Source organism: Carassius gibelio, chromosome B22, assembly GCF_023724105.1.
Source record: "Carassius gibelio isolate Cgi1373 ecotype wild population from Czech Republic chromosome B22, carGib1.2-hapl.c, whole genome shotgun sequence".
Lineage (NCBI taxonomy): Eukaryota > Metazoa > Chordata > Actinopteri > Cypriniformes > Cyprinidae > Carassius > Carassius gibelio.
In genome coordinates, this window is record NC_068417.1 from 22,810,860 (window position 1) to 22,955,038 (window position 144,179).

The following is a 144,179-nucleotide window of genomic DNA, read 5'->3' on the forward strand; positions in this document are numbered from 1 at the left end:
TATGCAATTATTTATTCATTTATTGTGCATTAAGATAATGAAAATGTGTTAATTATATATGATTATATATAAAACAATTTAAAACTTTTAATATATGTATTTTATGTATTTATGTATATCAATTATTTATTTAAAACACACACACACAGCTTGCATATATAATTTAACATATATTATATATATATATATATATATATATATATATATATATATTATATATATATATATATATATATATATATATATATATATATATATATATATATATATATATTAACATTTACAATACATCTCAAAATTTCAAGAAGCAAAGTACATAATTTATAAAAGACCATATTTCAAAAATTATATATGTCCACACATAAACAAATATACATTTTCAAATAATATGATAATACAGTTATTTTATTTTTAACATAAATTAGTCTATACATAATATATAAAATATAAAAAAATATATAAATAATTCCCCCCCCCCATTAAGGTATAATGAGAATTATTTTTAAACAAATGCCTAAAACATAATATTTAATATTTTTAGAGTATATATATATATATATATATATATATATATATATATATATATATATATATATATATATACAATGTATATGCAAAACTATAATAACTAAAATAAGCATTTTCAATTAAGTTAAGTCCATATTATAATTTATTTTAAAGTAAATAAGTAAACTGCTGAAGTTTACAAAAAAAAAAAAAAAGGTAGATTTTTGGGGTGAAAAGCAAACATGACCTTGAGATTCACTCACACCATTTCTCCCTTCCACCCAGCTCTCCTAAAGAGGTCAGGTTGTTTCTGACAGCTGTGAGGTGAGTGCAGCGCTAACCTTCGAGGCAAAAGTTGTTATATAATAAATGCAGTCAGTCGGAACCGAGTGCTGCTGCCTTACAGGTGCGGCATCTGCAGATACCAGAGGTCAGAGGTCAGGCAGTCGGTGGATTTAGGAAAGGAGAGATAAAGCTCCAGCTGCACCCTGTGGTCCCCCTCACTGCCTCCCTCCAGTGTGAAGGTGTATCTGGGGTTAGATGAGGTGCGTTTCCTGCTGACTGACAAGCCTTGCTCGGTGTCTGATCTTCAAGGATTCTGGAGGAAATGCAAAGAGAGACGGAAAAAGAATCGATTAAGTTAAGCGACGGCACTTTTCCGTTGCACACCTGCTGTGCGCGCATTTTTTGTGAAAGTATGGTATATTAGATTGTGTGTTTCAAAGTCAACATGAAACGACATTCGCAAGCCTTTTTTTTTTTCTCTGTAATGTGACAGGAAATTATGTGTGAGGAGTCAGGGAGGAAAAGTAAATCAGGTCTGTTGTGATTTCACGCTGAACTGAAATGTGTTTGAATGTGTGTTTATGTGATTGTGTGTGTTTCTGACCTCTCTGGCTTCCGCTGGCCTGTAGAGTCCGTCATCTTGCCGTGTTTGATGAGGCTGACCGGCGTGAAACCGTCCGAGTGAAAAGGTCTTGACAGAAATCTCAGTCTTTCTCTTTCTGACAGGCAAATCGTTCATTTGAAGTGAAAACAGAAGCTGGAAGAAGAGTACAAGATACAGTTTTTATAAGGGTCATTTCAAAGCTGACATTACCATTTTTATCGCCTTAAATAATGACGAAATACAAAATAAATGTTAGTATTCAACTGCGGTCATTATGGGTTAATCTCCTTAGCAATATAATGGGTTTCAAATTTTCAAAGTGAAAAAAAAAAAAAAAGGGAAAATGTAATATCATGGGCATTGTTGTACAATGTATAAAATAAGAACAGAAAACAAAAATACATACATAAAAAATTATAATAATAAAAATTATTGAATGAATTATTCAATGAACGAACATGTTGTCATATCTAAAAATTACAAAATACATAAACTATAATCAACAACACAATCATGGTTCATGGTTTCACATCTAAACAAACAAATATAACAAGAACAACAAGATTATGATGTTAAAAAGTAAATATATAGAAATAAAATATGATTATCTAATCAAAAGCTAATAAACAAACAAATCAATACAAACAAATACAAAATCAAAACATCAAACAATCATGCAATCATTAAAATATAAATAAATAATATAAATATAAATAAATAAAAACATGATCATGGTGTCACAACAAAAACAAACAACAACAACATGATAAATAATAATAATAATAATAATAATAATAATAATAATAATAATAATAATAATAATAATAATAATAATAGACAATCAATGCGCCACATCTAAATAAATAAATAACAAGAACGAAAATCATGTAATAGAAAAGTAAATATAAACGATGGTGGATCTAAAAACAAATGAATAAATAATGCAAATAACTCAATAAACAACAACAACAATCATTGTCACATCTAAACAAAGTCCAATAAATACATCAATACCAACAAACTGACAAACTGAAACTGAGGGAAGTCGTGGCCTAATGGTTAGAGGGTTGGACTCCCAATCGAAGGGTTGTGGGTTCTAGTCCCGGGCCGGCAGGAATTGTGGGTGGGGGGAGTGCATGTACAGTTCTCTCTCCACCTTCAATATCACGACTTAGGTGCCCTTGAGCAAGGCATCGATCCCCCAACTGCTCCCCGGGCGCCGCAGCATAAATGGCTGCCCACTGCTCCGGGTGTGTGCTCACAGTGTGTGTGTGTGTGTGTTCACTGCTCTGTGTGTGTGTAAATATAACCCAATCAATCAAATGAATAAACAAAACAAAACAGTATCATGGCGACTATTAGCCTCATCTCATTAAGTTGTAATGACAGCAGCACCACAGCTGATACAAACAAACTTGTAATCCAGCAAGATTCAAGAATGTACAAAAGAGCGTTTTGAGCTTCAGTGGAAGAACATTAGAAATCTTTTTTTTTTTGCAAGTATGACACCATTTTAAACGCCTCGTTGCCACGGATACACTCACAAGAGATGGCATTTGAAACAGGAGGGAGTTTACTTTCTGTCAGCGGCTCTGTCAACTGTGCCAGGAGCAGCCTGGGTCATGAATATTAATTCTGCCGAGTGACATTCACTTGATTTACTGAACGTGGACAGTGGTAGGTGAGCACTAGCAATAGTAGGGTTACCATTTGTGCGTTTGTTGAGCAAATTTGCTTATGCTTAATATATATGCTTATGCTTAATAATATGCTTAAGAGTTTTTTTTATTTATTTATGATCGTCTACGCTCTGGATATGCATAATAAAACTCTTCGAAACATTCTGATCGTCTCCCAAAAGGAGAGATTTAGTCAATTCTAAAAGTTTCAAATAGACTAAAAGTATTTAATGCATGTTACAAGATTATTTCAATGAAATGCCTTTTTATGGCAATGACTATGTAAAAAGACTGAAAGCATAGAGAGGGAAATGAAGTCACACATTGTTTATGATAAAGTACAGTGTATTCTGATATGTGCCCTGGGACTGAATGTTCCTGAATCACATTCATTAGTTTTAATAGGACACAAAAAATAACAACATGCCTACTGTGTTATATTATCCACACGAGAAGAAGAAGTAAAAAAGTGATTATTTACAAAATAGACAAAATAAAACAAACAACACAAACAAGCGAACAAAACACAATCTAATAATAATAATAATAATATAAATAATAATAAAAATAACCACAGTACAAATTTCTCCAGTCAAAATTAAATAAAATATGCTTATAATAATAAGAAGAAGACGAAGAAGAAGAAGAATGATGAAAGCTGTGGTAATATGTATGAACAAGCAAAATAAATAAATAAATACAATTAACTACAGCAAACATCTTTGCCTTGGACTTTTTGGTACTTGCAACAGTTTTAAAACACTGTACGATGTTTCACTATGAAAGTATGAAATTAACTTTTATAGCTTTATTAATTATTTTTCATATTGTAAAGACAGATTATATTGAATATGCATAGAATGCACACGCACACACAAGCTCTAGCATTAGCTACATTAGCGTGCTGTTAAAATCCTCTCTGTAATCTTTTCTAATCTATGTGACTTTTGACACGTGGAAATCAATGACCTGTCACTGGGTTTAATTAAACCGTTTGTACGGCAGTGGCACATCCCTGTGTCCCGCTCACGGTAATCGGGCGACATCCAAAGAGAAGCCACGACAGCGTCAGCTAGATTTACAACGGATCCATATCGATGCTATGGTAAAACGTTAAAGCTTGCTTACTTGACTTCAGGTAGATGGAGAAACAGACGAAAAATGTTTGATTCCAGAATCAATATTTAAGCTGAACCAAAATCGATTACTATTAAAAAAAGTTTTCTTGCTCCACTAGCTCAACTTGCTGTTGCTCAGATGCCTAGTGATTAGAAAAACTAAACCAAAAAATAAATCGACGCGACGTCCATGACAGCAAAACAAAATTGTGCTGGGTGATTGGTATGCTGGTTCGTTATAAAACATGACTTCTACAATCAGTTTTCTTTTGTTATTTTCTATGAAACAAAGCACGCAAACCTTGAGGGCTGGCCTCCAATGCGCGTGAAATTGGCTGGTTTTGACTTCTTTTTTTATTCTGAAGCAATTAATTGCTCTGTTCTTCAGGGAATGGTTTAGGAGAATACCCAAATAAACACAGAGATACAACCGAACAAAACAAAGGCAAAGAGAGGGAGGAATTTCATAAATGACGTTTCAAAATCAACACAAACCATATTTAGCAAAAGTTAATGTCTATTTTTAAGAGCACTTCTGTAATGCCTTCTGACATATTTAATTATTTCTATCCCATTATTTTTAATGGTAATTGTAATTACTTCTAATACAATTACTGCTACTACTAACAATAATAATGTAATAAATCAAATGACTAAATTAGTATTGAGTACTTTAACTTTTTTTATTTTATTTATTAATTTTTTTTCTCCATTTGATGCCTTTGCTAAATGCTAAAGATCTCATTCATGATTTTTGAGTCTGGTATAATACTGATTATCTAAAACAACAACATAAAATATAATACAAAACAATATAATAATAATAATAATAAACAACATGTATTATTAGTATTTTTTAATTATTGTTTATTTTTAATAAGACACTGCCTTTTATATCAGAGAAACTAATCCAATATGATTTATGAGTTGCAATATTTAATTTAATTTAATAATAATGGATCTATTATTATTATTATTATTATTAATTCTATTTTATTTTATTTTTTACTTAATTTAATTTTAAATTATTACTTATTTGTAGTAAGACTCCATGTCTTCTATATCAGAGAAACTAATGCAATATAAGAGTGATATTATTTGTGATTTCTGAAACGAGTCTGGAACACACACACACACAAACAAATAAATAATAGTTGTTGTTGTTGTTATGAGGCCTGGAAATTTGTGTGGACTTGAGAGAGTGTGGAGTTGATTTTGTCACAGCACACAGCGCACAGCTTGATTACTTTGTCTTCTTTAACTGAGCACAGTTTGTGACTGGCCATTTCTCTAACTCGACCTGATAATGTCAAAGGTCATTTAGAGTGTGACTCATAATATAATTATAGTTTGCATCATCTCTGCAATGCTCCTTTGCTCTTCTAACACATGCACACCTGAACCAGGACTGGAGACCCTCAAATAGGCCATGACAAGCAATTTGCCTCATGGAGATGACTAGAAAGAGAGCAGAATATGATTAGGTTTCAACATTGGGGGGCAAGCACAGCTTCCAAATACAGGGGGTAGGTGAATATGTATGGGTGGAGTTGGAGGGTAACCCTGTAGATGCTCAAGTATTACTCTTTTAGCGCTAATAAGATTTAACGGAGATCACATTTACAGTAAGTTTCATTTAATTATAAAAGTTGCCTCAGATGTTTCTCATAAAACTCTACAGCTGAGATAATTTGTCATGAAAGATTTGAAAAGGTAGAATTTATATTGAGACTTTTGACTGCAGGCTATATGTATATAACACAAGGAAAGTTTGAAAAAATCATTGAGATCTCTTCTGAAACAAAAGGGAGATCTCATTAGTGAATTCTCAAAAATTTTGCAGGCAAAATTCCACATTGGATCTCTTTTTTTTTAATCTCATTGCTATCTCAGAGAAACAACTGACAAAGATATGAAAAAGATATCATTAATGATTTCTTATGGAAAGACACATGCAAAAGTTTCCGCTGGATCTCCGTTTTTTTTCTTGCTATCTCAGAGAAACAACTGAAATTTAAAAGAGATCTCAATTAGGGCTGTCACGATATTAGATTTTTCACACCATGGTTATTGTGGCCAAAATAATTCATGATATTGATACATCACGGTATCTAGAGAAACCTTGGGGATTCAGCCAAAATTTTTTTTTTTTACTTGGTTTATTTAGTTGTTCTTTTTACCGAAGGAACATAAGGATACTGCGATACTGTGCACATGCATTATCACTTCTTCTTGAGGTCACAGCAGCGCCATTGAAGTCATGCAGTTAGTGCGCATCTAATTCAGTATAAATGTGCGCCTATAACAGATGGAGATAAGGCATTAAGTGCATGGCACTGCGATCAACAACATTTTACACAGTTTAATGTAACAATGGGGTCGCTCAGTTTTTCTCGATTTGTTTTAATCGTGTAATAGATTTGAACAAAGAAATCAAGTGCTACACGCAGACTGGCCATGACTTGATTGCAAATACAAATACAAAAATTAGACAAGTAAAGAAAATCTGGTATTTATTAAAATAATTACCCCTTTATTTAAATATATGAACACGGGAAACCACTGTTTACAGGTTAATGTAACATTTCCCATTCCGTGACTAGTAAAATAATGGCAACTTGCTGTCTGTATAATATTGAACATGGTCCTTTTCGGAGTAGTGCGCTGCATTTTCTTCTTGTTTGACAGGTGTCATAGGGCACAACACTGCCACCTGGGAGGTCAACCAGGTACTGGTGCTGGAGTAGGCTATTTGCGTGTCGTGTTATCATAAGTGTCCTGTTCATTTTAAATATTGTGGTTATCGGCAATACCAGTATATCTACACACCCTAAATTAACAAGATGTAGATATTTCAAGATTTGAATATCAAGGTTATCGTCAATACTGATATATCACGACACCACTAATCTCAATAGTGTACTCTTGACGACCTGATCTCATGCTGAAAACGTATTTGTGGGAACTTTTTTGGCAAGGCATGCAAAACATATAGTATGTTTTATGTTTGTACTGTCTGTCACCACAGGTCTGACTTGAAATGTTGGCTGAGTGTTACTATAACTCTAATGCTCCATGATGTTTTAAAATAATTTACCATCTGCACTATACCTAAACCTACCTGACAGTATGAACAAAATAAAATGTGATGTAAAAACGCAATCGCAATCATGTTGTTTTAGCTTGTTTTTCACTCTCTCATCTTCCAGCTCCGTCACTGGGAGTCATGTTTTTCAGGGGAATTGTTCCCAAGTATTCCACTTCCTATGTTCAGTTCCATGCCGGTGTTATGTCGATTTGTCCTACGCTGTCAGATTTTCCTAACTCCCACCAAAACAATTTGGTGGGAGGTAGGAAAAACAATTTCATTGACAATTTGACAATGAAAAATGCTACTGTAAAGTTATGGATTCTTAACGTCTACACCTACCACAACCCTAAACCTACCCTTACAGTACTGCAAATACAGTAATTATGTGTTATATTCGCGGTTGTAGCTAGAACGGATACAGTTACAGGAATCCAACAATAAATATTCTTTTCTAGCAATTAGATTGTGTTTTTATTAAAGTCTACACCTACCCCAGCCCTAAAAAATACCCTTACAGTAATGCAAATACAATAAATATCGTTGTTTAGGATGAGAAAAAGGACGCAATATTGATGTGCACATGTGCAGTAATCCTGGGTAGGAAAATCTGACGGGTAGGATAAATGTCAGGACACCAGCTGAGGTACCGAGCATGATTACACCCGGAAATCAAAATATATGAAGCTGCAATCATAACTGTGTATGAAAACGACTACACATGCTCGCTGTTTTACCGCCTCTAGTGTTCATTTCTGTTGGAAACTGCAGGAATATGTACTTATAGGAACGTATTTCGAGTCGCGTATTTCACGTTTTCGTCATGGCATCAAGAAGTTTGATCGAAGCACACTCTGTACTGTTTCACATGGTATTTTTTCAATAGAATGCAATAGAAGGCAATATGCAAGCATTCCTTTCTGAACGTAACCCACCTCTCTCTCATTTGCTTTTGCTCTCATTTTTTGTTTGTTTGTTGCTTCTACAGTCTCCGTTTGCCTCCAGACACTCTATCTTTGTGTTTCTCAAGGGAGTATTCATCTGAACCGAAGGGTCTGTTGTTCACAACTCCTCCTCGGCGCGAACACATTTATACTTCGGCTCTGATCAGCTGCAAAAAAATTCACACAATCCCGCTGAACATAGAACAGAACACACACACAAGCTGCTGTAGAAGCTCCCTGTTTTAATAACAAAATGGTGTACAGCGCAACGCCTTCAAAGCTTTGTGTTTCCAAAACCATTTCCTGCGCAAAATCAGCCGTGAAAGGCAATATATTCTGATTTCCCAGGACAGAACGAGCTATTAAAGAGGAATGCAGACAAAGTTTCTGTAATTTCAAGTTTTCCCCAACACATTCAGGCTTATCTTAGCTAAAAAAAAAAATCCCTTAAGTTCGAGCATGTGTGTGTGTATGATTTGGTGTATTTATTTCAGTGTGTACTGTCAATATTGTTTGCAGCCGATACATGTTAAACGTCTACAAATTTTAATACAAGACACTTTCTCTACTTTTCTCCCTAGAGGAAGAGAGAAGCTGTGAAGTTCAAACAGCTAAACCTCTGCAAAGCCCTGATGGGTTGCTTATCAAGAGCTAAGAGAGGAAAGAGTGACACTGTGCACTGGCTCTGAGTGTGTGTGTTACCGTCTGCAGAGATATTTTCAGGAGAAACGGGGCCTGGGAGATTTCTAGCACACACTCACGGGGATCTACTCCAAATAATGAACAGAAAGCACTGCTCTCAAAACGGCTCAGAACCTCTTGAAGTCCCTGAACCACAAGTAAATGAATGACATAAGAAGATCGCTCCTATACTTTTTTTAGACTGGGGATAACACTTAATATTTTTCATCATAATTGAAACGTGACCCAAGATGTCAGCTAATTAATTTCAAACTGAGATGCCAGCAATATGCTAAGTAAAGCTAGGCTAGTCATATTTAAAACATATTAGTCTATAAGAAAGCACATACTTAGTATATGCTTCTACATCTTCAGTCTGTGTTATGGTACCAAAGTGTTAGCATTTATCATTACTAGCTAAATATATGGTTACTTACTTTGAAAGCTGAGTCACAATTCCCTGATTTCCTAGTTATTTTCAACACATGCTAAAATTGCAGCTTGAATAGTTGTCATAGCATTTGTTACCACTTATGCTAACACGTAACACATATGCTATCATGTTTGTTATACTTTTCCTGTTTGTATGCTAGCATTAGAATGATTCTAATATGCAACTTGTAATGTAGCATTATGTCCATACTTAACACATACTACATAGAACAAACTAGTATGCGATGTTGGTGGTAGATTAAGCTCAGATGAAATTCTGCACCATTTTTTGCCACAAAGTCCACCTTTTCCATAGCAAGGGATTCACATTGGGATGTCATGCTGTGCTAAATCATATAAAATAAGCCCAGGAAAAACTGAGTTTTTTTAAATTTGATTTCCTGTTGATTTTAAATACATTTTACCTTGCTGAAGGGCATTTTGGGATAGGTCTCCTTCAACAGTACACTTAGATATGTCCTGGTAAGGTAAATACCAAGAAAGATTATGTTCTCGCTCCGCCGCTGAACCACTATCAGACATTTGCAATTTTCCCACCAAGGTTTTGGCTCCCTGAGGGTACCTGCGAAATTGACTGAAAGGGGAAGATAGGACCTTAGATGGAGCAGAGCCGTCAATCATTCATCTCAACCAATCAATTTTCACTGATTAAATTCTGATCACCACCCAGTCACTTCCTGTTACTACACATTTCCACTACTAGTTCCTGTTTAGCTCCAACCATCTCTCAAAAATTCAATGCTGAGAGCTATTTGGGAGTGTGAATCATGTTAATTCTCCCTGAATTAAAATGTTTAACACCAATTAGCATTGCAGAATTTGCCTCCAGCAGTGCGTTTTATGTCCGCATCCTACACTCCTAATTAACATAGCTGACAGTTTTTTTATTATTATTATTTATTAACCAAGCTGTCAGAGGCAACTCCATCAAAGCACGAGTCAATAAAACTGTTATAAGATAGTCTTGTTCTACAAGATTTTCATGACATTCCTCTTCCACTTGATCCATTGTGAACAAAATAAGCTGCTACATTATCGTAACTCAATTTTGAGTTATTTGCTCCTTGCTTGGAGACCAGGTTGGCCAACTGATGTTCAATCTTGCGAATCAAATTAGCACAATCAAATCTTTCTTTTATGGCCATCTAGAACAACCTCGGGCTAGTTGTTTTTGTATAATAAGCATTAGAGTGAAATAAATGAACACAAATTAAGAAGAAGAAACTGCTCTGGAGGCGGCAAAATATGATTGAATATGAGTAGTTTTGTCTTGTGAAAAAAATAAAAAATAAAGACCTTTGTTGACTCGTTTAGTGTTGGACCCATCAATCAAATTTCACTGTTTTTCCACACTAAAATGTTTGATCAAATGCTCACAGAAATTATGATTTTTTTCTTTCATACATACATATACATATATATATATATATATATATATATATATATATATATATATATATATATATATATATATATATATATATATATAAGCAATTTGTTATTATTATTGTGTATATCATCAGGACTAATGGACATTTACTACTTTGACATGGGCATCAGTAATTATTAATCTTATTCTAAATAAGACAATATTATGATTAAGGTGTTTACATGAGTTACTTTTAGAATATTCCTTTAATGTAATACGTGTTATACTTCATGGATAAATTAATGGCGATTAAAGGCAAATGCCATTATGTCCCCTACCCGTTTCAGAATTTCACAGAAAAAAATATAGTTTGTCTTCGTTATGGTGCGATATACAGTTTTGCCTCAAACAGTTGACCACTGTCGTGTGTGTATCATGTCACAAAATGCGGTGAAAAGTCCTACATAACAGTAATAGTGTGATTAAGATGTTTATATTGCACTTCAATAATGCGACTAAAATAGGAATACTCCACGTCTTAATTCAATGCGTTTACTTCAAGTATGACTTCAGCCAGATAAAGGTAATCAAAAATCTCCCATGGTAGATTCGTAATGAGAGTATTGTCTCAACCACTGTAGTTTGATTTTATTCCCAATACAAAACCATAAGTGCCTTATTACTTAAGCATAATAAAAATACCCATACTAAAAATAGTAAATACATTTTGTATTAGGCAAATTAAGTGGCATTCACAATTTCAAAATATATCAAAGGCAGCATCTAATAAATATAAAACCTTGTAACCATAGGTGTGTGTAATTGTTCTTAATTCATTGAGTACTCGAGTTTTATAAGAATGTATGTGTGTGTGTGTGTGTGTGTGTGTTTAATGTGTTATTCTGCTTCCTCTCCAGTTGTTGGTGTGATCAGGATTCGTGTCTGTGTGGACGAGTCTCTCTCTCTGTTTGGTGGTGGTCTCTTCCGATTGCAGTGTTCCACATTTGTGGTCTGAAGTGTGAGTGCACGAGTGTTTGCTGTGTCATTTTTAGAGAATGAGCAAGTAGTCCCCAGCCCTGGAGTGGAGGCCGAATTGTGTGTTAGTGTGTGTTTTGATTCGTCTATTTGAATACATTTATTAATAGTGTCCAAATAAAAATTAATTTTGTATTTCATCTGTCTTTGGTCTTATCTCCGCCGCAACCGAACCTGTGTGCTTTAGAATAAATCTTATCAGGCGATTTTCCCCGCTAAGGGGAGTTTCCCCGGTAAGGGGAGTTGAGTTTAGGTCTGCATTCTGGGGGTGAGGCAACCCTCTCTCCCTGGTGTGAAATTTCAAATTTATGCCCATTTTAAAAAGACCACTCCGCCACACTTGTAAGTGACAGATATGGAATATGAATAATAAAGTAGCACAGGAGGCACAAATCATAATTAATGTCAATATGGTTTTCTGTTGGCATGTTGCTAAGCTAACATTAAGATTCTGTAAACATGAAAATTAGCGAAATACGAAATTAGAACAATAACGGAAACAAGCCGCAACACAATGAAATTAGCACAACACAACGGAAACAAGCTGCAACACAATGAAAATAGCACAGCACAACAACGGAAACACGCCACAGCACAATTAGCATAAAACAACGGAAACCAGTTGCAACACAATGAAATGAGTGCAGCACAACATAGGAAAAAAACCTTCGAAACAACGAAATTAGCACAACACAGCAGAAACAAGCCAAAACACTATGAATTTAGCACAACAATGGAGAGCAAGCCACAACACATAAAAAAATAGCACAACTATTTGTGTTGTGGAAATTCTGTTGCATTGTGGCTTGTTTCCGTTGTATTTTACACTACTGGGCCACCATGCAAGAGGAAGATTAACATTACATTTTCCAGTTAAAGCCGTTTCAACATTGATTCAGTGATGTCTTTGTCAAACTCAGTTCAGTTCAAATAGTGTCTGTTTAATTAAGTCGGAAATATTGCCGGGAATTAAGTGTGGGAGAAACCAGGCTCAGTCAGGGAAGCTATTCTCCTCTGGCTAATAGCATACACATAAATTAGCTAAATAATTTTAAGGTTTTTTAATGTCAAGATTAATGTTTTCTTTAATCTATCATTTTTGTGCCCAGTGAATTATATGTACATCTGAACATAATTTACTTTGCTACAGTATATCCGCCATTTTACCAACTGAATGTGTTGTAGTGCATTATGGTGCCTTCTTAGCAATGGATACTGCCTTACAATGTGGCCAAAAATGGTACTTTAGAAGTTATATTTACCTATTGTAAAAGTATGGCCACTTTTTTAGCAAACTAAGCTAAATATTGGCCACAACTGAATGTCTTTACCAATCCTGAAAAAGTGAACTCTAAACATCTCATGACTCAAACTAATTACTTGAAGTTTGAAATAGTTTCAGCTGTTTAGTAACCTCCAGTCAAGAATATTAGTGATCTAGAGAGGACTTCTTGGATGGAGTGGATGTGAGGGCCGAACTTGACTACACCCTTCAGAAGGACCTGCGGTTCCCCAGAGCCTCCAGTGGCAGCTGGTAATTGCATCAGCCTAGCTGTCTTCTGCTTGACCCGTCTCTCCTCTTCTCTCATTTTTCCCTCCTCCGTCTCTCATTCGCCCCGGCATGTTGATCTGTTTGCTCGTTATTTTTAGGCAACATATCTGATGGTAGCGACTGCGCCATTTATCAGTGTCTCGAACTCCATCGTTTTATCATCTGTACCCAGCATCCTTCTCTCTGAGGTTCATCCCTCTCAACTTCCATCATGCCAATTCTTGTGTTGTTTTTCCTCGCAGTTGGGCGAGAGGTTTAGATCGCTTCATAAAGGATGCTTTTCCTTGTGGGAAACATAAGGAATTATTCATATTCACACTGCTTACACCAATACAGACAAGGACCGTAGACTATCACTGTCTGTATCTCTTCCCTGATGCATATGAAAGGTTAAACCCTGTTAATGACTGCATGGTGCCAATGGGAGAGTGCAGGATTGTGGGTAAAGGTCAAGAATGCATACAAGCCGAGCATAATAAATGCAGGCTCTCTGGAGGTAAATGTTACTTTATGTTCCGCACACACAGGCAAACACATTCACAAATACGTTATACATATTCTAGCCGTCACAGTTAATGCTTTGGAAGTCTTCTTGTAATTAACTGTTGGGAAATGAATAAATAAGTGGATGTTTGGTAATGTGCTGAGGTTGACACAACTGAACCTCGGGTGGGACTTCAACTACACTAGAATTGTCTGATTTCGAAACGATTCATTATGTTGAGTTAAAAAAAGATTCAACTGGTAAAATCAAATTGGTTCACCAAACCAGTGTGAAAAATTCATTTTCAAATCTGACTTAATGGGTTTGCATTACCTCGTTGAACCAACAACTGTTTCTTCCAGTCAAGTCCAAAAAAGCTGTCTTGTCTAAAAATGGCAGACGACGTGTAAAGCTTATCGCAGTAGATTTTCTGATTCCCTTTCATGCTGTTCAGCATATATTTAGGCAACAAAATCGCTTTACATCAAAATCCTGCACAGTGTGGGGCCGTAGCATTTGACTACAGTTGAAACACTGCTGAAGAAAAACATGACGAGAAAAAAGTACCTGCCAGGTTTCACAGCTGGAGTGGTGCATGCTGGGACTGCTAAACTGGGAAACGAAGAGGCCATGCAGTTTATTTGATAAATGAATCAATAACTAATTATTGAATTATTCAAAAATGAACCACATTACCTCACACAACGCCTCGGACATGACTTGAATTATAGTAGAGATGAAATTCTTGATGTGGTGTGACAACTACTATGAAAGGTGTGATAATCATATGGTAACCGGAGCAAATGCTAAACCACATTAATTACAGCATGACGTGATAGACAGATGGAAGCCTTGGTGGGTTCCACCTTTGTGTCACTGTGGCTGATAGCGAAATTTCAGAGAGTGTTTGATAATGTGAAGCTCGGCTGGAATTAGTCATAAGGCCGAGGGATCAATACGTCTCTTTACGTCAGGTTAATGGACTACAAAGAAAGAAGGGGAAAAAGCTAGTGAAACTCTTAAAGTTAGAAGAGCAAAGTAAAAAGCCGTCAAGGTCAAGACTGATGTGAAGCCAATGCTACCTTCACAGATTTTCTAACGGGAAAATGAGGTACGCACGAACAGGAGAGAAAATGTGTTTCTTTTTTAAGATCAAATGCTTATTTTATAACTTGAAGGGATAGTCCACCTAAAAATAAAAATTTGATGTTTATCTGCTAACCCCCAGGGCATCCAAAATGTAGGTGACTTTGTTTCTGCTGTAGAACACAAACCAAGATTTTTAGCTTAAACGGTTTCATTATATCAGTCTTATAATGTAATTGGATGTGAATCACAGCTAAAAAAAAAAAAAAAAAAAACATACACAAACAAATAAAACCAAATTAAACCCTGCGGCTCATGACAATACATTAGTGTGCATTCAATATATATATATATATATATATATATATATATATATATATATATATTTATCTCTGATTCATGCAATGTCTGATCTGTTAGAACTCTCCTTTGCACGTCCTGTTGTGCGCGTTCTAAAGCAGGTGCATGAGGAGTCTTCTTCTTCTTGCTTTATGGCTGATTGCAGATTTATAAATGCATTACTGCCACCTATCTCTCAAGTGGACCATTGACAATCTTAATTGAGATTGTAGATAGAGTGTCAATGGTCCATTTGAAAAATACTGTAGGTGGCAATAATGCACTTGTAAGTCTGCAATCCACCATAAAGAAATGTTCCTCTGACAAACATCTATAGGGGACAAAAATCAGATGTAATCTCAAATGTATAACAAATTGATGAATTTGCTTAAGTCACTTGTTTGCCAGGCAAAAAATCTTAAACCTAAATCCAAAAGTCTACAAATATTATGTCTCAAAATGATTATTTTCCGAAAAACAAATGAAAACTTATGAATCATAACTGAGAACTCCTGAGCTATGAATGAACAACCTTTAAGAAATAAAAATATATAATCTCTAGGGGTCCTTCACATACATTTTATAACTCAGCAGTCCAATGTTGATGTCTATCAAGAAATCTGAGAAACATGAGATTAGGTTGCTAATTAATAAACACTGAAAGAGCAACTTTTAAGCAACATAAAATACCCCTTTGAAACAGCTTATGGGCCACATTGTACATTTTTCCGTTACCACAGAGCTTATCGACATGCAGACAATCACATTAGAGCTGAGGTGATTCCACAGACACAACACTAGCTGAATAAGTACATCTCGCAGCCCAAACTCTGGCCTGAAATATGATGACCTGGAAGCATTAGATTTCATAGGGATTTGTATCGCTGTGAGCTTGCATTAAAGATACCCTTCATACAGCTGTTCCTGGGAAAAGAAGCTGTCATGCAGATTTTTCTGCAAGCGGCTTTGAGCAGACAAACAGAAGATGCTGCCTGCTCTGTGGAAAGTCTCTGTAGGGGGGAGAAAGGTGCAAACTTGTAAGAAGAACAAAAGATGCTATTTTAATGAGTCTAACAGAACTGCTCCCAATTGTAGGTGCATTGAGGAAAGAGTGTTTATAGTATGAGACCTATGGTACACTCAAAAATGCCTTTGAGATCTCATTGGGTTTCATTACCAAAGGGACCCAATGACTGAGCACCACTTTTTTCTGAAGGATTACTCAAAATGAAAATGCCATTACAAGGGTATCTGTCCTTGACTGTTAGACACTTCAGGGTAAAGGAAATACTCTGTCAGAGCCACTAATGCTAAGCTACTCTACAACAAACCATTAAAACAGCATAAAATTACATTCACAATTTCCTTAATGTGAGCTAGGGAGCTGAATAAACATCTTCCACGTGGCTCTAGCATCCACCCAAAATCCCCTCAAAACTCGATTATAATAAGCTAAAAATACATTAGCATCATCACTGCATGTTTTTGAAAATACAGGATTATTTATTAACAAACTTTAGCAAAAAAAAAAAAAAAAAAAAGAGAAAAAAAAGTGAAGTCAGTTGAGTGTTCCTACACATTGACGAAAGCGTATGAAAATAAATATTTTATTTAGTCTAATGTGCACAGATAAATCAATCAAAGCAAAAACAGAGACATTTATTTAGAATGCAAATATAGTTCAAATAGTTTTTAACGTAACTGAAAATGTGTATATATATATATATATATATATATATATATATATATATATATATATATATATATATATATATATGGTTAATCTACAAGAATATAATTGTTAAAAATTCCACATATATCATATTTTTATTCATATATCATATTACATACAATTCTACACATTTTTATATAATTTTGAGAATGATATTGGCTAGATAATAATGTAAGGAATATTTAACAACACCTTTTTACAACCATGGAATCCACTAGTATTCAAAAGAGCTATTTCTATACAACAAGACGCTTTGGTCATCCCTTCAAAGCTGAAGTGGTTTTTTTTTGCCGTTTTGTGGCTGGTCATGCATAAATGGGAGTGCGTATTCATCTGTAGCACAAGAAAACACAAAGCCTGTCAATCGAGCTAAAGCGACAGAGCACGGTGGATTCTGCAAGATGACTGAATCGAATCTGTGTGACTGCATGAGCCGCCGAAGCTTTTCAAAGTTTCATGTAGGGAAAAGGAAGGAATGAGGGTCATTTGAAAGTCGCTGTAAGAGAAAAAGCATTCATGTACGAGATCTCCTTTGTCCTTGTCTACAATAAAAACCTTTTTTGTAACATTGCCGGAAAAGAAAAAATTAATGTGCAAAAGTCAGAGAAACAAAGTTGAGTGATAGAAATGTAAATAAGTGTGAGTACAGTATGTCAGATTCTTAGATTCAAACTTTTCATTGAACTTCTGGAAAGCGCAGACTGAAGATCAATATTAAACATTCTCGAATCCGTTTCAAAGACACGCTTCCATTCTTATCAAAATAAATGTTATCTTTTAACTATAAATAAATGCGCCACAGGGCATTTCTAGACACTCTTTGGCTCTCACACGTCAGTCTTTCGAGAACAGCACAAAGTGCAATATAGGTTGCGTTTAAATAAATCAAAGCATGCTACTATACTTTATGTCTGGGATGTGGCATCCAAAAAAACAAACCTAAAACTATGCAGACAGAGTGAGAAACTTGGCAAAAGAAGAAAAGAATATAATAGACAGATTATATGCACACCACTCACTTCATCCCATGGGTGCGACTGAATGATCTCGTTTTCAGGAGTTTAAACATTTCAAATGAAAGAAAACATGCCTCACTTTCGGTGTTTATATTCCTGAGAGCAATAGCAAAAGATTTCTCGCCTTGCTTTAAAAAAAGTAAATGGTTTTTCTGTCAAGATATCGAGCAAATCGAGTTGATAAAGTAGGTATGAGTCATTCACTCAAAACACCAGCCTGCTTGGTGTTGGATTAAGATCAAGAGATTACAGATACGGCGACAAATAAACACAAACAGGGGTCATACCCAAAACATACTTAAATGCGTTGGAACTCAACCATCATTTATCATTTTTCTTCTCTTTTTTCTTTTTGGTCCCAAGCACTAGTAACTTGGAAACATATCTGGTCGAAATTAGAAACTAGTGTTTTTCTTCATCAGAAGAGATTTGGAGATATTTATCATTACATAACTTGCTCCCCAATGGAATGGGTGCCGTCAGAAGGAAAGTCCAAACAGCTGATAAAAACATCACAATATAATAATCCACAAGAAATCCTCTTGACTCTGGTCCATCGGTTAACATCTTGTGAAGTGATAAGCTACATGTTTGTAATAAACATTTTGTCTGAATCGGGAGAGAAATATGCACAGACCAAGCACCATTTATGAGTGAAAACAGTTCTAAACAAATTGTGGATTTTGATGGGACAGGACAACAGGGGATGGACTTTTTCACTGGAGGAAGTGCTGTTATGGATTATGGACTCCATAGCTAAAATGCCCTAATGATGGATTTGTTTATTAGAAACACACAGCTTTCCACTTCACAAGACATTAATTGATGAAATGGAGCCGTCTTTTGGATTGCTTGTTAATTATTGTTATTTTTTTCATCAGCTGTCTCATTCTGATGGCACCCATTCACTGCAAAGGATTAATTGGTGAGCAAGAGATGTGATGTTGCGTTTCTCCAAATCTGTTCTGATGAAGAAACAAACTCATCTACATCTTGGAAAGCCTGGCGGAGAGTCCATTTGAATTTTTTGGTGATCTATGCCTTTAAATTTGTCTGAATGGTTTAAAATAGCCCATTGCAATTCCACTATAAAACATCACCTTTGTACTGCATATGAAAAGTAGAGAAAATGAACACCACCACACAATCAGTTTTTCCAATTATCTATGATGGTAATTGAAAAAGCATTCTGGGACCAATTTATCATAGGGGGCAGCCGAGAACAGAAGGCATAATTTTCCCCCTTAATTTCTGTACAGAACACACACAAACCATAAACAAAAGTGATTTCTTGGGGAACAGACACTTCAACTCCATTAAATACTGATGAGCTCACTAAGAACAGAAAAAAATGGAAAAAGAAAACTTTTTCACTTGTTGTCTGGAAATCGATTTATTCACAGCAGAATAATTATAGATTTTTTGCAATATAATTTCTAAATGACAAAGCTATGGCAAGATATTTTCTCATGAGAAAATCTGCAAGCATTGCAGGTCCAATAAGTTATGTTTTTTATCATTATACACAAATAAATTGCTGTTAGCTCTCAGATTTGACTATCATGGTAACTTGTTTCTTCAGAGTTAAAAGCAAAAGGAGAGAAAAAGTTATGAGATAAAGATTACATTTGGACCAAATTCACAGTGTGAGATAAAAAGTCATACTGTATAAACTCCGAATTAGATATATTGGGACATATAAAGTCACAATTGTGAGACAAAGATGAAATTGTGATCTAAGGCCACAATGAGGCACTATCAAAGTTACTATGATGAGAAAATGTACAATTTGGCACAATAGCTTGATGAAAGTCAGGCAAAACAGATTTTATAATCTTGGATTTAGTGGCACCAACTGCAGGGGAATGTGGTTTGCTCATTTTCATGAAGCTGTCTGAATGCTTCTGGTCTGCAATATTAAATTCCCTATTGGGCCTTGTTATTGCTTTTAATTGGCTAATTCATTTACACTAATTCACTTACACTAGCGTGGTATTCTGTAAAGTCTGCACACATTCACACGACCGCACACACATTCAGAGTTGACTGAAGCCCTACGTCAAGACTCCACAGTGACTCTCCTGAGGGCATTTTTACCCAAGAGTTAATTATATGTGCACTCGTGGGCTGAATGTTAAACAGCGCTGAATGAATCCTTTCTTGGCTGGAGTGTTTGGTTTGTAATGGCAATCCATCTAAAATGGTGCATGTTTAAAATCAATAAGTCCAAGTAAACCCACACACGACTGCCCCATCATGTTAAAACGGACGTCCAGTGGATTACTACGGAGGGTCAGCCATGTGTCAAACTTGTCAGCTTAGCTTAGCATTTTGCTGTGAAGAATCAATAAAGCAAACCTCAAAGGAAGAGTGTTTTTAACAATGTACTTTGTTAACTTGCACTGTACAAGTGAAAATTTGCATGCTAATTTTTTCAAAAACACTAGCGGCTCGTTTTCAATATGGCATCATTGTCATAACTTCTATTTTATGACTCATTACAGAATCGTCCGCGAGAGTCTTGTGTTTGCGAGAGGTTTTTTTTTTTTGCTCATAAATCCTCAACTGGTCTGTTCGGGGAGAGCAGTTTAATATCATCCCATTGTAGCTAGGTTTTAAAGAGCTCTATGTGTGGTAGCCTTTCAGTTAAGACGATTACACTAATTGGTTTTGGTAGCATTGATGCATAAACTTAATGAATGTCAAAACTTAGCCTGATTCATTTCAACTTAAACCCCTGGGGACTGGCGTCCATAATTCAGGATGTTGTTGCAATGCTATGAATTAGGGTTTAAGCTTACTTAGCTCTTCATTATCTGAAAAGTAAATAAATAAATACAATTCTGTATCTCCTGCTAGAAAATGCTGGTACAGGTGTGTTTTGGAACATGGTAACTGGTTTCTAAGAGGTTCCAAGCTGTTCATAAAATGGAAAAGCTGGATTTTGGAACATGATAGCTGGTTAACAAGCTAGCTAGAAAATAATCTACCATGATCCAAAACATAGCTACTAGCTTTCAAAGGATTTCCAACAGAGTATTACCCAGAGTATTACCCATATGCTAAGCTGCTATAGATGCTATAGATGCTAGGAAAACCAAAGTAGTTGTGGGCTTGATTCTCAGGGAATACACATGTGGATAAAATAAAGACTGTGAATGCACTTTGTTGGATGAAACCAGCCACCAAATGAATGAATCTAAATCTTAATTTCTTAATTTTACACTGAACAAAATTATAAATGCAACACTGTTGTTTTGCCCCCATGAGCTTTTTCATGACTTTTTCTGCATAACAAAAGGCCTAGTTCACTCAAATATTGTTCACAAATCTGTGTAAATCTGTGTTAGTGAGCACTTCTCCTTTGCCGAGATAATCCATCCACCTCACAGGTGTGGCATATCAAGATGCTGATTAGACAGCATGATTATTGCACAGGTGTGCCTTTGGCTGGCCACAATAAAAGGCCACTCTAAAATGTGCAGTTTTGGTTGGTCCACTCCTCTTCAATGGCCTTGCGAAGTTGCTGGATATTGGCAGGAACTGGAACACACTGTGGAACACGCCAATCCAGAGCATCCCAAATATGCTCAATGGATGACATGTCAGGTGAGTAATTCAAAATGCCATCAATAAAATGTTGCACCATGGGCCACTCGATCCACAACATTGACATCAGCAAACCACTCACCCACACAAATCCATAAATGCTGTCTGCCATCTGCCCTGTATAGTGAAATCCGGGATTCATCCGTGAAAAGAACACCTCTCCAGATGCCATCGAATGTGAGTATTTGCCCACTCAAGTCAGTTACGACGACCTGCAGTCAGGTTGATACCCTGATGAGGACGATGAGCATGCAGATGAGCTTCCCTGAGATTGTTTCTGACAGTTTGTGCTGAAATTCTTTGGTTATGAAAACTGATTGTTGCAGAAGCTGTCCAGGTGGCTGGTCTCAGACGATCTCGGAGTTGAAGATGCTGGATGCGGAGGTCCTGGGTTTGTGTGGTTACACGTGGTCTGCGGTTGTGAGGCCAGTTGGATGTACTGCCAAATTCTCTGAAATGACTTTAGAGACATGGGAAACAGCTCTGGTGGACATTCCTGCAGTCAGCATGCCAACTGCACACTCCATCAAAATTTGCGACATCTATGGCATTGTGCTGTGTAATAAAACTGCACATTTTAGAGTGAACTTTTATTGTGGCCAGCCAAAGGCACACCTGTGCAATAATCATGCTGTCTAATCAGAAACTTAATATGTTACACCTGTGAGGTGGATGAATTATCTCTTCAAAGGAGAAGTGCTCACTAACACAGATTTAGACAGATTTGTGAATAATATTTGAGAAAAATAGGCCTTTTGTGTACATAGAAAAAATCTCAGATCATAGAGTTCATCTCATGAAAAATGGTGGCAAAATCAAAAGTGTTGTTTATGACTTTGTTCAGTGTACATTAAATGAAACATTGGTCTGCAGATCCAAATTTCATTCCGTGAAAGCACCACTCTTATGAACTTTTTATGGAAATTACGTACTTTAAAAATGTAATTAAGTGCAAACTGAATCTGATGTACAGTACTTGTACATGCACTACAATTTAAAGTAAAACTTATTTTGACATTGAAGGAGTACTTAAGTATTTATGAATATTACATCAGCAAGCACAATTTTTAAATATACTTTTAAGATTTGAAGTACACTCCAAGTGCACATTCAACACAATTAAGCTTACATCTTTCACACAAGGCTACCTATACAGTACGTGTATTATGTTACAGATCACATCTAGCATCTCAACTACCCGTTTCTATGTTTTTTGTTTTTCTCCCTGGTGACAAATGGTTTGTCTAGCATAGCACCATCAGTCTGCTATTAGACCAATTCTGGGGGTATCACTGCTGACGAAAGCTGTATAAGTTGACAGCCAGACGAAATGTTTTGGGGCCCTCTAAGGTGTAGAGAATGATGGGATATACTAACATACCTAGCGTGGCATTTCAACAACACACATATTAAAAGGAACATGGATCAAAGACAGTCCAAGAAAAAATGTACAAGATGTACTTGACTGCTCCCTGAGGTAAATAATATTGTAATGGTGTAAGATGTTAAATAACATTTAACACTCAAGAATGCTTAAATGGGCTGCGGTGACATGCACCTAATCAGAAATGTTACAAAAAATGATATCTTTCATTGCTGTAATCTGTTATTATAGTGCCATCGCTGACAGTTACCACCTTGCCTCATTAAACTAGACGTCATTCAGTTCTAGCCCTCATCTAATTTAACCAAAGCTGCCTCTCAGTTTTTCGGCGATGCTCTTCGCCTTGAGAGTGAAGATTAGCTTAGCTGACAGTCAGTGACAGCTTTTGTCAGTTTTTTTTCTTTTTTAATTCTTAAGCTGCTTGACAGGTACTATTGCTGCAGTGTCCTTGGTTGAGTTCCTGTGCTAATCATAAAACCATCCTTCTCATTATTCTCTGCCTTTCAACACATGTATATAAGTGTGATGGAAGATGCTTGCTCATGCTAATCTATAGTGCTGCCACAGTACACATGGAAACGGCAATATTTTAATCACTTTTGTGTTGTTTGAAAAGCGCCCGGCTTACCTCAGCTACTCTGGATTGCTGAGTCAAGATTGTCTAGCAGCGATAGTCCAGGTGCAACTTAACAGTGAAGGAAGCAGGGTTGCCAGGTTTCCCCAGCAAAACCTGCCCAATTTTCTTAATCAAAACTATCACAGTTGATTTTCAGGGGTGATACCGCAGTAAAAACTGCCTTCCGGGCAGCAAATACACAGTATTAGGGTCACTTGAACTCACGGACATGAAATGGATCCCACGGCAAAAGTGTAAAAGTAGTGTAAAACTATGGACTTGGCAACACTAGAGGGAAGAAGCGTCTGACTCTGAAGCTGTAGATAGTTTGTTTTCCATATGGTTTGGGTTACTTTTGAGGTCTGGTACAACTATGACATGGGTTACAAGAATACATAAGCTATAGACTCATATGAATGTACAATTAATCTTTAAAGGATCGCAATCTCGATTAAAACACATGCAATCTTATTAAGCAAATTCTGCACAAGCCATGGCCCTAGTTGTCAAACTGACATCATCAGAGCAGGAGCAAATGATCAGATTTTGATTAAAGATTACAGAGAAAAACTTTTTTTTTTTTTTTTTTCAGAGGATTAACTTGCATGAATAAATTGTTCACTGTAAGTCTAACAATGTGCACTAACAAAATAAATATTTTACATTTTGATTTTGTGCAGATTTAAAGAAGCAAAGCGATTCTGTGAACTCTCGGGAATCCATCAAGTCCTGATTTATTTCGTCATCCCTTTATTCCTAAAGAAGAATCATGACTTAAAAGCTGTTTTTATTAGCATAAAAAGGTTTGCTATTGTCAAAGACCCATTGTAGTTCAGTTGGATGTCACCCACTAACAATAACTGCTGTTATCCCCAAAGCGCTGTCTGGGTATTTTGGCTCCTCAGTCTGACATTTTCCTCCTGACTAACGCTTTGCCTTTTAAACAAGGAAATGATGGTATGCCTTGAGCCCTTTATTTATTAAGCTCTCAAACCTTAAATGTGCTTCCTTCTTGTCGTATCAAACAGTCTCTGACCGAGATAAGTCAAATCTAAATGAGAGGGTTGACACAGTCTATTGAACACTGCAATTTAGCCTTAACAAAAGCCGTCTTAGACAAAGTGAATCATTCGTGATAACATCTGCGATTGGAAATCTTGTTAAAGTCCTTCTTCCTGCTACCACACACACCAGCCAACGGTCACAGTCCTATCCTGGTGATCAAGTGTGACTCTTAAACTTGCATTCGAGTCCTCCGACTGTGGTTGTAAGCGTTTGATGAATTTTCTCCATGTTATCTTTTAGCCACACGAAGGTGCATACAGTCCAGAGACGGCTTCATTTGCGTCTGGGTGAAATAAGCATATCTCTTTTATGCAGGAGAAGGTCTTCAGCATAATTTTGGAACCCGGAAAAATGACAGAGTCTGGTTCCCAGAATATTCCACTGTAATTTGAAAAGTCTGGACAAAGGCGTAACCCCATTTCTTAGAGGAAAATGGCCTCAAACGAAAGCAGGGGTGCTCTGTTCTCTATATGTCATAGTCATTCTGGTACCAAAAGCTTTCTTTAACCTGTTAGCTCAGGGCAGAAGGAGAGAGATGAGACTGGAGGCGGGAAAGAGGATAATTAAACTGTGAAGTGTTAGAAACCAGAGCTCGAGTTAGAGTCATCAATGAAGAGACCTTATTATAACTTTCTGGTTGTTATTAAAGTAGAGGACTACAGGCTGTGATGGCGGTGACCAACCTTGAGCAACTCAGCAAGACTGCATTTTCGGAAACCATGCATGATTTATCAGTAAGCTCATATTATGCAGGCCCTAAAGCCCTCCCATCTTGAAGAAACATGAAATGTTTTCCACAATTCATTTTACTTCCATAATCTGTTGTGTTCCCGAGGGAAACGATGTTCGGTGAGGAAAAAAAATGTACCATAGGTCAGGACTTGATTTGATCTATTTAAGTTATATTCCATCTAGGTCAAGGTACTGGGTCTTGCAGGCTGATGCTGTGCAAAGTTATAGCAAATTATTATCCTATAGTGAAACAAAGACATTTGCAATAACATTAACGGAAGAATACAACCATATGATGTGTACTGCAAAAATAGTTCACATCTCATATAAAGAAAACAAACAAGAGTTCACCATTCAATTGTGGTCGAAACCAACAGGTCAGGAAAATTGAGAACTATTATAAACGGAGGTCTATAATGCAGTAGACGAACTACAAAGATGATGGCGATCATTACTACGGTTATTTCTGTTATTCATTCTCTTTCAAGTATCCATTACAACCTGATTTTACATGGTCAAAGGGTCAATGAGAACCATCAGGCCAGTTGAAGTTGACCTCATTCCTTTGTGCATCGTCCTTGTCCTTCTCTTTCAGTGTATTGCTAAGCTCCTTCTAGGTCAGAAAGCTAGTGTCCTCAAGTACAGTAATCCCACTAAATGGTTTATTATGTTTCTCACTAGCAGTCCATTAAAGGGCGATTACAAAAGGACAGGAAAATGTGAATACCAACGAGCCAGAATCAGTCAAGACCCAGTGTACAACTCCAATAATAAAGCCTCAAATCCTCATGAAAATTCATAGCTTTGGGTAAGACGTACAGTAGCAGGCATATTGTTAACTAATGCACTAGCCATCCCAGCACGGTTTGTTCACATATCCCATCGCGTCTAACGAGAGGCAAAAAAGCATGATTGAATTAATTTCTGCAATCTTTGCTGTCTTCAAGCCCATGGTCCATATGTTTAGCCATTTATGGTTGGGGCTAGTAACAGTGAAGTGGGGCTCTTGAGTTGCAAAGGACCATTCGGCCCTCCTACACAGCTGTCAGGGCTGCCAGCGCCGGTTTTGACGCAGGTCATCGGTTCCTCTCAGCACGCTTGGCCTGCTGCCAGAGTATATCGGCTGTCCTTGCTATCGAAGTGCACAATCTCACTCGCACCCATCTGCCACCATCACTTTGGCTGCTTGGAGGTCACACCGAGTGCAATGCAAGCTGTATGGAAAAGAAACAATGTCCAAATGTCACTATGGTAACTCTGTTTCATTGTTGGTGACTTATCGGTCTGACTATTAATTAATCTATCCATTCATTCGTCTGTCTGTTTGTCTATTTGTCTATTCATCCATCCATCCATCTGTTCTACATGCTGAAAGTTTCCATATAGAAGAATATGAGAAAAAAAAAATTAGATTCCAGTTTGCCCTTTTGTTCGCAGAGAATGTGAAACATTTCAAAAGCAGACATGGCTAGGTAATAATGTCATGCTATACACTCCGGCATTGGCTTTGAATATCTGAAGAAGAGAGAGACAGAGAGAGAGAGAGAGAGAGAGAGAGACAGAGAGATTTTAAAGCCATGTTGTGTAAAAAAAAAAAAGTCAGCTCTGTTTCTTCTAGCATGTCAGTATTATGCACTCTTGGGTTTTGAATCTATTAAAATGGATTTGGGAATCATGATCCAATCAAACAAGGCAAAGCTCACGAATGAACGCTGGTTTCAGGATTTTATAATGGCACACACTATAGCCCTAATTAGCACACAGGTTGACAATCTATTTGAATGGCACATTGATCCCTATTAAGGGATGTTGGAATTCCCAACATTACCTTCCATTCCAACTAGCCTCTAGGTACTCATATATACCATAATAATGTGTGCTTTATAAGGCCCAATTTGTGACATAATAAGAATAGAAGAAAACATAATTATCTGACACTTTACCAGATGGAAATGTCTCTCGAATCATGGTACACAAACATGCTTGCACATATTGCATGGAAAATAATTAAAATCAATGAATTATATTAAAACCACTCACCGTTCGCTTGTCTTTTTGAGGAAAGTAAGAACAATAATTAGCGTTAAAGACTACTCTGCTTTGTAGACAGCAGGTGGGAATTAAATTACAATCGTGTAGCTGTGGTGATCTAAAAATTGATCGGCGCCCACCGCCAACTGTGAGACATAAATACAAGCTTAGCAGAAAAAATACACAGCCATCAGACCCAGAAGAGGAATATAGACTCTAATCTGGAACTTGCAACTGTGGCGTTTCTAGTCCCTGAGGTGGCACATTTTCCCTGAGTAGCTCATCCTCTGCAAACAGGAAAGACACACTCAGCTGACCCCAATATCTGAGAACCGCTGCCCGTCCAGCAGGTCACCCACACAGACAGCGAGTAGGAGGGGGCAAAGGTCACAGCGGAAATACAGTGCACAGAATTCAGTCCACCATCTAACCTCAGTTAAAAATATATTAGGCTTCATCATATCTTTGTCTTCAAACCAGCAGAAACTACTGAAAATAAATACGGGTGGGACTTTATCCATTTGTAATGGATTGGATAGTGAAAAGTGGGTGTGTTACATAACAGATCGAGTTTAGCAACCCAGTCTTAACTATTTTTTTATGAGGTCCCAATTTAGTATTTTCGATTTCATACAAATTAGCCACCAGTTCGCCAAAGCGTAAAATAGCTACGGATTGCCATAAGATTGTGTTGGTTGTAGGAAAGGGATTTCATGCAAATTCATTTTTGTTTGAATTTCATTCATATGATTTTAATTTTGTATGAAAATGTTTTTAAAATCATTAATTTAGAATTTGTATGCAGTGAATTATACGAAAACATACAACTTTTGTACAAAAAGCAGCATGAAGGTCACCCTTAACCCCACCCCTATACAAAAATATGTCTGGGGCATGGACAGATTGTATAAACGGACAAATCTATCTGGTGCAACATCTATTCTTATTCTTCTTGATCTAAGAGCTGCGTTTGATATTGTGGATGATTACATACTCATCTTGAAAGAGTGTTTGGTTTGTCTGTGACTTTCTTAAGGTGGTTGAGGTCTTATTTCCTGACCGCTCCCAGTTTGTTTCGATAGGTGGTTATAGGTCTGAGATTAGCTCTGTCTCAACTGGCATCCCTCAGGGGTCGGTTTTAGGTCCTTTACTTTTCACATTAATTTGTCACCTTCAGACGACCTTTTGAGATCGCTCGGCTTTCATTACCATTTGTATGCAGACGACATGCAGATTTATATTCATTCAAAACCTCATGAGCGCCTTGACGTTGCTTATTTTTCTGACTGCATAACTGAGATTAAAATATGGATGGATAATAATTTCTTGTGTTTTAACAGTGGTAAAACTGAAGTTATGCTTATTGGTTCCTTTGTCAAATTTCTAAAGCTGGTTGTCTGTCCATGACTCTTGACGGCTCAATCCAGAGTCGAGTGAGGAAACTTGGAGTTATCTTTGATGCAACTATGTCTTTTGATTCTTTTGTCCAGAGCACTGTTAAAACCTATTTTTTTCCACCTCAGAAATATTGCAAGATTACGTTCTATCTTAAATTTTACAGTCGCAAAAAAGCTGATGAATTCCTTTTCTCACAGTTAGACTATTGTAACGCTCTTTTAGCTGGAGCTTCTAAATCTACACTACACAAGTTCATACAAAGTGAAATGTATAAAAACATATGATTTATTTTTTAAATGCAAAGGACCACCTCTAATATAAACTTGACTTCGGCATAAGCAGATCCTAATATATAATTAAATAAATTAATAATGAGGATTTGTGTGTTTGCAGGGAAGGGAGTTCATGCACTGTGTAAATTTTACAAAGTGAATCATATGGAAAAGGGCATCAATGTCCCCCCTAAACATAAATCTGAGCAGATCATGCGAAAATGTATGAATGAGATTCGTACAAATTAGCCAGCATCTCATTGTAAAAGTTATTAACTGCCATGTGATTGTGTTGGTTGTACGTGATTTGTCAGCCAAAATGGAGAGTAAGTAGAAATGTGATTACTCTATTTTTTTTAAAAATTGTAATCACTTTTAATTTTTGATGAATAAAGTGTTTACAAATGCAAACTTTTTTAAAGTTAAAATAGTGTGCACTAACAAATCTGTTGAGCAATTTTCTAAACCAGGAAAGCAGAGACTATTCAATACAACGAGACATTTGTATTTATTTATATTTACGTGTTTGTCCATTCAACCTTGTTAGTTGGGTTAGAAGGTGAATAGAATGATTTCCTCAGAGATATGATAAATTGCGGTTGACATTTCATATCACAGCCTCTCACGAAACACAAGCCAAATCTTTTTTAAATTAGTCTGGTTCACAACGAAAGAATTCTCAAGTAAACAGATTATTGTCCGACTCGGCATGCTAATAGAAGTAATGCCACCTGTGTGATTAAATCTGACATTTTCTCTGACATTTAAATAAAGAAACAAGGAATTATTAATATTGCTGTTATTATGTTTGAGATTCAGTACTTTTGTTTGTATTTTAACTAGTAAACGTGTTGTGGAGACCCCCTGTGAGGTGGTAGGAGGTCTCATGTTGGTGGGGTTAGACGAGTTCATGAACAGCACCTGACAATTATATTTTATAGCAAAGGTAAGTTAATATTATACTCCGTGAGGAAATAATCTGGCTGGTAACTTTACGAAGGGCTGCAACATATATCTAATAACAGCAAAATAAATAAATAAAACATAAATAAACAAATAAATAAATAACATTGTGACTGCTGCATACATTTCTTCAGCTTTTTAAATTATAAATATTCTTATGTAACTTTTACTACTTTCCATCTGGCTGGCATCTAAAACCAATAATAGTAATAATAGTAATAATAATAATAATAATAAAAAAATGTATTTATGTATTTACTTTCAATAATAATAATAAAAGTTAATTTATAAGTTATAATTTATAAATGAAAAAAAAAAAAAACATAAAATGTAATAAAAGCAGAATATACAATTCTGTTATTTGGATATGTAGGTAATATGCGATAAATACGTAATTTATATTATTTAATAAAATAATTTATTTATTTAAAAAATATATATAACATTGTTTTTATAATAACATTTTATAATAATAACAATCATAATAATACATTTATTTTATAATTAAAAAATACATTTTAAAGTGATTTATTATATTATAATTATAATATTCTAAAATATTAAAATAAATATAAAATAAATAAAACAACATTTATTACCATATATTTATGAAATAATAATAATAATAATATACAATTGTATTTCAAAGCAATTTGTAAACTAATAAAAAGAGAAAACAACATTATCTATCTATCTAGACTGTGATAGTGCTCTTCAGCTTTGTTTGCTGTTCGCATCAGACAGTCAAGGGAATGACTATGGGCAGTTTGTGGGCGTGTTGTCTGAGAACTGCAATTAATTTAGCCCGGAGAAAGTGATTACAACAAGAAAAAAGAAACTATTCTAAAAGACAGAAAATAAATATCATTTTCTTATCAGATTCGCATTTCGATACTGCTAAAGTAACTGCTTGTGTCTGAGAATAATCACATTCATACAGAACATCCAAACCTCGAGTTGCATCCCTCAAATCGAAGCTGGCTGTTAAAAATGTCATTTTCCTCATCTTCCTTTTCTCCACCTTGCTGATTGCCAGATCAAAGTCACTCAGCCGAAGACGCAGGCCCGGGCCTAAAAGACGGAGACACTTTAGCGTATAAAGACTCGCCTGCAGTCATGATCATTACCCCACATAATGTACAATCACACCCAACCTGGGAGAGCACAGATAAAGGTGCCTGGTAATTTGGTGTCTTCCCTTTCACTTCTATTTCTCCGCCTGTCAGCGCGAGCTAGCTGAGGAAAGATTGTTTCAGTGTCCAGTCCCTCGAGCAGTCAATCAAATCACAAATTTTAGCTGTTCTCCTATTCTTTTTAACTCTCAACTGTGAGTAATTGGGGTTAGCGTTGTTAACAGTCACTGGCATCAGCTGACTAGCAGTGTTTTCCATCTCAATTCTCCAGACAGGTTTGCAGAGCAAACGCTGCCTTAGGAAAGATGTTTTGAAAAGAAGTGACAACTGAATAATGAATCTGTCAGGAGTTGTTTATTTTAAGATGACATTTTGCTAACTCATAAACTTCAAGACGAATCATTACCAGTTAAAATGGCTAAACAAAATGCTAGCACTGTTTATTAATATTTGCTTGTAATTTCAAATACACTAAAACTTAAATTAATAACCTTAAGTAGAAAACCTAACAACATGCTAGAAAAGCTAAACACTTAGGCAACTACTTACAAAACATGAGCACTATTTTGCTAGCTCATAAACATCAAGACGAATGTAGCTAAAATGCCTAAATAGACTGTCACGACTTATACGAATTAAATATTTGCTCATAATTTAAAAGACAGACTTGAACAAATTACACCAGCCGGCACATGACCGATCTTCAACGTTGAAATATGGTTGAAAGAACGTGAGTTGTTCTTTTAACGTTGAAACAACGTTGATACAACATTTAATGCTGAACGGTGGGAAAAGGTTAACAAAAACACAAGAGCAGCAACAGCATACAAAATAAAATTCTGCCTTTTCAATTATTAATATTAAATTATTTAAGATCATTATTATTATATTTATAATAGCAGTTTACAAAGGTGGATCATGAAACCTGTTCTAAAATCTAAAGGTAGACTATAAATATTATCACCATTAACAACAATAAAACTGAATACATTTTGCTGCGTTACCACGCTGAAACAATTCTTATTGGTTTTTTTACTTTATTGCTTTCATCATAATTGGCTAATCTGCGTGTCATCCAGGACTTTAGACAATGAAACTGTTCGCGCCTTACTGAATTTGAAAATATGACCGTTACTATCGTCTTTCTGAGTGACGCTCCTGACTGAGCTGCTGCTTGTTGTAACTGCATGTTCAATCCCGAATTATTTTATATTTACCTGTGAAAATTTTATGCTGAGTAATGACTAAACACTGTTTATTAGCTAGCTGCAGAATGTGGACAATTTTTTTTTATCTCTCTGCACTTTAATCAGTACTATATATGTATTTATTTTAACTCTCAGCTGTAAGTAATTGGTGTTAGCTGCATCAGTTGACTAGGAGTGTTTTCCATCTCAATTTTTCCAGACCAGTTTGCAGCGCCTTGGGAAAGATGTTTTGAAAAGGTGACAACTGAATACTGAATCAGCCAGGTGTTGTTTATTTAAGAATGTCAGTTTGCTAACTCAAACTTCGAGGAATCATTAGCAGCTAAAATGGCTAAACAGACTTCGAACACTGTTTGTGAAGTATTCAATATTTGCCTGTACTTTTAAATACAGTCCTGTGGACTTGAAGGAACTATTAACCATGAGTAGAAACACTAGCAACATGCTAGAAGCTACATAGAAAACACACACAAAACATTAGCATCATAGCAGCTATTTTTACACTGATAAACACTAGTTATTTCTTAGTGCTTTCTGCAGCAAATCAAATGCCGAATCCAAAGAGGACCCATGCAGTTTATTAGCTAGCAGCAGCATGTGGACTATTTTCTAAGTTATCTCTGCACTTTAATCAATGCTATCTATATGTACTCTTTTCTTTTTCAGGCCCTTTGTTGCCGAGTTGCAGGTTGTCTCCGCTGATGCTTTTAATTGATTTTACTGCTGGCAGAAAAGAGCACAATAGGCCGACTAGCACTCTAGAGAAATCGAACGTAATATAGTGCAAATGTCCCTTCAAGAGCTTCAATCAGAGATGCCTCTTCTGTAGACGAACTGTACACGATCAATAGCGATCCTTCCACAAAAGGGTCTCTGTTTCCCGCACAAATACACAAAACACAATCACAGACATATGCTGACATGTGAAACTATTTCCTAAGGGCAAAATTAGCACAATCGTGCAGCGTGTCACAAGCCATGTACATGCAAGCTGGTCTCAGCTCACATCCTGTCAAAGTTTTCATGACGAATTCTCAAAAGCAAATTCATTAAAAAGGGTTTATGTTTCATATAAGGATAATCTTCAAATAAATAAGGAGCCTCAAAGAGGCGCGGGAAATATTGTTTTCATTATTTGTTATTGCACTGGAGTTAATGCCATTTGGGCAAGAGTGCTTTGAGTTTCGCTGGCGGACAAATATTGCACATATTTCGTTTACGATTACTTATCGGGAGTACAAAAACAGCTTTTAAATCTCGTATTCATTTAGTGAACCTTTCAAACTGATGCGGCTGCTTACAAAAACAGAGAGTTGACTGTAAGATTGGTTTTGTGTCGAATTGAAAATCGATTTTTCTATTTTCAGTTAATTTATATAATTTTTAAAGCAAGCTAATGAACTCCCCTGCTATTTGTGTTTTTTTTCTTTATCAGGGTTATAAAGAAAAAATACACACACACACACACATATATATATTTATTGTTTTTGTGTGCATAAATACTATTCCGTGGTAAGACTTCAATACACAGCATTTTTTAAGTTTAAGTCCACTGAAGTTAATCTACTCTCATTTCTGATTGGTTTTCTGGACAAGATTCAGCATTATGGTTGGTCAGGTCAATTACGAGTTCTTCAAGGACGTGAATGCTTTTTACAAGTTGATATCTCTTTATAACAGTAATTACCATATGAGGTGAATGCATCTTTTGACCACAGTAACATTAAAGTGACCAGATTTGTTGATTTTAATAAAATCACTGTCGACAGAGCTATTGTGTTTTGTTTTTGTTTGGAAACTTGCTTTGCAGAGGATGTTCTAGAAGGGTTGCCATGTTCGTTTATTATAAGCACTGCTTATTAAGCATCTTTGGACTTGTTGTTTGGGCTCAGCAAATAAAGTGATCCAGTTGAAGTAGGCAGGTAAACAACAATTTTTTGATAATGAGACTTATTTCCAAGATAATATGTTTGGATTTAAGCTCATTAGATCTGGCAACAGTAATGAGTCAAATCGCACCTGGTTCACTGCTGTTTAACACGCATACAGAAGACAATACTGATATTAGTTTAAATAGATCATTAGCAACTAGTTATTCAGTGCAAATGTGATTGTCACTACTACATGCATTTTTTTCTGGTAAAATGTAATGGACATGGATGAACTGTGTGTACAGAACAGGATTAAGCACCAAAAGGTGAACTGACAGCCAAATTTAGCAGCAGTGTGTATGTTCCCTAAATGATATAAAGGCATTTTCTCAATCTAACAAAAATATACTGATTAACAGACTAACTAATAAATAACTAAACATCAACAATTTCAAAACTAAACACCTATAAACCAATTAAAAAGTGTTTTGTTACAAATACCTTATAGTCGTCCAGAAGAGTCACAGTGTTGGGAAACAGTAGCAGACTTACAGTTATATTTGCCCTAACACGTCCTCAGAGACACACATAATATTTCACATGAAAATAAGTGTGAATAGTAAGTTAAAGACAGAAAGAGAACGAGAGAGAGAGAGATAATGAGACGGCGCGTGGCTGGCGGCTAGCAGACCAGCCCTGAAGGCTGTTGATTTCTCTCAGGTGCTTCACCGAAGCCTTTTTAAGGAGCCAAATGCAGAAATCTCAAGGGTTGCTGGGCAACCAGCAGGGTGAGGTTGGGAAGACTTCGAAAACACTTTCAGTCACATATCTAAAGCCCAAAACCTACTGCACAATTTTAGCAATCCTATAAGATCACTGCATTGTGTGACATGGATCTAATAAACTTGGGTACGACATGCGTGTATGCTATGACGCACGTTCTTATAGAAGAATAAAACGTCATCAGCATGTGCTAGTAGTAAATAAAAAGCATGATAAATCACACTTTAGCACTTCTATTTTTTTATGTGTGCTGAAAAAGATGGAAGCAGTGAAAGAGAAAGGCATAAGAGCTTGATTGCAGGCATTTTTAAGTTTTAGCGCCACGTTCGCGTTTATTTCATGTCGCATTTTTATTGGTTGGTCAGTAAAGGTGAATTGTAGTAGCGGACACATTGTGCGATGATCATGCTGTATCGTAGATGGCCATCTTTGAACCTCTCTCTCTGTATGACACAGGGCCACCGATTAGGAGCCACGGTCACAGAAATCGCAATAATTCATTCTCAATTATGATCTTTCATCTAGAACAGTTGAAAATCGCGCAATGTGGTTAGGGTTTAAAGTCAAATACTGATTTATCGACTCAACAAGAAAAATTGAGAGGTCTGTCCTCATACTGTACTCTGCACTATAAAACTCTGAACGCACTGCACTATTTTTCGGCTGTCCCAGATGAAACATTGGCTATTAAATGATCGTGGTGATTTCTGTGATCGTGGCTCCTATAGTGAGAGAGGTTCAAAGACGGCCATTGTCCCAATATTACGTCCAAAGATAGCGTAAGATACAGCGTGATCATCGCACAATGTGTTTGCTACTACAATTCACCTTTACTAACCCAACAATAAAAATATGACATGAATTGCAACATGGCACTAAAATATAAAACGGCTAAAGGTAAGCTCTTATGACTTCCTCTTTTGCTGCTTCCATTTTATTTCAGCAGGCATAAAAAAAATACAAGCTCAAGTCAAGCTTTATTGTCATTCCACTACATGTGGGGAATATTGTATATATATATATATATATATATATATATATATATATATATATATATATATATATATATATATATATATATATATATATATTTACCTGAACTAAAAAAGTACAAGCTATAAGAATGCTTTACATAAATACTGTACCTATACACATATAACTTACTGACAGATTTTGACTATACATATACTATACTTATATAAATGTTAACCTATACATAAACAAAAAACAAAAACAAACAAAAGTCTGATTTATCATGCTCTTTTTGTTTACCTCTAGAGCATGCTGATGAAGGTCTATTCTTCCGTTGGAATGTGCATCGTAGCATACGAGTCAACAGGTGTTATCATTGTACAATCTACACACATCGTAGCCATTTATTAGTTCCATGTCGCACAATGTGAAATGCAGTTATCTTATATTGCTAAAATCGTGCAGTGTGTTTGGTCTTAAATGTCACATTGTCTTCAGGTTATAAAGTGTTCCTTTTAAAAGTATTGACCCAAATAAAGTTAGAAAGCCCTCTTTTAGCAAACAAACTTGCGTGATATGGACTGCAGTGATTTGGGTTTCCTGAAGTGATGAGAGAAATGACACGAAAGAGATCAGATGAATGAGTAGCAGGTCTTTCCCACACATCTGTTTAAACGTGTTAATTTATTCGTGTTGAGCTCAGGGAATACAACAACAATTCCTACACAGAGGGTGAGCGTCGTGAACGAGCTATTTTAATGTCTTTATTTTGCCACTCGTTGACACCTTTGTGATTTGATAACAAGCCCGGACTTGTAGTGTTTTCAGTCTACCGTGATTTACTAACGTTTTAACTGTCTGAAATGACATCATTTACAGTATATTTCTATTTCCCTTAGCTTTTAAATGAAAAACGTATAAATGGAAAGTGATTCCCAAATAGCTGTATGTTCAATATAATAAAATAATAATAATAATAATAAATAAACATTCTGTTCCAAACCTGTATTATGTTTCTTTCTTCTGCTGTACTTATAATTGAAGATAATTTTGAACAATGTGTGTAACCAGTTAACGGTAGCCATTGACTAGCATATTTTTTCCCCTTTACTATGGAAGTACTGTAATGGCAAACGTCAACGGTTTAGTAAACTCTGCTCTTTTGTATGCAACATAAATATACTCATACAGATATGGAATGGCACAAGGGTGAGTAAATATTAAAATAATTTTCATTTTTGTGTGTATTAATACTACACTGCATTTAATTTCAAACTAATATTTCAATTTCATTTTATCTTTGCATTTAGACATATCAAATAAAGATAATTAGATCATTTCAATTCACAGTAAGGTTATTACCTACTCCCATGCACTATATTCACACTAGAAAGTTGACCAAGGGCAAGTTACTGAGAAACATCCAAATGTACAGAGTGATTCATTAGTGGTTCTAATTGCAATTATACATCCTTAGGTTTCAAAGTTTAATGAGTAATTCATCCCACATTGTTTGTGCTACAGGCATGAATGACACCACAAACTGTGCAGTCTGTTGAGGAGAAATGTGGTATTACTTTTCTAAGTGATCAAACTTGAGATTTTTGCCTGGTATATGATAAAATATGTTAAAAAAAATACTATTCACCTGCACTCAAAGAGAGACTTATGAAAGCCGCCTTCTGCCTTTGGGTAAACACTAAAACAATAAGATTTTTTTTTAAAAAAAAAAAGGAAAAAATATGAGATATAGAGTAATAATAGAGAGATAAACTTTGTTCACTCAAATTATGAGATATTAAAATCTTAGACAGTATGTATTGACGTCATGAGATATAGCCATAATTGAGAGATAAACTATATATACTGTATAAAACATAAAATAAGATTTTAAGGTTACAATATAGAGATATGTAATCTCATATTTAAAAAAATCATGATTGTGAGATGAAGTCATGTTATGACAAAGACATATTGTGAGATACAAAGTATGAGATAAAAATTCATTTTGTAAGATATACAGTAAATAACAACTGAGGTACATAATGTCATATTATGAAATATAAAGTCACATTTGTAGAGATATAAAGACATATTTGTTAAGCATAATCATATTGTGATGGACAATACTGTTATATATAAGTCCAAACTGTGAGATATGAAATCATATTGTGAGATATAAAGTCAATATTGTGATATAAAGTCATAATAGGATAAACAAAGCCATATTATGAGATATAAAGCTCCATCTGTGAGACATAAATTCATATTGTGATCTATAAAGCCCAATTATGAGAGTCATATGAAGTCTTAGTTGTGAGATATAAAGTCACAGTTGCCTATTATTATTATCATTATTTTACTCTGAGTTAGAAATGGTTTCCACGTGGATTTGAGACATATCTATGAGACTAGAACATCATAGATTTTTTGTTGCTGAGAAATTTAGACTTGGACCATTAAGTGGCTACTCAGAATATCCTGGAAGTCAACCACCTAAAAACCATTAGCAACCATTTCGCAACACCCTTACAACCATCTACAACATTGTGGAAATGGGTTTTACCCAAGTTATTGTATTCAGAAAATGTAAAAACGTAGTTTATAATAAAGTGCATTTTTCCCCAACAGAATTAATTGGTTTCAGATGTTTAGTGACACACTGCATCACCTCGCACATTGTTTAGCTTTTCAAAGATTTTCCCTTTTCTCCCTCTCCTCTTTCGTACTTGTCTCTTTTTCAACGTATATCGTTCCGAGAGGAACCTGACAGGTTTGTTTTCGGGTGTGTTTATAAAGTAGTTTAGCGCACCCTATCGCTGCACTGCATTATGTGTGTGTGTGTGTGTGTGTGTGTGAGGCAGAGACAGCAAGGCGTTTTAGAGCTGAGATAGCACTGTGACAGATGTTTGTCTCTTTTTTCAATGACACGTTGGGTTATGTTCTACTTCTCTTCCACCTGCTCGGCTGAAACGTCTCTCGGTTTGAACGAGTCAGCATATGTCGGGGGACAGAACCTACAGAATGTGTTTTAAAGGGTAAAAGACCAGCAAAACACCCTTGTTGATTTACTCCCTGATAAACTGCATTTTCGTATTTATTTAAAAGTCTTGTTGTTTTTTTTTCCAAATAAAAGTTAACTATGAAACAACTTATATGCCCAGAAATCTTGTAAAAGAGCATTATGATTATTACCATCTCAGTTTTGCCTCAGATATTGCTCCTTAAGTGCCTTATTAGAAAGAAATGACAACTTTTGACATATGTCTGAGTTCATATTGAGATTTGACATTTAATTGCAGATTTCTGTCTTTTGGCAAATCTGATAACGTTTTGAGATGATGTTGAGATTTTGTCAGAAGCTCTAGAAATGCCAGATGAAATTAAAAGGTCCAGTTTTTCTTTGGTCTCGTGTCAAATCTGAGAGGATTTTGAGACACTGTCTCTTCTGGAGCTTCATGGGAAATCTCAACAGATTTGAGATTGTTGGAGCCTTTTTTCTTTGGTCTCTTGACAAATCTGAGCACAATTTCGGGATTCTTCTAAAGCTCTAAAAGACAAATTTGAGATTAAGGTTATTTTTAAGGTTTTTTAAGGTTATTATGTGCTCAGATTTGTCAAGATACCAAAGAAAACAACTGCCCTAATAATCTCGAATTTGCCTCCTCTAGAGCTTCGGAAGAAATCTTGACATTGTCTCAAAATGAGCTCAGATTTGCCAAGAGACCAATGTTGAGATTTCTTTCGAAGCTTTAGACGAAGCCATTTTGAGATTATTGTGATGTCTTGTCAATTCTGAGAGCATTTTGAGACACTGTTGAGATTTCTACCAAAGCTATATAGACAGTTGAGAATATTGGGACATCTTTGGTTTCTTTGCAAATCTGAGCACATTTTGAGCTCTACAGGAGACAGTTTTGAGATCGCTGGGGACTTTTTCTTTGGTCTTTTGGCATATCTGATCACATTTTGTGACAATGTTGAGATTTCTTCTGAAGCTCTAGAGGACCTATTGGGACCTTTACCCCATGCAAATGAAGTGCATTTTGAGACATAATCGATATATTCTTCTGGAACTGTAGAGAAGATAAAAGTGAGATTATTGGGGCTTTTCTCTCTTGGGTCTCTGGACAAATTGAGGGCATTTTGAGATTTCCTCTGTAGGCAAAATCCTGAGAAGATGAAAAACAACAACAACAACAACAACAACAACTCAATTAGCTCAACCTCTATGTTGGCAAGACTGAATCATATTACAAATAAATAAATAAAAATAAGGGGAATATACTACAACTTTATTATTATTATTTTTTTTTTTTACCAACACCTAACTGGATTATGCTTACTAACCGAATCTTGACTTCCTCTGGAGCATTTTCATTTTGGTTGAACTATTCCTTTAAAAAGTGCATTTAGACACAGACATCATACATTTACCCATAATCCTCTGCATCCATCACATCTTTTGGCATGGTATGATTCAGTCTTGTCAAAATTTACTCAGCTAATCCTAAACACTTGTGCAATTTAGTACTAAATCAAGCCTGCCTGATCCACGTCTGTCACCGACAGGTGCCACTGTGATTCATGCATGATATGCCCTTCAACTTAAAAGGAGGAAGGTAGTAGCACAGAAGGAAAAAAATGGTGGGAAAGAATGCCAGAGGTGTGCATTTATAAATGACGGCAGTGTGAAGCCATTAGTTGGATTTGATCTGAGCTGAGAGGCAGAGGTTTTAGGCAGGAGACAGAAAACCAGAGAGATGATCGATCTGTCGAGAGGGGTCATACATCATGAAGGAGAGAGTGTTTCCGTAGGTTTGAGTGATGACGTGAGATAGTTACGGCTGAGTTCAGCTTCACTCTTGGACTCATTTTAATGAAATTACTGGTTGAAGGCCCAGCTTTAAATTAAAAGCTGATATGTGGCTACAACGGCTGCCATCACTTCTGCTCCGGTTAAATCCCATCTATATGCAGCAAGTGGGAGTTTGATGCTTCGTAACACTTCACCTCCGCCCTCTCAGATGGCTATTTTTTAATCCCCATCCATTTTTCAAACACTATTTCACAGCAGGAGTCACTACTTTTTGATTTTAGCAAGCGTTCGATGCAATTCGTAAGGCGAATTCAATTCTTTATCTGACAAATAAATGGATTATCATGGGTTTTTTGTGATTGGAACTGCGGCTAGTAGCACATAGTTTATTGCTAAGTGATCCTGCTAACACTGCCTCTAGCTATTCTAGCATGTACTAAAGGTTTAAACTGTTTCTTAAGATGACTGCCTTGTTTTTTTCACAGGATTTGCTTTAATAAACAAAGTAGGTTACATATATTTTTCATTGCTAGCATCATGCTAACAGCATGGCATGACACTGACCGTGTACAAAGTAGAAAATGGTTACAACATGCTAAATGTAGCACACAAAATGTGCTACATTTTGCATGTTATATTAAAATACAACTATTTCAAGTGAATTTTTAGACAAATGAGATTTCACTGTGGGCTATAACCAGCACAATGTAACAAATACAAACTAGTGGCCTTGTTAAAAAAAAAAAAAAAAAAAAAAAAAAAAAAACGCATTTGAGGGCTGGGTATGTTTTGACGCTGGGATGCTGGTCCTTTGCTGGTTTGATCTGGTCTTTTGATGGTTTATGCTGGTCCTTTGCATATATTTTTCAGCAGGGGTCCCTGTCTTGTTGCTTTAATGCACTAGGCCAGAACATGGTGTTTTATGTAATGAAGCTTGACAACACCAAATAAAAATCATGCTTTGGAAGCTAGCTGAAATTACTGCTAGTTTAGCATATGAACACATTCCAAGCTAACACATTAGCATACATGCAGTGCTAAACTGTCATATAACCCAGCACTCTATTACTGCAAACAGCACTATTTTTCACCTATTTCAGTAAGTTTATGATAAGCAAGATAAGCCAAATGGCCTTTTTTATATAAACAGAAAACCGTTCTCCAGCTTGTAGTAGGAAGTTGTTATTAGCAGTGGCACGGTATTAGCAATAAAATAAATACCTCCTAGCAAATGTGTCAAGCTCTCATGTGGTTCTGCATAAACTACATAATTGGGAATCATTTTCATGTTTCAGGAGTGGAGAAAATTATAAACGGCTTATGTTTTCAGGTTTAAGGTTTCGATCAGAAGAATCCATTTTACATAAGGATTTTAGTGCATTTTGTCCACACTGGAGCTTAAAATTTTTATTTTATCTTATACAAATCAATAAACCATAATTTTTAATCAATATTATTTTCCCTATTTAATCAGTAATATAACAGCATTGAATGAAAATCAATAGCATTCAGAAAAAAACTGTATGAATTCAGAAGCTCTTTCAGTGGATAATTGTGGGCTTCCCTTAGATTGCATCAATAACCCGTGGATAAAAATCTAAAACAAGAACATCAAATGAACTATAAAGAAAGACTTCAGCAAGACTGTATTTTAAATCCCCCCAAAATAAATAAATAAATAAATATTTATATATCGACATTACATACATTCCTAATTAATATTTCTGGTCATATACTATACAAGATTTAAAAACATCAAATAATAATAACTTACTCCACCCCCAAATAACTTTTAGTTCTGATGACATCATCAAGGCCTCTTATTTTTTGACCCCTCCACTCAATCTGACTCTAATATAGAGAGAGACACTTAACTATCATTTCAGTAATGATGTTGATAATGCAAATGTACAAACGTTAATAGCAAAATACTAAAATGTAAACATGACCTGCAGGACTTAAAGATGAGGGGGTGGTATAGAATTTCGGTTTGAACTGAACAGTAAAACCCTGGCACTGGAGACCACCTGCAAACAGCAAACTGTGGGAGTCTATATGTTCCCATATACTTATTACAGACTTGAACTATCAAAGTACAGTTCCCACTTCAACAGACGTACGCCCACTAAAAGAGCCATTCTGATGGATGAAAGAGAGAGAGGACGACATGAGCAAGACAAAATGGATGAAAATACTCATTTGGGTTATTGGAAAGAGATGGGAAGTTGAAACGACTCAATAAAAAAATGGTGACATGAATTCTGCCTTATCTGCCTCCACAACAGGGCGAAAAGGGAAATAAAAAGAGGCCTTAATTTTTCTCCCCGTTAGTTGATACACTCAACCTTTTGTCCTACAACTTGTTAGATGGTTGCTGTTGACACAGTATCCCTTCCTGTCTGTCTTTCTGCATTAGGGACTCAGAATTACCTTGCTACATTCACCTGGACTTTATTTTCCCCCGACACTCGGATACCTGATACAGTCCCTAAAGTGCCACCTGCATCAGATGCGGAATTCTCCTCCAAAAGCTTTTAACCGATTTATTTTTTCTTTCAACATCAGCGTCTGAAGCTTTGTTGCATCAGTATAAAGACACTCGAATATGACTGTCGTCCAAGGTTCAGCTGCAAGAGATCATTTTCAATGGGATAGCAGTAGATTCTAGATCAGCACTTCCATCTTGAGAAAATGGATACATGAAGCTTTTTCTTAAACGAGAATCGACTTTGAAAGTCGAAAGTGAAACCTCTTTAACCACACAATAGCATTACCCCAAATTTTTGTTTGAGCTAGTTGAGTAAGTCAATGCATTAAGACATTTGGACAGTTTCCATTTTGGTCGTACGAGATAGCACTGCAGACAATGACATCTCACTGGCCTAAAATCATAAACACCCTACACAATATAGCAGTTTTTACAAATCAGTTATGTTCTAATTGGCCTAGATTTTTATCTTTGTCATTTTAGGACAGAAAAATGACTAGGATAAGTTCACCTGAAAATGACAACTGCATTTACTCACCCATTCACCCAAAATCGGGATAAAAGTTAGGACAAAATATTACTCAGTGCAAAAATAAACCCAGTTTTTGCCATGTTTGTCTTTATAGTTCCGAAGCAGACATTTCTAACACTTGACACTTGCTTAATGAACGCAAACCCGCAAGAACAAAACTCATTGTTTGTTCTTGTCAAAACCAAGACAGATTCTCAATGCATGTCAAAATCTTTTCTAACATAACTATTGCTAATAAGTGGTTAGAAGAAAAGACGACACAGAAATGTAGCACATAAAGCTACCAAAAATGTCTCCGTTTTTTATTTTCTATTATTAAATATACATTTACAATACACCTGCATAATTCTAACCATATAAAACAAGCTCAAAATAAATCAGTCATTAGTGTATTATAGTCCATAACATTGCCGGTGATTTGTCATGTTAATTAAAGATTTAAATGCACTTCAAAATGTGTTTAGGCAACGGACACCACAGGTATTTTTCTTTTTTTCGCAAACATAAGAATCCAAGCAGACCTTTGGCATTCAGCCGAAGCAATGCAACCGAGACTGTTCGGATAACAAGATTTTAGCTCTGTGAAAGGTGGGTTTATTTGTTAGTGCTTTCTGGGGCGGTGGATGTTCTGGCTTGTTATGCCGGAAGCGAGATGTGTGTCTTACGTGACAGCAGCTTGGCGAATTCTGCGAATTCCAGCTAAAACCAAACATCTACGAAACAGCATAACACAACTGCCACAGCTACAAACACGACACTCCAGTCTTTCAAATACAGCAGCTATTACTTCATATTCCAGCTTTCGGAGACAATTCACAATACTAACATCTCACAGCTGATGTACCTGGGGCTGTAGGAATGAAATGATAAGCCTTATTTACCTGACTCATTAATATTAATGTTCAACCAACAATACTAAATGATTTTTATTGAAAAGCAGGCAAATGGGCTAGCTAGACTGGTTTTAAATAATTGTAAAAAATAAGTTAAAATTAAATAAGTAATAAATAAGTGTCCTTTTAATCAAAATCATTGCTAAAACTGAAATAAAAAGAAAGCTATTAAGACTTTTTGTATAAATAAAAAATAGCAAATAACAAAATTACTAGTGTTAAACTAAAATTAAAACTGAAAAAAAAAAAAAAAATTAATAAAAAAAAAAAAAAAAAAAAAAATATATATATATATATATATATATATATATATATATATATATATATATATATACTGTAGAATAGGATAGTAATAATTACAATTTTTCCTATTAATTATTTCAAACTTAATATAGTTATTTCCCCTGCATTTATTATGGTGGCTACACACCTGCACTGTGAAAGATGATTTTTTTTTTCCAAAGTCATTAAACAAAACTTATTGGATAAAATTGAATGTTTAATTCAATGTGTTACTAGCCATTTCTTTGTAGTTACATCTAAATCTTACTAGCAATTTCTGAGTGAATATACTTTTTTTCTCTCTGTGTGTGGATGTACTGCCACAATTAAAAAAGCTCCCATTTTTGTTTTTCTCGTGATGTGTGGCTTAATAAAAAAATAAATAAATAAAAAAAAACACATCAAATCTTAAACTTCCTAGAATTGCTTGGTAAGCCATCTCGCTTCATTTCAGTTTCGCTAGCATGAATATCTGAGATTGAGGATTCATTACCTCGGTGAGATGCGCCGAAATCTAATGAGAGGAATGAGCCAATCGTGGAACAACATTCCGGCTGGTGTTTATCCATGCTGAGATGGATTTAGCTGTAAATCGGACTCAGTTCTGAGCCCAGGGCTGTTTGAGAGAGGATCCATCATCTCTGTTCCATCGCGGGAGTGACATTTACATAGATCACGGCTAGATAAATATCTAGCATTACGGATTCTTTGTCCTGACGCCACTGAAAATGACAAATGAGGGGGTTTGGGGGGCGATGATTAGATACCGCCTCAAAGCTTCGCTCTGGTGCATTGTGGGTATTATCGGAAGAATCCGCACATCTTGACCCTTTCCTATGCCATTCTGTTCAGAACTTTTTTTTATTTTTTTTATCATATTGAGTCCGGGAACCAATTATATTTAGATTATATCTCATAGCGGTAAGACAGCAATCATAATATGATCTAAGACATATTTGAGGCTCATACGGGAAAGACCTGGCAACCCTTAAAAGGCTGTGAATGATATTTTGACTCCATTACTTGGTTCGTCTGGAATATAATGCAATAGATTCAGTTCCCACCAGTACAGAATGAATTCTCATATTCCCAGTCTAAGAGTTCATTGTGGACTGGTTTGATGCACTCCGATGCGAAACCCTCCCTCCGTTGCAACTGTGATTCACAGGGAACTTTGTGTTCCCAGAAAACACATCATGGCCATTTCTGATCAGCATATGAGACTTTATACCGGTAAGCATCGAATTAAATATCTCTTCTTACTTGTTTGGGGAACATTGGGGCCTTAATTCAGGATCTCAAACAAATATACTGTATACATCACTATTTTCACTATTTTTCTTATTAGTCCAGTAAAAGATAAGGAAAATATTTAAGGTATTTAGGCTTATATTGAGAATATACCCATTTATTCAGTTGTTTGTTTGCGTATTTATTTCGCATAGAAAAATAGATTCATCATAAACTCAAGAAACATCAGCAACAGAACTGTGAATAGGGTAACAAAACTAAATTCATATTATCTCTATTCTCTATACTGTTTGTGTTGTTTTAATGATGTTTAGATTTTTTTAGCTTATTTTTGTCAGTAGATAGAACCAAGTGCGCTTTTGTTTTTAACACCCTCTTAAAGTGATATAAATATATATAAATAATATAATTTTTGGGATTATATTTCTTAGAACCAATTACTGACTTCAGATTTTCGGACCTGGAAAATCGTTATCCATTAATGCTGCGTTCCAGGCAGGTTTTTGAGCCCTTAAGTCACGACTCACTACTTTGTAGCTTTCCAGGCAAGTCACGGCAAACTTCCTGAGCGCAAAAGTTTTTAGCTAGATTATTAATTTTATTGCAACATTATATTGATCTAAAATCAATTTTTCAACATGTACCAATTGAATAAACACTGCATCCGTAGGCAATATTATCCGTAGGTGCTGCCAATGTTGTTTCGCGGGCTATGTGACATCAGAGCTCGGAATTAGGAGTACATCGATCTAGTACGGGTTCACAGGTGGGAAGTCACGAGTCTAACTGCTGTTCCAGTGCACTTTCACGGGCAGAAGGTTGGAAAAACAAGGGTTGCCTGGAACACGGCATTAGGTGCATCAGATGTACACTATTTTAACAGGAAATCTGTAAGAGTATGTGATAGAGTGACAGCACCAGAAACAGATGCACTGAACGAGTGAGTCTTAGACTTTAAAGACAACATAAAATTGACCGTATAACTTTACTTAAGGACCCAGTGAAATCAAAATTGGAGTTCCGTGGCTTGTAAGATCATGTCTATTAGCTTTGAGGCCATTTATATGGTAGCACGCCTTTAAAAGTTGACTAAATAAACATTAAGCACCTCTACACATTTGAGATTTACAATGATCTTCTAGCACAACAGACCAAGCAGTCTGAGGACTTGTCTTGCGAACTCCACAGATTTGTGTCCAAATATTCTAGACTGAGAATTTTCCTCCCCCGGATACCAACTACAACTGATTAGCAACATAATTTATGATGCAAAGTATGCTGTAAAGCATTCTGCTGCTTAAGATAAAGCACCAACAGGAAATACTCCAAAGCAGCGTCAAATCATTGTATAGGGTCTTTACAGACAAATCGAAAATGTCTTAATAAATGATCCAAGGTTTACTGTGCATGAATCAATGTTTTTAATAAAACGTTTCAGCGTATGTATCCAAATTGGCAGGAAAAATAATATTGACCAATATCACTCTTGACCAATATTGACCAATAATAATACTATTGACCAATATCCCGCTGAATAAAATCTTTCAATTTCACTTTGAAATATATGACATAAACATGATCAAATGGCCTTATTCTGAATTATTCTTCAGTGGAAATTACTCCAAATAATAATACAATACGTTTTTGGGAACTTTTTCTAAATGAAATAACTTGCTCCGCCTCCTTTTGAAATGCTACCACCAATCCCTCCCCTCCAATCACTCACCTCAGCATAACACCTGCTTTACACAACTCAATCATGGATGCAATCAAGTCATATCTCCTGTTCTTTCTCTCTGTGAATTGTCACATGACTGTTAAGCTAAATGCATTATGAATGCCGTTTTTAAGCAGTCCTTAGGAAAGGAAATAAGAAGTGAATGAAGGAGAAACAGAGCAGAGGAAGGAGGAAGTGAAAGAGCCCCAGTGGTAACATCACCCACTTTATTTGCATCACTACATCATGCTCGCCTGTGGCTGAACAAGACCATTCGTGCTGGATTAGTACCACAACAGAGCCGTTTGATTGGTCACGGTCCACAGACCGGAGACCGTCGAGTGTTTGTTTGTCTGCCAGAGTGATTCTCAACGATTCTGTAATCTCTTTGTTGTCTGGTTAAATAATTAGCCCTGAAAGCAAAAGAGTCGCTTCAAACGTTTGATTCTCCATCCTCTACAAAGGGCTGAAGGCCATGTTTGGGTACAGCTTCTGAGCTTTGAAGCCACCTGATCTTCTAACTCTTGGGAACGTTTTGTCTAAATCCAGAGCAAAGAACAACCCATATAAACCCGTTCTGTTCAAATCCGCCACGCTGCCTGCGTCCCACTATAATTCAACGTATCTGTGTTGTGTGCTTTCCATTCCCTGAATCCAGGATGCTAAAGGACAGTGGTTGGGTGGGTGAAGGGCACTGGCTGTGTTCACAAGGCTCAGCTGACTTCCTGTCCCCAATCCCTGTCCACTGAGTTGGCGCCGAACGTTAGGGTCATAGCGACTCAGTGGGGGTCACGAGGTTCGTATGCCACAGGTCAGATGAAGTACTCTTTCCTGCTGTCTCTCATGGCACTGTGTAGGTCCAACTCGGCCCGGTATCTGAGTTCTGGCCTGGGCTGGTGATCTTTCTCCTTGACGGAGGCCATCTGCCGGGTACGCTCGTGTCGATGGCGGTACAGGAAGCGGGTCATCACGGCCACGGCGCAGAGGGTAATGAGCACTACCGCTGCTATCAAACCTACGAGAGACAGAAAAAGTAACTGGCACTTGTGCTGATGCACAAAGGCAAAAGATTTCCTCATTCAAATATCGCAACTGGTTAAGTTGGTCACATAGATTTCCAGCCGTGAAAGGTGAAAGATTTTCCCACATAGACTGGAAAGAGGATTTGCCACATTGAACAAGACTCATAATCTAGACTCATAACAGGTGAGATCACCATTTCTCATTTGTTCTGCTTATAAATAGCTAAAACAGTGGTTTTTAACTTGTGGGCCGCGGCCTCATGGGTCGTGATGGTATTGCAGGTTGACCGCCAATTACTATTAAAATAAATATTGTTCATATATGTAAAAATGTCTAAGTCGTAAGATAATAACATCATTTCACATATATACATATATTTAAATAAAAAATAAATATTAAACTGTAACTATGCTTCCACTATTCGAGCTCGCTGATTGGTTTAAGAATAAACCGCCAATTTATCTTAGATATTTTTGCTGCATATGCTACAGAACAACAGCAGTTGTGCCAAGCGGTGCCAGCCTGAGTTATTTTCTGTTCATTGCCAATTCATTCAATAAAGACAGTTAACAATCTAGCTTCTGAGTACTAAGTTATAAACCTAACAATAGCGGGTTCAGTACATTTTTTCCAGTGGGACGTGTAAACATATGTGTTTGGTTTTGTGGGCCGTGAGTTGAAAAAGGTTGGGAACCACTGAGCTACACTATTAACAAGGGACCTTTTTTGCCCCTGAAATTTTGCTTAATTGACCACACCTTTAGTGTCACCTTTAAGATACCTTACCGAAAGTTGACAAGATATATTTGTGAGAATATTTGTAAAAGGTTTGATTTTACAGCACATTTACTTAAGAAAAATGGAGCAGCACCTACCGCCAATTACAGCAGAGTCACTTTGGGTAGCGTTCGTAAGTTTCTTCCCTCTACTTCCTGTGTCTGCATGATCTGCGAATAAAGTTTGTTGTTTGTACACTGATTCCGTTCATTTTGCCGTTTCTTGAAAACAGAATTTGGTACTTTTACCAACCTGACAAAGATCTGGATGAAGACTTATCAGCCAGCTCGCCGCAATTTGACTCTACCAGGTTACCAAGAACATTGACCAACGAGCTGCCTCGATTCAATATGGCCGCCTTGAGAGGAGCCAAATGGTTGAACTGAACTGAAGACAGACAGCCAATGAAACCTTTCGATCCAGCATGGAGAACCTCCTCATCTACACCAGCTCGACCTGACAGAGGCAAGAAGACCATACCTCAGGAAGTTCTTATTTGACGAACATATAGTGCTAAACTTAAGTAAACCAGTGTATGTAGTGCTAAATGAAGGCTTCTTGCCCATAAGACTATCTCAAGGTGGCTCGGTGTGGTGAATTAGTCAGTTAAGCCCAAGCTCACACACCCACAGCTTTAATCATGGAGTTTAATTAAACCTCCTACCTGTGACTTTCCCCAATGTCAAAGATCTTATCGTGATCAACTCTTTGTCCGTGGACAGGCTGTATTTCAGATTGGTATCTTTATCAATCTAAGAAGGAGAAGGATACAGAGAGAAAGAGCGAGAGAGATGTGGCGTGACATTCGCAAGATTCTACAAATATTTTATTGGTGTGAGACAAAAGCCGCCATGTGTTAATCTGCAACATTGCGTGAAGAATACTGATGACATCCTTGAGCTTAAGCACTGCTCATGAAGTCTCTGCTACCAGGGTACAAAACTTCAATGTATCATCAGCCATGCACATCAGGGTACTTTATTTAACTCAGACTGAAAACAAATCTGATCTAAATCAATAGAGAGGAATGCGATTAATGATGCTTCAACTTTCCCTCTGCAACAATGGAAGTGAATTATGAAACACAAAATTTCTTTGTAAATTGTTTGTAAAACCATTATTATTAAAAACTGATGCATTCATTACATTTCTATGTAATTTATTTAGTTAAACCATTTGTATGTAAACTGTCTCAAGAATATAATGTGTTTGAGGACCATTCTTATGAAAAGTGTAACACACACACATTATGCAAATTATATATAAAACCAGTTTTACATAATTTGTCACAAAAATGTGGCCTATACATTAAAATGTTAGCAAAATTTAAAAATGTGTCACAAAATAAAAAAAATGTTTCTTTCTTTCATTTAATTTCTGTGTAATATATTCAGAAAACTGCTCTTAAATGCAATTCACATCTTTGACTGAAGTTCTTTGTGTAATCTTTTCGGAAAACTATTCGTATGTAAATTGTTGCATGCATGTGAATGGCACTGAATAGCTGTATAATTAGTTCATAAAACTATTCGTATGTAAATAATATCTTAAATCGAATTTCAGTGTACATTTTTTCATGAAAATATTTGTACATAAATTGTTGTATGAAAGCAACACACATCTTTAATTTCTGGGCAATAGTTATGTAAATTGTTGCATGTCTGCAACATACATCTTTAAATTTCTTGATAAAAACATTTTTATGTATGTTGCTTTGGTTAGGTTCGGCAAACGATTAAAAAATTTGTTCTACTCATCTTTCATGAATAAAGATCAATGATTTATTATAATGTTGACACATAACTGTGCAAATATTAATTGAAAAGGTTAGTAACTGCCAAAGAACTGGCTTAAATTTGTTTTGCTTTGAAATATATGCAAAACTTACCTGGACATACATGTCCCTTCCTTCTCTATGGACCTGGACTCTGTGGAGCTCTCCATTGGCCAAATTATGGGATGTTGGTGTAAAGACGTCAGGCCCTTTATCTCTGTTCAGCCGATACCAAATCTGCAAACTCCCTGCGGGACACCAATGAGACACAAGAAACGCAGGCGATTTGAGACACGTAAGACAAAATCAAGTCAGCACAGCACATTGGATGGCTAATTGCCTTCCCCACTGATGAGGGTAATTGCTAGCTTGACCGCTGTTTTGAAATATGAGAAAAACAGAAAAGAATGCTCCCCTCCAATCATCACCATCATTGTTGCAATCATCTACTGACAGTTTGAATGTAATCAAATTGCATGAATAATGTAATGATAAAAAAAATACAAATATGGGATGATATACAGTATGACTAAAATATTCAAAAAAAGTTTTGAGAGATTCACCCATATAGCAATAAAAAAAAATAATAAAAAATAAAGAAACCAGAAAACAAAAACAGTAATATTATCTTAGTACCATTGTGAGCCAAAATAATGGCCATGTACTGTTGATGATAGGTGTTGACTGTCAGAAGCATGGCAGGCATTTGAGTAGTGAGGAAACTGAAGGTGATGCTCTCTCGTGAATTGCTGCTTTGGGCGAAGATAGCTGAGGACTGATGGCTGTGGTTGCGCATCACGGAAAACGGTTCCTGGAAGGTGTAGGTCACCGAGGACCCGCTTTCAAAGGACACGGAAACTTCTGGAAAGGAAGAAAAAAACAAAAGTGTGAAAATGTTGGTGCAAACGCTTGTGGGCAGATCATTGACGGCGACTGGCCTTGTTTTTGTTTCCCTATCAGCATAGTAATGCACTGCCGAACACCAAGGACACAGCTCTGAATGGACAGAGTGGAAAATGCTGAGGAAATGAATCGTTTAAAGTTTAAATTAATGCAAAATTATGCTTGGACTGAAATCGACCCCTGGGCATCTCATAGTGTTCATTTACTCATAATATTATCAGAATAGAAACACCATCCCTCTGGAGTCCAATAAAGAAAACGCAAAGCCAAGAATGCCGTCTCATTCACTGAGCGTTGAATAGCTCAGCTGTCTGGCATATCAGAGGATCAAATGTGATAAAGGCCGTATTGACAGCAGAGAGGTTTAGCATTGAGCGTGATGGGCAGGGAGGGTCCGCTGGGATTGGTCAAGTTGCAACCCTTTGAGTGAAATTCATCCAAACAACTGCGGTTCACGGTCATGGACACAAGCCAGACAGAGAATAGCAGGACTGCACCGAATACCTCATGTTTTATCCAGCTCAGCTTTGATCAGGTGCAATCTGCCGGCGCAACGCAGTCTTCAGAAATTAAGGCTGCCGAGCTCTGAAATGTCCTCCGTCTGGAACGCTCTTTGATTTTTAGTAGAGGAGTTAGGAGGATAACAAAGTTGAAACAAACTGTTTTTGATGAGGAACCTTTGCCTTGAATTGCAAGAAAATCTAAAAACTTCTATGTCAGTCAGAAAACAGATATGTTGGTCAATCATCGGCCAGTTAGCATCTGATTTTAGTTACGAATATCTCACCTGTTTAAGACATTTTATTGTGTATTGGTATTATGTTAAATACTGAGCAACCTGCTTTTAAGATATTATAAATGGCAGTTTAATTATTATAATTTTTTTTATGGCAAATTATTTTTCTTTACTTAATAATTTCATGTTTTTTTTGTGGGGGAAATTTTAAGAGAATAATTTTGTGAAACAAACCTGCCCTGTTAAAAAAAAAAAAAAAAAAAGAAAAAAAAAAGTATATGCTGGTTTGGTATGTTTTGAAACATGGCAACAGGGTTTGGCTAATAAAAAGCATTATTCTTCATCAGAATATGCAAACTAAAATCTTAAATCTACAGAGCAGCAATGAAAACATTTTATGAATTTTAGCAATTAATTTCAAACAAGAATCTTTCACTCACACACCCTCAACTTCAAAAGTCAGCGCTTAAAGAAAATCCTTTGATAGAAAAAAAAAATAGTTCTATATTTTTCGACATTGTTGTGGTGGACCAGCGATATTTTAGAAACCAAGTGCAGAGTCAATATAAACAAATTCAATATTCGTGCAAAAGAATTATCGCCAATATTAACATACCTTTCTTGCAGTTGGGTCCTCCGTAGGCCGAATGTGTGCAATCACAAACGTAGCCACTACTCTTCTCGATACATTTCCCCCTGTTGTGACACAAACTGTTTTGGCTGCTGCAGTGTCCCGGACACCCCGGACTGACTCCTGGAGTCATTTTAGCACGCTCCTCAAGGTCAAGTGTCATCCCGTTTATGTTTAATGACCTGATGCACCCTAGAAATCCTCTCTGTCTCGATGCTGTGCCTCCTGCACAGACAAAAATGCAGTTATTTTAAAAAGAAAGACAGAAAGCTTTGTTAGCGCAAATACAACAAAATTAAGTGCTGAAATGAGATCTTTGTTAGTGGCTAGTAAAGAAAACGCAAAAAGACAGGACGCTTCTTTAACACTATTACAAAAACAAAGTTTTGTTAGCACTAGTTCAACAAATTTAAGCGCAAAAAGGCAGAAAACTTTGATAGAGGCTAGTACAACAAAATTAAATGTAAAACCAACAGAATACTTTATTAATGCTACTACAACAAAATTAAGCGCAAAAAGACATAAAGCTTCATTAGTGCTAGTGCAACAAATTTAGGACCAAAAAAGACAGAAATCTTTGATAGCGCCAGTACAACAAAATTAAGCGCAAAACGACAGAAAATGTAATTAGCAATAGTGCAACAGAATTAAGTGCACAAACAAAACAAACAAAAAGTTTTGGTAGCACTACTATAAAAGATTTAAAAGCAAAAATAAAAAAGCTTTTTTAGTGGCTAGTGCAACGAAATTGAGCAAAAACAAAGCTTTGTTAGCACTAGAGCAACAATATAAGCATAAAAAGATGGCTAGTGCAACAATATTAAGTGCAAAACCTTCAGAATACTCAAACAAAATTAAGCATGATAGCTATCTTAGCATTATTGCAATGAAATGAAGTGCAGAAAGACAAAGCTTTGTTAGTGTTAGTAAAACAAAATTAAGCGCAAAAAGACAGAAACATTTACAGTGCTAGTACGACAAAATTAAAGCGAAGAAAGAAAGAAAATGTCCTTAGCACTATTGCAAAACAATCAAATGCAAAAAGCAAAGCTTTTCGAGCACTAGTACAACAAAATTAGAAGCAAAAATAAGAATGTTTTGTTAGCGGCTAGTACAACAAAATTATGCAGAAAGACAGGAAGCTTCTTTAACACTTATATAACAAAACTAAGGGTGCTTAAAATTTAGTACTAGCGCTTACAAATTTAAGCTCAAAATAACAGAAGGCTGTTAGAAGCAGGTACAACAAAATTACGTGCAAAAATGACAAAAAGCTTTGTTAGAACTAGTACATCAAAATTAAGCACAACAACCACTGGAAGCTTTGTTAGCACTAGTACTACAATTGAATTATAAACATATCAGGAAGCTTTGTTAGCGCTAGTATACCAAAATATAGCACAAAATAGATTGAAATCTTTATAAGCGCTGATTTTAAAATTGAAGTAATTAGCATGTAAACACTATAAGCAGCATCTGTGTGGAGGTACAGGGATATTATTTTCTTACTCCCCCCTGGCACAGAGCTGTCACTCAAGGCGGTGCCTACCAATGAACAGCTGGCTGTTGAGCTGAAGGTGGGTGTGGCCTTCAGACGGGGCCTCCAGGAAACGCAAGGGCAGCTGGTCCACCTGCAGCGACGCCTCCTTCACATTCCTCTCGGCTCGGACGTAATGCCACTGTTTGTCGTTCAGCGGCACGTGAGACTTTACCGTCAGAACCACCGGCCCGTTACCCACATCAAACGTGAACGTCACGACAGAGGGTGCTGCGGGATTCAAAACAAAACACACAAATCACTACATACGCAACAGGAATTTGTGTATATAATTTATTAGATACTAATTAGTGGTGCACGATAAATATTAATTATGATAAAGCATTAATTATCGGCCGATATTTATCGTGCTCCCCTAATACAACTAATTCATTTTTATTTTAAATATTCAAAAACAAAGTTGTTCTTTGAATCAAGTCAATGTCCAGTTTGAGATGGAACAACACCTCGTTGTAATGGAAATAACGTGTTTACATGGAGCCAATATATTTTGGCAAGTCTTGGTAAAAAAATTATCCTTAATCTTGGGGGAAAATATATATATATATATATATATATATATATATATATATATATATATAAATATGAAGGCAGGCAGTATGATGAAGATGAACAGCCTCAGCGAACTGTGTACAGTAATTACACAGCTGATGGTTTCACTAAAACTGCTCTTTCCACTCAAACTGGCTACGTCCTCTCCTCTTTGCTGCAAATACTAATGAAACGGCCTGAATATGAGGAGCCTTTACCATTTTAATTCCACATTTGTGTTAATAAAGTGTTATAGACAGATTGGTTGAAGCTCACAAAACGTGTGAGGGAACATGTCCAGATCATGTTTCATGGAGAAAAAAATACATAAATAATTATGTTAAGAAATAAAATAGTAAAATATAAATATGGTCATTTGTCATATTAAAATAATGCATTCTTAACTCTTCTTCATTTGAAAAGTTAGTTATTTGACTTTTTTGAAAGTCTAGTTCTTAATATAAGGGGACTCACCACTGAGCTCCACTCTAATGAAGTCTTTTGTGCCCAAATTTTCCAGGAAGACTCCGGAGGGAGCCGTGGTTTTGAAATAGAGCGAGATGTCGACGCTGAGCTCGGCCTGAAGTGTTGAGAAGTGCAGGTAAGACGACTCCTGGTAGAAGGAAGCGGCGTTCCACAGAAACCCTGAGGAAAGAGGCCTTATTAAAATATTCTTATAATAAGACTTAATTATGACCTGGAATTTGAGGAGTCTTGTCAGAAATTATATCACTCTTTTATAGCTAAGATGTGACAGACTGTGTAAGGTAAGACTAGATCTGACTCCAAGTTTTAGATTTACTTTACACAGTTTTAAAGCTGATGAAATTAATGTATTAACACCTGGGAATAATAGGGCTAATGTGTTAAAAATGCACAAATTAACTTAAAAAATGCACACAAAAAAAGTTTGAGCATGATTAATCCATTTATTAAACTGACAGAAACAACTGTTGCTCAAACAGTAGAAGGCAGCACTAACAATGAGAAGATCATGAATTTGATTCCCAGGATAAGCAAGGATAAAATTATAGCTTGCAATGCAAGTCATTTTGGATAAAAGCATCTGTCAGACTCATAAATTTAAAAGTAACAAATTCACTTAAAAAGGAACTGAATGCGTGGCATGCTAAAAGTCAAACATGATTATAAACATGATTATTTTCATACACTGACAGAAATAATCAAACTGAATTAACACTGTAACTACACAGGTAGAAAAAGTAAAGATAAGTTTCTAAATGTGCTAATTACATCTGGTTCAAAGAAAAAAAAAAAAAAGATGAATCCTTTTTTTAGTAAAATCTGTAAAACTTTCAGTGTGCTTTCATCACACCAGAAACAAACATGCTCCCATCTTTTGTGTTACAGTTCACTCGCATTTCTAAAGTGTGAACAGATGAGATATGTATGCTTACGTACTGTCCCCGTAGCAGTGCAGAGATCCCACTCTGTAAACGGCTTCGGACCCGCTTCGGTTTGTGTCTCCTACCAAGATCTCGGTTACTGGTAAGTGCTCTTTGTAGGACAGCACTCCTGTGTCATTCTCCCTGTTCACAAGCAAACATTAGCTGTGTTTACCCGGCTGCTCTCACTATCTGCAGCTCTTGATACCGTCAACATGTGCTGAGAAGATATTCAACAGATACAGTACAAACAAACAACACAAAATCTAAAATGAAAGAGCACCAGTGTAGAAACGGGCAAACAGTGAAGGCTCGCACCATGAGCTGCGGTCAGCGTCACAGTTGCAGAAGTGGTTCATATCGATGCAGTTTTCATCCAGACTGCAGGCGCACTGCTGCACCCCGGGGAGAAATCCACCCCAGTACGTCCTTCTCTCTCCTGCCCGGTCCAGCCACCAGGACAAGGGCGTTCCATCTGGAGCAAACACATTTCAGACAACACATTTCTTTATTTCGCCACTGACATCTAACACTGCTTGATGATAAAAAAACGCCTTAGGGATGTGCCAGTATAGAAGGGTAATACTGACAGTCAATGACTATTTTTGTGCTATGGCTGATAAACATAGTTTAAACAAACAATATTTTATTAATTACTCACACTTACATGTTTATATTTTATGATATTATATCCTATACAATATTTGACCTTTTATACCTTTAATTTTAAAATGTGTATTTTTATCTCAATTTAAAATTGTGAATATAAAAGTATAATTTAATTTATTTTACATTAATAACAAGATAGCGTAATGATGTAAAAAGTAATATTACTACTACTACTACTACCACTAATAATAATTATTATTATTATAAATTTGTAAAATTAATAATTAATTAAATTAATAAAATATTTTTATTTAAAACTAATAATGATAATATTAATAATAAAAAATATAATAATAATAATAATAATAATAATAATAATAATATATTTTAATGCTATTGCATCCTAAAAATATTCAGTAATTTAATAAATAACCTTAATTAGAATAACTTAAATATAACATAATATATTTTATTTATATTATATCTTAATTTAAATTCAAATAAATTCATTTTTAAATAAATATTATAATACTTATATTTCAGCAAAAAAAAAAAAAAAAGCAAAATGCCAATAATAATAATAATAATAATAATAATAATAATAATAATAATAATAATAATAATACAATCCTTTTTTTTAAACAAAACAAAAACAATGCCAAAAATGATCATCTCAAAAATACAGTTGACAACTGCATGTAATAAGTAAGAGCTGGGGGTCTTTGGATTCCTCTGTTCCTCTGAGGTTAACAGATCTGATAAGAGTCCAGTCAATGGAGATATTCCCACAAGATCCAGCCACCATTAATAACAGGTTCAGCCATTCTACTCAATATCCCTCAAGGAAAAATCTGGCCAACCGTTGTTCCTTTGCTCTACAGCCACCAGAGCGCAAGAACGGCACCCAACTTCAGATCTCATTATGCAAATATCTCTCTGCCCGGCACAAACTGATGAACAATTTCAAGGACTGGCTAGTTTATAAATGTCTCCATTTCCCATCAATTAATATTGTAATTAGATTGGGGTCAAGTCAGATTATAGATCTGAACAAATTCCACTTTAGGTAAATTATCCAATGGGCCAAGACGTTTTAATCAAGAAAGGACTTGGAACATACGCAGAGGAACAGTTCGGACAGAGAACAGTGATCAGTGACTGAGTTTAATACGAACAAAGTATCGACAATTATCAAATAACACTATAGCTTTCATTTTTGGATTAATACGTCATTAAACATTATAACATTAAACGATGATCAGTTATATATTATCAGGGTTTTCATTGTTAACTAAAACTGCTAAACATATTTGACTGGAATAAAGCTGAAATAAATATTGGATTAAAAACTTTAAATAGAAATTATAAGTGTTATTTTGGCAACTAACATAAGTTTAAGTTAAAGCACACAAATGAAAAACTAAATTTAACTGGAAATAAAAACTAAAACTAAAACTGAAATATAAATGAAAGAAACCTAAATAAAATAAAATAAAAGTAGTAAGCTCTAAAAGAGTCTCTAAAATGATTAACTGAAAAAAATACTAAAAATACATTTAATCTAAATAGTAATAGAAAGACAAAAGCACATAACAATATTACTAAAAACTTTATTACTTTATTACTAAAAAAGCTACAGATTAGAAAAAATAAATATAAATAATAATAAAATAATACTGTATTTTACTTAATATTGTCAAATAATAAGGCACTGTACCACAACTTTTTATACTGACTTAAATGGAGAGAGCAAAACCACAATAATAACAATAATATTAATAAATAGTAAATATTGAAGGTGCCTTGAATAAAAGCATCTGATACATTTAAAATTATACATACAAATATAAAACAATTCCATCAAAATGTACATAATTACTAAATGTAGATGAATATATTATTTATATATCAATATACTGTATAATATTATATAAAGCAAAAACCAACTGTGCTGAAGTTGTTCAATACCCACCCCATGTGTTGAAGAGGCGGGACTTCCTGCAGAGATAAACGACTTCCTGCTGGCACTGTTCAGACTTGCCCACGAGCGTCCGCAGCTGTTCCAGAGACGCGCTGTAGTTAAACTTCATCACGTGAGGCTTCTGAAGCGACGACCCTTGAACCCTCACCATCTCTGTGCTATTGTGATTCACTACGGTCCAAACCTTATCATCTGGAAAATACGAAAAAAAACGGTTTAGAATTCTGAAATAATCCATATGCATTTCAACGCTAACTGAAAATGTTATTTTTGCAGTCAGCGTACTGTAGAATGTAGTATGCAGCACATCGCCCATTTTCTGCACTATCAAAGCCAATCCCACACTAAACTAAATTCATAGTACTTCACACCTCCTCGGTTCTTTCAATTACAAAAGCAAGCTGTAATCCAGATAATAACGTACACAAACCTTAATGAGAAAAGAGCGCGACTTCAATTAGCAAGTCTCCTCCAACCCAGACTTAAGGCCAATCTTCGCTACACCTTTGACGTCAGCTTTCATTTATCCGGCAAACACCTCAGCGGGGGGTCATGTTTACTCAGCCAGCAGGCACTTAAGTCTGCGTATGCCAAGCGAACAGTAATTTACATTTCATGCGGCATTTCTAATTGAGGTTGGCCGAAGTCAATGGCACTTTATTCTAGTGGATCCCAAACCAGCGAATGTGTGTTTAAGAGAGCGACGCTTTATCACAATTCTGAAGGAGATGAGTAATATTTCACAGAATACAGCAGCGTGTATAAAGGTCCAGCAAAACGGGCCCGACCGCGGTTTCCCCCGGACAGACCCGTCGTTCTGCACCCTGGGACCCAGACAGCCCTGGCAGACAGCGCAACATTCATCAGCGACTGGACAAGTTCAAGCTCTGATTAATGACTTTGCATCGGTGTTGATTCAAACAGATTTCCCCTGGCAGAAAACTGCCTTCACAACCCGACAGCTCTGTATATTTAAAAAAGTAAATAATCAGAAAAAATACTTCCGACAAGAACTTTTAAGGAAGCTTTTTGACCAGGATATGGAGGCTGAAAGTCAAATCACCCTTGAGGCAGTGGCTATTTGCATTAAGTGTAAAGGTCATTTCTCACTGAGTCTGAAATTTTTGTATGAGTTTTTCAATTTTTTTCTCGTATTCGTCATCCTTTCCTATCAAAATGCTTGCTAAGGATGCGAAAAAGCAGAAAACTGAACCTGATGCGAATGTTTTTTATGATGGACGATAGTTTTTAGGCAGTGTGTAAATGTGATTGACACAACGTGAGGTTGTATTTATTTTTCAACATGCGAAAACTTCGGACTTAGTGTGCAATGACCTAACATATTTTCTTAGCGACAGGAGAAACAACTAAGTACAAATAGAAATTATTTACAATATTGTAAAAATAGTCATATTTTCTGCTATTTATAATTCTCATGGCCAATAGTGGCAAATATTTACACCCATGTTTTGGAGTACATTATAAAACAGTATGCAATAATAAGATATTGAGTGTAGATTATCATTTTTTATAAAAAAAAAATATAAATGGATGCTGCTTTATTGGGACAATAAAAACCTCCGCACAGCTACCTCTAACTTTACCCGATACTTTATTTTCAACTTTTGGATTATTTCCTTCCTTTTTATTGGAAATAAATGTCTTTCTGATGTGATATGAGATATTAAAAGGGATAAGAACGAGTTTCACAAAAGGCGGATTTGAACTTGAGTCGATCGCGTCAAAAAGACTGCGCTATGTGTTTTACCATCCACACAACTGAAGGTGTTGCTTGATTGTGGTTTTTTATAAAATTGTCAAGCCCAACGACACGCTGGTGGACGGAGTTAGTTTAAATAACCCTTGTTAACAAAGCGGGCTATTTTTATTTAGTGTAAATAGACACTCAAGAAAAAAAAATACTATGGAAGTCAATGGCTACCATCAACTGTTTGTCTTCTTTATATTTTATTTTATGCTCAGCAGAAGACGGAAATTAATTTAGGTTTGGAACGACATGAAATTTTTAAATTTGGGGGAAGTATCCGTTTAACAAACATTAGAAAATTAAACCTTATTGTAATTTTCAATGAGTTTCAAACAAACCAAAAGTACTAGACAATAATATAAATGGCCTTAAAAATAAAGTGGCAAGTTCGAACTTAGCTGTGAACAGGACATCTGTTTTCTTAACACATACAACTTGAAAAAACTGCATATACAGTATGTCTGTAAGAAAATCTGTTTTCTTAACACATACAACTTGAAAAAACTGCATATACAGTATGTATTTTAATCAAACACTTGCAGTATTCATGTTAACACTCATGTTTTTATTTATTTTTTATCCCACAGAGGTCTCACCGGTAATGTTGCAGTAGACAACGGTGGATTTGAGCGGTCCGCTTCCATCAGGATCGATTGAGAAAAAGCCTGAGGCACTTCCTGTGAGCCGGTGGGCCTCGCAGGAGGGTTCAAAGATGGCTGACCAGAAAAACAGCAACATAATCCTCAAGTCAGCTCATGTTTAGTGTCATCAAAGAAGGAAAACTGTTTATTTGGCACTGTAGAGAATGCATTTGGTTGCTCTGCATTTTTAACAAGTATTAACTTCAAAAGAGCTGAAAAAAAGTTAAAAGGTTTAAAAAGTAAGTTTAAAAAAGTTGTTTTTGTAATAATGGTTGTCGACTCACAGTTATGACAGGTGGCTCCTGTGTATCCTGTTCCTGAACAGTCACAGAAGAATGTTTTCCAGGACTGAGAACATTCTCCATCGTGCTCGCAGTAGTTAGGAAGACATCTGCAGGAAAAATACGATTTCTGATCAAACTTTAATAGTACTTATAGCAGGGTGGAAAATGCATGATCAAATTACACAAATCACACAAACCACACACTGCAACATACGTTACAATACTAAATGGTAATGCATTTTGTGCTATGAAGGATTTAACGCAGTGGCATCAATCAATAACCACAAGTGACAATTAGGAAATAGATGAGCGAGGCTGAAAGCTCATGAAGGAGGCATCAATTTTGCGACAGACTGAACGTGCACTCAGGGATGAGGATGGAGGACAAGTGATGAAAGATTGTGAATGTGAAGAAAGTTAAATCTGAAGCCAAGAACCAAACATTCTCTTGCTGTCTCTGCTGAGAACAAGTAATATATCAACTATTAGCGACTCTTGATCAACAATTTCTTAATGCGACATTTTGTGATTTAATTGCAAATGAGATGAAGTGTATCTACTGTTTGATCTTTCTCTAATCAGCAGACTCATAAAAAACACTTACTGGATCCTAATTGACAAATGGACAATTTCATAAAGGAAACTTTGCTGAAATTAAATTACGAAAGACAACAATACACAAGCGATTTAATTCAAAGCATATGCTAAATACCTGCATGTAAAAACGCTAATTAAAACTGTAACACAACTGAACTCCCTTGTTAAAATATAATTCAACAAAACCATCTGGGTATGTATTTAGCTCTAAACTGACAATATCTTCTGAAGTGCCTTTTTGTCTGTGAAACAAAGACTGTTGAATCTGAAAGGCATTAATCTCCAACTCCAACATTATTTATAAAGCACCTAATAAAGCAGCTAAATTGACCACAGTACATTCAATTAAAAGAATATAATAGCAAATAATAAATAGCCATAAAAAACATCAATACACAACATACAAGACCCAAAAGGGTAACTACAGCGATAACACCTCAGCAGTCATCCCTGATCAAAGGCTAATGAAAATTTTTTTAACAAATACAACCGAGTGTCATCAACATCAGAATGAAAATAAGAAGAAACGACACACCATATTTATACAAATTCAATCCTTACGGTAGCATATACAGAGAAAAGAAAAAAAGTGCCAAAATAGAGCCTTGCAGGACACCACAAGAAATGGGAGCCAATGCCGACACAAACCCTCCCATGTGGACCAAAAAACTTATTTTTTAAAGTATGACTTTATCCATCTTAAGGCATTTACACAGATACCCACAGATTTTTCAAGACAAGATATAATTATTTAATGGTCAATCGTATCAAATGCTTCCATCAGATCTAAAAGTAAAAGTACAGTAATATTTCCGAGATCAGTTGCAAGAAAAATATAATTAAAAACACTCAGCAAAGCTGATTCAATGCTGTGAAGTTTTTTTAAAACCTGATTGAAACACTTCACTGATCTTATTTGCATGAACAAATGACTGAAGTTGCGTGAGAACACTCTTCTCCATATATTTTTTTTTTTGCCAAGAAAAAAAAAAAGTTTTGAGATTGGTCTAAAATTAGCTACTGTAACACACTCTTTTCCAAATTAGATATTTTCAAAAGCAGTTGGACCACTGCATGTTTACAGTAGTCAGGCACAACCCCCGAAGACAAACTCTTATTAATTATAGACACTATAAAAGGGGCCAACTGAATTTAAAGCTTGCTTTAACAAATGGGTCAGAACAATATCTTGAGGAGAAGTAGACTTTAGTCTGAGTATAATATGCTCAAGGATTGAAAGAGAAATTGTCTTCAAAATTGGACAAAAGTAACACCAGATAAGAACATCTAATAACTAATAGCATTACATACTACATCTGATGTTTGATTTAAAACAAATTAAAAAAGAATTGCATAAAACCCTAGGATTATGATAATTTTTCTCAATAAGATCTGCAAAGTACCTCAGTCTAGCATTTCTTAGAGCTATTTGAAATTTAGACAGAGAATCTCTAAGCATTTCATGAGAAATTAGCAATTTATCTTTTTTAAATTTTCGTCCCCATCTTCTCCAAATCTGCCTTAAGGAATGGATATGCACATTAATCCATGGAGTTAATTTATGCTGTGTATTTCCCTGCTTCGAATGAGCGATGAAATCTACTGTTTTGGAACAAAATGTGTTTCAAACATGAACTGATTCCTCCACATCAAGATGAGGTGAAAAGAAATCTACATTTAAACCCTCCATTGTTTCCAGAAAAGTAATATTAAAATCAGCTTGAGTATTTGAATTAATTGGTGACACAAAACATTTACCGAGCAGCCTCTCTTTTGCTGATGAGGAAAAGAGACAGTAAAAGAATGGGATTATGATCAGCTAATACAAAATTGTCTACAGTTTGATAATGTCCTTAGTGGTTGTCCAAGGGACATAATCAAATCCAGTGTGTGACCATGAGAGTAAGTAGAACCTTTAACAATTTGTTGAAACCTAAAGAGTCTATAAGGATCAAAGAGTCTTTCGACAAAGAGCTTGATGGACAACAGACATGAATATTAAAATCTCCCAACCCTAAAACTTTGTCATAATTCAGTACCAAGTTCCCTTAAAACTGAAGACAACTCTGAAATAAAATCCTTATCTGGTCTTGGTGGTTGATAAAGAACAGCACAGAAAACAGGATTCAGCATCTGTATTTTAAAAGCTTGAAGTTCAAAGCTGGAAAACATTACAGGGTACTAAGATTGGTACACGTATAAGAGTCCTTGCAGATAGAGGCCAAACCCATTCCTCTTCCAGTCTCTCGTGGTGAATTTAGGACACTAAAATTACTCGGAACAAGTTCCCCAAAAACATCCATATCTAGTTAATGTTGTAATAGTTTCTGTCACCTGCAGAGGTGCGGCAAAAAGAACTATAAAAAAATATTACGATGCTTGATTGCTACTTTGATCAATTTAGAGTAGAGAGAGGGAACAAAAGACCAAGATAATGAGAAGAAGAAGAAAACACAGCTGTCAGACTCCATTGTGGCAGAAATAACTCATATCCATGTAGCGTGTGATGAGGGAAGGGAGGAGAGAAATGACAACCGTCTCGCCTCATAGGCCGCAGGATTGCGGCCGTGTCTGAAACTCAGTAGAGGTCGATTCTAAACCAGCATGAGCTGATCTCAGCACTAATGGATGAACAGTCGAGGATGAAACTGGACTGAATTTGAACCCCAAAATACGTAAATATATTTGATATTTTTGGCAGTTTGAGTTCTGGTAAGCTACAAATCACCCTTAAAAACATCTTGACGTATATCCCAATGGTGACGCTTAATTTTCAACTCAAAATTAAAGAAACCTTATTAACATCAAAGTCCATCATATTACTATGCTAACTATTGGCAGGATTTTTGAAACACTGTATTACTTACATCAGTAGTCCAAAACAATGACATCTTTTAAACGCGTAACATTACAATGACATTAAATCATTTTAAATGAACCAATAATTCGTGCACAATAAGTGTCATGAGGGAAGGGAGGACAGGAATAACAACCGTCTCGCCGCACTGGCTCCAAGATTGCAAACGTCTCTGAAACTCAGCAGAGGTCGATCTACACCAGTGCCGGCTGATCTCAGCGCTAACCAATGAACAATGCAGGATGAAACCTGACTGTTAAACCCTGAAATGCGTTTGAATACATTTTAATTGTGTCTTTTCTGCAAGATTAAGCACAAGAGTACAAAGGCCAATATTTTGGGGATGAGGGGGGTGGGGGTGTTCTGATGCTTGGTACAGAAAGGTTAAAAAGAGCCAAATTGAAGAGGCCACGGATGGTAACTTAAAGGATATCTAAAGTGCTGTGGTGCGAATCATCATTCAGCCAGAGCGAGTGTGATTAAAGATTACCATCACTCTATCATTCTCATTTCATTCTCTGCTTACTTCTGCTATACATCTCATGAAGAGCAAGGCATAGTAGGTAGCATCACTCCTCTCGATCACTAAGGATGGCTACATATATTCACCCACAAGCCAGTTCCTCCCCACAGGGGCTATTCAGGGCAATGGCAGGGGGGTTGTTGGCAGGAGTTGTGGTGTCTTGGCCCAGTGGCCGTTGTCCAAATCTCTATTGATCTGTCTTGACGTATCAAACTGAAGTCAGCTGGCAAGGACAGGGACTTCAGGCCTAGCCATAGGTTAGACTGGGTGATAAAGAGACAGCGATAGTGGTGGAAAACAAAAAAAACAGGAGATGGCTAACTATAGCTAGAGATAGGGAGAAAGTGACGCCAGTCTAGGTCAACACAAATGATTTAGGATGGTGATCAAAGGCCATCAGAGAGGAATGTACCTTTTCGAGACTTTCTAACTTATTCTAGAGGACAGCCAAAACCAACAACTGCCCTCGCTTATCTTCATTTACTCCGGCTGATAGGCTTTACTGGAGCGAAAAACAGGCACATCTTCTACAGCCTTGGTACCCAACAAGCTTCATGTGGCTCTTAATGATGTTGCATCTCGAAGGCTCATTTGTCCCTCAAATGATTCTTTATGTGTTTGTCCTTGGCTTGGCTAGACAGTCATAAGTCAACAGCGTTCAGGATCGTTGCAAGATGACGTGCCCCTACTCTCAGTGCTGCTTACCAACCAATCAAAATTAACCAACCTATTACAATAATACTTTGGGTCTAACCTTTAAAAATTAGCAACATCCATCATGATGGCAACCTATGTTGTTGGAAAACGCATAAAAATCAATAAGAGTCAATAAGCATAACTTGCACACATTACATCAGTTTTAGGTAGTGGTCATATTTAACGTTGTTCAGTCTTTACAATAGAAATCAGGAATTTTCTGTGAGGACAAAACATTTCCTCATGTTTAAGGTCCACGCAAATTCCAGTTTAAGTTGGCAAACAGAAAGCTAAAGCTGCTTTAAAAATGACTTCTGTGTGAGCTGTACTGTGAGACAATAGAGAAATTACCTTTCTTGCCAACAAATTTTTGGAAAGGTTTGTTATTGTGACCACAGTGTTTGTAGAAATCAGTGGGAAGTGGCGATTATCCTACCTGTCACAACATTCCCACGACTTCTCGTACAGAACAACCCATTTTCTGTAGCAAGTTCTAAATATAACTTTCATCAAAATGACTATGTCAGGGCAAATACGTAGAAGACGCTGTCAAGGCAGTCAATTTACAAAGTGATGAGCTGTTTCAACACTGAAGCAGTTCAGTGTATTGAGGCATCTTCTCCAATGACTTTCATTCAAACTCAACTACCCTGTCTGCCTGTCGAGATTACACTCCTGTTACACCATTTTGAGTTAACCTTGAAATCTTCCCTTGTGGGAAAGGCTCAGACGATGTGCCCCTACTCTGGATGCTGTTGACTGACTGATCGGGAATCACCATCACTACAATATGCACCTATTCTGGATGCTGCCCACCCAACCATCAGAATTATAGGATTAGTTCACTTCCAGAATACAAATGTCCTGGTAATTTACTCACCCACATGTCATCCAAGATGTTCATGTCTGTATTTCTTCAGTCAAAATGAAAAAAAAAAAAAAAAATTCCAGGATTTTTCTTCAACATGTACCAACGAGCTGAAGGTCCAAATTGCAACTTCAAAGCAGCTTCAAAGGGTTTTACATGATCCCAGCTAAGAAATAAAAGTCTTATCTAGGGATCCACTGATGTATCAGATGATTTTTCCTCAATTTACAACCATCGGAATATCGGCTATGTAAGGGAAAAGGCTGATATAACAAATCAATGGTTTATTAATTAACTGTGTGAAGTTGTGTGATCATCAACATACAGCAAATTACACAAAACACTTATTACAACTAACAGTAAACAAATATATACAGATCTCATGCCATTTCAGGGGGTGCTTAATAAACTGACAAACTTTCTATCCAAAGAACTGCATGCTTTCATTACCCATAATAGCTCTGTAGACTAGAAAACACGTAATAAGTAAAAATAAGAGTCCTGGCTTAGTGAAGGAGATCTCATACATATTTAAATTTACAAAAAATATAAAAACGTATACGAAAACTTTAGAAGATTAATTAGAAGATTAAACATAATAAAGTCTGTTACAATAAAGAAGGATTAGTATCTATTTAATTTATACAGCGAAGTGTTATTTTACATTCGTTTACTTTATTTCTGTACCTGGAAACTGTTAAACCTACCTAAAAAGCACTATTTATTTAATATGTATCTTTGTTCTGTTGTATATATGCAGGCCTGCTGAAAGTTAAATTGATCCAATTCATGTTCATTAGAAATTATTTGATGATTCAGCATCAAATTCAGCAAAAAATGTTTTTGGTGTTTTTGAACTAAACATGATCAAAATGCTATCCATTTTAATGCCAACATTTCAAATAAGAGAGGAAGTGACAAATATCGGTATCGGAATCGGGCAATAAGTGTTTGTTAAAACTGGCATCGGCCCCCAAAAAAATCCCATGGGTGCATCCCTAGTCTTATCAAGTGAAACAATTGGTCATTTTCGGTACATTTTGAAGCTGGAGGTAAAAAAAACAACAAAACAGATTGAGTTTGGTATTACTTTTGCATGCATCACTTGTGACCTTTCCAATGTGTCTTTGTAATGCTTGAATTCATGGATGGGGATCTCAGAGCTAGTGCAAGACGAGCATTTGTGGTTAAAAAGTATAAACATTTATCATTTTCTTAAAAAAAATGCAAGATAAGACACTTATTCCTCAGCTGGGACCCTTTAGAATCATTTGAAGCAGCACTGAAACTGAAATTTGGACATTCAACCCATCGGATCATTGTTGAAGTCTTTATGGAGAAAAATCTTGGAATGCTTTCCTTAAAAACCTTAATTTCTTTTTGACTGAACAAAAAAAGTCATTAACATCTTGGATGACATAGGGGTAAGTAAATAACCAGGAAATTGTTATTCTGGAAGTGAACTAATCCTTTAAATACCACCCTCACATGCTCTTACTCTGGATGCTCTCCATCTTTTCAGCAAGAACCATTACTACAACTTTCCCTACTCTGGATGCTGCTCACTTTCCTGTCAGAATTCATTCAGCATTCTGAGGCAACTCCTCCAATGAATTCCATTCAGTCAGAACTATCTATTGTCTGCTTGTCAGGATCTTACACCATTTTGAGCTAACCTTCAAGGCTTCCCCTGCCGGAAGGTCTCTAGTGACGTGCCCCAACTCTGGATTCTGTTTACTGACTGATCAGAAATTACAAGAACTATAAAAATCACCTATTCTGATGCTGCTCACCTAAACATCAGAATTAACGACCACTCTGACATTCCCTACGGATCTTCAGCAACCCTTTATATGTAACCGTCACTTAGATGAACCCCTATCTCTGGATTCTGCTCATCAACCCATCAAACTTACTTTCATTTGGACGTGCCCTTTCTTTGGTTGGTTCTTCCCAATCCATCAGAACTTTCCATTACTCTACTATCTCTCTACTTTACTTCTCTACAGATTACTCAATCAAATGACCATGATTGCAACATGCCTCGTACTCAGTGAGCTGATGACCAATCAAATGATCATATTACCAGCCTGGATCTCACTTACCAACCAATCAGAAATAACCTTCTTTCTGACATGCCTCTGCTTTGGATGCTGGTCGTCAACCCATCACAACTAAGCATGGGATGATAATCGGTTTCAAGGTATACCGCGGTTTGGAACTACCTCCGTCTGGCACTATCAGTCAGTGAGAGTCATCTGTGTTTAGGATGGATGAAGGAGGTGAACCCCTGGAACTTTTTCCCCCGTTGAAAAAAATTAAGGCTGCCGCATGGGAATTTTTGACTAACCATGTTCCGTACACAATGATGGTCCATACAGATGACATTTTAGTGCTGATCACCAAATAAATACTTCCAGATCGTACATAAACTATATAGGCTATCTGTGTAATCTTTATTTCTTTCTCTTTCACCCCCGATCAAGACAGAAACCCACCCGCCTTTCTTTTCAGAGTTGAAATAAATACTATTTTGCTTGCTACTGAGGCAGATAACATGGCTAATTAACTAGCTAACGTCAACTAGTTTCCTCTCCAACATTACTTCACACAGCGAGGAATCACACTCTATCTGTCCTTATGTGTATATGCACACATCCTTATAGGAGCACACACACTCACCGCTCTAAACTTAATCCTGAAAGGTGAATATTCCTGCATCATAACTTGGACTGAAAGAGTAATGTGTAGAAAGTGAGCATGTCTCCAAACTTCTTGTTGATATATATATATATATTACAGAAATTATGTTTTGATTTATGTTTTTGATTATTGAGCAGCAGGTTTAGGCTCACTTAAGTGACTGCACTTAATATAATTAAGAAGAAATTCAGTTATTTATTGTAATTATTTAGCCTGATATGTTTACTGTTCCAAAATTTTCTTTGTTTCTTAAAAATAAAATATGTTGTTTTCAGTGGGGGAAAAAAAAGTTGTTGTTCTTTACACAGACATTTTAAAATAACATATTTAAGAGCTGTAATCGCAATACCATGATACCGTGAAACCGGTTATCATACTGTCAGAATTTCATACCGGCCCATGTAACCATCACCCTGATGTGCCCCTATTCTGGTCACTTCTCAACAACCCATCATAATCATTTTGGGTATTTCACTCTTAGGTGTCAAAAAGTTGTCAGTAACAACTAGGATTTAGCTAGCTAGCCTGTTCTAAGCACTGTTCTGACCATATTCTGAGCACTCAACAAACGTTTCTGTCAGTCAGTATAAGGGATTATGTACTCTTACAATCTAAAAGGTCAGAATTTGATTTGAACCTTAAATATAAATGTTTCACAACATATGCTGTAATTCAACAGCTGCTACCATGAAGGCCAAGTTGGTTTCTTGTGAACAATAAAACTTGTCACAACACAATTTTGGCCTGTTTTAATTCTGAGGTGATGGTTGGTCAAAAGAGCATTTCAAATTTAGTTTGACAAGGGCACATCAGTCTGAGTGGGTCATGGACGCACGCCTGGAACTGCATTTCCCCCCTGGAACGTTCACAGCATGTTGGCAGAGCTAAAATCACAATTCATCGCCACGCTGGCCCTGCCAACAGTCATTTGCCCAGGTGCCAGGTCTGAGCATTTTCTTGGATGAAGAATGTGGCGTACATTGCCAGAAAGACCTGCACAGACGAGATTGACAGCAGAGAATTTATGATCTCGCCCCCTTTCTCCTTTTCCCTTGCTAGCATTCCCTTTCAGTAATGGTCTTTTCCAAACCTGGCTATCCCTCTTATGTCCCCTAACTATTTTTCCTATCTTTATCTTCCCTAACTATATTTGACTATTACTGTGCCTAATGCCCTTATCCTAATTTAACTAAAAAATTTTTTTACTCTTTCCTTCCTTCTTCCATGCATCCACCTATCAGACTTACATGAATAGTTCCGTTTGTCCTTTCTTCCATCCTTCCACAGGCATGCCGTAAAGCAGAGAGGAGATGGAAGCATGATCGTCTGACTGTCTCTTGAGATTATTAAAAAGTGTCTGGTTAAGTTTCAGAGTGCTGCTAAATCAATTAGATCAAAACATTTTTCACAACTGATTACTTCAAAATGTCATAGAACTAGGATTTTATTCTCCACAATAAATTCAGTAATTAATCCAAATTCACAATTTTCTAAGGAGCCGTCCGCAGGGCTCTGTTAGAGATTTTTGACATTTTTTATTGATAAAATCAGTGCCATTCATTTGTCTTTTACTTCACATCTCTCAGACCTCTCTTTGAACTAGCCTGCTGGTCCATTTTTATTTTGTCATTTTCAACATGTCTCTTTAATTGAACTCTCTGATCTCGTTAAAAAAATTGAAGCCTACTAACTCCTCACTGAATGTTGTTCCCTCTGAGATCATAAAAGCAGCCTTTCCAGTAATTTGCCCCAGTGACCAAATGTTAATTAACTCATCTTTGGAAACTGGTGTGGTTCCGAACTGATTTAAGTATGTGGTTGTTCAGCCTTTGCTTAAGAAGCAAGGTTCGAATGAAAGTTCCTTTAACATTTTTTGGCATGTCTCAAAGTTATAATATTTGTCAAAGATTTTAGAAAGTGTTGTGCAATTACAGTTGGTCACATTCTTAAATACAGTGTATTTATTAAAACCTTTTCAATCTGGTTTCACTGTTTATCACAGTATGGAGTCTGCAGTGTTCAATGATATTTATTTGCAGTTGATGCTGGTAAAAATACGGAATTGATCTTACAGCCACCTTAATATTCTCATTTGCCGTTTAGAGCATCTGATCGGTATCAGAGACATAGGTTTACGATGGTTCAACTCATATTTTAAAGACAGGTATTTTTCTGTAGAGCTAGGAAAGTTATCCTCATTATCTGCCTCAATTATTAGTGGAGTACCTCAGGGATCTATTCTGGGACCTCTTATTTTTTACTTATATATGCGCCCACTGGGAGATATTATCAGGAAAGCAAAATGTTTTTTTTCATTTAAATGCTGATGATACACAGTAGTACCTGATTATGTCTTTAGGAACAGTTTTCATCAATTAGGAGTCATTTCCAAACTTAAATCATTTTTGTCTTTTCAAGATTTGGAGAAGGTTATTCATGCTTTTATTTCCTCATGTTTAGATTACTGTAATTCACTGTACTCAGGTCTTCCTCAGTTATCGCTTTCATGCCTCCAGTTGGTACAAAATGCAGTTGCAATGCTGCTGACTGTTGCAAAGAAATATGACCATGTCACTCCAATTTTAGCTTTTCTTCATTGGCTTCCGGTCCATTTTAGAGTTCAGTTAAGATTCTGTTGTTTGTTTTTAAAGCCCTTAACAATCAAGCTCCATCTTATTTTAACAATCTTATTATTCCTTTGTCATCTACCAGACTTTTAAGATCCACTGACAGGGCTCTATTATCTGTCCCTTGTTCCCGTTTGAAAACTAAGGGTGACGCACGTCCTGATTCTGCCGAGTTCGACGCGTCCCTGGGTCAACAAGGGAGGTGCTTAAGCTAAATTTGAGCAACCAATCAGATTACTCACGTCACGTGACATGTACCCAGCCTCAGCTTGCGCGCCACTATTTGAATTGTGTGCTTTGACGTCGCCTTCATTTTACAAAGGTAAGTGCATATTATTTAAAATGTGCCATTTCAAATGTGTCCATCCCTGCTCAGCATAATATATTATTTTTATTAATATATTATTCATAACTGACGCGAACATTCGCTGAACTGCGCATATATTAAGGTCCAAATCGCCAAACCCCGATCCTATCGGACAGGAAGGTGCCCACGATCGTTTTGCCCCGGTCCGGTGTGGCGTTTCCCCCGTGATCGCGTCGTCGGATCTTTTTGTACGATTATTTATATCACTTTTGTCATGTATTCGTTTAGCAGATGCTGATACTAATCCTTCTGGGAAAGAAAGGCTAAAAACTTTTGCGGATGGATTGGGGGTTTGTCGTCCATAAACAACAAGGAAATATATTGTGTTGACCCGGCGACATCATTAACCCGTCCAATATACAGTATGACACACATTTATCAATGACTGTATTTAAATAATAATCATTATTATTATAATACAATATCCAATTTAAAACAATCATTAATCTCTCACTATATTGTAGTAATAATAATATAAATAATAATATCTTGTGTTGACCCAGGGACGTCATATTCTTGTGATGACCCAGGGACGTCATATTCTTGTGTTGACCCAGGGACGTCATATTCTTGTGTTGACCCAGGGACGTCATATTCTTGTGTTGACCCAGGGACGTCATATTCTTGTGATGACCCAGGGACGTCATATTCTTGTGTTGACCCAGGGACGTCATATTCTTGTGATGACCCAGGGACGTCATATTCTTGTGATGACCCAGGGACGTCATTCTTTATAGCTCATCTAATATGAGACAAACAGTAATTAATCACTTCATTTTATTATTGTTATTATTAATAATAATACAATATCTAATATAAGACCAAGATTAATCTATCAATATACTGCAATAATAATAATAATAATAATAATAATAATAATAATAATGAAATATCTTGTGTTGACCCAGGGACGTCATTCTTTATAGCTCATCTAATATAAGACAAACAGTAATTAATCACTTCATTTTAATAATAATACAATATCTAATATAAGACCAAGATTAATCTATCACTATACTGCATAATAATAATAATAATAATGATGAAATATCTTGTGTTGACCCAGGGACTTCATTCTTTATAGCTCATCTAATATAAGACAAACAGTAATTAATCACGTCATTTTATTATTATTATTAAAAATAATAATAATACAATATCTAATATAAGACCAAGATTTATCTATCACTATACTGCATAATAATAATAATATTAATAATAATAATAATAATGAAATATCTTGTGTTGACCCAGGGACTTCATTCTTTATAGCTCATCTAATATAAGACAAACAGTAATTAATCACGTCATTTTATTATTATTATTATTATTATTAATAATACAATAATATAAGACCAAGAGTAATCTATCACTATACTGCAATAATAATAATAATAATAATAATAATAATAATAATAATAATGAAATATCTTGTGTTGACACAGGGACTTCATTCTTTATAGCTCATCTAATATAAGACAAACAGTAATTAATCACGTCATTTTATTATTATTAATAATAATAATACAATAATATAAGACCAAGAGTAATCTATCACTATACTGCAATAATAATAATAATAATAATGAAATATCTTGTGTTGACCCAGGGACGTCATTCTTTATAGCTCATCTAATATAAGACAAACAGTAATTAATCACTTTATTGTATTATTATTAATAATAATACAATACCTAATATATGACCAAGAGTAATCTATCACTATACTGCAATAATAATAATAATAATAATAATAATAATAATAATAATAATAATAATAATGAAATATCTTGTGTTGACCCAGGGACTTCATTATTTGTAGCTCTATCTATAGATTTTTTTGTATTTATTTTTTTTTACTTGATTCTTGCTTACAAATCTGTCCATTTGTGTTTGCAGGAATACACTCTGTACTCACCAGTGCTTGCTGAGGGAAAAAACTGGGAGAGGATTCACCTTTTAGTCTGCTGACCCATAGATTTGGACCACAAGTTGTAGATGTTGTCATCTCATTTTTAATCAGTCAGTTTAAGTAGAGGTACACTGATCCAGTGAACACAATAACAAATGAATTGTAATTGTTTCAAACATTGTCATCTTAATTAAGTAATGTTACAGTTCATTGATTTAAATATACAATATATCACTGTTAGAGAACGCATTCAGACAGCAGAGTAATGCTAAATGTTCATGGTTTACTTAGCTTAATTTACAATTAAAGATTACATAATTTTTCATTGTTTTAAAACAATACATAGTAAAATAAACAAAACCAAAAAAAACAAGTCTCTTGCACTTAATTTCTCATATGCACACTTACATGTACCTCTTTTCTGTCAAAGCACAGAATGGAGTAAAGCTTATTTTGCTTGATTACACTAGCACGTCCGTTTATTTGAATATATATTGAATTATAATTCAAATCAGGAAACTTCTGAGAATCGTGTTCACTTGATCAGTAAGTACAAGTACAAGGTGTTTACAGCGATGTCCTCTGACTCCTATTGGGCAGCTACAGAAACAGTCTTCAAAGAAGCATTTTTCATTCTTCAAACTGTCTGCCTGTAAATCATGAATGACCTGGAAGTATCCATCTGTCTTCTTGATGAGAATGCTGATAAGATCCAGTCTAAGGTTCCTAATGCCAAACAAAAACTGATATTTAGGCGATGGAAAAATCTGATTAGACAAGCAAAGAAAAACAATACATGTTTTAATATGATTGTGTTTGATTTATTATATAACTATATTCCAAATGCTTGTGATTCTATTACATTATTTGCATGAACTCATAATGAAGTTGCATACGTTTAATTGCAAATATCACCTTTCAACAAGATTGTTTGTATCGGAGTTGGCATGGTTGTAGCACTGTCCGACCACGCGTGTCCTATTACCAGCCAGTGATCCTTGAAATATAAGCAAAGAACTGAGAAATCTTCAAACCTGTTGAGGAATTATTTGAAAGTTGATATGAAATCTTAAAGCTATAATGAAAAAAGAAAAATAGATTTAATGTTAAATTTAACAAATTTAATATTTACTTTAAAAAAGTTATATAAATAGTAACAGTACAGGTAACACTTTAGTATAGGGAACACATATTCAGTATTAATAATGACTTTTTACTCAATAAACTTCCTAAGTAGTTTACTGCTTATTAACAATTAGTAAGTTCCTTGTTCAGTTTAGGTATTAGATAGGATTAGGAATGTAGAATAAGGTCAAGCAGAATAATGCATTAATATATGCTTTATTTCATTATTATTATTATCATTATTGTTATTATTTTTAAAATGAAGAGATTAATTACTGTTTGTCTTATATTAGATGAGCTATAAAGAATGACGTCCCTGGGTCAACACAAGATATTTCATCATCATTATTATTATTATTATTATTGCAGTATAGTGATAGATTACTCTTGGTCTTATATTAGATATTGTATTATTATTGTTATTATTATTAATAATAATAATAATAAAATGAAGTGATTAATTAATTTGTCATATTAGATGAGCTATAAAGAATGAAGTCCCTAGGTCAACACAAGATATTTCATTATTATTATTATTATTATTGCAGTATATTGATAGATTACTCTTGGTCTTATATTAGATATTGTATTATTATTATTAATAATAATAATAAAATAAAGTGATTAATTACTGTTTGTCTTATATTAGATGAGCTATTAAGAATGAAGTCCCTGGGCCAACACAAGATATTTCATTATTATTATTATTATTATTGCAGCATAGTGATAGATTACTCTTGGCCTTATATAAGATATTGTTATTATTATTACAAGAATATGAATACAAGAATATGACGTCCCTGGGTCATCACAAGAATATGACGTCCCTGGGTCATCACAAGAATATGACGTCCCTGGGTCATCACAAGAATATGACGTCCCTGGGTCAACACAAGAATATGACGTCCCTGGGTCAACACAAGAATATGACGTCCCTGGGTCATCACAAGAATATGACGTCCCTGGGTCATCACAAGAATATGACGTCCCTGGGTCAACACAAGAATATGACGTCCCTGGGTCAACACAAGAATATGACGTCCCTGGGTCATCACAAGAATATGACGTCCCTGGGTCAACACAAGATATTATTATTTATATTATTATTACTACAATATAGTGAGAGATTAATGATTGTTTTAAATTGGATATTGTATTATTATAATAATGATTATTATTTAAATACAGTCATTGATAAATGTGTGTCATACTGTATATTGGACGGGTTAATGATGTCGCCGGGTCAACACAATATATTTCCTTGTTGTTTATGGACGACAAACCCCCAATCCATCCGCAAAAGTGTTTAGCCTTTCTTTCACAGAAGGATTAGTATCAGCATCTGCTAAACGAATACATGACAAAAGTGATATAAATAATCGTACAAAAAGATCCGACGACGCGATCACGGGGGAAACGCCACACCGGACCGGGGCAAAACGATCGTGGGCACCTTCCTGTCCGATAGGATCGGGGTTTGGCGATTTGGACCTTAATATATGCGCAGTTCAGCGAATTTTTCGCGTCAGTTATGAATAATATATTAATAAAAATAATATATTATGCTGAGCAGGGATGGACACATTTGAAATGGCACATTTTAAATAATATGCACTTACCTTTGTAAAATGAAGGCGACGTCAAAGCACACAATTCAAATAGTGGCGCGCAAGCTGAGGCTGGGTACATGTCACATGACGTGAGTAATCTGATTGGTTGCTCAAATTTACGTTAAGCACCTCCCTTGTTGACCCAGGGACGCGTCGAACTCGGCAGAATCAGGACGTGCAAGGGTGACCGAGCCTTTTCAGTCACTGCCCCCCGTCTGTGGAACCAATTGCCTCTAGACTGCTGCCTTACACCTTCCATTACCATTTTTAAATTGAGATTGAAAACGTATCTTTTTCACCTTAGCATTTTGATTCCAATTCATTGTTGTTTTATTGTCTGAGTTGTTTGGTTATTTTCTGTGTTTATTTTTCTCTTTTAATTTTAACTTTACTATGTTTAAGCTATAAAAAGTACAAATTATTTAAATTTCTGAGTATATTCTAGTTTATTAGTCTTTCTTTCTTTCTTTCTTTCTTTCTTTCTTTCTTTCTTTCTTTCTTTCTTTCCATCCTTCCCTATTTTACCAATTTATCCATTATTTCCTATTTTCTTCCACCCATCTTTTCTTTCCTCCCTCCATTATTCAGTAAATTAGTCTTTATTTCCATCTCTTTTATTTTTCTGTCATTTTTGTAACAGTTCATCAGTCCATTACTTTGGACTCCATTACTCAGTCCATTTCATAATTCTTTACTTTATCAATTTATCATTGCTATTTCCTAATTTCTTTCTCTTGGTCTAATGCTCTTACCATAACCCGAATGGCTCCCCCACCATCCAAACGCTCTTATCCTCACCTGCCTAGCATTCTCTCTCTTTGTCTGCCATTCTGCCTCATATTTATTCCTCCCTGTTTATCCTCCGCTCGTATGTGCGCCATAAAGTAGACCATGGAAAACAGGCCAGGATGCTAAGGGATAGAGGATAATGGAGGAACTGTCTCATCTGCTCATTCCCTCTATTCATTTAGATCTGTCATTATTCGCTCACAGTGCAAGCAACAATGGAGAGTACTTTGGTGTCATCTGCACAGTGAGAACATACATGTGCAGAACAGCAAGGCATTGCCCAACAACATCTTCAAATAGTACTTTAAAAGCAGTTTTCCCTTTTAAACTCTGATCTCAGGTTTCCCAGCTTGCTAATTACTTCAATTAATATAAAAAAAAAAATCCACTTTGTTAAACACTGAACAAATGTGTTACAAAGGTTCTGTCCTTGTGTGATACTGCAGCTTTAAACTTTGCCCACGGCTTTTGCACTCACGCAGAATACACTATCGTTAAACAAACTGTATGAGGCTAGATTTTTACTCATATAAACATCACATTAACCATCAATCCTCTAGGGCGATTTGTGAAACATTTTCACACATTTGAAGTTTCAGGCAAAAAAGGTGATTCCTAATTAGCCTGCAAATCACTGGCATGGGTTTCACCACTATGCTACGTTGTTTTGAAACTGTGCTTGTTAGTGTCGCTCATTATCTTGCAATGAGTGAATTGCAATCATTTGTTCAAAAAACTACTTGTCATTAGCATTTCAAACAGAATGACTAATAGACATACCTGTCACGAATGCCACAGATGTCAAACTGGAGCTTGCTGTAGTTTCCCAGCAGGCCTTGCTGCACCAGGTAGAAGTTGATTGGCTGGTTGTTAATGATAACAGAGCGTATGCAGCCTTGATAGGCCAGTGTCGGATTCCGGCAACCCTGATTGGTTAATACTGATGGGCAACCTGCATAAAAATAATTATCAACAGAAATAATAGATGATAAATTGTGGCAGTGTAACCAGGGTCATTGTAGTTTACTAAAACTAAAACCACAAAAACAAGTGCAGTAACTGTAATAAAAACGTATTTTAGATCCTTGCCGAGGAAACATTTGAGATTTTAGTTTAACTTGATGTACTAAAAGAAGAAGCTAAAACTGAAATACAAATAATCAAAAACTACATAGACATTACAAAACACACAAATCTAAATTACATAAGTTATAATAAATGCTATTTAATTAAACTTAAAAAAAAAAAACAATGAAATCTAAAATATAACAAAATATACAAATAAAATATAATTCTAACTATTAATAAAAAACTATAACATTATCTCTGATACTAAATTACTAAAATTGATCCTAAAGTACTTGTATGTAAAGAAACGTACTGTAAACAGAATCATATAAATAAAAAAACAATAAAAACAATGAAGTTAAAAATAAAGCTTTAATTTAAATATTTTTTTTATGAATATTATCTCTCAATGTCAAATATTTTATTGGTCCTAAAATACTGTAGTCTTCAGTTTTGCATAATATCATTTCATTTTCTTTTCTTTTCACTTTCGGCTGAAATGTGTGTGTATTCTTCAGAATTAAGCGTCTAGTAATCCACGATAAAGCTTGCAGGATAAAGAACCTAAAGAAGTGGATTTTCTAATTACAACCCACACAATTTGGTTGTATGTATCAATGCTTTTAATTGTAAAACTAAAGGCATAGTTTGTTTGTGTAAATGCACTAGCACCCTACCTCCAATTAGCAAACTCCTCCCAGGCTGTGCGATGTCCTTCAGCTGCATGGTGGACGGTGGCTTGTCGTCCACTGAGAGGGAAACCTGGAAACCTCCCACGCTAATGGTCACCGTGTGCCATTGGCCTTCACTCAGAGCCTGACCTGGCAGAGGAAGACACGGAGCGATGTTACGCCTCAAATGCTGCGCATTAATCAGGGCGAATGATTGACAGATCTGGGGTTTGTGCGCTGGAGCTCAACGAGTTAATCTGCATATGTCAGCCCGACAGAGAATCCACTATTTCCCTTGAGAAGGACGTGCAGAGATTTCAGTTTGCCGTCTGCGATGGCAGCCTGCCAGGCAGCCGCATCCAAAATTCAGTCGACATACAGGTGTGTCTGCCAAAGAGTGTTTTACAACTAAAAATCCTGTTTGAATTCTCGGTAAACGATTTTACGGTGAACGTACGCGTGTGGGATTGGATTTTGTTCACGCTGTGTATGGCGGAGATGCAAATATGAAGACAAGCGCATAACCTTGTATATTTATCCCTTGGAGGGTCTTCCCTTTCACATCTGTTGTTCTTAATTTAAGCTAAATATAATTAGACTAAAGGGGTGTTAGTATCAACAGCCGTTTACAGCGACAAAACCAGTATATTGTTGTATAGAGTATAGAGGTGGCATATTTGAGACAAAATACCACTAGTAATAGCTACTACAATTGTTCTTTTAATAATTATAATAATAACTATTTTATTCTTTTTAACACAAGTATAATTATTAATGTTATAGCTATTTTTATAAGCAACACTTTTAAAAAGATTGTAAATTGTATTATTAATATTATTTAAAATATGTCTAATAATAATAAGAGTTGTTTTACAATAATGATGATAATAATGATAACATGTTTTTTTCTCATGCAGGTGTCTCTGCCAAATAGTTTGAGCTGTTGATAACTTTATATTGTGTTGTGGTGGTTAGCTCCGCCTACAATGAAATCTCATTGGTCCAAAATCCAACATCACAAAACTGTATAATAAAAAAGAGACATGCTCTGATTGGCTGCAACTGTATCGAATTATGCAGATTTATTTTTACTTATAGAAAAAAAAATTATAATACTGTGTGACATGATTAGGAAAATAGTACGCCTAAAATACACCTTTTCGAATATTTTGATTATGTATATTAATATGGAATGGATAAATCAATATATTAGTTGTTTTATCTTTTTAAAATAATGTTTATGATGATGATGATGATTACGAAGTGTGTTGGGACTAATCTTTTGTTTATTTTTTTATAATAATAATAATAAAAATAATACTTATTATTATAAAAATAATTTGAATATTAATCTAATAATATTCATTTTTATGATTATTATTTGAATCACAACACTATTTAGTGTTTTCTGGTCGAGGAGATTTGCGTTGACAAGCAGAAGGTTGTAGGTTCAAACCCCACAATATTCAAACTTCAGAAAGACACACATGTACACTAGTACATCTCACCGATGACTATATCAGAGCTTTGCAATGCTGATCTGTGGTGTGTGAGTCTAAGCTGGCCATGAACGAGAAGCAAAAGCAGTCTCTCCGACTCCCGCCTCAGCCAGGCCGACAGTAGCATCCCTTCCCGGTTCCACGTTCGGAACTGGAACGTCACTGACAGTGTTTCAGTGGCAGCATCCAAAGGAAGGGACAGGAAACTGCTGCTGGAGCTTAAGAAGGTGGCGGATACCAGTTGAGGCTCTGAGCAGGTAAAAGTCACGTTCCCCTGAAACAACAGGTTGTGAGAGGGTTAAAATAGAGTACTAGAGTAAAAATGTAATTTTATATATATATATATATATATATATATATATATATATATATATATATATATATGAGATGGTATGTAGAAGTATTTTTGGTGTAGCAAATATTTCAGTGTTTGCTCAATAACAAACTATTTTTCCTCATTCTAAACACAAATCCATGCAAAAACATGTTCTTTTCCTTCTTTGACAGGTTTTGCCCGCAGGCAGGCAGACTGAGCGACATGGGAATAAACAGTAAGTCATGTGTCAGGACTTCGAAGACTGCAGGTCTCAATGGAAACAGAATAGGGGGCTGTTTTTAAACCAACAGTCCAATGTTACTGGACTATATAGTGGACAATCCATTGATCCGTCTTTCTGTGTGGTCTCAGACAGCAAGCCACAACAGGACCGCTCCGGACTGTCAGCCTATCGCATGGTGAACCGCTAGAGGAAAAAGAATGTGTTTGGATTCTTTAAGTAAGAAGGTGACGGCGAGCTAGCTGAACACAATCCAATAAAACCCCAAACACCACAGAAACACCACAGCCTGCGATGACACACTTTACTTAGTCTAGAAGGAAATACAACTGATTAAAGCCAACACACACATATATATATATATATATATATATATATATATATATATATATATATATATATATATATATATATTAGGCCTGTCACTTTTAGTTCAAAAATCGATTGCAAGATCGATCGGACCAACCAAAAAAAGTTTCGAAAATGAAAATAGGTATTCAATTTTAACCAAATATGTACACTATTAATTTTAAAAGAATTAAACAATTAAAAATATAGATGTAACAAAACTCACAAACAAGCAGAAAAAGAAAATAAAGAATTTCCGAAAGTGCAGTATGCGTTGCGAAAGCTAGATTTAAAATACCAGCAATTTTACGCGCCTACAAGACCCAGTGACGTCGAAAGCGACCTCTCTGTGTTCACACCAAACGCGAATAGAGTGTCTGGGGCGATTGATTTCAATGTCAAGTCAATGTAAAGACACGTTTACGCGCGTCTGGATGTCTCGCGGCGCGGTAGACGCGAATTCGCCTCATTTGCGCATCTAGTTACAGGAGATAAAGGAAACTTTTTATTTTTTAGACATGGAAAATCGTTTCTACAATCAATTCAATGAACACTTATGTCTTAAAAACCGAAAAAGATTTTTTCACAAAAGTGACATCCCTAATAAATACACACAAATACAAATGAAAAATATATTATTTATTAATAATAATAATAATTAATCACAGCAGCTGGGTTATTAGGTTATTAGGCTGCTATTCTGCTGAACGTAAAGCTCTTCGTCACCTGTATCTTTTCTGCACTTGTTTGACTAGATAAATATAAGCAGTTCTTGTAGAGACAAAAAAAGATAGAAGCAGGAGTTGTGAGTGGGTTGGCTGACCCTAGCTCTGCCCCTGCATGAATTACATGAAATATTTTTAATGCATCAAACTGAAAGAAATCACACTGAAGTTAACACCCTGATTTTGACAGCACTAATTCAAATGCAATATATAGAGATTAAAAAAATGGTCTTAGACTTTTTGACCCTAGTAATCCCAGACACAGTGTATCCCACATATGCTCTGAAGCCCCACTATGATCACACTAGTCACTCAAGAGACACCATGCCTCATTGCCTGGCTCTAATTGGGCTCCAAAGGCCCCTTAGGAGTCTGTATATTTGCCTTGCTGAAAACTTACTGCATAATTGAGAGAGAGAGAGTGAAGGTGTCCGCTGTGAAAATCTCAGAGGGTGGCACAGACTAAGTGGGACTCGGTCCTCTCCGTCATTAGTACCAGAGTCCCGCTCAACTCCCTCCCGGTCCATTAAAGGATGCAATATCCAGCATGTGGGCCAGATTAATGGCTGCAGTGATTAGCTGTGCTCTGGTGTAGTCCACTGCACTGATGTGACATGATATGACAGCCGACGACAAGCCATTACACGTAATCACAGTGGGGAAACGGCCGCTAACAATACGAGACCATAAGAATGGCAACTCGCAAAAGTTGCTTGATTTAGAGGACTGCGATTCCTCAAGCCTCAGAACTGGAAAATTGGGAACAGTAAAGCAGGACTGTGGATTTATATTTGGGTGCGGTATCATATACAATTCTGTCATTATGTCCAAATATTCCTAATAAAACAGCTGCTTAAAAAAAGAGTGCATCTGTCTATCTATGTTCTATATCCATCTCTATCTATTTAGTTCTATTTTTCAATGTCTATCTATATCCTTCTAGTTCTCTAACCATCTTTATCAATCTAATTCCATATCTTTATATATATCTACTTCTATGTTTATACATCCATCCATCTATATTCATCTAGGTATCCATTTCATCCACCTACCCACTCATCCATCCACTCATCCATCCATCCATCCACTTCTTAATCAATATGCATCAAGGACTCCATCCATCCATCCATCGTCTCTTAGTCTACAAGACCATAAACCTTCAAATTGCAAATAAATCAACCATAAAAACAAACCTCTGGTGACTCATTACTTTAATCTACAATTAAAATGGTTTATTTATGGCTAATATCTTAATACAACCAAAACAATAGGAAATAATATGGACATATGAACATCACACTTGTGTTGCAGTCAGATAAGCAGAAACATGTCATTAGTCAAAGCCACCCCTCTCATTAAAACCGCTCCTTCGTCTCAAAATGACTGTAATTTAGTCCCCAGACCTTCAGTGAGGTACGGTTTTATGAGATATTCATGAGCGGATCATTTATGAGGTGTAATCTAAGGCCAGAGCAGCTCTTGGAGACTGATTGCCTTCCTTTTAAAATATATTTTAATGACAAGGCTCTCAGCGCTGTGGGAATAATGCGGACAAAACCACAATTCATTCTCTTAAAAAGCTCCCTTGTGGCACCATAGCATACTGGCAACGGCTCAAAAAACTCCAAATGGCTCCATTTCTCTCCCTGCTGACCCATCCCACAGAGAACTAAACCAGCCGCTAAAATGCATTTCTGGAAAAATGCAGGTGAAGACTAATGAGAATGAAAATATAAATCAATATCTTTACAAACACTGTTTGTGCACAAACTACCAATATTCATCACAATCCACAGACTTGGCTTTAGAAAGTTCTGGCACCTTTCCATGCTGGTGCTATTAGGGGATAAATCACTAAATACTCTGGTCAACAACCATCCATTATGGACAGGATGGGATTGCTAATTCATCAAGACCTGTGGAAATTGTTCTTTTTTTATGGCTTTTTCATGGCCTTGACAACAACAATAACAAATGTATGAGATGATTGACAATAAATGGACAAGATAAAAGTTCTCACCACACTGTAGATTTGAGGTTTGCGTCGTTTGGCTAAGTCTATGATGTTGACTCCGTTGTAGTAGAGGTTCTCCATACAGCCATGGAAGTTTTTCCGCAGGAACGTGCCTGGTTTTCCAGGAAGTGGGATTCCTCCAAAGCTGAGCTTTGTGAAATGAATGGCAAAACAGCAGCGATGGAGAGGTTTTACAACATGGTGGGAAACGTGTCCAATTATTAGTCAAGTGATTCATCGCTTTAGGTATTATGCTCTTGACAAATAAAAATTACATGATTAATATCACCATGTTTCCACTCTATAGGCCAACATGTTACAGGTAGAATGGCCCCATTTGCAGCATTTTTTGCACTCTTTTTGGGTTGAAATAAAATAAAATAAAATAAAATAAAATTATTACAATTACTACAACTAGTAAAGCGTATTTTATAAAACTCTCCTCGAAATGCAACAAATATAAACAAAATGTATTCTTCTTGTTCTTCTTATTATTAAATATACTTGCATAATGTACTTAATACATTTCTCCTCAAAGTGCAACATAAACAATTTGCTGCACTTCTTTACAATCTAAAATAAAATCATTATAAAAAATAGTAATTCACTTCAATGCACTTTAAAAAAAAAAGTTTAGCTTAAACAATGTGCGCTTCATTAAATAATGATAAATAATAATTAATTTATTTTACATACATTTTACTACCATATTTCATTAATGCTCTTAAAAATGCAACATAGAAACAATATAAACAACACAAATAGACACCGCATTTACAGTACAATTAAGTTAAAAGAAGAGAACTCACTGAATTGTTAACTGTCTAAAATTATTAAATTTTAATTAATAATAAATACATGCAATAAACATTAATTAAATATAAAGTAATAAATTAAATATATCGTATTTATTATAAATTGACTCAAAAAAAAAAAAAAAAAACATTGTCCAGGATGACACATCAAATCTGTTTTCCTAGAAAAGACTGTAATTTTATAATAAATTCTGATATTTTAATATCTGCTTGAAGTTTCGTGTCCTCAAACCTAACAGCAATGAACTAGAAGCTGCAAAACTTGGGGTCTTTAATAAAAACTACCGTTAAGGATCTCTATATGGCGCTGCTAAAATACTGCGCAAAAAAAAAAATCAGAAATAAAACAATGTAAAGTAAATCCTTCTCACCTCATAATCAACCTCTAGCGAATCATCCAGCCCACCTGTCCTCACGTGTTTGGTTAGTCTGTCCACCGTGAAGTTGATCTGTTTGTTAAACCGCTCAATCAGGACGGAGTGCCAGTGCTGGTCGTCCAGAAGACTTCCCAGAAACACAGAGACGTGGACAATGCTAGGGTGCGTCTTAGCATCATCTTGAGAGAAAACGAGAAATTAAGTATTAAATAAATAATATTTTAGTGTCATTGTTTATGTTTTACCTTGGTATATCTATTTTTTATGCTTGAGACATTTACTAACAACATACTGTTTCTTATTTTAATACTTCTTAGCTTTTATTTTATGCTCATTTCATTTTTAGTTTAAGTTTTAGTCCTTTTATTTTGCACGTTTATCTTTTTTTTCTATTTTCGGTTTTTGATAATTTTAGCACTCCAAGTTCTTATTTCTGTTTTATTTTAATAAGATACACTTGAATTCGTTTTAGTTTTAAATAATCTTATCTAACAACACCAACACAGGTGCACATAAATACCATTTATAACATGCTACTAAATGAAGCCAAATTAAAATGTTGTCAGAAGCAAAGATTTTATCAGTTGCTAATTTTACAGCATCTTTGTAAAGGGCAGCCTTAGAAAGAAAATTATCAAACGGCCTCTTTTTCAGCACATTCTCAAAACGAGCCATAAATAGCTCAGGAAAGGTGTGCCTTGTGCTGTCTCCTCTGTTTGATCCTTCTGAACTTCCTGGAAAGGAACCTGCTGTATTGATGATAAAAGAACAGAAAGAACAGCCTATCTTGACGAAGTGAGAGAAGCCTGTAAGGAACATGTTCAGCTCATTTTTCACCATAAAATCAAAAGAAAGAAGTATGAAATTATATTTTGCGTAAAGAAAAGTAAGCTTATTTTTAGCACCATTAATATTCGTCGAATTGTCACTGTCACGCAACTACCGCTGTGCTGGAGCGAGGAGACTTCAACCATATAATATTTTCACATATAACATCTCAAAATGCAAATAAAATGGTGAGAAGGGACGCCGTTTACTTTTTGTGGTTCTGGAATTCTGTCACACAAGTGACAGAAGTGTAGGAGACGTAGGAAATTTCAAACATACACTTTTAATAAAATTCAAAGGAAACAGGTAAACACACGTAGCAAAGGATGACATAAACAATTCCAGAGCAGGGAGAACAGAACGGGCTCGAACTCAAATAGGGCAGATAACGAAAGGTGATGAGGACAGCTAATAACAAAGGCTGCATTTACACTTGGCATTAACATGCGACCTTTATCTGGATGTTGTCCACATACACATTGAAAAGACAAATGTAAAGGCACTTCTGATTGGAATGTGATCCGATCAGTGTGACCTGGTCCAGAGGAAGTTGAGGGAGCATTGTGATCAGATCTCTGTGCATTCACAAGTGGACATCAAGCAAAACCCCGCCCCCTCTCTCTCGAAAACTGTCCAAAAAGAGACGGAGAACACCTGTGTGGAGCGCTAGTTAAACTCCTACACTTATCTTTGATTTGTAAAATGTCCCGCGACTGTAAATGCTTTAAGAAAACCCACCACTTCAGGTTAGCTTAGCACTGGGCCATTCTCTGCAGAAGTATTTAAATATTGCATGGGAAAGACAGGTCCAATCGGTTATCCAGATAGAAAAGTCAGCTGATGCAGCCAAGTGTAAACGCATCGTGTTCTGATTGACTGCTGATCTGATCTGCTTGATCGGATCACGGTGATCGCATGTTAATGCCAAGTGTAAACACAGCAAAGGAACAGGAGACTACTAATAATGGGAAAAATAACTGGAAGGAGCAAATAAGGACAAACAGGAACTAAAACACACATGTGACAGTCACATTAATTCCATATCAATTAAGCACATTTTTTTTATAAAGGAGAAACACCAAATTATTGGTGTCAGTGAATTTGAGAAGAAAAATATCTATATATATATTAATTATTTGTTTCATTTCTTTAAGTAATTAAATCATTTTCTGATTTTCGTAAACATACACATTATAGTGAGATTTACCCATGAAGGATACAATATACATCATCTGAAATTAGCTTTGGGAGGTTTTTGTGGCTCTCCGATACAGGATGAATGCAAATGTAAAAGAAAAACATCGTCCTGATAAACAGCATCAACATCATCTCAGTTCGGTATACTTAGCAATCAGAGCTCGCCGCCGCTCTTAGCGTAACATGCAACTTATTCCATCCGAGTGCTGGTGCTAATTGAACACGAGGCTTGGAAAGCGCTTAGACTCTACATTAGATCGCTCTTTGTGACAGCTCGATACACTTTTATGTGATTACCCTGCAGATTTGGCGGTCTTAATCAAATCTTTGTTTCACAACTGCCTCTCATGTGATTACGGTAAGATGCTACGATTGTGCCTGTGAGTCCTCTTGCTACAGTGAAAGAGCTCTACAAAACCCAAAGATGCGGAATAACCTAAACACATTGCTTTGAATCTCTCCAAAATGGGTGTTTTGGGGCTTTTAATTCACATATGTTAAATCTGAGGATAATTTGCACGCTAGAGTACTGAAACATTATTTTGTACAATTTGCATACTTTCTCTCATGAATGAAAACACAGATATAGTCCCTGGACACACTAAAGCGAAATGCTCCTAAAGATCATATCACCATAAAAAGCTATAAAATAATGAAAATTAAATATTTCCAAGTTTAAAATAAAAAGGTAATTTTGAAATAGTTGAAAAGGGGGAAAAAAAACACATATAAACGCTTTTCTGAATTAGCCCGCCCTGTGGCAATGCTGAGAATGCATTACAAATATATGCCACAATTCTGAATATGAAAATGCATGAAATTAAGAGGCTATAGAGTGCTCTCACTCACCCAGATTGATATGCAGGGCTAGTCGGCCCTTATGCAGCTCTAGGGTGATGTAATCGCCTCTTTGTCCCTCTCCATGCACAAGGACCCCATCCGCACGCTGGCTCTTAAACCGTAGAGAGATGACGTCTTTCACAGTGCTGGTGGACTTCTGATTAAACCGGTACAACAAAGAGCTCCTGCCGTTGAAGTCTGCAACATCCGACTCTGAGAAATGGAAGGGAAAAGGGAATCAATCATGGTCATAAATGCTAAGCAAGATATTATTTGAAAAAAAAAGAAATAATAAAAAAAAAGAAAATATTTTGTACAATTTATCAATAAATGTTTATCTAAACAATGTTTGCTTTAACATTCTTTTATAAACACAAAACAAATAAAAACTAAAAATCTAAGTAAAATAAAAAAGTACAAAGTGAAAAAGAATAAAAATAAAATAAAACAAAGCACAGCAAAACAAAAACAATAACACAATAACTAAAACAAAGCAGTTAAAAGAAAAGGAAAATAAAACAACAGCAAATTAATAATAATAATAATAATAATAATAATAATAATAATAATCAAACAAAAGCAAACAACAAACACACACACACACACACACACAAAAATAAAACAAAACAGCACAATGACAACACAACTATAACAACAACAACAACAACAAAGTGAAGTTTAAATAAAATAGCCCTTGAGCTCTAGTAAAACACAATCAAAGTACTAAAGAAGATAAGAAGAACCAGAATGATAAACAATAAGACCTGTCTTGAGAGATAGGGTCAGTTTATTTGATCTTATTACCTTCTTCAAAACTTTGGCCAGAATTTAAAGAAATATGAAGCCTGTCTTGAAGCAACCCTTCAGAACAAATTCTACCCTGGGCTGTAAAAGGCAGAGATGTGGATTTTGACCCGGGCTCAGAGTTCAGACATTACATTTTTGCTCTCTTTCTCCATCCCTCTCCTCACCGGATGCCGGAGTGCGAGAGACTGAAGCTAACTAGCCGTGACAAGCAAAGCCTCGCAAAGAGCTCGGAGCCGTCTGCTGAATATAGAACTAACACAGAGGGTCCAAGAACATCAGCAAGTGCAATGAGGCTGAGTTAGATAAAGGGGGGAGATCAGACGAGAATGTGTTTGGTTTTCGTCTTTTGCACGAGCTGTAGTCTTGATGGAGGCGCAATGTGTGGCAAGATGAAATGATAAGGAAATATAGCTTTATCTCAACGTCTTTCAATCAAAGAGGCACAACAATAATCACCAAATAACCATAGAAGTTATATAAATGATGATCTTGAGAACTGAGAGGATAGAAAGAGAAGAAGTTGATATTACTGTAGTTTTTTTTTTTTTTTGGAGGGGGGTTGGTTTAATGCATATTGTATAATCCTTCCTGAGGGCAAAGAACAAAAACAATGAAGTTCAAACTTGCGACTGCATCTGAGCTCTCCCAGAAGGCTCGCTAAACATAACACACCGTGGATTCACATCATGATTGAATAATTTATTATTTAGGATTGTACATGAAAAAATAAACATAATTTATATACTCTGCATATAAGAAGAAGAATGCCTTTCCAAGGCTCAAGGTCACTTTAACATAGTCCTAAATGAGACATTTACACACCCATGTACATAGTACATACACAAAAGGCCACATATACTGTAGCCACATATCTTACAATCTTAAAATTCAATGCTGATATTGAAATCCCATGGTTTCAGACTGATAAAAAAAAAACACAAAAAAAAACGCATTTTTGTTTCCAAGAATTTCCCCGATCACTCAGCACAGAAAATGTGGGTGAAAAATGTTTATATTCTGTGTGGGCCTGCTTATTGCTTAAGAGACACACAAAGTTGTCCGCAAACTCAGAATTAGACCTCACTTTATCTGTGGGTCTCTTGGTGGCATCAACACAGCGGTGCTCCAGTGTGAATTAATGACTGTACAGGGACAAACATACACACTTATGCTCTTGCTACACACTCCCTATTTCCGACGTACACACACAAACAGTTTATACCACGAAGCCGCGGCCTTAAATTGCAGTTAGCAGCAGAGGCGCTTGACAGATTTAAAACTAATTGACTTCAGGAGCATTTCAGCAGTGCATGAATAAGGCCAACGCACCACAGAGGACGTCCAGTTTATCCCACAGAAGACAAATATGAAATACGTAGAGGGAGACCATGTGCTATACTGAACGTGTGCATTCATATTCTTTTTTAAGACTCTAAGACATGTTTGAATTCACTTTACCCTCCATTAGACGTCACGTTTTCTTTCATGTTTGTCGTCTGTATTTCTTCCCTGGAGTTCGGTTAGCAGACATGTTCATATGTCCTTTGTGCTAACATTGAGCGCTGCTGTGTGAAGCCATTGTATGTTTGGCGCACACTAGCGCAGGGCTAATTATAAACGTAATTAAAAAGCAATAATTCACTCCTTGATTCATTCAAGGATTGCATCTTTTGGAATGCAAGCCGTGCTAACGCTGATGCTAACCTGCCAGCGGTCTGACTTTGAAAAAGCACTAGCGTCTCTGTTATCAAACCCTATTACTGAAATACTGTGTGGTCAGCACCCACTTATCATGTTTGATCAACACGGTAAACCGAATCGCCCCCATCGGTGTCACATTCCGCCCTATCTCACAAAATTAACGTTTAGAGAATAAACATGGCGGTGATAGGTCGGCGAGTCGAGCTTTGAATTGACAATCGGTCTTGCTAGTGCACAGACTGCAAATACAAAGCACCTGAGGAGAGGCTGAGAGAAAAGAAACAAGGTGGGAGTAGGGGAAGGAAAAGAAAGTAAACGAGCACTAGCAAGACTGCTTTATAAATATTTCAAGCGCAAGGCGTGTGGCCCTGGCTACCCTTGAGGTAACCGATTGATTGTTACTCTGCACTTTGATACCCAGGGAAGGCAGGTCTAAAGCAACTCACCCCGACTGCAGGAAAAAAAAAAAAACATTACAGTGAACTAGCCAGACTAGCTGAACTTTTGAAACCAAAGCTTTCTTCCCTCAAGCTATATCAGTACGATTGTATGTGCAAGATGCACATGATTGCTTCATTTAATGCGCTTCCAGCTCCAAAAGATTTGAAGAAAATCGTTCTGCTCTGGAAATATGTGGAAATATATTGCTGGACTGATTTAACTGGTTGGCTTGTACAATAAAGCAAAAATTTAAATAGAACTACATTTCCCATAAATCTATGTGGCAGCATAAAGGCCTGTTCACACCTTCAAAACAATTAAATCTGACTTTAACATCCGATTTACGAAACACAAACAAATACGAAACAAATGGCAGAAGGGTTGTACAAAAATGCTAATTCACTCTCTGACAGTAGGTGGTGCTTTTAAAGCAGAAATACCCTACAATCAGTATTTACGTGTTTTCAAACAGCAGTTCATAGTTTTAAGAATGCTGTGTCTATCAAACAACACTAAATACAAGATTACAAAGACCAATGCATTAACAGCCTTGAATTCAAATTAAAATGCTTATTGTAGTAAATTTGAGCACTGAGCATTTGTCTTGTTGTCAACAGAATGTTAGAATTGCAATGCATTCCATATTGTGGAATACATTCGAGTAAAATGACAGGGACTGATTTTTAATAAATAAATAAACAACAAATAACATGAGCAAAAATAGACAGAATGAATTTCCACTTCATCCCATCTTTAATTCTGAATACATAAGGCACAAATTACATACCAAATGTACATTCAGTACTCACTGTATGCACAGCCGTAGACCTCCACTCTGAGCCCCATCCATCCCCCGGGACTCCAGTCCACCGGCAAGAACCGCAGAAATCGTGTTCTTATGGAGTGTGAGAGCTTGTGGTGAACAGTCCCATCTGAATTTGTATTTCCAGGGAAAGTCTACAGAAGGAAATAAAAATTGTTAGTTTGCCCAACAGTAACTTTTCCATGATCTGGCCTTAGTATGTACACTTCACGTGTTAATAAATCATTACAACATCAACAGGGAATTTATGTGATGAGGAATTTTGCACGAGTCACATATTTTGCTAATGTGACCACACCTTAATGCTAATGTGTTACTGCTCTCCAACATTAACTGTATTTAACGTCTTGTGAGTTACGATTTTGTAAACTTTGAGACATTTTTAAATGTATTCAGCGTCTAAAGTGCACTTGTTAGCTTTGTGCATTGTTGGCACTCCTGTGTTAATGTTTGGCTAGTTAGCATGTGCTTCCTCATTCTATTTCAAATGATATAGAAGTTACTGGGAAAGTACGGTTAGCTTTCTGCAGGTACTTTAGCCAATTTAGTCTCAATTAGCATTTAGGTTTACCTCAAAGAAACTCTTCCAAAGTCAGAGAGTTGATTATCTATACATAGAGCTGAACTCTTGCCAAGCTGCATTTACCTATGATTTAAAATACTAACACAGAAAGTTAGCGGGGTGCCGCTGGCAGCGTTAGTTTCTTTAAGCTGCACTCAAAGTGCCGCTGCAAATCTAAACCTCCAGGTTTAGAATAGCTGGGGGTCCTACCTCCAGCTGTAGAGCCTACCAAAAAAATGGCATGACCAGGAGGCACCTACCGCTCTGTAAAAATGTTCCACTTCTTTTAATCTTCTACTCATTAAAATGCTTCACACCTTCAAAGTCTTCCATTAAACTCCATTCTCAAACTAATCAGCACCTTTTTTCTCCTCCCGCTGGGTGAGAGATAAAAGAACCAAACATTAAACCATCAATGAACAAATAAATAAAGTTGTAATGAGATGAATTAGCCGCAGAAAATGTATACACCACCTCCTCCTACAGCTCTCTGTGTTTGTTTAGCTCCGACGATTACATTAGCAGGAATCCAAGCTTTCGTAATGAGAGACGACGAAGATGGCAGGTTAGATCTCAGTAATGTTTCGCCCCAGATCTCTTCGAGCCGGGCTAAATAAGAACGCCGGGGAATGATGGAGCTTTGAAATGACTAGTATTGATTCAGAAGAGGAGGGTGAAGCCCATTTGTTTGCCTGTAAGTGTGGAGGCAATGCAACCGATGTCTCTTGTGGCGCAAGGGCCGTGCCGATCGATTCCAAAGTTGTCAAAATAAAACTACCCCCCAAAAAAGAAAAGGTAATTGCAGTTGGGTAGACAAGGATTTCAGCTGCACTGCCAGTGACCGGTAAGGTCAGGAGACCATGAAATAAGTTTTGGGAGGGATATTAAAGCCACGCCACTCAAAATAGAGCCTGTATTTAATCTTAGTTTAGGCGATTAAGTGAAATTCAAGTCGGTAATTAAAATTTGAACATTTCGTGGGTGGCTGGTTTTCGATGTGTGCCAACAGTGTCTGACAGTGTATGGGAGGATGCATTCATTTATTCTAGTAAATTATTATGATTTCATTAAAGACACAGACGCTTAATGATTATGGGTGTGTATGCATTTTATTCCAGTCATAAAAGCCCCCTTGATCCACATTATCCAGAAAGCTTTTACAGTACTTATCGCACCGGCTGAAGTACTAATGGTAAATGTAATAATAAAAGGGTGGATTATTTTTATAAGAGAACTTGGATAACTCACCCCTATGTTGTCCTCTTGTCTGAACTGCTTCCAAGCTCTTCCTGTGTCACTGTACAGCAACATGTAACTCGTAACCCAATCAGGGCTCCCGAAACGACCCTGGGTCGCCACAGCTGTGACCTCGACCCGCTCTCGCAGATCCACCTGTAGCCATCGTAGCCTGTCTGTTCGTTCTGGAGCCCAGCCACCACCTCCTAGCACAAAAACAGAAGGGGTGCAATGTAAGGTACAAGCAACAAAAATTCAGAAGATTCAGCAACCAACCTGTGCAAGGTTGTCAGGCTGTAAGCTCATTTTAATTTTAAACTGTGGTCACCTTAGCAAAATCTTTAATGTTTTGCAAGGAAAAAAGTAACGATGAAGCACTGCTCACACAGAAGTCACTTTCAAACCAAGTAACTTTGTGTTGCTTAATGCGGCAAATCCCCATGACCAACCTGAAGGTAAAATTTGCAAGGGAAATCTTCTGCCATTGTGGGAAATTTCTGATTGCGTAGGTTCTGATCGAAAAGTCTGGATTTAGTTCATGAGAATTTACTGAACAACTTTAATTTTGACCGCACTTTTAACTAAACATTTAGAAAAAGTATAATAATGCACAATTACTTTTACGAGCACAACAGAGTGATGAATTGTGAATATATTCAAATTGGTTCATTTGAAGTGAACTCTAAAATAAGTATTTCACTAAAACAAACTGTTTAAAACCTATTTATGACACTTATCGACTGAATGATTTGCGTTTACAGTGGACTTCATGCATTCACAATTGTTCCAGACCACACCAAGTGTATGGACATGAGGAAATGACATCATGATTCCCAATATTCTAAATAAATGATTCAATAAAATTATTCTGAATTCCCCAAAACTTCTTGACAGAAAGAAATCTTGGATGTTTCAAACTTAATGCCAGCTCACTTTTGCACAGCATGTTAAAAAGCAACAAAACAAGCTGGAATGCTATTTATAAGAAAAGCTAGCAAGCTAATGATAAAACAACTTGTTTGAAAATGGATCCTGCCACGATACTGCAATTCCATTGATACTTTTGGCTAGCTTCTGCTCAATACTCTAGTTGATTAAGGAACGTTCCTTCATTAACAAAAGCTAAACTTTTAATTACAGGCAGAAAAGGTATTTGAAGCATTCAGCAGCCAGCCAAGCCTCAACGTCAGATAAGCCTGCCAAAAGAGCTTCTTTTAAGCCTGTCTGTTCACACTAATTAGCTCAGTAAATCTAATGTACATTGGCACTGTATCTATTAAAAGGCTGAGCAGATAGACAGCAAACCCAGCACTAGTCATAGCACAAGGAGCTGCTCCACTAACACATACTAAGCCAAACAGTTCGGTTTCACAAGGGTGTTCCTATCGCTGTCAGGAAGTAATTGACTATTTGGTCTACTTTTGACCTGTAGGTCAACTAAATTTCAATCAAATCCATTCTAAAACCCTGAGTAATGATTGCTGAGCGAAGTTGTACTAGGTATTTATCCCTGCTGTGCCATATCAAAATGAAAGAAATTCATTTTTTGAAAGCACTGGAATGGACTCCAGCATGAACTAAACCGATGCGGTAAAATGTATTTTTATGGTCTTACCGTGTTTTTGGACATTCAAATAGAAATACCTTAAGTAAATACCATGGTACATAAACAAAATAATTATTCTGTGCCATCATTTATATCAAAATTACTCTGGTATTAGCATCACTGTACAATTCTGCCAATGAAAGTAATTTTATAGAAATCTAATTTAATTACTTGGGTTCTTTTCAACATTTTCACATTTTATGCCGGGATTACTCACCATCTCTTCTGTTGAGCTTGGCAAAATATGGCAACAGACTGTCAGAGGAAGACGAGGAGCTCTGGAATGACGTGGGAGGAAGAGCAGAAACCAGTGGCCCATTGCAGTGATCTAAAAAACAGGAAATAGATTAACCAATCAGAGTTGACATTCAAGGTTTGTGAATGACTGGTTTATTCTGGTTTAGAATGCCCACTTTTCATAAACCAATCAGCTCCCAATGGATAACAGACCAAGTCCTCTCCTTTGCATTTTCCCCATTTTCCCCTTCACCCCTACAGGCATAAGGTGGCTTATGAATGTTTCGAATCTAGTAATTGTAATTGTTAACACCCTCAACTTTGGCTGAAGATATCAGTTTATGGACCAGAAGAAAGCAGTATGTGGGACACACAGGGTAAACCTCATTCATCCAGCAAAAAAAGGGGACTTTCAGCATCCACTCCTCAGGTCAACGTGCGGAGCAAGATAATGATGAGAAAGAACGTGGAGAAAGGAGAGGGAGTGTGAAATCTGACAACAGCTCTCATTTCAATGTTTGAGAAAGCCACACCGATTTCTCAGCTAATTAACCTTTCAAATGCTTTCTGAACGAGCCTGACATCAAATAGCGTCACTCACGGAATTGCAAATGTATTCCAGACCAGGCAAAAGGTGAGACTGGGAGATGAGAGGGAGAAAGGAAGTGATAAAGAGATGGAAAAACATGAAAATAGCAAGTATCTAGGTAAGGTCATAGGAAGGATAGAAACTGGTAGCTAGCCCCATCTCCTCTCTAACAACGACTCTGAGAGACAGAGATACCTGAGCCAAACTGAAACATCATCTCCTGGCTCAATGGTATTTTAGTTCAGGAAAAATCCATAATAAACAGGCACCCACCGAAGCAGGTTTCCTCCAGACGAAGCCATTTAAAAACCTGCCCCATGATGCATTTTTCAACAGGGAGTCTCCCTCACTGACAATCTCTCTATCTTTTGCTCTGCCAGCGTGTAAAGTGGGCAAATTGAGCAAGTGATGTTTCTAAAACTCATAAATATGAATGATGAGAATGACTGACAGGGGCTTCCGCTTCTACTCACGGTGACAGTCGTGCGGAGGAGATCGGTAGCATTGCATTCCACCAGCGGAAAGAGACCAGATTAGATTTTTCTTAGTGTGGGAGGGAAGTGAAAATGACCTAGTGGCTGCCAAGCACCTGGTGCTCTGATGGTACAAGAAATGGGAATCGATACAGCATGACCATAAACCAGCAGCTTCATTTCTCGAGATGTTTGTGGGTGCTTGCACATGGGGCAAAGCTCTGATGGAGCATTTGATGGACAGGAATGTTTACAACTCTTTTGAGGGGGAGGAAAGAGCCATGTCCATTTGAAATCAGGCAGGATTTCTGAAAACACTAATGGATCCTATTCTGGTCAATGATGCAGCAAAGTTTGATATGTTCTTAACTTTCGGTTGGATGGCAGATTGTCATTTTCCAAAGGTTTTTCCTTCTACAACCTTGCGATATGCTATTCCCTTTGAAAGAGCTGATTCACCACTCTTACAAAACTACACAAACCTATTTGTTACTGGTGTGCTACTTATGCTGGCCCCTGTCTTCTCCTACATCTTTGCAATGCACAGTGCCATATGAAGCCAATCGATCCACAGCACTCGCTTATGCAAACTCAGAAGTGCCCTAACTCTTTGGGTATCCACAAATGTTATTTGGCGACTGGAATGTTTTGACCTTTAGGTCTTTTTTTATTATTTTGGCTGAAGAGGTTGATGTTAAAAACCACTGCAGTTGATAAATGAAATGTATGGATACCCAGAGAGGTTTTCAGAGAACAACATGGATCCATCAGTCCAAAGGGCATTATGCATTGCAAGGACGTAGGAGGAGGAAGGTTCTATGAAAGGGATGCTCCATCGGGCAACAAAAGTTGCCGCCACATACTTAGCATTGAGTGTCCTTTATCTATACTAAGTTGGATACATAAATTTTTTCTACAAAACATCCATGACTATATAGGAAAGACTGGAATCAACATCCAAGGCCATGGTCTCAACACCAAAAAAAGTTGTACTCAAAGTTCAAAGTCCAAATAAAGAGTTTTGTATTGCATGTGTTTTTTAAGTTTTCAGAAATAAAGTTCCCCAGAATTTTGCTCTTTCTTAGTTCATTAGACATAAAGAAATGAGTTTTCAGACATGCATCAGTCATTTCAGTCATTTCTCCTAGAAGACAAAAAGTGATCACAGGAACCTTTCATGATGAGAAATGATTGAGTTCATATTAAGATCTCTGAATTTTGCTTGTTTAAACCATTCTTGGGTTTGAAAAATCTGGGCATTGTTCAGATCTTTTTCTTGGGAGAACAATCTGGGAGACAAGAGACATAAAACACTTTTGATCTCCATTTAATCTAGTTTCTGTTTAGGAGAAACAACTGAAGAGTTAACAAAGAGTTATTTTTAACTTTTCTATTGGTCTTCAAACAGTTAATCAAGGAAACAAAATCTACATGAATATATATATATATATATATATATATATATATATATAAACAGACTATTTCAACTCTAATGTTTGAACCTCTGCCAATCATCAGAATATTATTTTATTCTAATCAAATACAATGACCTGATTGCTGCAAACATAATTAGTTAATCATGCTAATATTAATCTCAGCTTAGCTTATTAATTAGTAGAAATGAAGTGTACTCATGTATGCATGTAATTAATAAAACTGTTTAACGAATCAAGAACAGTGCTCACTTTTTTAATAACAATTCATGACAACAGCGAAAGCCAAAGGATATTAGCACACACACATGGCTGCGTGTTGAACTGTAAAAAAAAATAACATTGTTTTTCCTCCATTTGACAAACACACTATGCGTAATTGTTTCTACCGGGATCAGACGGATGCTCGGCATGAATACGAAGAAGGGTTGGAAGGGTGGGGGAGATGAAATTTTTATGTTTACCTTGGAAATTCTCCCAGTCAGCACTGCCAGATCTACTGACATATGCATGCTGCGAAATTAATGTTTATGGGAGGAAAACAACTCAGCAGCACTAGTATTAGCTTGAGGATAGGTCGCCTAATTCGCTGTTTTGCTTGCTAGACGGTCAGATGGCGTAAAATGTTTGCATTGTAACAAAGAGTTGGTTGTTATTTAGGAACGTGTACAAAAGCAAGCTCTCAGAATCACATAAAACATCCATTTGACATTACTAACTCAATTCTCTACTTGTCTCTACTCCTTGGAGAGTTTAAGAATCAAACCTTTTAAGCAAATGCAGTTTGGTAGAACACGAATGAGGCTATTAGTGGATGCAAGAATCTAAGAAATAAGCCAAGTTTTTTTTTCTTTTCCCATGTGGTATTCTTACGCTTTATTAGACGTAAAAGCAGCTCGGTGCAAACCCAGCACGACAGTCAATTTTTCCTGACCCCAGCTGCGCTTTTAAGAGTCCACACCTTTAATGGAATCCCTGGATGTCCCAGTGCATCTGTGCTGTGACAGAACATGTGATTTCTAATGCAGTTTTAAAGAAGCTTTTTCCACATTGAATTGAGTCCGGTGCCTCCAACAAACTTTTCCAGTGGAGGCATAAAGAGGGGAAGGGGGATGGGGTGGTTAGATGGAAGCAGAAAATGCAGAATGCCCAGACATCTGTGAATGGACACCTACATCCTGTAAAAAGTGTGAAACACTCATTTAAATCCTGTTGGAGAGTTTGCACACTCCCGAAGTGTCCCAGATCTCTTTGTATACAGAACACAATCCGTCCTCTGTGGATTAAAGCTTTCTTTTCCGAATACCAAAACTTGTATTCAGACACTAGTTAGTAAGCCAATGTCTTCAACATTTAAAAGTAGTGAAATACGTAACATTATGAGAATTTTAGTTAAAATTACGAAGGCACTATTTAAAAAAAGAGAAATGTTAGACAGCAAATTAAGTAAGTAAAAAAAAATATATATATAATACACCCGGCACAATGCGACGCAAGGTGCAGCGGAAGTGTGTTTGCTAGTTTCAGTCCGGCGCCATTCGCATTTTCCTGTCCAGCGCCACTTCGTTTAATTAGCAAATGCATTTGTGCTCATTGTTGCGCCCATGGGCATGCTGGTCTGAAAAAGAGGTGTGTTCAGGCACATTGCTGGCGCAACGCTTTTTTAAGGAGCTGAAAATAGACTGCGCCATAGACCAACTCAAACATGGTCTAAAGTCTGGTGCAATGTTTTTTCTTTGTTATTTAAAGAGCGTACACACTGCTTATTAAACACAGGGAAGCACAGCAGCACACAAACATGGCAAATATAAAAAATTAAAGGATTGCAATGCATAATATTTTTTTTGTAGGCTAAATAAATATATATAGATAGTTATCGCATGTATCAGAATTAGGCTATCTATTTGCTCGCACACAAGCAGCTCCCTTTATCCGGGAGAAACACGTTCTGTCTTTGCGCTTACCAAATTCCGCCATGTAAATAGCAAATCCGTCATGGCATGAGCGCAACTGGCTCTTAAAGGGAATGGAAGATGAGACTCTGACTAGTTTATTGCACGTTAGGCCCAAAAAACACCCTTTACTCATTAAGAGAATAGGGACAACCCGTTTAGACCATGCACCCGGGCGCGCCAACAGTTTTTCCATCGTAGTAAAAGTGGATTTGGACACGCCCTGAGTGCACCTGCGCTGTGCGCTTTACACTTTGCATTTGGATCGTTAAAATACGGCCCTAAAGGTTACTAAACTATTACATAAATGAAACATAATAAACAGTTAATCTAGCTCAATATTCAAGCGGAATATTATACTTCTAAATTAGTTTAATGGCAACAAAAGCTATTTATTTCAAACAAAATGCAAACCAAAATAAGAAAGAATCATTTAATCGTGTAGAATAATTGTTATTTAGCTATACACTTTCAAAGAAATTAAATACAAACTAAACAAATAAATATTACTAAACAATACAGTAAATAGAAAAATAAATATATATGCACTTTTTTTAATTGGCTACATGATTCTATTAAATAAACAGTCATATTTTATAAATATTTTTAATTTTGTGCATTACAAAGTTCATGTGTACAGACAAATCAACTGTAAAACAATTTTATGGTGTTATCAAATAACTTCTGTTAATTCAAAACTAGTACATTTATTGACTGTAGTGCAGAAATTACACACTTTAAGAAAAAACAAAACAAAGATACTAATCTGAAGAACCTACCTAACAGATTTTTTTCAATCTCGAAAGCAACATTTAGCCAACTTAAAACCAGTGCAAAACAGGCTCTAAATGATCATTCTAATACCCCTCTCCTTGCTACGTGATAATGAATTATCGTTCTCAACACGTTTAAGTAGTTTAAGAATTGTGGATCATTCCTGAGCCTCATGAGAGGGGTTTAATCTTGCATGTGAAGACAAAACCAAGACCAACATCTGTGTAGATTAAACAGCGAGAGGATTCTACCATGTTTGTTCCATTTGAAGTATAATGTGGATTGATTATCACAATAACAACTATTTATTATTATTTTTATTAATATTATTATTATTTTTAAAACATGTATAATAATTGAATTATTCTATAATAATAATAATAGTTTATTATTCAATTTTATCATATATTATTATTTGTATATTTACATTAAAATGGTAAATTACATATTATGTTTGTAATTAAACAATATAACATTTATTCGTTACTATTTATTATTGTTTGATAATTTTTAGTATGAAAACTACACAAAATAAAATAAAATGATAAAAACAATTCAGAAAATCATGTAACATCCTCTCTTTTTTTGCCGCAACAGCACTTCAAATTTAGATGTGTCCCATTTACAGTAGCACCTCAGACCCCTGCGCCCTATCTCACAGCATTTTGGGTAATTAAAATGACTCGGGCCACGTTTCTGCCCCCCTCTTCAAGCTTGGCATTTAGCGCTGACCTGATTTTACTAGCGGTTGCCCATGGCAGCGAGGGCTGATGTAATAGAGGAAAATGAAAGAGAGGCTATTATTTAAACCTGACAGCGACACAGAGAGACTCTTCACTTCCATTGTGACACTCTACGATCTCCGCAGCAGGTAGAACACAGCGAGAAGAGCCTGACAAAGCCGGCTAATTTACGCTCACCTATTTAACTGAGGATTCAACAGCAAGATGAGCGGCTGTTACACTATGGAATATGAATGGTATATTGGGAGATATAAACATAAAAGTCAATCCACATTTTTGTTTGGTTTCAAGGAACAAAACCAAATTCTGTCATTATTTAGATAGATATGTTTTCCCAAACTTGTGTGCGAATCTATATGCCGTTTCAGAGTAACTAACGACAGAATTGCACAGTCTACAGCTATTTTCCTGTCGTAAAACAACCCTAAAGCACGAAGAATTCCATTCATCACACATAGAGTACACTGTTTCTAAGAGTTTATGCTGAGAAACTCAATCAGATCTTGATTGATTTGGAGTCAGTTCAGAGATGTCTGAATGCAGTTCATGCTGCGAGCATGTTCATGTATCGATTGACATTTCGGTGAAGAAAAAGAAATAGTTTCTTTGAATAACAATTAACATTCAGTGTTTATTTCATACACATCTAATCTACAGCCTCAGAAAATGTGCGAATGAGAGCGCTTTTATGCTTTACACTCATTTATGGTGAAAGAGCAGCCTTAACGTTCAGCTAAATAGCTGTTCGTTTGTCTTTCACTGGAAAACAACCTTAAACTTGTGGGTTTTGAACTATTCTTCTTTACATAAAGCTCAATAACAATGATTTGCAGTCGCAGCTGCACAAACGCCACGTTCCCTGCATCGGTCCCATGATAGTAACTAGTAAAACACGGATATGAAGATATGATCTACTCTTTCTGTCCTCCCTTACACCATCCTGCAGTGTGTCGGATAGGTAGATGATTTGCACTGTGGGAATGTTCAAAATTGCTTCCACACTCATTTTAAGTTGGTGCAGAACACCACTCTTAAAATAGCAATAACAAGACATAGTTTTTGAAATAATGACTCACTGAATGTGAATATTTGACACATGAGTTTAAAATTTTCAAAAAGTCTTGATCATATTTGATTATATGTTTAATCAGGAAATTGTGTTATACGAGTGATAAATAATAATAATAATAATAATAATAATTATTATTATTATTATTATTATTATTATTATTATTAGTATTATTATTATTATTATTATTATTATTATATGTAAACTAAATACAAGTTAAATATAAATGAAAATAAAAATACATTCTAAATATATACAAATATCTATATGCACTATTAATACCATACACAATTAATAATAATAATAATAATAATAACAATAATAATCACAGCAACTAAATAAATAAATAAATAAATGAACAAGATACAATTATATATTTAAAAATATATAGCAATTTATATTGCCTTATGTATATATAGTATGTTATACCAATTTGTTTCATACTACTACTACAACTTATAATAATATACATACAAATCTATTAAACATATAATAAAAATAAATTAATCAATACACACATAAAATCACAAAAAAGTCACACATTTACACACATAAAAGTAAATTAATTTATATTAATCTGTACACACAATTAATGTTATACAAAAGTCATTTTAAAATAAAAAATATATTGTGCATTTATAGTAATTGTATTATTTTATAATTTATCTATTTATAATAATAATAATAATAATAATAATAATAATAATAATAATAATAATAATTATATATATAAGTACTGTCACATTTATGTTTTATACCAATTTGTTACTATTACTACTGCTACTAATTACTAATACTGCTACTATATATATATTAAACATAAAAAATAATACAATTTAATTTTAATATAAAATAAAACACATTCTAAATTAAAATATATATTTATAGTATTTGTATTATATTAAATATTTGACTATAAATTTTATTTTTCATTGATTTATTTTTATTTTAAAACTGGGATATTTTGAAGCAACTCAACTTCAAAGCCCTTGATATTAGAGGAATTTCATGCACTATAGTTTACACAAGGATCTGGAACTATGACAAGTTTTAAGCATTAATAATGTAATAGCTGAAGCTGCTTAGTACATATGTGGCCAAATATAGCTCAGTGTTTTACACAGCTGCTGTTTATCCCCTTTGGTTAAGACCGCAGTCTTGGAAAAACTAAATTATCGAGGCCTCTGAATGGTCATAGACTTAAATAAACAGCACCACACAACCGGGACACCATCAAAGCTATGGAGATGTGTTTTCTTAACTTTCCTTCCACTGATCAGAGTGGGGAACATCTCCGGCACTGTTTCACAATGAGTGTGGGATGCCGGCAGAACTTTCTGGGATATTTGTGAAATGCCATTAGCGGCTTGTTAAGAGTTTCTTGTGCCTTGGATGATATTTACGAAGTTGCGAAGCATATGTTTGGCAGACTAAACGCCCACTGACACAGACTGAACAGCATCTCATTAACGGAAGATGCATTAAAGGACTCTGTTTTTCAATAGTGAACATCAGCTGGGTTCATGTTTATCATCACCGGCTTTTACGTTGATGGATTAGATCCGTCAATCAACGAATCACGGTTCTCTGAGGGGTGACGGCTGGAGGGTACTGGATGTGGTGTGTGTTTCGCGAGAATATGTTAAATATCTTTGATAAACTTGGGAGATTTCTTTGCATGTGAGTTTTCAGAGTTTGCATACTGTATGTCTGTCTACTCATTCAAAAGGTTTTGAGTTCATGTACTGTATATTCCCAGAGCGGCTTATTATGTTTAAGAGCCGCCCACTTGACATGCAAAGTGAGTGATGTTTTTAAGTACCCTCCAGATGATTTGAAAAAGATTTTCCAAAGTAAAATGGGAAAAAAAAGGGTATGGGATTTAAATTACAAATTTTTACTTACATTACAAAGAAATGGCAAGTAACACGTTGAAAATTAAGTAGAAAGAAAAAATAACAAAGATTAATGGATTATGTTTTACAAGAAAATACTATTCTTTGAAGTTATAAATAAAAGTGTAGACTGTACCAACTTTCATATATTAGAATGGAAGAAATTTGTTCAAATTTTTGCGCAACACTCTTTACAAAAAACACAACAATCAAAAATAGAAAAACGTAGAAACTTCATTAACAAACAAACAAAAAAACAACAACAACTAATAATTGTGTTTATTATATGATAGGTTAAAATTGATAGCTTGAATGCACTGTAAGTCGCTTTGGATAAAAGCGTCTGCTAAATGCATGAATTTAATTTTTACATTTTAATTTAATGTAAATTTAATTTAATTTAACTTTTAACAACTACATTTTTATCTGCACAGAAAACATTATCATGCGAAAAAAAAAAAAAAAAACACCAGTTTTATTATTTCTTCATTTTTTTAAATTTGTTTGTTACTTTGTAAATAACTTAACATTTTTAGTCAATTAAAGTACAAAGTCTTTGATAAATCGCACTTCTGCAAAACAACATTCACGATTGGATTTGTTTGCTACTTTAAAAGTACTCAAAATTTTTTGTCAATTTAAGTGCAAACTGTGATAAATCTCAACTTCTCAAGTAACGCCATGCTAACACATCAGATTGCGATTTCGGAGAGAGAAACTGAAACTAAAAAGAGTTCTTGAATGGTTTCTGGACAAGGATGTTTCTATATGTTTCTATGTCTTTCTAATTTAAAATTCCACGTTTAATTTAATGCGTTACTTGTAATTACGTCATTAAATTATATTTGAAACTTAAAGCAATTTCTCTGTGAAACCAGTTTTATTTCAGCCCGTCAGTCTGGTTATACGTAAACCATTTTCACAACTTTAAATACAGCAGTCTACATTTTTAAGCAGCTGTTTGTCAATATGACGTTCTTACCAACAGAATATGGACAGAATTTATTCATATAGTGTATACCTTGTTATTTCACTAACACCAGAAGCAACAAACTAACAGGGGCCCCTGAAGAGGATATTAGACTTAATTACTTATCTTTTGATTACTGCTACAGAATTTCCTATGGAATTAGCCACTTATTAAAAACCAAGATGTTCCTTGGAACTCTCAGAATGACTTAGAATCTTTGCCTTTTTTCTTCATCTTCCTCTCATTTTCTTTCCTTTCTTTTTTTCAACCCACGCATCTTTCGGAATAGATTTTCTGGCATTTATAAAATGTCTTAAAATACCCAATGGCGCTGCGCTGTCGTGATAAACACTCATCGGCAGTGAAAATTAGACGGAGGTACGCAAACTGAAGGCCATTTACGAGCAGGACAGGAGTTTGTTGGTGGGTGAAGTCGGGGGGTGGGGGCGGTGTTTGTCTTTAACTTCTAAGGTCAGGCTTTTAACGTGAGTATGGATCTGCCTCTTGTTTGGGGCCGAAATTACAGCTGACACATGTGCTGACAAGATAGAGGCAATTATTGTGTTAGACAATGATCTACTGTATAGTGCAAGCTCAGCACTCTTCTTTTCCTAGACAAGGAGAGAGAGACGTTTGAGAGCTACAAGGCCAGACGAGATGCCTTAACTGTCCATGATCCAGTTGGTTTTTGTTCTCTCTCATACTTTGAATCATGTAAACAGAATTAACAGCATAACTTAATTTTTCCATCAAAACATATTTTAACTGATGGGTCATTGTAAAGAATAAATGGCAACAAACATGGATAATATACACAACCTTATAAAAGACCATGTATTGTTATTGATATCAAATATTGTGAGTCAAAATTATGATTTTCGTGCAAATTTATCAAGGACTGATAGGGTTCGAAGGGTTAAAGAAGATTAAAATAGTGTATTTACAACGGTTCTTCATTCAAAACGTTAATTTTCATTTCAGTCACCATTTCTTGATGAATGTAACATTTGGCTTAGCACTATCAAATATTGCGAATCAAAATCCCAATATGATTTTGTAGTTTTTTGCCCGCAAATTCATCAAGGACTGATTTTGTGCGAAGGGTTAAACAAAAGTAAAATTGTTTAAATGCAACAGTTTTTTTTATCCAAAACATCAATATTTGATTTTAGTCACCAATTCTTGACAAACATAGCACAAACCACAGATCTACGACCTGTATTTTACAAGTTTGGTTCTTAAATCTTTTAACACTTTAAGAACAAAATAAGGGGTTCCGGCAAGGTTTTTTATTTTTTATTTTTATTTTTTTTATACTTTGCTGTGTGGGACTTTACAGATGAGGTCATTAAAAAGTTACATTTGGCGAATCAAATATTCAATATGATTTTTGCACCAATTCATCAAGGGCAGATTGGGGTTCACAGAGTTAAAATAAGAGTAAAAAAAAAAAACATCAACACATTAAGGTCATGAAGCACCAATCATGGGTCTTTATTGTATTGACTTAAGAGTAGATAAAGGGCCTTAGTTAAGCAATTATTATTATTATTATTAAGTCTGGACTTTCGAGATCAGATAAAAGGAGTAGCTGACATTTTTGGACATTTTATTTGAGTGCTGTCAAATATTTCAAAATCAAAAACTTCTTCATTGGTGGCGGAGGTGGGGTGGGGGTGTTGAAAGGTAAAACAAGAACGAAATTGACTTTTGCACACTTTTTTTTTTCTCTCTCTCTCTCGTCTGAAAATTCCACTTTTTGGCGAACATATCATTTGGGATTAGAAGCACCAACTATGGCTCTCCAAACTCTTTATTTCATGATTTAAGAGCAGAATAAGGTCCCCACTGATTTTCGAAAGTCTGGACCTTCCAGATCAGGTAATTAAAAGCAGTAATTGACTTTTTCAGGTGAGCGCTATCAGACAAGTTCGATCAAAGCGGAGGGGAAATCTAGGCCACCAACTACAGACTCTGTCAAAGACACTTTCCCCTCATTATATTTAATAGACTGCAATGTTTTCACCTCACGAGAATACATATCTCCAAATCATTCCCAAACAACACTAAATAAAGTATATGGAGGCATTGTTATTTTCAGTACTGGTTTCTAGGCCTCGCTCCAGTTACGCATTTCATTACGAGACTCACTTCTATCTATTTGCAATCTGTTGTTTGAAGAGTTTGTTAATTATAATTTGTGCAACCTAATGGGTTATGAGAACGGCGCGGTTAGTGCGGTTATTAATAACAGCAAACGGCTCGTGCTTAACCACAGATGGTTTCGTGCCTGCAACGTCACTGCAGCCTTCTGTTATATTTCTAATCTATAATATAACACTAATATTTACTTGGCACTACTAATTATGCTATACTCATTAAACAAAAAGCCATTTCCAGTCAAGGATGAGGTGCTTTTGAGGTTATAGTTGCTACGGATCAGACAGAACATGACGGGGCCAATCTAAGCTGATATTAAAAAATACATGACCATTTGATTTCCCAGTTCAAGCTTTGGATTTTAAAATCCAATTTTAAATCTCAGATTCAATGATTTTGCACAAGCTTGTGGAGTTGAAATGCATTAAATACAGTATGCATATAACCACAAACAGATTATATGTATGAATGAAATTATCTCAAGTGAAATTAAAATACAATCTCTCCCACACTATGTATATATTTTTCAGCAAATCATATAATAAAAAAATTATCTGTCATTTTACAATTAAATAAAATAAATGTTAAATCAGAAAGTGTTGTTATGTATGTATATATATATATATATATATATATATATATATATATATATATATATATATATATATAAAACATTTTTTTTTACTAAACAACATCTATATAAATATGAAACAAGAAAGTCCATCTATGTATTTGTATATCTAGTCATAAAACATATTATGAGATTAAATGTTTTTTTTTTTTTTTTTTTTTCAAATTATATTGTAATGGATAATGGTATATTTCTAACATTTAATTAACTGTCAAGGCAGTTGCTACACACATGCATGGCCTGAATTCCAACCTGCCAAGGGTTTTTTTTTTTTTTTTTTTTTTGTGAATGTTATGTTTAGACTCATATGCAAATGAACCATGAGGGATTTGCATATTCATGTTGGACAACCCCGAGTGCCTAACCAGAGTCTGAGGGAACAAGTCTTCCTCTGAGAGTAATGTAACCCTCAATTCAACAGATATATGACTCACATTCACAAGTGAGGAAATAAGTTTTGCCAAGTGTCGCCTGCCTGCTCTATTTTTATTTCTTTGGATGGTAGGTTGCCAGATCTTCTTAAATCAAACCATTTAAAATCAATCCACCGAGAATGAATCAACCAAAAAGTGAACGTGGATCCAACAAATGTGCACATTTTAAATTGTGATCATGATTATTGCCAAGGCATTCAGTTCAACAGCTAAACATTTCTTTCAAGCCTTCATGTTATGTCCTACGAATTACATAATTCTTTATAAATGCCACTGATGTTATGTGTAAGGGCCTGGAATACGACTCTGACTCATTTAGATGTCAAAGGCCTTACAATATGATCGATACGAGGAAACAGCGCCGCCTAGCGTTCAGAAATCTCTCTGAAGTGGACTCCAGAAGTCTCTCTTTAGATTTTACAGATTAATATAGACATTGATCTACTGAATAACTATAGCTCCCAAGTCTTTAATCATCGGAATCATGTGTCATGCATTAGCTTCCTGGACTTTAGCCTGGTTTTGACTTGCTGTTTCCCCCCTCATTCATTCAGTGGCAACATCTTAAATATGCATTTAATATTAATTTAATATGCAGAGATGCATGGATAACAAATATATAGTGTACAAAAGCATTAGAAAAATAATGCATGTATACTATAATCTTTCTGACAGCTGTACAAAGCTTCAAAATCACAACCGACGGAGTTTTGTGCCAGCAACTAAACTTAAGTATAATCCTGAAAAAAAGAGAAGGAAAATCTGCTGACAAAAACTCAGTATTACAATGAGTATTTCTACTACTACGCTATATTTGTTTGTAAATGCTACATATAGTAGGGCTAATATTGCAACTTCAATATTGCACACATCAGATCCTGAAAATAACAGATATATCTAAACACAATATTTAACAGGTAAAACTATTCTTATATATTGATACATTTTTAAAACATACATAGTTGACATTTTCTTATGCTTAAAATTTAGATTTTTAATCAGTTGTAAAACTATAAATAGAACATTATATAATAATAATAATAATAATAATAATAATAATAATAATAAAAATAATTTATTCAATATAACAAAATATTTAGCAGGTAAAACTATACTTATTTATATATTTTCAAAACATAAAGTTGACATTTTATAATAGCCTACTTAAAGTGTGATATATATATATATATATATATATATATATATATATATATATATATATATATATATTAGTGCTGTCAATCGATTAAAAAAAATTAACTAATTAATCGCACAATTTTTTAAAATTAATCGCGATTAATCGCGATTAATCGCAATTAAAAGACTGAAACTTTTTGGATATGTAAATGTAAAATGTAAATAATTAATGTAAACTCAAGACAAAGAAACTATTTAAATTAAAAATATGATTGTTTATTGGAATTTTTGTTTAACTTGTAACACAGATTTTCTCATGTAAACAACATACCTGCAATAAACCATCAATATCCTCCAAATTAACTGTTGGCTTGAAAGCCATATTTATTACAGAAATAAAAACACAGGCATGTAAGTACCATTTGAATTTCAAAACAATCAATGCCAATAAAAAACAAAAATGATTTCCATGTTGAATTCTAAGTGGACTGCAAAAAAATTCCAAAGTATAGTCATTGCCAGTGCTTTAAGTGGGCCGGTACGCATGGGTACTCACTACCGCCACTTCCAAATATAGCTCTTGAGCGTACGGCCACCTCTCCGTGCGCCCAGAACGTGCTTGTAGCGTACCGGTACGCTCATTTGGACATCTGTTTTAATAGAGGTTTTAATCTTTTACCTGCACTGCCGATTTTCAGAGCGCCCTTCACAATGCAAGCTTCCTAATTCATCCCACCCAGAGCAGAAACTACATTACCCATTCACCCTTAAGTTACACAAGTGAATAGCACATGTGTCGCTTTTCCACTGTTAAGTGTCAACAACTCAACGTGGCCGGAGAAGGTGTGTGAAACTCGTTGTGAGTTATACTAAAGCAAAATCTTGAATATTTATTGTCTGATAAACATTAAAAACTGTCTGCGGAGGTTGAGTCGTCCTGCAGCCCCCGCTGGCTGTTCATTGGCTGCAGCATCTTTTTTCTAAGTTCTAAAAAAATACCGTAGACGGCAAGGCACAAATTTAGATATTCATTTATCTAATTAATCTATAGCCTATGCACAAAGACAATATGATCTTTTTGTCCCCTTTTTGTTTTAAAGCTTGATGAAGAGAGAGAGCGCAAGTTGCTGCAGCTGAGGAGGACAGTGATGCACGCGCACAGGAGTGATTGACAGTTCGCGGCACTGTGTACAAAAAATACTCCGCTACACAATTATTTCCTTATTTTCGTTTAAGCTTATTAACGTTAGCGTTACAGAAAGGTCTGATTTACGCACTGTTACAGTAATTGTTTTTTTTTTTTTTTTAAACAATGACATTTGAGTTCATGATTTTAATGTTGCTGTTTCTTGTGGCAGACTAAATGAAGAGTAATGTTTCTTGTGGCAGACTGAAGAGTAATCCGGCAGAGTTTTATACTGAAACTTTCCGTCTAAAAGTCCTTCCTTGGTCTTATCCATATTTCTTTGCACGTTGAACACACATAGGCCACAACTGGAAATAAAAAAACTGCAACCGCGTTAATTGCGTTATTTTTTTTTAACGCGTTAAATATTTCAAATTAATCGAATGCGTTAACGCGCTAATTTTGACAGCACTAATATATATATATATATATATATATATATATATATATATATATATACTTAATAAAGCCTAATTCCTTTATAATTTTAACTATAATAATAATAATAATAATAATAATAATAATAATAATAATAATAATAATAATTTAATTTTATATTTTGAAACCTATTATTATTATTATTATTATTATTTACTAAGACACTGTATGCAAATAGGCTACTCACAGTTGTTTGCTGCCAGTGTGGTGCGGAGCGCGCACAGGAGCGCGAACGCGTGGAAACTCAGCGCGTCCATCAGCACCACCTTCGTTACCTCTCCAAACGCACAACAACGCTTATCCAAGTTGCACTATATTCCCAGCCAGCGTGAAATAGCTCCAAAATGCCAGTTTGGGTCCGGTTCGGGATCGGCTCCAGCGGCTCTTCGGCTAGTCTGCCCAGTGGTGAAGCGCTCGAGACACTCCCCCCATAGTTCCTCTATCAAGATGTACGTTAACTTAGGCTCTTCCCAAGAGACTCTACACACACTGAGTTTTTGGCGGGGTTTGCCTGGATGTCTTCAGATCTGTTTCATATTCCGAACGGTACAGGTCCAGCTGAACTCGAGACGATTCTGAGGTGAGAATGAGACTTTGTGCGTTTTCATGCGCGCGAGCCAGCAGACGCTGCGTGGAGAGGTTGTGCGCTGTGAGCCGAATGATACGATCTCTGGAAAGCAGTTGAGTTTTGAGAGAGAGAGAGAGAGAGAGAGAGAGAGAGAGACGATTTCAGCACCATATTTCTTTGGACAGCGCTCTCTGACGCGCTACAGTTTTACACACGAAGCTTGACGCCCATCAGGTGTAAACGTCTGTAACGTCGTTTTTTTTTTTTCGCGGAATGTTTCGCAAATCTTAATACAATACTCTAATATTTGTCTGCTCCACAGTAGTTTGAAAATACACATCTAATACTGTGTAAATTAACATCGAGTACATGGTGACTTTGATGTTTCTCCTAAAATTTAGTTGAATTTGCGCGACTTCCGGTTCATTAGCCAATACAGGAAAGAATAACAAAGTCCAACTAAAACTATTTGCTAGGCAAACCAGTGTTTACACGTTAAAATAGTATGATAGCAAATACCAGTTTGCAGTAGGCCTAGCAATCACAAAATAGGCTGCTGTTTACAGGTAAAATAACTGGAAAACAAATGACACCGGAAGCCTTGAACATTGGCCACGCCCGCTCTTACAGTACGTTAAAAATAAGGTGGCTGTACATTAAAAATATTAAATAGTGCGGAAAGAATAGCACAAAACATGGCCTTAAATGGAAAGTGGCATTTTTGGAGACTTAAAACACTTTACATTTCAAGTTTTAAGGTCTGTTTTTTTTTTGTTTTTTTTTTCGCAATATGAGTCTCAAATCTGCATATTCTTTTATCTGTCTGCTACATATTAGTTTAAAAATCTACATCATATCCTTAAACTGTGTAGAAATCAAGTACAGATATGCTGAATAACCTGCTGCACTGGTGTGTCTCCTAAAAATCATTAGGAGACATTAAAAGACGCACAGATACGTCAATAGTTGTTCACATAAAATGGGTTTTTATGTTATATATATATATAATTTTTTCACTGTGAAATGTTCCTATAGTTTTTCTATGTAAACAGGACTCTTACATCAGACCTTTGGTTTTTCCATTCCACTTCAGGAATCTCGTGCTTTTGGTCACAAAAAGCTTTCTGTGTTCATATGAGAATTTCGGATAGAACGGTGCATATATATTTTGATCTTTAACGAGAACAACTTCAATTTCAAAAGAATTGAGTTTATATTTGTTCATTTATTGCTTACGGTATATTGGTTTTAGAAAGTATTTCGACCAGTCTGATCTCATGATGAAAATGTGGGAACTTGTTCGCGAAACGCTAAAGATGTACAGTACCAATAAGTACGATCGCTGCATTCTCCAAATGAAATGATCACTAGAGGCAGTAACACAGTGAGCACTTATAATCGATTTCTTACACAGTTATGATTACAGCTCTATATGTTTTGCTTTCTGGAAAATAACAAGGTTGCTCGGTAGCTCAAGCCGGCATGGAATTGGACTTAAGATGCGGGATCCTTGGTTATGAAACCCATGAAAAACATGACTCATGATGAAAGAAAATGAAAAATGAGAGATCAAAACACAAAGCTAAAATGGCATGGTTGAGATTGTGTTTTTATGTCACATTCGCTTCCGTTCATACTATGGTTTAGGCCTAGTTTAGATGGTAAGTTATTATAAACCATCATGAAGCATTAAGAATCATAGTGCCTCTCAACGGATATTTCAATCAGACCTGCGGTGATGTAAAAAACCCACTTCACATAAAACCTACCATAATGTACGTTCATCTATTCAGGGTAAAAAACCAAACACTCTTTTAGCGTTGTGAAAACGTTTTCTGTGAGTTTAGTGGTTGTTTCCAATCTGAGACTTCAGTAAAGGCCTCCATTTGCTCTCCTTTCACTCCTTGTCCTTTCAAGGACATGTTTCCAGTAACTAAATAGACTGCTGACTGAAAAACATTCAAAACTCTAAAAATAGTACATATACTAATTTAAAAGTATGAACAAACCCAACTTTCTACCTGAAAAATGTACTCTGCAAACTCTCAGAGATTAGCATCGCTATACCCACCCGTTTCCTCCAGAATGCTAATGTGATGCATTTCCTTTGAGATCGAAGAATTAAAGTTGGATAAGTGAGGTAATTATTCTCTGTATCTTGTAAAACACAAAGACGAGTGCTCGGTGATCCATCATGATACACTATGCAGAAATTTTGGAACTTTTTTATGAACCTCACTAACTGAGAAAGCTCAAGATACATACACTAAATATACACACACAGTGTTAATGCATTTTACAGATGCATTAGTAATCTGTCGGCAGGTCACAGGGCACAATGGCATGTGTTTGAGACTGGATTATAGGAATCCAGAGTACAGGGATTAGAGCATTAATCCCAGAGGGCATTTGGGCGGAGAATGACACCGTCCTCTGTTCAAAGAGCAAAGACCTACTTTGATAACAGTCTGTTCACTGATATAGAGGTCAGCCATGGACGCACTGTTTATCTGCATCTTTCTGCTGCATCTTTGAGGAGATAAATATATGTTATGTTTTTTTTGTTCAACTTCAAACATCGTTTTACAGAAAATCTATTCAAACACACACACACACACACTTACGTCATGTTCACATTTGAAAAGTTCTAAAATATGTAAAATGTTAAAAATACAACACTGATATATTTTAGATATATTTATAATAATTGTTATGCAAAATAATGCAAATGACAATTCATGTTTCATGAGTTCGGAAACATTAACACCAAGAACAGTACAAATCATCATATGCTTTATGAACAATATTTGAAGGCCAAAAAAAAAAGAGTTAATGATTAACTGATTAACTTTTAAATTTATGAATATATAAATTAACATAATAAACGATTATTTATTTACAAGGAAAACAACTATTTTTGTTGTTGTTATTTCTTTCCCATTTAAGTTTTCATAAAACCCCAATTGAACTTTAAATGTGTAATCATGTGAATCCAGATAAGAAACATGAAAATAATTAATAGGATTTTAATAATTAATTATAATAATAATAATACAAATTATTTAAACGTTCATCATTTGTCATTGTGATACATTCCCCATTTTTTTTCCTCAAAAAAATCTTATTAAAACAAAAACAGAACAAAACTATGAAAAAGAAATTCTAACATCTATTTTGTAGAATAGTAAACAACATTTGATCAATTAATATATTGCATCATGTAATAACATCTTATAATGATATTGATGTAAGACAGTTTTCTATGGCACGTATTCCAAAAGTGCATCTAAAATATTACAACCACCCTTCTGGAATTCTCCTTCTCCGTCTCCATCTCCTCATTGGGAATTCATCCTGGTCTTCTCTTGCCGGAGATCCATTTCCTGCCTCATCGTTTTTTAAAGTCCCAGCATGCTGTGCTCTGATCATGCTGTTAGTTTTACAGATTAACGGCTTTTAATTTACTCTCCCGGCTCTCTCTTCCTGCAGGCTCCTCACGTCTCACATCTTCCGTCCACGGTCAAGGTTCTCGCCTTCCACCTGCGGTTGAAAGCGTTTGGATTTCATTTGGTTAACCTCACTTTAATAAACTGGGTAATGACAGACTGGATGGGTGTCATCCAGTTGCAAGAAGGTGAGAGGAGAATGGTTTTTTCGAAGATGTAGCTTGCTATGATATGAGCTACTGTACTCAGGATTTCAAGTAGTTAATCTACTGTCAAAATGCATGAAAAGAAACCTGAATTTAAAAAAAAGAAGAGGAAGAATCTTGAATAAAAAATTGGTAGCACTTTATTTTACAGTCCTGTTCCTCATGTACATACTATGTACTTATTATAGTAATTACAATAACTATGTAATAACTAGGTACTAACCCTGAACCTACCCCTAAACCTAACCCTACCCCATGTACTTACCTTGTATTACCAGAACTTTCTTAGATAAATACACTGTAAGTACACTATAAGTACATGCTAGTGCACGTACTGTAAAATAAAGTGCAACCAAAAAATCTAAAGAAAATCTGGTCATCATTTGAATCCTCTTGTTCATACAGTATGTCTAATCAAATGTTGGATACTTTTAATTGAATCACTTCATCCTAAATGCTTCATTCTCGGTTTCATTTGGTGTATTCATGTAAATTGGTTGGTATTAATTGCTCTTGAAATATTACTGAATACATTACAATTCAAATTTTGAACCCAAAATGTAGGGTTAACTAGGACAAAATGAAGAATAAAGCAGAGGATGAAGTGTTTAGGAGAACTTGAGACATTTTAACAGAGACTTGAACAATAGAGTTGTTTTAAATGAACTATTTCATTAGAATAACGCAAGCGAAGCAGGGAATGAAGTGTTTAGGATGCAGTTATTCAACAAAACCAATCAAATGTGTAAATGATACAAATGAAAGGATCAGCCAACGAATCAGACATTTCAAAGCTATAAATACAAGTGAGAATCGAGAACGACAAATTCACTAGAATATCCCAGAATTTCTAATGATGTGAAAGAAAGGAGTGAACCCACTCACTAACTAATCAACACTTTTGAACATTTGAGTCTTTCTGCAGAAAGGACACCGTGTTCATCTCCAGGAGCAAAGCTTTGGGAAGAAAGGTTTAGCGTGAGAAAATAAAGACGAAAGACAGGCCGAAAAAGAAATGAGGTGAAGCCACACACAGAAAAAAAAGAGTAGATAAAGAACAACCATTAATAATGACATTATTTATTAACTACATATTATGGATGATGTTTCCTCTTTTATGTTCTTAGTTTTTTACCTCTCTTTCAGTCTTTCTTCCTTCTTGTGTGTGGTTTTGAACTCTGTGTTCTTGGTTTTCCTTTGTCATTAAAAATTAAGAGGTTCAATACACATGTCCAGGTTTTCATTATCGTTGAACTTGATGAAGGTTTGTGCATTGATTTTAATACACTGGCCAGTTTGGCTCCTGTATACAGTATCTTAACTGTATCTAAAAGTGACTCCTTACAACAATGAAAACAAATAGTCAATGCAAGTCATCAGAGACCCAGAAACACTTATTTTATAACTAATATAGGTCTTGTCTTCCTGATTCTTATCTCTGACATGACCAAAATTAACCTCGGCTTGTTATAATGTCAAAAGTTTCATGGAAACTAGGATTAATTATAAAATTAATTGTTATTCATACGTGAAAATCAAATGAGAATTGAACATAGTTGTAACCTGGATCAGAGGAAGATGGACTTTTTGTCATTGTTATGTTTTTTTTTTTTCTGGTTATAGTTGAACGAACCGTAATCTGAATGCCTCCAGTCTATCAATTTAGTGTAAAAATCTTTTATTTTTTGAGTCATCTCGTCTAAATCAGGATAATAGATTTGAAAAAAAGAAGCATTCATTTTGGAATATGTCATGATGTTCTCAAGGGTGAACTTGATCTTCAGGCTTATGATCCAGGTTGAAAAGCTTCCACATTCAGGTCTATTCCTATCCTGGCTTGAAACTTCCACTTTTTTTAAGTCTTGAGGAGAAAAATCTGGTTCTACATTTTCTCTTGTTGGATATTTGTTTTTACTCCGAAATTAGGCACATTAATGAGCTAAACATGGTACAGTTGCATGTTCATTTTGAACATAAAGGTGCTTTAAATGTTCTTTGAGGGTTGAGAATCTTTATCATCAAAGCTGTATAGCGTTCTTCCGTTAGATCATAAAGTCTTTCAAGTTAAATGTTCTTCAGATCAACATTTTTTTTTTAAAGCAAAACATAAAGTAAACTCTTAAAAATGTAACATTCTTTATAGGCATCTGTTGTTCCATGGAGAACCTTTAACATCCATGGAACCTTTCCATTCCACAGAAGGTTGGAAATAGGTTCTTTAGATTTTACAATGTAGGATTAATAATATTATCTAAAAATAATAGATCAACTATAAATCAACAATATTTTAAGAACTCTTCAATAAAAGGCTCATTGGGGAACCAAAACTGATTATTTTGTGGCTCTATTGTAACCGCAGATGGGAGTTTTACATACAAAAATGTTCTGCACTGTAACCTTTATTTTTAAGAGTTCAGATGGTTTTCAAAATAGCTGAAATATGTTTTAGCAGATTGTATATACACTATGCATGTTCTTTACATTAAAATTTAGTGTTTTCGTTACAACAAGGTACAAAATCACTTTCCAGAACCTCCTCGGTTCCTCTGTGGTGGAACAACCTTCAAGAACAACTGCATCACAACCATGAAGTTGCTTCCTTCTTCACATCAACAACAATTTTTTTTCTACTTTTCTGTATTTCACTACTTAAGATCGAGTGCTACTCTAGCTAACACCTGATGCTTGGGACATCGTTGACTCCTGTGATAAATTGTTGGAGTTTTTCTTCATTTCTCAGTTGCTTCAGCTAAGAGCATCTGCTAAATTTAGCATAGGCGTTACTTTAAATGTTAGTTTATGCATTTCTCTAACTGACATAATCAGGGACACAATATAACCCCTGTCAACCGAATTCACCACACTTTTAAGTAAGTGCTAGAACTGTTCTTCGACTCTGAAACTTGATAGACTCTCCTCATTCATCTGTTTAGTCCAGCAGCAGATGGGTATTGACAGCTGGCTGACATCCAGTCAGAAAGCAGAGCAGTGTGTGTTCACTCTCCTGGAGATTTCTGTCTGTCTAGGCTCTGGCTGTGTGGGTTCCTTACATCCGTGAGGAAGAGTATTGGACTTTAATTACGGCTTCTGTTTGTTTTTGGATTAGCGGTACAATCTCAGTTGAGAGAGCTACTGCGCAACAACAACAACAAAAACAACAGCTCATACTCTTCAAACTAGAGATTTACATGTTGTGAAGAAACCGTGAGTGGCATTTCCCAGTTCAAAAGTATATTTGAGCATATTTTGAGTATATTTTTATATTATAGCATTATATATTTATATTTTACTGTACTTTACTTGCGTTAAATTTACACCCAACTAAAAACACAGTCTTTTGACATTTCAACCCATACAGTTCTAGTCCAACGAGACCCAAAGTCCCGAGATTACTGTAGGGAAATCAGGGCTGTGCTGAAAATGGCAAGGAGCCAAGGCGGAGGAACCGTCCTATCCGTCATGGATCATTGGGTTCCACAGAGAGCTCCATGTGGGGGCTTGAAATCATCGCTACGCTAATAGAGTGAACCTACCCAATGGGCCTCATGGCAGCCCATCACATCGACTCTTATAAGGCATGTACGAAAACGTGCGGATGTTCAGATTCATCGCTGTTGCTTGCCTCCGTTTGCGAGTGTTTTGAAAGGGCACTTCAGGTCGTGTGGAAGAATCGCTCCTGCGTCCCCATGCTGGAAAATAGCTGGCTAGGTGAGGGAACATCTGTTTTCAATGGATTCTGTCCCACCTCGCTGGGAAGCCAGATGGAAAGAAAGGGAGATAAAAAAAGGGAAGGAGAGGATGTGCCGAAAAAGCTGTCGACAGAGTGAAAAAGCGTTCAGAGAGGTGACTAATTACGCTTCTGATGTCTGAATTCAGACTGTGAAAGTGAATTACACATTTAACAGGCTGTGACTCTAGAGAACCTGGGTTTGGCTCCTTTGATTGCTCAAGGTATTACAAATATTTCACAGATTTTATTTCCCCAGAAAGAAGAGCTGGACGTGCTTCCCATAGATCTAAATTCACTTAATCTCGTTAAGCAAGATGCAATGCAGTTCGGCTGACGGAGCATTTCAGCCTTAATGGAGATTCACCTCAGCTTGAAGACCTCTGGCTTGTGTTTCCGAGAAATCAGCACTCATTATCTGGTTCTGGTTATAGTGCGACAGCCTGACGTTCCTGTATCGCGGCTTTGTGGGGTAAATTTACGGAACGCTCCGCCTGTTCCCGAAGAAACGCCATTAACCTCACACATTAGCTAACCCTGAGCATATGCTGAAATTTATTAACTTTTACGACCAACGATTATGACGATAATTTCCATTATAAAGCCATTATGAAGCGCTTCGGTAAATGCCTGAGATTTGTGACATAATGGAGGAATTACCCAACGGTTCATTCATATTGAGTAGCTGTGGGCCTTTGTACGGTCAGCTTCATTCAGCAGAAGGTGAGCAGGCCAGAAATGAGCCTCTTCATTGTTTATAAATTCTTTGCATTCGATGAAACCGATCGATCCATTTCTCTGTTTAATCATAGCATGTTCCCCTGAAAAAGAAAATAACTACATAATGTCTCTTTAATTTCTCATTTGATTCTTCTAGACCAGTAACTGGAAACTTTCTGGTTAAATCTACTGCTACTTAGATTGCTCTCCTGAACAGACTCTCAAATGTACATTCTCAGGATTTTCGGTAGAGATCTCAATAATGTCTCAAACTGTGCTCAGGAGAGCAAAACATAAGAGGATTACCATCTCGGATGTTTCTCCTTGAAATCAATGGGATTAAAAAGAGACAGCATTATGCTTTTGAGATTCCAGTTGACACTTAGGACTTGTGTGTGTGTGTGTGTGTGTGTGTGTGTGTGTGTGTGTGTGTGTGTGTGTGTATATATATATATATATATATATATATATATATATATATATATATATATATATATATATATATATATATATATATATATATAATTTTCCCAATGGGATGAAGAATCAATTGTCCACACTTAAACAGATCTCTCTAATGTTTCAATTGTTTCTCTTTCACAGCAGTGAGGACAATTGAAACATTTGCATAATTGATCCTATTCTCCAAAGAACAAAAAGCCCCAGGAATTTGACATCGTTTTTGAAGAAATCTCAACATCGAAATTTAGATCTCCTAGACAGAAACAAATGAATCATAACTGAGAATATTATGCACTGTGAGCAAATGAAATAACAACTTTTCCAGTAATTTTTTTCCAATTTGGCATCAGTTGTCAACACTAAAAACAAAAACAAGTCTCTTAGAAATCTTAATTGTACAACTATGACATTTGCATTATTCGTTCTTTTCTCCAAATAACAAACCCCCAATAATCTAATCTGATTTGAAAAGAGATCTCAATATGCCCCGTGTCTCAAACTGTGCCAGTTTGGAGCCAGAATTTCAATATGAATGTCATATTTTTTCAGCATTCTATTCATGTCATGCTATTCTTTGCCATGCCCGCTGGTCCATATTACCATTCCACACAAGACTACAGGTGTCAGAGTTACTTTCCTCGGGGGATGTAGCAGTCTGTCATAATGGGGCGGGGAAGGTGCGGTTGTTTATCCCAGCTTCCTCTAATACGTTCACACTCTACTTCTTTTTAATTTCCCCTCTTGTTAAATTGAAAGAGGTTTTTTTCCCCCCGTCTCTGAAGTTGTCATCATGGCATTTATGTCTATGTTGGACTTCAATAGGTCGAAGCACTGTTTATCAGACACTTCTTTTCCTAAAAGAGCTTCAGACTCACCACCACTCATGTGTCGTCCACCCAGGGGAAGCTCAGGCAGTTTGTCAATAGGGCCATTATGCGACCTGTCATGGAATATGACAAGGGCCCATGGCTCTCTCAGTTACTGTCTGTGTATAAAGAAGCTCACAAGAAAATGCCACACATCCCTACAAGAATTAAACCTTGTAGCGGTGTGATATTTTTCTTATTATGATCGCAAAGAGAGAGATATCACTCCAGAAAAGCCTTACTGGAGGTACGGCGACTTGCAAGTGCTAACAAGGTTTTTCTGTGTACTGCTATAACAACTCTAAAAATAGGGCATTTTTTTTAGCTTGTTTCAGCTAATTTCTAAAAGCTTTGGTTATTATTGGATGTCTTCGACTACTATAGCATTTTACAACTCTGTTCACATGTATGATGTTACCTTGATTACAGCGAGTGTCTTTTGAATGCTAACAGGTTAGCCTACATTTGGGAGAAAAAAAAAGCAGCAATCAAATAAACAAATGTGTATTGTGTTGAAAAAAACTGTTCTCATGAAAAAAAAAAGTGACAAATGTGACAAATAGCAATTTAACAAACTAATGTACATCCACAACCTTGTGTAAAAGTACTTGTGCTAAAATAATACAATTAATCAAATCAGTTTAGATATATATTTTACAATATCCTTTAACATTTGTTGACGATTTATGTCATCTAATCAGAAATCTTGGAGATGGCTTTGACGATTGAGCTAGTTTGGATCAATACTGTCTGTTTGACCAAACAATGGGCGACCATTTCAGTTTAATCGTCACAGGAATCACTTCCAACAGCTTTAAAATAATCCGTTATACAGCAAAACATAATATTTTATGATATACCACGACCTTACACACAGTTCCACTTTTACAGTCCAGAATCAAAGACAAATCTTTGATTTCTTCAGCCTCCTGGGCTGCACAGAGTAAGGACAGTTGTGCAGGGAGGATGGTGCCGTTCATTAGCTAAACAGGGTCAACATTGTGTCTATCCCTCCCACATGCAAAATCCACCAAATCAGCTATACTGCCGGTTCCCCCTCGCAGCGGCCCACACAGCAGGTGTTTATGGGTAATTGCTGTGTTTGGCGCTTTAGATTGTTTGTGCTGATGGTGGCGGTTCCTTCCCAGGCATGCCTATAATTTTAGGATAAACACTTTGCTACTACGCATACATTTTAAACAGAAAAACAGTACTAGTGGGTGTATATGCAGTCCAAGTCAATGGTTTCAAAGCACTGTTGAGGAGTAATTCACAATTTGAGGGAAAGAACATCAAATTAAATGATTTTCTTATTTAAAATGGGACAAAATACAGATTTGAATGTCAAAGAAAGCTTTTATCGCATCATGTATGGCATTTCAGATCATATTGGGTTTCTTTAGAACCCAATCAGTTAAAAAATTGGCTTGAACATAGACAGTTTTTACTGTAGTTAGAATAGTGCATCCTGCAATGCATTATGGGATACACATTTAAAGGGATTTGCCGATTCAAAACCATCCTACTTGAATCCACTTGTTTCATGCTTTGAAACTTTATTCAGAAATCTCCCAAATGTTACCTTCATCAACACACAAACCCTTGAGCTTTTGTTGTTCTCCTCTTCTGGGGATTTTGGAGCGCTTCGTCTCATCTGATGACCTCCATCCAAGCGAATTCTACATCTCTTGGATGCCATATGCCAAAATACAGAGGGTTAGAGTTGCATTAGACCAGCTCTCCAGACAATACTGAGCAAATAAAGCATGGATATGAGAGATTTCAAAACCTCCCATCCAGCTGTACTTGAGTCTTCCAGCTGGGCCAATCTGGCCAACGTGAGAGAGATGCGAACACCTGAAAGTATTAAAGGAGTTGTAAAGACACCTGGAACGAAACAAAAATAACTGTTCTACTTTCACACTGCTATGTTTGATGTATTTTCACTGGATCCACAGGTGGGAACTGTTGCACATGACAAATGTGGTATTTTAAATTCTTCTCAGCGCTGCCATTCCTGTTGCTGCAGCCATGTAGTGGCTTTGAATAAATGAGCACAACTGAAAGAGACTGCACAAAAGTCTAAACATCTCAGCTTAATAGCTTGTGTACAATCTTGATTATAATGAGGTAAAAAAAAATAATTACTGGTGGTGAATATTTTTTTCATGTTTACAGAACTTTTGACGTCTGCGATATTATGTTGCAAAATCCTTTCAAACATTTTTGAACAGATTTCCTTTAGTGAGTCTACATGATTAAAAAGTTAGAATTTAATTAGCACCAGTGTCACAAAATAACATTTATTCATTTAAAATGTGATTTACCATTCAGACTGAAGGAAAAGGCACCTTCCCACCCTGCTCCATTTTTATTTTCGACTCAAAGCAGACCATCCATAAACACCCCACCTGTGAAGGAAGATTAATTCGATTATTTATTTGTTTGTCTGTTAAAGGAAATGAGAAGAAATGGAGCTGACCTCGCCAGCCAAAATTTTTCTCTTTATAGATAAGGCCGGCTGGATTTGCTGTCCCGGGGCTATTGTGTTTAATGAAAATGAAGACCCTCAGTACCCCGCAGAGGACTCTGCAGGTGCAAAGCTCTGATCTATTATTTTGAGACAGAAAGAAAGAAAGAAAGAAAGAAAGAAAGAATGAATTCTTTGCTCTGTTCTTGAATTCTGTTTCCTGACGTACAGTCGTACTTGCATCGCTTTGAACGAAGCATTCCGGCATTGGCCACTTACATTAATCTTCGCTTGGATTAAATTTCACCAGGACTGATTCATTATGGAAGGACCCGGTCAGGCCTGAGCCACGGATGATGTGCATGGATGAAACCTTCCCATAATGCTTGGGTTGCAAGTGTATCGATCTGAAACAGGCACGGAAAGATCCACACATACTGGGCCAGCGATGGTGGCTGATAATCAACCCACAATAGTGCTGCCATCTGAAATCGAGAAACTGCAAGACACATGGTTGTGGACAATCTGAGTTCAAGAAGGAAGACAAGCTACAATTCATATTGAGCTGTAATTACGCAAATACACTTGCAAAAATAAAAATTATTGGCTGATGCATTAAAAGTATTTAATTCTAATAGTACATGCTTAGAGGGATACTTCACCCCAAAATGAAAATGTTGTCATTAATCACTTACCCCCATGTCATTCCTAACCCGTAAAACCTTTGTTCATTTTCGGATCACAATTTAAGATATTTTGGATGAAAACCGGGAGGCTTTTTACTGTCCCATAGACTGCCAAGTAAGTTACACTGTCAAAGTCCAAAAAAGTACGAAAGATGTCATCCGAATAGTCCATCTGCCGTCAGTGATTCAGTGACGTCAGTAATGACACAAACAGGAATGAGCGCACTTGAAAATTAATGAAATTAAATACGTTGTGTTTTCCACCAACTGGCAACCCAGGATGCTTGAAATACTATTTGGTTAACCGGCAGTGGGCGGGTTTCAAAAACAGTCCCTGTGTAGTAAGAAATGTAATACCTTAAAAGTTATCTTTGATAATCAAAATGACAGTTTTTTCATGTGAAATTTTTTTTTTATCATGCCTTAAAACTTTTTTCCTCATTTACTATATGCAGATCTATGAATACACAAATTAGCCCAACCTACACTCTGACCTGTTCCATGGATAATGACTGATAAAACCATGTTTTTACTAGCGGACACATACAGTGGACACTGTTCTTACTTGACATTGTTGTGTCCTCAAAATGCCCTGAAGACTCGAATGCAGCCAAGTTTGTGATTCTTAAGTTGCCTCCATGAGCAATGCGAATAACGTGCAGATGCCAATGTGGGGGAGGTGGGTCTGACTCCAGGCTACTTTTACACTGTTGCAACTGGTTATTTTCTAAGTTTGCGGTTCTAGAATCACGTTTTTTTTTTTTTGCTCTATTTTTGGTTTTGTGCTGGTAATCCTTTTGGTATATCCTGCATGCGATCTCCATGCTATGATCTCCCAACTGTATAAATGGATAGAGAGATGTTAGGAATCTATGCTTTGACGTGATTTGTTATTGAATTTTGTGACGAGGGCTGTTTCAAATGGCATTTCTGGGATTGCCACTGGGAAACTACAGTTTTAAGGAGAAAATATGGTATTGATTAATGGATTGGCAAATGGTTTTGTCTCAAAGCAAATTAAAAACACTACATAGACAAATAAATTCACTACAGGGGGACTTTGTCTTGTTACAAAATAAAAGTACTATATTTTAACAAGAAAATAAAAAAGCAAACACAGCTTGCTTTAATTTTAAGCCGGAAACCAACTTTGGCAGCTGTGGCCTAATGGTTAGAGATTTGGACTTATAACCTGTAAGTCGCTGGTTCGAGTCTCCATGCTGGCAGGATTTGGTGGTGGAAGGTGGGTGAATGAACAGCGCTCAAAAAAGAAGCTATTTTCCATTATATGTAAACAATTTTTACCAATGTAGGAAGTAAGAAATAAGTAATAGTTTCCTCTGTCATGATGTTTATGAAATTTAAGGAAAAAGAAAGATGCGACAGCATCACCTCAATCTATGTCTGAACTCCACATGATTTGTTTTCTATATGAGAGACCAGAGTAATGTAGTTATATGGCTGTTTTCTGACTCATGCAGGTTCCTTAGAGTCATTCGAAAGAAACGCAGAACAAAACGGAGAAAGAGAGTCCCATTATCACAGAAGCGAATGTGGTGTCAGGAGCACTTCTGAAATATTTGTTTTTCCTCTATATATCTGTTGTTTGTCTACATTATCCTGCAACATCTCACTCGAAATCTCAGTGCAGTTCACAGAGTTTGTGCTTCATAAACGAACCCTCGGCAGCATCCTCCTCTGCAATAGAGCCAATATTTGTTCTGAGACATTTGTGCATGTCTCTGGGCTGTGCATGATCATATCCAGGAATAATGGCCAAGGAACGTTTCCCATTTTCACTGCTTACCCGAATTCTATTAGAAAACCCTGCTCTGCAGAACCTGATGATGAATATCCAGTAGGGGAGGCAATTAATTAAATAAATTAATTGATCATGACGTGATTAACTAAACTGACTCTTAAGACCAAAAATTATTTGGAAATTGTGTTAAAATAGTTGGCACAGTTGGGAAATTTTAATTCAAATCTGGCTTTGAATGTGTTGTGTTGAGAATTCTTCTTCTTTTATAATACATAATCAAATACATTTTTCCAAGAAAACCACTGAGAAATGTTACAAGCGTAAATTAAATGTTCTCATTGGACAAATGGACATATGCATTAACCACTATGCCAGCGCTCCTACTAAATACATTTTACATTTGATTTTGACAGTACATTTAGACAACAACAATGTACTACACCTGCAACAAAGTTTTTCCTTTAAAAAAGAATTCTGTAACGTTGTTGGTACAGATGACCATTGATCATGTTTTCAGGCACACAGGACACAGTTTTAATGACTTTTTAATTGAAAACACTGTTGTGTAAGCAGCCCATAAATGTGTCACATTTCATATGTCACATTTAAACCGATTTGAAAATGCATTTAAAACTTAAGTTGTGCCATGGTGTAGTAGTTAGCACTCTGAGCAAATCAGAATTTTGCTTGCAGTAGTTTTAAGTCTTATAGACCCCTATAAAGAATAAAAATGTGTGAGTGTGTGTGTGTGTGAGAGAAGACAGAAACTGATTTTATTTTACATTAGAGCAGAACTAGCCACATATTCCAACAGAAGAACAAACTGTACAGTTTGTTTGGGCCCGGCGCTTTCTGAGGAGGGCATAAATCTCTTTCAGAGGTTTTTCCTTTTCCCCCCAAGTAGAAAATGCTATAATGCAATACCTTCACACTTTCTCTCTCTCTCTCTCGCACACACACAGACATACTTCTCATACTTTTACATTGTTTCAAGTTTCCAAGCTCTAGAAATACAAAAATTTGTGAGGGAATTTAATGAAGGCAGCACACTTAATCAGAAGAATTATTCACTTAATATACGCACTCATAATATTGCATGGCAATCACTTGTCCTGATAATTCAAATTCCTTCCTGGTATTAGGCTGTTCAAAATGCAAAACCATGATTGGCTGACTGCCAGGGCGTTGCTATGCAGTTGTTGTGGTGATCTGGTGCTTTTTTATTTTATTGTGCTGCTGTTCAGAATTGAATTGAAAATGGCTTGTAAAATTCAGTTTAATAGAGTACTGCACAAATGACATGCTTTTGCTGGCCAAACCGGAAGTTAGTTCACCCATGGTTCCTTTAAGAAAACCCCATTTTGAATTTTCCATTAGCTTTTGAACAAGCTGTGTGACCAACAAATGTTTGATACTTACATGTTTTGTTCATCTTGATATTTTAGAGAATTGAACTTGTACTTAATTTTGAAAGAGAAATATAATCAGTAGAAACTAAACAGACTATAAAGGAACTAATCCAGTCATATGACATCATCACCATTAAGCTTTCAACAGCTCTTTCAGCCTTACGTTTTCTCTGAAAGTTTGAGTCAGACTTTTTTGAAAGAGTGTGATCATAAACACTACAAAGCTGTGAAAGTGGACTATTAGATGAGTCTTCCTGTTTGGCGTCATGACATTAAATGTTCCCAACAGCCTTTGTAAGTCTTTTTAAGTCAAGTAAAGGTATTGGTATTGAATAAAAATGCAAAAATGAAAATATCTTGAGCTTGTTTTAACCACACATCATTTTAGCCATTTCATTAAAATGAACTGTAACTCCGTGAATACTCAACGAAGAGACATGAGAGAGATATCTATAGAAAGCCTGGAATGTCTACTTTTAAACTAAACAAGTGCTGCCGAAAACAGATATTCTGAGATAAAGTAATCCATATGAAAACAACGCGATGTCTATTTTTCATATCTCCGCTCATTATATCTAATGTGACCACGCCCCCGCGCTTAACGCGCTATTCAGATTCAAACTGAAGCGCGCGGCTTGAATACGCCCACACAGAAGAAAAAGCAGCAAACTATTCTTCAAGTTTTTATTTTATTTTACTGTTTGCTTCGCGATGAGAGGAATAAGACATAATTCACCCCAAAAAGATGTGATGTGGTTGAGGATTTGAGAAATGGATTTCCTCAGAAAAAAGAATGAAGCGCTTTATTCAGCAGAGATCATAAACATGAGTAAGTCTCTTTTTATTTATTTGTACTAGTTTTCACATAACGTGTAAACATTTTACTAGTTAGACTTTTTCCAAATACTTTTTCCAAACTATAATTCCTGACTAAATGTATAATCAAGTGAAACATTATGAAGTTTCAATAACAATATACAATACTATACCATTCAAAAGCTTGATGTAAATAATATAAATGTGACAAATAGAGATAACTCTAACAACTGTAAAAACAATGCAGTTCTTTCGATTTATTCCCCCTAAAAAAAAACCTGAAAAATATTATCAGCTCTTTTCAACATTAATAATAATAATAATAATGAGAATAAATGGGGTTTATTTGGTAGAAAATAAGATTGTTAAAAGGATTTCTGAAGGATTGTGTGACTAGAGAAAGGATGCCAAAAAATTTGCCCTCAGAGTGGCACAGTTGAATGAGAGGCTCATTATGCAGCTCATTATGCAGGCCTTTGTCTTCTCAGGTGTAAATCACAATGATATTCATGGTAGTTGACGCCTACTCGCATATGACTTTTACCAACAAAAAGTGTTTTAGAAAATTTAAATCAATATATTGTTTTCTGTGAGTGAGTAAACAAGATGATTTTCACATCATTCAGAAAGAAAAATTCTAGGCTACAAGCTCCAGTTCTCAACTTTTCCGGCAACTAATTTTATGTATGTGTTTTATTGCCTTATTCAAGTGATTTAACATTTTTAGTTTTTCACTAACCATGCATAACATTTTTTTTCTCAAAAATACAATCATGTACATGCATGCATTTCACATATTATTATAGCCCAGTTTGTGCTGATTACAGTGATATTAGACTTTACCCATTTAGATATTTATAAGAAACTGAAAAAAGCACAAATATCAGGGCATGACAAAACTTCTCAAGGCCCCAAAAATACCCTTAGACTCCAGAGGGTTAACCAAAAACCTATGGTGGACCAGTAGTGCACAGCACAATGAAATCTCAACAACACAACGGAAACAAGCCACAACACAACACAATTAGCATAACACAATGGAAACAAGCCACAACACAACACAATTAGCATAACACAATGGAAACAAGCCACAACACAACAAAATTAGCATAACACAACGGAAACAAGCTGCAACACAACGTAATTAGCACAACACAATGAACAAAAGCCGCAGCAAAACAAAATTATCACAACACAACAGAAACAAGCTGCGATACAAAATTAACACAACAGAAATAAGCCTCAATACAAAATTTACGCAACACAACAGAAACAAGCCGAATTATGAAATTAACACAACACAATGGAAACAAGCCGCAGTACAGAATTAACATAACACAACAGAATCAGCTGCACCAAGGCAAACAAAACAAAATTAGCACAGCACAATAGCCGCGTTTCCACTGTCGTGCTAAAAGCGGGCGTGCTAGTGTGTGCCAGGTCCAGTCGCGTTTCCACTGTCACACAGCAACCAGGGTTTTTTGGCCTGACAAAAACCTTGGGCCAAAGCAGGCCAGCTGGGGCTAGAGGAGTGGTTATGAACAAAGGTGGAGTTTCTCTGCGTCTGGAGAGTGTCAGCGTTGCGGATCATTTCAGAAAGCTAACAGCTATAACACCAGCATTAAACACGTTAGATAAGTTGAGCTCAAAACTCACTTTTACTCAGCATCGAGTGTTTGAAATAATGCAATCCGATGTGGATTATAATCACCATAAAAGGCTAAAAAATATTCATAAGCAATGCAAAAGACTGCAAGCTAGGCGTTAACGTTATCACAGTAAACATGATAAATGCAACCACTTGGAGAAATCAGACGTCAGCTTCTTATTCTCTATCACAATCGTGTATTTATTTAGTAACATATTACTTATCATAAGTCTGATCTAGAGAGTTTATGCCTATGTCATAAAAATATAGAAATACAATAATGCATAAGCAGGCTATTTTCATAACGCTTCAGTGTTAAAAATAAATAAAATAGAAATACATTTATTTATGTGACATTTTCAAGCCTGCAAACAAAAAGCCGCTGTTACTGTGTTTGTTTTGTGATCGCGCTAGTTCCAGTGACTTATTTCTTATTCGTTTTCTGATAACTAGGTGTGTAAAGGTCGGGTTTTAGTAAAGGGGAGCACTATTTTGACCTTGGTGCTACTGGCCCGAGGCTATTAGCCCCGCCCAGACCATTTTAAGCCCCGGAAAATTAGCGCAACACAATAGACACAAGCTGCAACACAGTAAGAGGTGCACAACACAACAAAATGAGTCCTATGCGTTGTATTGTGGTGATTTTGTTTTGTTGTGCGCTACAGGGCCACCATAAAAACCCTTTCAAAAAACTAATTTATTTCAAGACAATGAAACCAACCATCCAAACCAAGTCATCCCAGCAGCATTCTATTATTGAATTTAAATTGAGGCAGGAAAAAAGAATGTCGAAGTTGAATTTAAGTAAAATTCAAACAAATTCAACTTGACTGTACGATGCAACTAGAAAAACAAAGTTGTTGAGACAAATTTTTAACATTGGCTTCACAAAGTCTTGAAATTCTGACTCAACTTTTTGAAACTCTTTGAAAATTCTCTCTGATATTCAGGTCTCTAGATACGGATCATGTTTCTCCGTCAGTGTAAGTCCATCGGATTTCTGTGCCCGTGTTGAGAGTTAGATTTTGTTTTATTACAAGAATCGTGAGACTCAGATTACTTCAGAACTGCTCTACTGCCAGCTGTCAGTCGGTAGGAGGTCTGCACCATACTGGGTGTTCAGACACCTTCCGCAAAAACATGCAGCTCTTGGACTGCCGTTCTCAATCAAATCTAAAAAAAAAATAAATAAAAAAAGGTTAGTATTTATGATCATATCTGGCAGTTTATCTTTATTGAATACAGATCTGTGGTCTGACAAGTATAACAGGGCTTTCAAAATGCTGAGCACATGAGTGTTTATCATCTATTGCCATGTAAGCGTGGAATAACCGCTCCAATTATCCCCATGCTATTCATTTACACTACATAAACTGCACTGCGACAGCCTCCTGGCTACGTTCTGCATGTTTAAAGGATGAATTTGAATTTAAGTCACTTTTCCCCCCACTTTATTCGTTTTGCCTACGGGTGCAGATGGCCTCCGCTATACCTCCTGCTAGGAGCATAATGCAGCTTATTTTGTGTTTTTGCACCACTGGGATGCTAAAAACAAACAATGGATGAAAAAAAGTGCATAATTAGTTTTATTTACACCGTCTGATCGATGCATCTCAAACTCCCAACACCCATGGGGTCTCGTCAGTCTACCTCAAATTGACAGAACTGTCTTGTTAATTGATTAATTGAGATTCTTCGATTAGATGTCTAGTCGTCTTTGGGCTGAGATGCAGAACAGATTTGCTGAACAGGTTGATTTAAGCATGATGCTTTTTATGATTGTATTATAAATGACTATTATAAAGCATCTTGCTGGTCTTTCGGTGCCTCTTAATATTAAAGTGGTGTTTTTAAAAAGATTTTACGGTTTTAAAAAAGGTTTTACAAAACCTACATTTCACATTCTATTCAATACCACTGCACTCTATGGAGCTTTCTGAAATGGAAGAGCACATCGTTTTGGTTCAATCATCAATCATCAGTCTCCGCATTCAGGAAGATGTGGCATTTTCTTTTAAACAATTAGACAATGATTTGTCTTTTCCTATAATAAATCTCTTTTTAATCTTCACTCCATGCAGCAGATTTTCTAGAAACTCTACTGAAGCTAAAGCATTCCACGTTAAACTGCCTCCATTGTTACGCCTAGGAATGAAACCATTTGTAATGATGACACCTAATTTATGGGAAAGTAATTTTAATGCATTTATAGCTTATGAGCTCTGAGTATACAATTTTCTCCTTATGAAGTCACCATTAATTCTGTAAACTGCAGTGGTAATTGCAGCAGTGAGTTCTTTGAAGGAAAAATACATCTCCGTTTTCCATACCTTACCTGAGCGAATGGGGATTGGTGGACATGTGACGTACCGCAATTTGTTGGCCATGCTAAAGGAGCAGGTCTTTATCCCTGTAGTTTCATTTTCATTTCCACAGAGTTGAACTAGAGGTCCAGTCGCTGTTCTATATTCAAAGGAGACGTGCGGGCATCAAACTTTATTTTGAGGGTTATTGCGTCCCACTTACCTGTGGTTCTCAGTGGGTCGGTCGTCTTTTTCTGATTGCTCTGCCTCTGACAATGAGAGCCTGAGTATACTCATGCTGAGAAAATACATATCAGTCCAAACTATCAAACAAAACCAGACCAGGCCTTTTCTCGGTTGCCAGCCGATCCACTTTTCCTCTCGATTTAGCACCACAAAAGCCATCCTGATCATCTCAGTGTGGGCCTTTCTGGCAAGTAAAACCAGTCAAAAAAAAAAAAAGAAAGATTTTTACATGCTTCAATTGGAATTACTACTGTATACTAAACCGACAAGAAAATCATTTTTGTACACTAGAGAATATAAATACTAAATGAAACAAAAACAAAAAAAAAAAGTTTAAAATAGTGGTTGACAGAAGAAAAAAAAAAGATAGAAATAGATGGTCAATTTTTGTCTCCATTTTCCACCAAGACATCCTTAGTTATATCAATCACAAGGACTTTAACATTTTGTTCTTACATCATTTATTTGTATTTGTATTTTATTTTTTTGATACATGGTACATTTGTTTTTCAGACGACATATCTATAAAAATATTTTTTTTTACAACTCTTTGAAGCATCGTTAATAAAGTTACCAAAATATACAGGTCAGTTAGTCATGTTGTTGCCACATACAAACTTTTTGCAAAAATGTATTGAAACAAGCTCATCTTCATCTTCTTATTCTTATAGATAAAAAAACTAAATAAATGGGGCAAAAATAGCTATACTGATTTTAGCCAAATATTTTTAAATATATAATATTTCAGGAGAAAATAAGCATATTGTAGCACCACCTTGAGACATGCAGGTGTGTATTTGTGTATAAATCATCTTAGTCGCATGTGGGATTTCCGAGAACTCAAAAATATGCCATTGGAAACCCTTCACTTTCGCGAATAATCCCATGTATTACAAAAAAAAGTTGAATGCTTGCATGAGGTGCTTTTTCAGGCAATCCAAAAATTGAATATTTCTTCGCATTTACAGATCACCTGGCATACATAATGTAAGGTACATGATCATTCTTTAATGTACGATAACCTCCAAACACCTCATACGTGGCTGCTCTCAAATATAATGGGCTTTTGTCGCCATTAATGCCAACATCTGTCGCAATGACTTATCGTGAAAGGGGAAAAAAAAATTTTGGTCACATAACATGTGACTATTAATGGAAACGCCAACTTTTCGCAATAGCTTTTTATCAACATTTAGAAAATATTGCAAAATCTCCAAATCTGTTATGGAAATGCACTGGTTGATGCCGTTACATTATAGATCCATCCATGATGTTTGATGTGGCGCACATGAGAAATGAGAACCACATAACATCAGAGGATTGCAACACTTGCGCGGCCAGTTCATAGTGCCGCTTGTTTACAAAATGCATTGAAGATGGCACAGTTTTTTGTAATGACATCATCCTTCAAGCTGGTAGCCCCGAGCAGGGTGTACAACTGGGGCAGTCTACACGGGGTCCGCCGTGAATGATGTCTACCCCAAAGAGGACACTTTGGGGGAGTCTGGGTATTGATCTAAAACCAAGCTTAAAATAGAGACGGCGGGGAAAGAAGCTCCCAAAACACACTAAAGCTGGTTTTGAGTCACACGTGTTGACAGTTTTTGTGATCCTCAGCTCTTTGAATCACCAATTTCGAGCCTCGGTACTTTGAAAGCAATTAGTCTCAACTGGTATTTAATTAGTAATTGATCTGCAACCTATTTTCCTCAGTTGAAAACCAGCAGCTCATATACTCCTACAGGCCTGTGCTAAAAACGTGCCTTTATGTTGAAAGAACTGCCGTTTCCTCAGGCAGTTGAATTTACGGTAATTACCTCAGAATAATGTAATTGCCCACGTATTTAGCAGACGTGAATATGCAACGAACAAAGAGCGAAAGCAGTTTTATGTGGAGTGACTCTGACGGGCCGCCTTCCAGCTGTATTGCACAGCCTATAAATCTTCCTGCGACGTTTCTTCCCCCTCTAGAACCAGTTAATTAGAATCTTTTCAATAAATTAACGAACTTGAGGCACCTGGCATAAAGAAATCCAGAGAAATTGAGCTCAAAGCATTCCGAGCTCCTGGGAAATCGGATTCGTTCGCAACAATTAGTCACCGATTGACACGCCGACCACCAGGCAGACCCACGGCGACGTGGCACACGCTGCGTTTGTTAAACATTTTGACCCAGATCCAAAAAAAAAAAAAAAAAAAAAAAAAAGGAGCATGGCTCTGTGTATTTGGGTACAAAATAAAACTTTCTGCTTTGACAGAGTATTTCATAATGCATAATTAATCATGCAGCACTCAATTATTTACCACAATGCGGAGGTTCTGCGTTTTTCGCCAGCGTTGAGGGATTAGCTGTTAATACATTTGTCTTGTCTATGGATCCCTGTTTGGCCTCTGCTGACAGTGTTTTAATCACCCACTCATCTGAGAGAGAAAGGCCAGGAAGTCAAAGAGATGATAAAATAGCATTTTCCATATCGTTATAATGGAAAACAAGACCGTGTTCAGAGGCCTTTTTTTTTCTCCTTTTGAAATCTGTCGCAGTCTTGATATCCTCTTGTGGTGTGTGTTAACTTTATAATTAAAATATTAATAAAAAAGTCAGTTGGAAAAAGATGCATGTGGCTTTTTGATACTGATGACTAAATTGATTAACTGAAAATCTTTGCTTGCAGGTAAAAATGCATTGTAGATATAGTTGTCTTCATATAATATATAATCATATAAACTAAACAATTTTAACATGAATATATATATATGTGTTTTTAAGTTTAAATAAATTAAATAGCTGAATTTACTGTGTGTGTGTGTGGTGTGTGTATATATATATATTATATATATATACAATAATTATAATAAGATAAGATATAATTTCATGCTTTCACAGTTTTGAAAAAAAGGGCATAAAATTTATTAATAATGTTTAAATAAAAAAATATTCTGTTAAATAAATACTTTTACTGCATATAATTAAAGCATGTAATTAATTTACATATGCATTTTATTTATTTCTGTATTTTATACTGAAAACATGCTTTTTATGTCGTCTCTAGATTATATAGGCTAAGTCAAGTATGACGCAAATGGAAGGAATAACCTAAGGTGAGACTGAGGAGGGGGACAGAAATGGAAATATGTGAGACCTCTAAAGGATTAAAAGGCCAGAAAAATGTAGAGTATTACCCACACACTTAATGAGACATAAAAAAGACAAGATCTATGACCAACACAAAAACGGTACAAATTAACACTGTTGTGGGACAAGTGTTTTTTTTCCCCTTCTCGCTCACTCTCAAACTCTTACACAAAACACACACCCCTCTTCTCAAAGTCAAGGGCATCATCTGAGAGATGTGAATAAATCTGACTTACTATAAGAAGCCAACATCAAATTGACTTACTTCTATCTCATTTGACCTTTCAGTGTTCGGCTTTGTATTAGAACCACTCTGTGCTCACTGAACCCAAGGGATCTTAAAGAGATAGTCCACACAAAAAGGAAAACACTGGCATCATTTACTCACCCTCAGGTCGATCCAAGCCTGTATGACTTTCTTCTGTGGCTCACAAAAGTTACACTCTGAGGAATTTTTTTTTTCAAGCATTTGCCATGTATGGAGAGACTAGAGCTTTCAAGCCTCAAAAACACTTTTTAGTGAAGAATTCAAAGACATTTCACAATATAATGAAACATTATTAAGATCTCATGGATAACGGAGTGCCAATGTTCATTCACTCACCATTTAGCAGATGCTTTTCATCTGAAGCGACTTGCGGTACACTAAATGCTGGGAGAATCCGTCCCACAGGAGCAACCTTGGGTTAAGTGCCTCACTCAAGAGCCCAATGGTGACGGACTGCAGCAATGATCTCAATGACTCTTGGGTTTCAGGGTCCCCTGCTACGTGGAACTGAACCTACAACCTTCACATCAGCAGCCAAGATCCTTAACTAGCACTAATTTGTCCGCTCTGGTGTTTGTGCAAATGCACATGTGATGAAAACAAGGCAAATATTGGAGATTACTTTAAGACTTTACACTAAGTGAAAATATCCTGCCTTTGTTGGCAGAGGCTATTTACACTAACTCCGCCCACCAACGTGTGATTGGGGGAGAGGTAAGGTGCCATCCATTTAATAATTTGAATTAACATTATAATTCACACTTAATATGTTATTATTGCATACTGTTTAATAATGTTCTTCAAGATTGAAGTGCAGATAATTGCCATTATTTGTAGTACAGAAAATCCTGCTATTTTAACAGTGTAAATAGAATACATTACTATTTGCGCTTAATGTAAATAGCTATCGCTATTTATTCGCTATATACAGAGTGCAAGTAGCCGCTGCCTTAAAATAAAAAGCATATACACCGATATATGCTGTAAACAATAAACAAACAAATACAAATAATCAAACTAAGCTATAACAATAATATAAATCATAAAGTGTTATATAAGTCAAGCAAGGTATAGTCAGTCAAAGTAATAAATCATAAATGGCAAATATATAAAGTATTTCAAAAATAGTGAAATTAATGAGTTAAAGTATTGCATAGGTAATAAATTGAAGTCAGTTATAAATCAAATGTCAAAGTAGTAAGTTCCAATCAATCATATTAAAATATTAAATAAGTCATAAACAAATCAAGCAACAACATAAAAAATTGCCACAATATCAAATTCACAAAGGTAGGAGTTAATAAATCAAAGTATCTAATGTCATAAAGTCTTAAGTCATTCAAATGCCAAAGTCATAAAAAGTCATTAAAATGTCATAAATAATAAACTAAATGAATAAATACTCAACCATTATAAGGATTAAATAAGCTATTAGTCATAAGCTATAAAGTAAAAAAATAAATAAATCTGACATTCATAAATCCATAAAAAATTTAAATCGAGGTCAAATAAATGAGTTACAATAAATCATATAATAAGTCAAATAAGGCATAATAGTATTAGTATAAATGAATAAAAAAGTTGAAATAAAAAATAGTCAAATGAATGAGTTATAATTAATCATTATAGTCTTAAATAAGTCATAAGAATAATTAATTCATAAGAGTAATAATTAAGAAAGTCATAAACTCTCAACGTAATAAAGTCAGTCATAAATAAATGTCAGTCATAAATAAACAGAGCAAAGATAGGAGATAACCATAACCTTTTATCTTGCCTGTACTGCAATTTAAATATACCACTATATTATAGAAATTATAATATACTATATAATCAAATATAATTTATTTTGTAATAAATTTAGTTCAAATAACAGTAATATTATATAAATAACAATTTAAAATAATGTGTCAATGCAAAGCAATAGTTCTGAACTTGATCAGTTATTTCAAGCAAAGTAATTTTGCTTTATCGTCCCCTTGGAATTATAAGGTTCTATCTGACATTTTTGTCAAAATTGAGTTATTCACATATTCTTATTCTGGGACAATTTATTTACATTATGTGATGATTTATTTTAAGTTGTGTACATTTTGGGATTTTTTTTATTGAAAAAACAAAAAGGTTCTATCTACAGAAGTCTATGGAACACAAAAATTTTAAAGTTCAATATCTCAAAACTACTGAGAACGCAGATAGAACCTTATAATTCCAAGGGGATGTTATAGTAATAGTTTGACAAAGCAAATTGACATCTTGAATACCTCACACTTGAAAACAAGCAGCCATCAGTGTTTTAGTCTTATAAAACCATGGCGTACCTGACAGAGTGTCACATTTATTATTGAAGACGTGCAGCCGTGCCCTTTAAGACGTCTCGTAACGACTGGCCGCATGCAATTAAACCTGCATAAGAAAGGAAGCTCCCACGCATATACAGTATGTGTGTATGTGTGTGTGTTCTAATTGTCAAGGACTATTTCACAGCTACATGCTTCAGCACCCAAAGGCCACTTTAAGGTCACAGGAATGGCAGCGATCTGACAAGACAGTTCTGCGAGGCGCCAGAGATCGGTAAACCCCTCCAGGCCGGAGAGATTTCAAAACAACGGTTTTATTTTATTTATTTTTTTTCTCCTGCAGTATCACTCGTAGAGATTACAGCTCTGTGCACACACTATCTCACAGTCGCTGAAGGACAATATGGGATGAGACAAGGGTCAAAGAGACCAGAATGAAGATGAAGGGCAGAGATTGGTGTGATAGGTGTCATGCTGGAGTGTGAGGTAGGTGTGTGAGCGTGCGTGCCGTGTTTGTGTGTGTGTGTGCGACAGACTGAGAAATGTCCCAGTGGACGGTGCTGAGTGATAGAGACTGAGATCTTCTGTCTGACACCTTCACAAACACAACCCGGCTGGTTACTTGCGACACTGTGAGTCGAGCCAAGACATACACACACAACTTTTATCCGTCCATCTGGGATGTGGAAAAAACACTTCCAGAAAATAAATTGCTTTCGTGAACTTGTGCACAACAATATTTAGCATAACATATGTGATGCTGTTTCAGAATTCAACATTTTTTCCATTTATGGCTTTGAATAATATGTAGGTTTGCAGTGCTAATTAAAGGGGAAGAGTGATTAAAATGTTTTTTTTTTTTTTGTCAACATAAACAAAAACGACAAGTTTTCCTTCATCAGAACTAATATGGAGAAATTTTGCATTACATCACTTCAACAGTGGATCCACTGCAATGAATGGGTGCCATTATAACAAGTCCACACAACTTGTCCTCCACCCTTAATATTGTTCTCTCCAGTAAAAATGTTGTCTCATCTGATTAAGGAGAGAAATATGCACAGATCAAGCACTGTTTACGTGCTAAATACATTTTGATGTGAGAAGACAACAGGGAACGGACTTTCAGGAGGAGTTATTATGGATTATGGACTCTTATTTTGGACTCCAGTGGATTTATTTCTTAAAAACTTGCAGCTTTTCACTTCACAAGATGTGAACTGATGGAGTCATGTGGATTATTGTGGTTTTTATCAGATATTTGGACTCTGCAGCACCCGTTCACTGTAAAATCTGCTAAATTTAACACTAAAGTTTGCACAATTTGTTTGTTTCAATTGATTTTCATTCCAGAAATTCTGCTGTAAAAAAGCTGGAATAATATGGCCAAGCAGGCTTATCAAAAACACATTTGGTTTCACAGTGCAGAGATTAGAAAGAAACTCTGTCGCCCCCTTTTGAGGTTTGATACCACCAGAAAAACACTTAATAATTATGTTTGCTTAAAGTAGAATATATAAGTAGGTTTCTGGCTTTATATGGAGTTATTCATATATGGAGTATGAATGAACTATACAATGTATGTATTGGCTAACTGCAAGTAAAATAAATACATTTATAAAATAAAGCAGATCTGAGTGACTACATTTGGTACCATTACAAATAAGACTGATAATAAAAATGAATAGACCCAACAAGTTCAAGTACTAAATAGTAACAACTAGCAAGCAATAGCACGTAATATGTACTAGTTTAACAAAGAGACAAAAAAAAAATAAAAGGTGACGTGACATTCAGCCAAGTATGGTGACCCATTCTCAGAATTCGTGCTCTGCTTTTAACCCATCCGAAGTTCACACACACAGAGCAGTGAACACACACACACACACTGTGTACACACACCCGGAGCAGTGGGCAGCCATTTATGCTGCGGCGCCCGGGGAGCAGTTGTGGGTTCGGTGCCTTGCTCAAGGGCACCTAAGTCGTGGTATTGAAGGAAGAGAGAGCACTGTACATGCACTGTACATGCACTCCCCCCACCTACACCCGAGGCTAGAACTCACAACCCTTCGATTGCAAGTCCGACTGTCTAACCATTAGGCCACGACTTCCCCCACTGTGATAGTTATTGCTTTAATTGAATGTGCGTGGATATTTAAATGTGAACAAATGTGCATTTATACAAGATGATAGACATACAAAATACTATCCAAAAATATTCAGGGGGGACAAGCAACTTTAAAAAACTTTTGATTATGAATAGGACATGACTTAGGGCTTTAAAACCTATCACTTTGAATTAACTTTCGCAAACAAAAAAAAAAACAAAAAAACAACAACAACAACACTAAGGTCCACTGACACCAAATAATTCCATGCTATAGAAAAATATTGATTATCTGCGTACTGCTGAGTCTTTGTTTTGCCAAAACTTATTTAACATCAACAATTGTTGTTTTGGCTGGCAATCAAGAGCCGCTTGAAGTAAATTTAAAATAAATGAGCTTCTCTTGAATCCCAGCCAAAACAATACTCCAGATCAGAGACGTTTAGATGTCTGGAACATCTTCCCGCCCGCCGACACACACACAGGCAGAAACTCATCTTCACATTAGCAATGTGAGTCATCATCAAGCTCTCTCTTACCACGCCAGGGTCTGATTGGGCGAGATTGAAGAAATTGCAGGGGCAGATTGCCCAGTAATGGCTTTGTGAAATGTGAGTTCAGATTCATTCTCGTCTTTATCGTTCTCTGTCTAGCCTCTACATCCTATCTACTGTACTCTCATTGACGCTCTAAATACTTTTGATGAATCCATCTTGGTATGGGACTGATTGGTTCTTTTGAGCAGGTGCTTTTGCTTGTTGGTCCTACCAGTAATTGTAGCCCACGCCCGATAAATACGTCTGAATCAGGGCGCGTTAAGGTAGAAGATGTGTGAACAAACACCCAATATATCACACGGCGCTCTGTAGAGATCTCTTGTGTAATGAAGGGTAGAGAGGCTATGCAGCACAGTAATGGCTTGAAGCAATGAGAGACTGAAATGTTGGTATGTGTGTGTGTGTTTGTGTGTGTGTTCGTGATATGTTAGCTACTCTCACGGCAGTCAGACGCTCGATATGTTGAGTGGTGAGCTGTATTTGAGACGCCAGGGGTGCGGGTCTGTGGCAGATAGTCTTCCAGCATTTGACGCCAAGCCTGCACTGTGGGTGGTAGAAGAGGAAGTGTGTCTGTCCATTTCTATATCGACTTTCTGGTTCTTTCTTGGTTCTGTTCCTATAATATATACTGTACCATTGCATCTGCATGATAATTTAAGGTAGTCCATGTTTCAAAACATGGTAATACCAAGGGCACTTGCTTGGTTAAGTGGTATGTGAATGGCTTATGGATAGCGGACTTAAATTGGATTCCATATAAAATCATTTTAAAACAACATCTGGTATGCAGTTGCAAGAATTTAAATACTGTTATAACCTGATACCTGTACCTGAATTATTGATATCCAGCTCAGTACTTTTTAGAAAATCTTAAATTTAAAATGGTTTTTCAAAAAAAAAAAATTGTTGGAAAATACAGGTATTTTACTATTAAAAAAAGTTGTTAAGCCTGTTAT

General features: G+C 35.9%; 1 protein-coding gene and 1 long non-coding RNA gene across 2 annotated transcripts; both read right to left on the minus strand.

Moving 5' to 3' along the window:
* Positions 1-48,204: 48,204 nt before the first annotated feature.
* Positions 48,205-114,519, minus strand: cntnap5b (contactin associated protein family member 5b). Its single transcript, XM_052591352.1, has 24 exons — positions 113,711-114,519; positions 97,620-97,730; positions 95,809-96,002; positions 93,985-94,132; positions 90,236-90,439; positions 87,356-87,540; positions 86,176-86,319; positions 82,535-82,799; positions 81,033-81,176; positions 80,068-80,239; positions 62,614-62,720; positions 62,285-62,404; positions 59,912-60,112; positions 57,649-57,805; positions 57,347-57,474; positions 56,399-56,569; positions 55,385-55,603; positions 53,821-54,060; positions 52,202-52,426; positions 51,680-51,813; positions 50,456-50,543; positions 50,044-50,247; positions 49,890-49,961; positions 48,205-49,006 (listed from the first exon to the last, which is right to left on the minus strand). Exons 1-24 carry the CDS (start codon positions 113,778-113,780, stop codon positions 48,804-48,806), a joined length of 3,906 nt encoding a protein of 1,301 aa, XP_052447312.1. The 5' UTR covers positions 113,781-114,519; the 3' UTR covers positions 48,205-48,803.
* LOC127988574 (uncharacterized) lies at positions 75,771-78,572 on the minus strand. Its single transcript, XR_008161750.1, has 3 exons — positions 78,508-78,572; positions 76,679-76,797; positions 75,771-76,489 (listed from the first exon to the last, which is right to left on the minus strand). It is a non-coding gene; the product is annotated as an uncharacterized LOC127988574 (long non-coding RNA).
* Positions 114,520-144,179: the final 29,660 nt, after the last annotated feature.

Coding starts and splice junctions, on each gene's coding strand:
- cntnap5b (XM_052591352.1), bottom strand. CDS start 113,780: ATGGACGCGCTGAGTTTCCACGCGTTCGCGCTCCTGTGCGCGCTCCGC. Junction 86,320..87,355: donor CGCTAGAGGTTGATTATGAG/GTGAGAAGGATT, acceptor CATTTCACAAAG/CTCAGCTTTGGAGGAATCCC. Junction 49,007..49,889: donor TGACTCTGCTGTAATTGGCG/GTAGGTGCTGCT, acceptor TGTCTCTCGTAG/GTTTGATAGCAGCGGTAGTG.